Raw genomic sequence first — 115,894 nt, 5'->3', positions numbered from 1 at the left:
TTATAGTGTCTAGTATCACTGCGTAAATAGATTGAGTTAGTAAGAGACAGTATGTATAAATTCACCCCACCGTTAATAAATAGTTTGAATAAATAAAAAAAAAATACATTGTTCGTCCAATTTTAGACTTCCAATATAACCGAGCAGAATCGGATTCACGGTTCATGTAGTGGACGAGTTCGTAACAATATAAATAAAAACAATTTTATAGAATGTTACAATTTTTAATTTTCTTACGAGTCTTTGGTTTTTTAACAATATAAAAAAAATAATACACAACCACCTACACCACAATTTAGTGCCATACTAGTGCTGAAATAAATATATTTACATACTTTAAGCTTTTAAAGTAGCAAATATTTAAAAAAAATAACAATGTTATATATATATCACTACTATCAATGTATAAATAATTTCATATATGTGTAAAAAAATGTAAATTAATAAGAAACAATATAAATGCGAGAAATTATAACAATAATCATATAAAAAAATAATAAGTGATGGAATAATTTTATTTATATATTAAAAAAATCACGTGATTTAAAAAATACTTTTTAAATATCGCATTTATCTTAAGCTACTATCACACGATGCGTCAAACGCTTACAACTTTTGGATGGATCTTGTAGTCATAGTGCGCATGTCATTCGACCAATTTTTTGTTTCCGACTGTTGACCGTGTAAAGTCGATTTTTTTATTCACAAAGTCAAAAAAGTTGCAACGAAATTGGAACCAACACTTGTGATACAACTACACACACTTCTTGTATTTTTGCGCGTGAATGCTACGTGTTTAGTATGAAATACCAAAGTCGCCAATATCATCCAATTTATGTCAAAAGAATTTATATCTGTTGTACGCTGGTGATATTTAAAAAAATGTATTCAGTTCAATCTAGAGAGGAACTATCGCAAACAGGAGATCATCATCCTGTCCGATAGACAAGCAGTTATTAAAGCTCTTAGCTCCAATATCATAAAATTAAACGAGCTAAGCAGGGACAGACAAGCCCTTTTTGGGACTTGAGCTCTTCTGTGGTATCAGCTACACAACAATGGAAAAAGCAATGGAAAAGAAGGTAGATAGGAGCAAAACCAATTATTGGAACAATCTACACGGGCTGAGACAATCAAAGACTCTTCTGGGAGACTATAACCAGAGTAGATCTGCTGTAAGTAATTAAGAACAATCTACGAATATTAACAGGAGTTCCATCGGGACACTATCGCCTCAACGATCACCTGAAGACGCTAGACTTAGAAGATAATGTAAGGACGAAACCTTCTATCCACAGTCTCTCGAAGTGTGAAGCACTACGAAGCTCCAGAGCACCACTAGACGTTTCAAAAAGAGTGAGATTAACACCTTCTGATTAACTGTAAACACTGGGTTCTTCAGTATTGCAGCAAGAAAAGGGGACACTATAGATCGTTTGTGTATACGAGACACCAACATCCATAAATACATATATCGTCACTTTTTTGCTACGTTTTCAATTCTTTAAGTAAGTTTAGGTAAGGTTCCAGCCTTGGTTCGTCGATGTTCAGGCGTTCGTTCGAACGCAATGTTGACGCAAACGTTGAACGCATCGTGTAGTACCGGCTTTAAAGGGAACAACAATATAAAACACAACAAATATTATGTTGAGATCGTTCAGTGACAAAAGATTTTCAATATATATTTAAATAAATAATAATAATAAATTATTTATTTGATCTTTCCCCTTGGTGTATATTTGTGAAGAATTGTCATTTTCAAGTAAATTTTTCCCCCAAATAAAGCCTAAACAACCATCATAATTCATGCAGTAGAGGGTTAAAATGACATTAGTAGTTATTTGGAAATAGTGAATATTTATCAATAAGGATTATCGAAAATTTGGTATTTACATGTTTATGCATTCATAAGAATTTAGAAAACCTGAAGATAAATCATAACACTTTCATTGTAATAATTTTATAAATAGAAATAAAATCCAGTATTCAGTATCGGGAAATCCCCAAATATTCTGTAGCTTTCATAAGTTTGATAGTATTATTAATCATATCAATAAATATATCACACCTCTGGTGAAATAGTGTCATAAGTAAAAAAAATGAACCATAGAGTAATAATAATTGAATTTTAATTTCGTTTTCCACTTTCCTGATGAAAACTCTAAAACTGGCAGTTACTGTAATAGTAACTATTCACATGACAATATTTTAATTCAAATTTTCAAGTTTTCTAGCACTAATGGTACAATGAAAGAGATTTTCTAATTTTTTCACTTATAACACTATTTGAACGAAGGTGCGTTATGTAAGTTTAGGAATTATTTGAATGAATTAAAAAATTTATTATTTGATACATTGGAACAGAAAATTTTCTAGAAACTCGTATATTAACAAGTTTCCAAATAATGTGATTATATAAACCTGTGAAATAGCATTAAATATTAAAAATATATTCTATAAACTTAATTAATTGTGACTAGTCAGGTATAAAGTAGATAAATACAATTTCAAACAAAAAAAAATCAGTCTGGGTTAGACAAAAAAAATTATCATAACTAGATGAAAAAAAAATTTTAACAAATCTAATAACACTTTTTAATATCCGAATATCTAATAGAGAGTAAAACTTTCAAAGATATCAATAAATTTAAATACCTAGGAGAAAATATAAACAACCACTGTCATATAAGAATGAATACAAAATGGTGATAAAACCTAATTTGCAAATCTGAATATTCCGAAAAACAAACCAATAACAAGAAGAACGAAGTTAAAAATCTACAGGACTCAAATAGAGAACTTATAGCGATGAATGTTGGGTGTTCACACAAAAAGATTGAAAATATTTGTGAAAAAAACATTATGAAGGAATTTGAATGAACTAAGCTAATTGAAGAATCCAAAATAATAGAGAAAGGGATGAAATACTAGGTAATGAAAACATTATCCTATTCATTAAAGCTCAAACATCAAGATGGTTTGGCCACATTCGAAAAATGAATGCCTAAGATAATCATGAATCCCAAAACATACATCAGTAGAAAAAAAAGCAGACCCAGTATCAGTTGGATCAAGTTACCAAAGACTTATGAACAATGAATATGTGAGGATACGGAACTTTGATGAGAAATAGGCCAACGGTCACACTGAGGCGTGAAGCCAATTAGTAAGGTAAAGGGATCCAATTAAAAAAATTTTTTCCAGTTTTTAGTAACACTCCATACATTTCAAATACACTAAATTCCATCTCAATTTATGTCGCTAGTATACCGTTTATAACAACAAATTTGGCATCACTCTTTTCTACTAAAACAAAAAAAGGATTTTTTGGAAATACTGGAGAGTCTGAATCTTACCCAAAAATGTTATACGTATTGACACCGAAAAATATTATTGAGTTTTTGTTATTATTGTAAATATTAATTTGTCTATGAAAATATGGAAACATATGTAAACAATCTGGTAATAAAGAAAAAAATGATTTAGGAAATATATCAATGACAAAATAACTTTCTGGTTCTAACCTCTTTTCATCTAGTTATAACAAAAATAATATTTTCTTAAAATCTGGCAATTACTCAAGTGGAATACTGAAATAAATCGCTGTATATATAGTTTGGAACCCAAAAAAAGCGCGTTTACAAACTACTGTAATCTGCTACAACAACTAGAATCGTTAATGGTCGATGTCCTACCATCGAGAGTTTGATTATTAGAATCATATCTAGGAAGATCTCGATTTCTCGCTTGCTGAAACATATAAATTCGTGATAGTCGATTTAAATCCAATTAGAAAGCAACTTTTATTGTTCACAGTTAACTTTATTATATACATATATAGTACTAATCCAAATTCAATTAAAAGTACATTATCTGGTGAGGATGTCATTGTCAATATTATTGTCCTTCCTAGTATGTAATTTCGAATAGTCTTGCGGATTGAGGGCTCAAAATAAAAGTATCCAAGAGTTTTTTAAAATGCCAACGTTTTGATCTTTTATTTGATTATATTATAACTCAAACGTTGATGAAGATAAACAAGTAAACAAAAAATTGTGAAATTAAAAGTAAAACAATAATCAGATAGTTAGTCAACACTGACCAGACTAGAATAATTCCAACAGTTTTTACCGTTCATGATTCTGTTAGAAAAGTTTGAAAGTATTCATTGATAGATAGATAGATGTATCTTTACAGGAGAATTATCTCTTCGTACGTAATAAGTATTTTATCTTTTGACTTACGTCTAGTAATTTAAAAAGGTATGTTATTTGCACAGGTTTTTAATTTTTCATTTTTCTTTTGATTTATCCAAGAACGTTCTCATTTGTTTATAGTATATAGTTTTGTCTTCATCAACGCTAGATTTATAAGGTACCATATATTTTTAGCCTTGATGAAGATCAAAGAAAAGATCGAAACATTGACAGTTTAAACAATTCTTGGACAGTGTTATTTTGAGTCTTCAACCTGAAACACATTTCGAAATTTTATTATCTTTAAATTATTGGGAGAAATTTAGATACAAAATTAATATATAGAGGTGGAATTGAAGTTGTGTATGTACATTTGAAAAACCACAAAAAATTGTAGGGCCTTTTTTAATGGCACATATTTCCTTCTTCTTATGACTTAATTTTATGTGGGCATGCTTGAAATCTCATTTCCTCCAAAAGATTATATATTAATAACATTTCAAAGATGTTAGCTAACCATATCATCGATTAAATTTCACTTTCACTTCCTTCAAAATAATTGTACATTTCTCTAAGTGAGCAAACAGTAAATATCAGTAATGTACTGGCATGCATTTTAATTTAAACTAGGTGGGTTTAATTCTCCAAATTACCCTACTGACCCACTGACGTATACATAACTTGACTGGATACAGCATTGCTCAAACATTTTATTTACTCAGGATTCACCTCGTTCGGTCAATTTTCTGTTAATTATTTAAAAAAATAATAGGGTGGCCTGCTAACTTAAGTATCAAGATAGTGACCACCCCTATAATATAGCTCTACTTTTTACAACAACTAAAACTAATTACAGATAGATAATTGCTGTTCAGGAAAATGTCATTGCCAGCATCGAAACATGTCGGCATCCGGGGTAAAAAGGGAAAAAACCATTTTTACGTATGAAGTCCGAAATAATTTAATAGTAAGAAATGGCTTTTCCCAGTTTTACCCCATAAGACAACGAGCCCCGAGATCGGTAATGTTATTTTTATGGCAAATTAAGTAACTATTTACGTGCTTTGTTTTATTTGTTGTTTAGAGAGAGAGCTAATATTCAAGGGGGTGGCCTGCTATATTGATAGTTGAGTTAGCTGGTCACTCCCTGGAATATTGCATCCCTTTGTACAGATATTTAAACTGAAATCATAGATAATTGAAATGTTTTTTTTTCATTTTGCCCCAGATGCCGATGCGCCCCAATGTCAGAAATGTTATTATCTTGAAGGGCAAAACAAGCGACAATTATCTATGCAATTAGTTTCAGCTATTTTAAAAAGGTGAGCAATATTCTAGGAATAACCTACTATTTTAATACTCAAATGAATGGGTCACCCCATTTTTTTTTAATAATTACTAGCAAATCTGGGAATTTCACGGCAAAAATGGCCGTTTTCAAGCTTGACAGAACCTTATATCAGTGCTTATATCTTCTCGCAATCTACACAAAATTTCTGCAAAGCAAGCATAAAAAATATTGAGATCAGCTGTACATCCTGGTCTTATTTGATTTCTCTAAGTCTCTTGGAACCTTCTTAGTGCTGAAGAGCTCTACAATTGAGCCATATGGAATATTTGTGTAGCTCATACTCATAAAAAGTCTTCTCTAATCAACACAATACCTGCAGCAGTTTGTTTGGAAGTAAGATTCTAATTTTCATTTCAATGTCTTTAACAGAGAGGTACTGAGCTAGATCATATTCTTACAGATATACTTGAGTTAAGAAAATTAAACCAAAAGAGAATCTGAAGTTGGTCCATTGAAAATTTCAATTGAATAATGAATGATTACTAAATAGTGTGATTATATCTTGGAATTAGTTAAAATTGTTGAATTTTAATAAATTACTGTAAGAAATCTCCATACCTTCATAAGATCTTCAGCAATCTGCATAAAAAGTTTTTCTACATTATCAGATTCTTTAGCAGACGTCTCTAAATAATACATATTGTGTCTTTCAGCAAATTCTTCCCCAACATGTGCAGGTATTTCCCTGTCTTCTCTATCGATTTTATTACCTATAACAATTATATAGAGAAGATTTTATCAGAAACTAATGTAATGTTGTCACATTGCTAAAAAAATAATGTAAATATAAATTTGTCTCAACATTGTAGTTACTTGTAAATATTTTCTATAAAAAAGAGTTGTATGGTATGGAACACTTACCAACAAGAATTCTTAATACTTTACTACTAGCATACTCCTCAATTTCTCGTAACCAATCAGGTAAACAATCAAAAGTCGGTTGTGAAGATATATCATAAACTAAAATAAGGGCATGTGCAGACCTATAATAGCTTTGAGTAATTGATCTAAATCTCTCTTGTCCAGCAGTGTCCCAAATTTGTAACTAACAAATGATTTTCATTTATATAATGTACATAATTTACAATATATGCTTACTTTAACTTTTTCATTTCCAACTTCTACTGTTTTGATCATAAAGTCAACTCCTATAGTAGCACCTTGTCCAGGGGGAAATAATCCCTGAGTAAATCGTCTAACTAAACAAGTTTTACCAACACCCGCATTTCCTACTAAAACAACTTTAAACAAGAATTTGTAGTCATCCATACTTTACTAAATTCTGAAAACTTTTATAACAAACACTTTATGTGCATTAATTCGTAACTTTCATTCTTTTGGCATCTAGTATAATTAGCGTAAAACTTCCTGTCTGCTATTATTGCTTTATATCCTATTTGGAAATATATGTTTATTGGTTCAATATAATTCTGAAATAAAAATTACGTCATACAGGTGTGAATATAAATGATCATTTTCACCAACTTGATTTCACACTGCATCTACAGAATAATGTCATATTAATTAATTCGGTCCACTGCCAAAGTTATTAAATTCGGATGCTGCCTGATATTGTACATTTTTGATATGTAGGTAATTTAATTGGCAATTTTCATTGATTTGAATAATTGTTATGGTGTTATGGCACCTGTCAACTATTTTGCTGACGTAGCTGTGCGTTCGTATAGTTGTCTGAGATGCAAAATTTGTTGAATACGTCTATTTCTTTCCTAAATCAGTAATCTAGGACAATCTTTGTTTACTACTTGTAATAAATAGTAGTGTATAAAATGCTTTTTCCATTATATCATCAATTAATTGATTCTTTTCTATAATTAATGTTTGTCGCTCGTTTAAAGAATTGATCACAACATGATTGAAAATCATTTATGACAATGACCTGCATCTGTCATTGTCAACGTGTCAATCGGGTGACAATAATAATAACGCCATTTTGAATAATTATTAATTATTTGCGTCTTACTGTGTGTTAAATATATAGAAAACAAGTTAAGGCCTAGGCCTATCACTAGTGGAAGTTCCAAAACTTCTCTACCACATCAAGAGGGAAATTTTTTTTTCAAAATGGATGAAAATCAAAGTTTTTCATCTCACGAAGATTTTGGACAAATTCCTGATTTGTCAGCGATAGACGATATCCTAAATCATTGTGAAAATGATCTATTTAAAAGCGAATTATTCAATCACGATGCTCTGATGGCTCTAGATGAAAATATTCCTATCGATTTAATGGACTTTGAAGATACACTCCAAAAAACAAACTATTTTCCTTTAAATACCAATTCAGAAGAAATAAAACTCCCCGAATCGTATTCTTTGGCTGATAACGTGAAAAGCAGTCCGATACAAGCACTTCAAGTAACACAACCTGTTGTCCAGAATATTCAAATTGAAAATGTGCAGGTACCAGTTCAGAGTATACAAAATCCAGTTATCATTTCTTCGGCAAATCTTCAGCAGACTACTCAACCCGTAGTTTATACAGCTAGTATTCCGATTCAGAATCAACACATAATATTACAACAAAGTGCTAGTACCTCCAAAGGACAAAATGGAAAACAGAAAGGACAAAGAAGTGTTTTGGTACAAAATATTCAACAGATACCCGTCGATCAGATGCAACCTGTTGTTTTACAAGCAAAAATTTTAAAAACTGATTCCCAAGTTATGACACCAACAGTTATGTATACAACAGCTGTTTCTAATACAACATCCCAATCGATACCAACTTTGATAAGTACCAACAGAATTTTAACCACCGGTATTCCATTGGTATTGGAAGGAGAAAGTAAAGTACCCATAAATAGAGTTCAGCCTGCTGGTAAAGAGCATAAAGTGAAAGAAGTTAAGAGAAGTGCTCATAATGCCATTGAAAGGAAATACAGAACTAGTATAAATGACAAGATTATTGAATTGAAGAATATGATTGTAGGAGAAGATGCAAAATTAAACAAATCTGCTATACTCCGTAGAGCAGTAGAGTATATTCATTTTCTACAGAATGCGAATGCTCGTCTCAAGCAAGAAAATATGGCTCTAAAGATGGCGGCTAGACAAAGTTCTCTTAAAGATCTTCTCACTACAGGAGAATCCAAGTACCATCCAGAAGACACTCCTCCTCGTTCTGATCACTCTTTCTCTCCAGATCATTCTCCTTTATCGAGTCCAAAGTATTCTGTAAACATTAAGGATGAAAGTCAATCTTTCTCTCCTAATGATTCACTATCTTCAAGTCCAGAGTATTGTGCAAATATTAAGGATGAAAGTGATGAAGAAGAAATGATGACATCTATTCGCAAAGGAATGTTGGATAGCTCTAGAATTTCATTGTGTATGGTAATGATGGTAATTTTAGTTTTCAATCCATTCCAACTTGCTGTTGATAAGTATGTTAATGTGGATTATAACAAACAATTTGAGAAAAGAGGTATATTATGGTCAGAATCAACATCTGTATCATTCATGCAGTCTACTGTTATTTTATGGATATTGAACATTTCAATTTTGGCTTTTTGTTTGATAAAAATGCTCGTCTATGGAGATCCAGTTATACCATCTAAATCGAAAGAAGCCCAGAAATTTTGGAGGCATAGAAGACAGGCGCATTTATATCTAAAAAAAGGAGAAAAGTTGGAAGCTAACCAAGAACTGCTGCGTTGTTTGCAAGCTTACAATATTTCACTTCCTACTAGCAAATTTGATTTAGTGATGTGTTTTGGTTGGCAATTATTCAGGCAAATTCTTCATAGATTGTGGATTGGAAGATGGTTGTCGAAACATGTTGGAGGATTTTTTGTCGATTCTAAAATACGTTACGAAGCCCAAACTTCATGCAAAGAATTAGCTTTGGTTTTCAACGATCTTCATAAAATTCAGTTGGTTAGTGGTTCAGAAGAGAGTTGTCATTTAATAGGATTGATTACTTGTTTAAACGCTTTAAATTTGGCAGAAGCTGCTAAATACCAAATAAAATCAGTCGATCTGATTGACGTGTACGTTGGAGTTGCTCTGAGAATTAAAGCCAGTTTGCCAAATTTCACTCACTTCTTACAGAGATATTATTTAGGATTGGCTAAATTGTCATCCTTAAATTCAGTTGATGCTATACCTAAACGTTTGCAATGGTTGATGACTCCATATGGTTATAAATTTTTTGTTTCCAATAACACCAACATCAACAAAACTAGAAATTTGCCTTTTAGTTGTATAGGAAACAGCGTAGATCCACTTGCGATTCAAATGAAAATTTACAGGGAACATCTCTTGGAGAAGGCGCTCTCGATACTAATAACACCCGGACAAAAAATTGATAGTAATCAAGATAAAAAAACTGATATAAGTGAGGCTTTGATGTATATTGAACTTCTCAAAGATAATGTTGCCGTAGATGCTCGTACAGTTTTCGGGGCTTCTTCTGAAAATTGTTATCAGGATAAAGTCGCCCAGTGGTGGATGACTTTCTTGTCGATAGCTTGTCATTGGCTTTTGGGTAACGAAGATGCTGAATATTTCTATAAGAAGATTGAAATGATACCAGAACCCTTAGTTTCACTCAATGATCCGCTACCTAAATGTATAGTTGCAGCTTTTGTGGCTAGAAGAGATTATTTAGATCAGAATTCAAGCAACAGTCCAAAAAAAATTTCACTACAGTGCGATTATGCTAGTCATTTATTAGCAGACAGTTTAACATTCACTATTTGCAAAAATATAAAAGATCGCAACGTACTTTTGGCCCATTTATTGGTATGCGATTGGCTTTTGGAAACGAGAACTTCACTTTGGGAGGATTGTGTTAACAGAGGTTTAAAAACACCCGTTTCGAACGGCATTTTAACTTCTTATCAAATGGATTTATCCTCTTTAAGAACACTGGCAGGACACATTCCGAGTGCTTTAGCGAGAGTCTTTTTGTATGAAGCTACTGCTAGATTAATGGCAGGTGCTGCACCAGGTAAAACTCAACAACTGTTAGATAGGAGTTTGCGACAGAGACACGGTAAATATTCTATTATATGTGGAAAAGGTGATAGGAATCGCCAAGAATTTGGAGGAGAGCGGCAACATGCGACTGCCCTGTATATGGCTTGCAAATATTTACCGGGACCACTTTTGTCTTCACCCGGTGAAAGAGCAGGAATGTTAGTAGAAGCTGTCAAAACTTTGGAAAAAATTGGAGATAAAAAGAGGTTGCAAGATTGTTATGAACTTATGAAGACTCTAGGTACTAGTGTTATAAACAATTAATATATTCCAATACAAATATTATATCAAGTTACTGTAATAAAAATATTGTTTTTTATCATAATTTTCTGTACCTTTATAAATTCATAAAATATTTTAAAACATAATTTGTGGTTTATTAACATTTTAATAAAAGTAACCAAAGTTCAGTTTATGTATATATTATATAAAAAAAATTTAAGGTCAAACTTTAACTACACATTAAGAAATATACAGGGTGTTTCAAAATTCATGGGGTGATTGTATGAATTTAAGATAGGTCTCTTCTATAACATTTCCTCAGTCCACTCCTTTTCTAAAAAAGATGAAGCTTTATGAAATTATAACTTAAAATTTTATGTAAAAATATTTTTTCCCAAAACCAATAGCTGCAGAGAAAAAGATAACTTAATTTTACTCACCACCTATTAAGGGTGATATCACGGAAATGAATGGGCTGAGGAAATTTTTTCATAAAAAAGACCCACAGGACTCACCTCCTGAATTAAGAAGCATCAGCTACAATGACAGTATTAATATTTAAAAGTAAACATATATCTTATAATATTTCATGAAATAATATAAATATACATGAAATATGTAGTAAAGAAGAAATTACACTGTTATTTTTGTCCATTTATGATACAACGGTATGTGTATTAAGCCCGGTTTACATTATTCCAGTCATTCAAAATGTAAATTGGCAACACTATGGGTGCATTCCACTAAGCACTCCCTACAATCACGTTGACGACCACGTTCTTTCCCGTTCCACTTAGTCCAGAGCGTTATAAGTGTAAACCCAAGTGGAATGGCTTACGAGGCGTTTTGAGTGTTAGATAAATATTAACAAAACAGAAAAAATAAAGCGAAAGCTTTAAGAGGCTATGTTATAATTTGTAAATTATTGCGTGTGGAGTGGAGTGCTTAACTGATTTACATTAAAGTAAAATCAAAATATCTTCTGAGGCGATAGTAAAATATTTGGTGGTGCGTCACAAGTAATGTTCTAAAGGACTTATAATATCCCATGCCGCATCAAATTATTAGATATATTCTCCTGGTTGCAATCTGCTTTGCTTGAGTTTGCCAACATTTTGACATATTCTCCACGTAGAACAGCCAAAAGAGTATTTTAGGCGCCGTGAATGAGTAGTGGAATGTTCTCTTTGTGATGGGAATCGTGTTTCATAATGAATATTATTTGACAGTTTGAAAACAAAGCGTTACGTTCTATAAGTACTCTGTAAGGTCGGTATTGAGATCAGGGTACAATTAGAATACTCAGAACTGTTGTCGCATGCGTCGTAACTATAATCGTGACGCAGTAGAGATTCCAAAACAATCGACATCCGAGAAAATTGGCAGTCCGCCATTTTGTATTGTGAGAGTTCAAAGCGTAAAAGGTGGTTTTTACAAAAATTATATTATCACTTTGTGAATTATGGGTTACTGTTAACATATTTTTAAAATTCAACTTGCAATAATGATTTGAGACCCTTAGAATTAAGGTAAGAGAACCATTTTGGTAGTAAATAGTGGAAATGAAATTTTATCACATTGCACCATACGCTTCCGTGTAGACTTTTTATAGGAACGTAATTTCTAGTTTAGTTATTGTATATAACTGAAAATTATCTACATATTATCTATTGTATCCAAATATAGTAATATTACTATATAAATAATTACTTTACAAAATAATGAATCTGTTCCCTCTGTCAAACGACTTTTAGCTATTAAGTATTTTTAATATTAGTATTCAGACCGTAGACAACTTCTAATATTTCGATTTTTATTAAAAGAACTTATTAAATTTTAATTTGTTTTATGATTCGCGAAAGTGGAAATTTTGTTGATTATATAAAATTATGTATTATTCTACTACATTGAATCTAATTTTAGTAGTTAGGGCATACTTTCGTGATCCCTAGTAGGACTTATTCACAAAATCGATATGTTGTACCTGAATTTTCAATTAGTTGTTAACAATGTCAGCTAGACCTATCTGGCAACTTTGATAAAATGTATTTTAGATGTAGGCTTACATGGCATCTGAGTTTTATATAATCATAATTTATCTTCAAAATATAGCTAATAATTACTCTCAAATATGTTTTTTATATTTGAAACTATAGAGTGATAATGAATTATTCATCATTTTCTTTTTCTTTGCAAGTCCATATTTTTTTGCTTTAATATCATGCAGCTAGATGATGCAATGATGTCTAAAGTATTATTTATTTCACTAATACTGATATGGGTTTTGTCTGATGGATTGGATTTTCCCATATAAAGCCATAAAAATAGCAGTTTATTTTCATGTAATATAATTGAAATATTGTATATTTTTTTCCATAACACAGACTCTTACAAAAGTGCTAATATATATATGACTATAGCTAGTCATAAATTTATTTGTCCATACTATAATTATAGTTATGATCTGGCAAAAGATTATTTCTATATTGATAAAATCTTCTTTTCTCCTTCTACCTTTTCAGGTATCCCAGAAGAGAATCAAGAAGTTGTTACAGTTTTCATTTGTAGAATACATTTCATAGATAAAATAGATTTCTGTTTTCTGAAATAGTTTTGTTGATTAATGTATATATTATGTAAGTTATGCCCTTTTCCTTTTTTTCGTTATAAAAAATTTCCACTTCCAAATATTCTAACTTGATGATTTTGTTTCAGGAGAGCAGTGCATTATCTGTGATACGTATTGTGTTAAGGAAGAGTCAAGATGAGTTCACCGGAAGAAATTAAAGCAGAGTACTCCTCAAGTTTGGCAGATCTCACATTTAACAGTAAGCCATTAATAAATGTGCTTACAATGTTAGCTGATGAAAATTCGCCAAACGCCAATGTTATTGTGGAAGCCATTGAAGAACATCTATCAAAGGTTAATACTTTTTCTTGTTATTTTTCAAATAATATACGTTGTGGCTGATAATGTAAAATTTTACATCATTGGTCAAACATTGTTTTAGGTATATTAAACAAAGAGCTTGTGATATATTTTAATAAATATTTTTGAAAGTAAATAACTTATTTTTACATTACAAAAATCAAATCCATATATTTTTAAATTCATATTTGTATGGAAAATTTTATTATATTACAATTTGTAATGATTTTACTTATTTAAAAATGTTTCATTTAATGGTAAATCTTAAATTTTCAGATACAATTTTGTAATGATCAGATTAAACATCCTTATTTTTTCCTCTATTAAAATCTATTTACTTTTCTTTAATAATAAATTGAATTGAATAATATTTGAAAATACACTCTTTTTTGTAATAATTTCAACACAATTTAAAAAATATATGGTCATTTTGATTGTACACGCCCTAAAAATATTTCAGGCTATCCTAGCCTGTACTAGTCGAATATTGTTATATAATTTAAAAGGTGGACAAGGATGAATATGGATATGATGAATAGTGGTCATACTCTATGGTTTACTAATAGGTTTCTTCCAACCTGCTAGTTTAGACTGTTCTTGGAACAGTTATTGGAAGTGTTTGAATGATATTTTCTGCCCAATCTCTGGCTATGCACAGTTCATAGGACAATACTTTCTATCAACCAAGTATCCACCACAAATCGGTTGGAACATAAAACAGAATCATTTGTATAACGGTAACTGTCAGGTTGGAACATGTAATCTCTTGTGTAGAATCTTCACCATACCAAGGACAGTTTTGAGATAGGTTGGAATGAACCTAATGTACATCTTTTAATTTGAAAATATTTTCATGAAAATTGTGTTGGCTACAATATTTGGAAAAAATTTACCAAACAGGAAAGTAAATTTAAACACTTTAGCTAACTTCCAATTTCTATACAAAGTTGTGATAAATTGATAATAAATTACAACTCTTCTACCAGATTTCCACCACACTTAGCAAAGTTTAGTGGGATTTTATAACTAATGATTAGTCTTTGACCCAATTTACTTTTGATTATTAATTTTAAAGTTGAAATGTCACGACCTGAAATATTCTAACTCTAAAAAGAAATTATATACAAAAACACTCACAATTATCCTTGCCGGTCCCCCTTTTCGATAACCAAGTTATCGTCTTCGACGTCGTCGTCTCCTGTAACTGCAAAACCCTTATTCTTCCCAGACGTTTGACAGAAAAGAGATGTTGAATAAGGGTTTGAGTTTTGCCGTTACAGGCGATGGCGATCTTGGCGAATTCATTGGATATATCGAAAGTTCCATTCAGTATCTAAAAACTAAGAACCTTGTCTGGAAAGTGAAAAATATGTCTACTAAGAATAAAAATCCAGTTAACCTTCAGTCTCTGAAGATAAACCTGTTATCGAAACGCGCGTCAAAAAGTGTAATTGTGAGTGTTAGTGTAGTGGTGGTAAAAACAGTGTGTTCAGTATAATTCACTGATTAAGTTTTTGCAAAATTATGAATTGATTGAAATGAAGATGAAATCTTTTTTATACTTATAATTTAGAGATGAATCTATTGCTCATAATATAAACAAGTTTAAAAATTATTTGGAAAATACCTTTATATTATTATTTCTTCTTGTATTATCAAGTGACTTTTCAAATCAGATTTATCTGCAAATGATATATTTTGCTCTGGAGTATATTGAAATAAAATTTTTATTAATATGGATTTGAAAGAACTACAAATCTTGAGGTTTTGATAATATTTTGTTTCATATTGACTAGGGGGCCCTAGGTCTAACATAGAATAAAGTCCTTTTCTAAAAAAAAGGTTCTCAGTATACAAGAAAGTTCTGATTTTTTTGGATTTGACTTCAGTGCCTCTCTGGTCTTGATTTTATTATATGCTAATAAAATTATAGAGAAGTCACTCAAAAATTGTAATAGAATTCTGGAGGAACGTTGAAGTTTATTATAATTTATCGCAACATACTATGGAAATTTACACTAAAATATTGGAATTAAGTTGGTTCAATATTATAAATTTATATTCCTGTCACACAAAATATTTTCCAATACCATATGCACTACTGCTGGGTGTTGACTTGTATAAAAAGATATGAGGATATACAGTTGAACCTCGATAAGATAAATACCAAGAAAAACTATTGAATAATTTGATTTATACAGGTTTTTACTTTCTAAGGTCTTAAATTGAAGAGTTTTTATTGGTTTATATTTTTACTTGTAGATGTTCGATTATGAGTTATGTTTACGACTTAAAGATACACAAGCTAGATTAAACACAAATGAAAATTTGAAATCTTAAAATGAATGAGTACATACATACTTTATTTTACATTTAATGGTATATTTACTCTAACACTGGTGTTTTTATTTCTATACTGTTTGAACAATATAACAAGCATTGTTATAAATTGATAAATTCAGCAATTCTTTATCTTTTACATAGAAGACTCCCCTGATTCTTGCTTCGTCAATAATTCAGAAATTCTTTATCTTTTACATAGACGAATTTCCCCGGATTCTTGCCTCTTCAATAATTCAGCAATTCTTCATATTTTACATAGAAGACTTTCAATTATTCTAGTGTCAACTGAAAGTGTTGTTTTTTAATAAATTTATAAATTCTTGAATTGTTGCTTACTTTCTAATTGTAACCTGTATAAGCATCGTATAATATGCTAAAAGCATTATTGAATAAATACATCATATATTTATTATATTATTATATTAAAAATGTAAAAATTTGGATAATTGCTCAAATTTTCGGGGTGGTCCGTTTTCGCTGACACGCAGTGTATATAATAAATTATAAATAGTTAAAAATCGTTGATCAACGTTCAAATTTCTTTATATACATGCACTTTTAAGGTTAGCTTAACCATCATCATGTTTGTGTTCATTCCTTACAAGTCTATCAGCTTCATTATTTTCTTTATTGGAGAACAATATTCCAATACATTTGGTTTGTATCAACTGGTCAACTGTAATCTAATAGTGCAATACCATAATGATAAAATTTCTTATGTCCTAAGGGTAAATTAATGACGAGGGATCTACTGTGTCTTATGCAAATAAAATTTGTATTTAAAAAGAACAATATTGTTTCTTTTTAAATTTATAAGTTGAATCAGCGAAAAAATATGAAATACTTTTGACACATGGTGTGTTTAGAGAAGTTGTAACTTTTAATCCAAGTTTGTGTACAGAATGTAATGGTAGGTTGGGTTACATTAATATCAAAATATATTATTCCTGTGATTTTTCTTAATTTTAATTGATATGAATCTTATACTAAAACTTATCTCTTTTATATAGGAATATTGAGTCCGTAAAAGTGTTTTAGGATGCAGCACCTTAAAAAATGAGGGGTTGTGATTTGGCCTTTGAAGTTTATTGTACTGTAAGTTATTTTAAATACTTGTAAGAATAGTAATAAAGACATTTTTTACTTTGATAGTTTTTTTAATGAATGTCTGATCTTTGAGAAATGACTGCGTGTAATAAAGGATTCTATATCTATTTATTGTAGAAAAGGAAATATTTTGTTAAAATCCAATTGTCCAAAATGTGATTTATTTCACTCCATTAAAGTTTCTGTCATTGTGATAAATTTTCAGAATTTTGTTGATAAAACTGATGTGGATATAAATCAAATATCAGTGTTAATGATTTTTGGAGTTATTTCTAATTAATTATAGTTGTGAATGCTTTACTAAATTTTTCTACCAAATTATTTACCAAACTAATTCACAACTATAGATATTATAAAAAAAAACCTTGACTTGGATTAAATTAGCAAGTATCGCTCGATAATTATCTTCAGTTGTCTTACAGCAATTGGGAATTTTATGAATTTCAAACTAGCCATTAATCGTCTACCAGAAAAAAACTTTAAACAAATTATTTGGAGAAAAAAATCAAATAAAATGAGAATTTTATCACAAAATAAGGAAATTAGATTATAACTTGATTGAAATGGTATATTTTATAGGTATTCCAATTGTCCATTTTTTTAAAATATTTTTTATTAAATTCTGATACATATTAAGATAATCATTTCATTGAAAATTATATCTAGTCTAGTCGACAAGTGCTTTTTAGGTCAAAACTTTTTCGCCGGCTCCTAAAAATATGGTTGAGGTGTCATTCGATTCGTAATCGCAAAAATTACAAAAGTTATAAACAATTAAAAAAACAAAAAGGGTGTTATATCTCAAAAACTATTTGAGATATTCCGGATCTGAAAAAAGATTCGAAAAGCGGAGGAAATTATTATTGAGGGCTGAAAATACGTGCGAAAAAGGGTACTTCGGCTAGTGAACATTTCAACCAAAAATATTATTTAAACATAGTAAATATTAATATTTTAATTTGAAAAAATTTAGGACCTTACAGGAGAGATTAACAAATAATAATTCACTAGCAAAAAATTTATGCAAGTGGAATAATTGTTTGAAGGTTTTAGAACAGATCTTCACATTGTTATTAACAATTTATATCTGTGACTAATTGAAAAGTTAAATTCATATTTTTGCATAATACTAGCATTAATTTGTTTTTTATCAAGGAAACCTATCTAAAAATGATTTTTTTTTATAATTTTTATCTTCTATTGTTAAAAAAATCGTTATTGGGCTATTTAGAAGATAATTAAAAAATTCTTTTTGAAAATATAATTACCCATATAAGTTATGATTGTTAATAACAATATGAAGGTTAACAAGTATTTCATTCTATCGAAGGTAATCTATCCTAAAGACTTCAAAAAATGGAAACCAAATGAAATTTGTAGTTTAACAATTATTCCACTTGCATAACTTTTTCCCGGTGGATATTATATTATATTATATTATTTGTTGATATATCCTGTAAGATAATAATTTTTTTCAAATTAAACTTTTAATATTTACTGTGTTTAAATAATATTTTTTTGAAATGTTCGCTAGCCAAAGTATCCGTTTTCAGACGTATTTTCAGCCCTCAATGAAAACTATAAATATTGGTCATATAATTCCGGGAATTAGAACGTTTTAGGAAACTTCCTGATCTTTTCGAATCTTTTTTCAGATTTAGAATATTTCAGATAGTTTTTGAGATATAAGCAAAAAATCAAACCCCTTTTTGTTTTTTAGTTAATTGTTTATAACTTTTTTTAATTTTTGCGAGCGCATCTTCTAAAAACTTGCGACTATATATATATAACACCTCAACTATATTTTTAGGAGCCGGCGGAAAAGTTTTGATCAAAAAGCACTTTTTGATTAGACTAAAAGGACTAATGGAATTAAGATAAAGCGAGTTCGAGGATATTTCTAATAACCTTCGTTGTTTAATTTTTTTTATAAAAGTTGCCATTATAACTTATTGTTTATCTCAATTTTACTTTATTGTTTCTTTGTCATATGTCATAACCGTTTTACATTTTTTTTTTCAATTTTTCCTTAATCTATTCTATAGCAAGTGTTTGTAGTTAGTATAAGTTTTTTCTGTGTTCACAAAATTTTTTGAAACTAATTTCCTAATTTTTTTGTTGTTTATGTTGTCCTTTAATAGATTTATAAAAAGGGTATTCTGGTCTAGAAGCCTAAATTTTAGAAATTTTTTAAACTAATGTAAAAAATTAGAAATTTTTTTTTGTATATCTATTGACTTGAGAATATAACAAAAAATGTAAAAATAATTTCAATTTCAATAAATTACATGCCGGTTAAGTGAAAAAATTCTTAATATGTGAAGATGTCGCGATCCATTAACCAAAAAAAATTCACAAAATGGCGTCGATATGAAATATAAATTTTTTTGACTCTTTTTTTAACCTTTTCAATTTCAATATAAAAAATATTTCTACCAAATTTCAAATGAACCGGCACGGGTAGAACTTGATATCGTGTCAAACAATTCAAAAAAAGTAGAATAACTCATTCCACTCGGCCGACTTAAACGCCATGTCATAAAATCTACTGTATCACCGGAAATAATGCGAATTTTGAAAAATTCGTTTAAGGACAAATTCTTAAGGGTCTAAGCTTTGAAAATATATAAAAAAATCAAATTTCTAGACCAAAATACCCCCCTTAATTCCCAAATTCTTATTTTTCTTGAATGACAAAATGTACCCAATGTTCCAAAACATTCTGTATACTATCTTGAAACTAAAAATTAGTGAAATTATATTTGTTAATGTCATCTTTTTGTTGTCGATGTAATTGTGGAGATGGATGAGGATTACGTGGAATAAGAGATCACCTATCACTTTTCCAACAATTCTATCCGTCTTTCATTACATTTGCTACAACGGCAAAACATCTTGTATTGAGATTTAAGTGACGAGTATAAAAAAAGTGCAGATTTGTACTGAATTATCTAGTTCATTGGATCTTGAAAAAGGTGTGTGTGATGAATGTGTAAAGTTCTAATTGCATTAAAATAATAGTGATCTCTCGTAAAGTGTTAGACAAATTATATCGTAAGTATATTTCTTCATGTAGGTCCACACCGATGTGAAACTACCAATTTTGTATCTGATTGATTGCATTGTGAAAAACGTTGGAGGAACCTATACGTCGTTGTTTAGTAAAAATATAGTGACTACATTCATAGGTGTTTTTAAAGCAGTAAGTATTATAGTTTTATTATTTTAATTAATGTAGAAAGTTAGTATCGGTATTTGTTTTTCTTTGGTTGTTAATTTGGTAGACTAAAAATACATTTAACTTATTGTTATAATTATACTGAACACACTGTTTACACTATACAACTACACTAACATTTACAATTACACTGTCTGAAAAGTGCTTCGATGACCAAGTTACCGTCTTCAGAGACTGAAGGTAAACTTCGTCGTCTTCAAGGTCTAAGGTTGGCAACTAAGTACTTTCGCTTTTTACTGATAGAGAGTCTTATTGAAGCTACTAGTGGGTTAATTTTAAATGGAATGCAGTAACGAATATTTTCGGCTTATTTTACTTTTGTATTTTAGTAAAGGAAAGAAAGCTGCTGCTGTATAAAAAATTCCGTTTTGGAGATTTTTTCCTCGACTATGAGCAACAAAGTTGATGGTGACCAAATCAAAGTCATAATTGGAGAGGATCATCGTAAAACTGTTCGAGACAGCAATTGAAAAATACCTAAAATGTCTTGGGCTAGTTAAGAAGCTTGATATTTGGGTACCTCACTAATTCATTTAACACAAAGAATCAACATTTGAGATATGCACCCTAAACGAAATGAAACCTCCCCTTTCTTGAAAAGAATCATCACTGATAATGAAAAATGAGTCTTGTACAATAACGATCATGGAGCAAACAGGATAAACGAACACAAACCACATTGAAAGCTGAGGAACAACAAAAAAGCTGCTTCCAAGGAACCAAACGATCATTTCTAATGTTTACTGTCAACAATTTATGAAACTGGATGAAGCAATCAAAGAAAAACGACCAGAATAGTCAAATCGGAGAGGATTAGTGTTCCACCATAATTCAAGGCCTAACACATCTTTGGCTACTAGTGGAAATTGTTGGAGCTTAGCTGGGAAGTGAAGCCCCGATACAGCCCTGATCTGGCACCATCTGATTACCTTTTGCTGATAAGTACCAGAAGCTGAAAGAAAGATAGCAAAAGATCATTGAACTAGATGGAAAATATATAGTTGATTAAAAACTATTGTTTATTAAAAAATGTTTTATTTTATACTACAAAATCGAAATTACTTTGTCGCCAACCAATATATCGTCTTTTTAAATTTATGAAAAACATATAAAAAATTAGTTTTGATTTTGTGATTTAAAAATTCCACTGTGATGCTGAAATATAATGAGAACATATTGTTTTTTTTTTATTTTGGTATGTAAATTGCTAAAAAGTTTAGATAAGTTTTATGATAAATTAAAAATCCTTTTTGTAAAATTTACGAATTGAAATGGTAAACAAATTGCACTTTGTGAGGTTTTATGAAGATTGAAATTTAATTCTATCTATACTTGATGTTTTTTTTATATTAAAATATTTATTCTCCAATTTCAAACCTGAATATTCTCGTAATATATTTATTTTATATTATTTTTTGAAAATAAACCATTGTTTCAATCTTTTCTCTAAAAATTTCCGTTTTTCATGAATCTAATTCTAAATCCTGTTGGAATCGATTATCTCAGATTATTTTCTATTTAATTTCGTATACTTTTGACGTTTACAATTTGTAAAATTTTATCTACAAATCCTCATATTTTATATATCTCAGTAAAGTCGTTTTAAAAATTGCCATGTATACATTTTACATTGTGGAATATAAATAATAAAAAAATGTATTCAGAAAAATATTTTAGAAAGTTGATATTTCAAAAATTGTGGCATAGAAAAATTAGAAACAAAAATTTTTATTTAATTATGTATATTTCATTTTTAACTTGAAGTGGCATGAAGTAAATATTTAAATAAAAATAATAGTACAAGGAAATAACAAGAATTTTGAAGCGTTTTGATTACGAGTGTGAAGCAAATGGTACAAAATGGTTTAAGGTTTCTTTTTTTTTTCATTATTGGAAAAACTATAAACGAATATTTTCTGCATGCACGAATGCTTTCAAATATACATAATTACTAACATATTGTTGGTGGATGGTTTAGGGATTTCTATATTTGTTGAAAATTCAATAAATCCGAATTGTATCAAGTTTAACATCTTTTCATACTAACGACAAAAGTTTTTTGAAAAGAAAACTATTGGATTTTCTACAAAATGATATATTTTATTGCAGTATAATTTGAGAGCAAACTATTTTCCTATCTTCCGCTTATTTCACCACTTAGTTCAAATTTTGTTGCATAATGTTTGAGGGATATTAAAGAAACTAATCACTTAACATATAATAACATCGAAATTTTTCAGTTTCTAACTTTTTAATTTACCCAATCTTTTTTTTAGCTTATTTTGGCTTTTTTAACACTTTTTTTCTTTTTCTATTCATCCAGACACTTAAAGTAAATATTACTTACAAAAAAAATGAATTCAAGGTTGACGAGAAAACTCGGGCAGAGATGTTCAAGCTACGTCAAACATGGAATGAAGTTTTTCCGCAAATGAAATTGTACGCGATCGACGTTCAAATTAACCAATTGGATCCCGCGTGGCCAGTCACTGCTAAACTACCGTCCAACAGTATACATTTGAATCCAAAATTTTTAAAACCAACGGTAAGTCTTTCCCACGCGAATTTTGGGGTATTTTTTTTTTATTTTGAATTACTCTCTTTCGAAAAAATTATTATTTTTTATCAGTCACAACCAACCAATTTTTTTGTGATAGATATGTACTCTTTTCTGACCTCATTTTGTTTAAATTACTTGATTTGGGCGATTGTATAACGATTGCATTAAACTAAATTACGTTTATTCCATTTTAAATATTTTGTTATGTGTGTGTGTGGAGAATTAACTTTTAGATCTCTGCGTCGAAAATTGGAAAGTGCTATTTAGACTATTTTCCTTGTCCCAAACTTGTCATCGGCCCACATACCAATCCATCACAGTGCCGAACTGCTCGTGCCAAAGCTTCTAAATCAAGCAGAAAGTCAGGATTTTGTTTCTAATCTCGAACTTGTTCTTAGTCAACCAGATTAGGTATCTTAAGAGAGTTACCAAAGTTATGAACCGTCAACTTGAAAAGAACCGCATTTATTGATACAAAGTGATTTGAATTTGTCTAAAAAAATAAGCTGAGCTTTTGGGTTCTAAATTAAACGACTGGAATTTACTTTCTGCTGGTACAAACTTTCTTATTTCCGACAACTTGAAGAAATGAAACCTTCCTTTTCTAAAGCAGATGATTGTAATAACATTCCTGTAGTGATGAATTTATTGAATTTCGATAATGATCCAAAACTAGCCGGTTGCCCATGGTCCTGATATGAAAGAGTTTTGACGAGAACACTTATAAGCTATTAACACTTACAATATAATTTAAAAAGATAGGTACTTTTTTTATTTAAAAAAATGTATTTTAGTCGACGCCGTCGCAAAAAGGCAAAACGGAAACTGAACCCACTCCAGTAATACCTGGAGCTCCAGCTGTCGATAAGGAAACGCTCCTTATGCAAGAGCAGTTGATACAGAAGCAGAAAGAACTGTTGGAGTTGCAGCAAAAAAGATTAGAATTGGAGGTATTACAAACGCAAGTGAAACTACAAGAACAGATTAAGCAGAGTATACCAAAGACTGGACGACCGCAGGTAAAAATACATTCTCTTGATTTTTGTTGTTGTTTGTAAAAATAGTCTTTTTGTGTATCTAAAGTATTGAAAAATTCTCTATTTCAGAATATTTTGTTGAAACCTGAAGTTGCAAAACAACTAGTACCAACTTTAACTAACCAAAAATCTAATGAAATTGTGAGTATTATTTGTATATTTTTATTTGTTGTTTATTTTATTATTTGTATTATAATTTTTATATATATATATTTCAGAATACTACATTGACTCAACAACAAAAACCTCAGCAAATGCCAGTTCCTATTACGAACGGAACGAAAATAAATCCAGTTAGCAGCGCCCTTATCAACGCCAAGCCGATAAGAGATCCAAGACTAATGAGACAGCAGCAGAAACAGCAACAAGAACAAGCGGCACCAATCGATGGTAATAATGCTGAAAATCAGTTAAATCAAAGAACTGCTTTATTAGAAAATAATAAAATTGTTACAAATAAAGTGGGTGTTCGAAAAGTTCGCAATGATCCACGGTTAATTAATAAAAATGATAACCTAATCCAAAAATCCGATTCTCCTACAAAATCGAACACGTCCTCAAAGTCCCGTAACTCCGATCCCGCACACAAATCCCACAAATCGTCCCGAATATCACATTGTTCGACAACGTCGGATACAAATACCAACAAAAGTGGCTCTACCGCCACTTTAGGTTTACCGAAACTCAAAAATAGTGACATTGTGAAATCTCCATCTAAACAAAAACGGAAAGACGATAAGCAATCGTTGTCAAATTTAAGGAACAAACGAGAAAAAATGTGTAGCAATGACGATGTAACGATTATTACTTCTAGTAGTAGTTGTACTGTTCCTCAAGCTACTTTCAAAAGTGTCAAATCTTCAATGAAAAATCGAAATTATGTTAAGAGAAATTTGGGAAGTGCGAGTCCGGAGGTTGTACAGGACGAGGATCTACGATCACTCGGACCACCTGAAAAGCAATCTAGATTGCTAGGTGATCCGATTGAAGAACCGAGTAAGTGTTTATTCACTTTATTTTTTATACGAATCTTAAGCTTGGTTTATGCAGCCATAATTATAATATATTACCCTCAAACTAACAAATCAAAGTATAGTTCATACAGAAAATTGACAGTAAATTAAAATTAAACTAATAGCTCACCAACTTAATTAACCTTAATTTTGTGAGGCTACGAGCACAGAATATTTCAGGTCAGTTTATATTGGTGGTATTGTTTCGTTTATAACATCTTTGTTCTTTGGTTGTAGATATGTTGTTGCGCCAATTTTCGCTGTGGTATTTTATTTTTAAAAGTGATTTCAAAAAATAGGAAAAAGCAATGTCCAATGGAACACTTATGGACAGTGTCAGGATCTTTTTACATTTGTATGGCAAAAAAGACCCATACAGGGAATTTCTATTGGTTTACCACCAAGAAAGTTTAGTTTTTGAATGTATAAACCAAGCTATTTAGTCTACTTTAAATCATTTATTCACCTTCCATTAATAGTTATCTAAATATTTATCTAACTTCCAAAGGAATGAATCCTTAAATTAGAATTTTGAAAATAGTATCACAAGTGGATATTATAGTCCAGGAAATAAATTTCAAAAAAAGCAAAACCTCGCGATTTTTTCGCCCTGCATCGATTTGTACAAAAATTTGTGATCAGGCTCATTTCACCCTCTCTATATTGTGCCGTTGTACGCTTATTTTTAGAGTTGATAACTATCCCTAATTGTAAAAAATTATAAAATAACATCATAAACCTTGACATGAATAAAATTTGGTTTGGATTAGTTGAATAAGGATTGTTTTATGGTGTAGGATACAATTTAATAATATTTCAACACTTAAAAACCACCCTTTATAACATAGCAATTTTTATAATATAATTTAATTAACCTAAATAGAAAAAAATAAATTAACACATACATTTACATACATAGTCACGCATTACATAAAATGAAATTATTGCAGTCTTCACTGGAGCACCCTTAACAGATGGAATTGCAGTACAATCCAAGTTTTCTGCACCTGTACAAGGTGCCACATCCTTTTTTGCATCGGCAAAAAATAATTTTTAAAAGCTCATCGGGTGCAGGCGGTTTGTTCATCCGTATGGAGGAAAAAAACCTTAATAAGAATGCCATCCCCAATCTATTGCTCGGATGTTTATATTTGCTGCACGCAGTCACATGAACACATGTTTCTTCTTCTCTGTTTTTCGATTTGAGTAGAAAAAATTGAACAAATAACGTTCTATTGCCAAATATATCGATTATTTAGATTACCAAGCTCGGAAACGGACTATTTTTCGAAAAAAAATTGACATAACTTCTTCATTTTAAGTTATAGAAAGTTTTTCAAACATGATTTTGTAGGGCTATGTGAATTAAATTCCTTAATATCGCTTAATTTTAAAATGGGGGCGAGTTTAAAGGGCTCGGATAAGGTAGTGTTCGCTCGTACATGGAGGTTTTTAACCCCAAACATTCACTGTGTACAAAATGTTAGTCATTCAAAAAGTCACAATTTAGTATTATATTATTTTATTCGTATTAGGGTAAAAAATACGAAATTGCAAACAAACTTTTACTCCTTAAACTCAAATTTTTCTAAAATTACGCATTGTAAATTGGTCAAACTTCTTCAGTGTATTGATAATACATATAAAAAAAGAATCACAGAAGGGTGAAGATCTATTTTTGTTAGAGGGTTGTTTTTACTGATTTTTTCGAAGAAAAAAGTTATAACCTTACCTTAGTTTGATCATAAGTCGTTCAATTTTCATGCCAGAGACTTTTTTTTATTTTATAGCTCTAATTATATACTTTAAAAAAGATTCTATGAATTTTCCTTTGGCTCTGAATTTATTTTAAAATAGCTAAATGGATTTGTAACAAAATTTCTTGAATCTATTTTCCAAATTCTTATAATATTTGAGAAAAATTCTAATAAACGTATTTTATGTAACAGCAAATACGGTTCCAGTTAGTAAATCACCAGTAGTTAGTAATCAGCCGCTTAAATCGCAATTATCATCGAAGAATATCGACGTAGATCTCAGGCAACTACCTGCAGGCGTCGTTGGTAAAAAGAGAACTTCAACGGAATCCCCGGAATCGACAACAGCTAAGAAAAACAAATCGGAAATACTTGATAAGTAAGTTTGTTATTTGTGAATAAACTGAGAAGGCTTTGTTAGATTTATCTGTAACGTTCAAGTTTTTATTTAGAAATTATTATCAATATCAAATATCAATTTAGAAATTAATTTGTTATCGACCTCCTACTCGATTCGAGAAATTCAATCAAACTCCAGTTTCCTTTCTAAATCGTCCTCTATCTGTATACATTCTAAATGTGTTTAAATCAAAGGAAATTTAGTTTTCAATTATAGACATAATGGACAACAATACATCGTATGAAGAATTTACCAATGATCCAACTCTCAAAACAACTAATGATCATAATAAATTGGTAGTTTTCAAAAAAAAAAAACAAAGTGACAAAAAAACTAAAGAGGAATTAATAAACTAGATAGGTATTTCTGCTAAATTATATTGTTTAGCAAAAATTTATAAACCTACTCTATCAGCTAGACCCATGATTCCCAAAATGATCCGGGTGGACAAACAAGGATCAACCTGGGGTACGACAAAAAATGTGAAACCACAATCGTAAGCGGGGGTCCATGAAAATTTATTTGGTTTCGATAGTGAAGAACTAAAATGTTGGCTTGATTTTGTAACACGCCTTTAGGTGTAGAGAAATAGAGGACGATTTAACAACGAAACTGAAATTTTATTGAATTATTCACACAATATGTGAATAAAAGAATATTCAAAATTTTTGAAGTAAAAAGTAACACGCTGAACGGTATGTTACAAAAGATGGACATGAAAAATGTGAGTCCCTTTCTTCGAATTACTCAAACGCAAGACATTCTGTAATGAAAATTCATTAACAAATCTTATTCTAAATCAGCCCAGATATTCTGTATTGCATTTTGAGCTCATTTATTCTGACATACTGTCCCCATAGATTTTTTATTCTTTTTGTATTCTTTGAGCGATTTCTAATCGACTAAACCCTTCTTCGTGAAAATTAATTTCCTATTTTCACTTTTTCTAACTCAGAAAGATAATTTCCACGTAGCAATTTCAATATCACAAGATTGAAAGATAATAATAAAATTTCTTGTTTCGCAGCAAAGTCACTTATTTATTTTCAATATTTTCTTGATATGAATCCTTCCCGAGCATTTCACAATCGGTTAATTTCTTTCAGTTTTAAATTCAATTACCTTGATTAATACAATATTATCGGTGGGACTATAGTTATGTTGCTCAGTTTTCTTTTAAACGTTTTTATATATATATTTATATATATACATACAAATGATTATAAATATTAAATTTCAGATTATTTGGTGATGAAGATACCGATTTACGCCAATTATCAATAAATTCGGAACAGAGGCCTAAAACTCCACCACCTCCAATTATATCTTCGAATGAATCTGGACCAAAGTCGCCGTCCGTACAAGATTCCCCTAAAAGTAATCTTGATGCGATCAGAGCTAAATTGGCGAACGCCACAAATAGAGATAAAGTACTATCTAAATCATGTAAGTTTTATATTTAACAATAAAAAATGTAAAAACAAACTTTTAATTTCATTTTAGATAATAAGAAAAAACAAAGATTGGAGGATCAAGATTTGAGACAACCGATAAATACACAAGTTGCAAATAAAATTATAATATCACCTGAAGACGAAAATAATATAAAATCAGGTAAAATGACGAACGAAGAAAGTTCCAAATTGCTCAACAAAATTATACTCCAAATGGAGAAGAATAAATTGAAAGAAGCCAAAAGAAAAGATAATGAATCATCTTTCAATACATCACTTCAACCTATAAGCGACGAAGAATTCAACGACAGTGATTTCGAAGATAGCGTCAATATAAAAGATACCTTGAACGAAAATTCTCCATCTAAGGACAATGAAAACATTTCTTCGGCGGCACCTCCACTAATAAGCGAGGAAAGTCTTATACCTTTTAACGATAAAGATGAAAGACTTAATACCGGCCCATTGCAATCAAAAACTGATTATGTACCTCAACAGTTCTATCCAAGAGACGGCAGGCGTTTTCCGGGTCCACCTGGGCTTAGTTGGCGAGGTGGTCGTGGAAATAATAGACGCAATTGGGATCCGCCTCAAGCAAGAGCGCCGATAAGACTTTGGAACAACAATAATGCATGGGCTCAATCTCAATCAACGAGAGATTTCGATAATGATAATCCTGTGGTAGCCGAAGAATCCGAATCGCCGATTCTTAATGACGGATTCGTTAACGTAGATGAAATAAAATCGATGGCGATAGATGGAATATCTAGAGACATAAGATTCTACGGAGAAACGGCAATAGTTTTTGTCGGTTGGGATGATCCTAGAGAATTAACATTTCAAAACGACGGTATCCGCAAAATTATTTTCAACGATACGGAAAGCTTTGTTTTAGGCTTTAATGACGATTATAAAGAGGTGACTGTTAACGGGAAAACGCATTTGGTGAAAATAGGTGCGCCCAGCAGAGAAATCTTCATCGATTCCGTTCCGTACGAATGTTTCTTCGGAAGCCCGGGCATAAGAATCCAACTCGATGGTGTACCTACCAAAGTGCAGCTAGAAGGACCTCCGCCGCCAGTGAATATCGGCAAAACGAAACGAACTGATATTGTAGCTGGTAAAATAAATATGGTGATAAATGCTAAAGTGATTGTACCTGTGTTTTTGGACGCTAAACCACAAAAATTTGTACTGGACGGCGAGACCAGTACTCTTAAATTTGTAGATGCATTGAAGACAGTGTTAATAAATGATGTACCTTTTAATGTTGAATATGGTGGTCTCCCTAAACCTTTACTTATCCATGATAAAAAACATTTTATTAGATTTTCAGTATTACCTAAAGGAATTAAACCGGGAAAAGTGAAAATTATTGATATGGAAGGTGATGATGAATCGAGATCAAGTCCCGTCATAGACGAAAACAGTCAAGACGAAACTACCGTTTCTGATGCCTACGATCCAGGTATGCCAATAACGGGAATGTTGGATAAACCATCAGGTGTCGATGATTCTCCCGATAGACATTCCGATTCTCCTAATTTCTATCAGAAATTTATACAACAGCAACAAAGTAAGTATCACATTTCTTATTGGATCTATTAAAATTACGGATAATTTATGGGTTTTTCGATTTTTTCCAACCTAAGAGATATATACAATTTGCTTAGCAAGGCAATAAGAGTTTGGTTTGATTTGCTGCTTACCATTCCAGTAAGAAACTGACGAAAACTTTGAGTGTGAGTGTGAGAGCTTTTTTGATATCCTTACATTTCGACATTGAACATAGGGTCAATTAAAAAAACGTCTACATTGATATTGTTCATTGATGATTATGATTTGAATCTTCGTGACTTTTCCCAAGAATGTAACTGTCCTGTTTGAAGTCATACCGGGTGAAGACAGCGTACAACAAAATGTTGCCAAATTGTGCCTAAAAATGTTATAACTGAACAAAAGATCAATTGAACAAACGTTTACATTGATGATCATGATTTGAGTCTTTGTGAATTTTCCCTAAATTGAAACTTGTCTTAAAGGACGTCATTTCAAAAGAATGTAGCTATCATACCAGATGAAGACAGCGGCATTTTTTATTGTATTTAGAATAATTTTTATTGAGGATGTACAACAAAATATTCAAACGGAACCTAAACTCCAAAGACATTTTAGTGTTAATAATAATCAAAATATATAAAAAGTGATGGAAAACTGAAAGGAATTGATTTCAATTACTGTCCATAATAATGAAAAAAGTTCTTATACATTTTAGATTGATATTCTTCAGTGTGAACTTCTTTGATATTATAGTTACAATGCTCAATTTTTTAAATGGGAATTATGGGTGTTGTGATTTGTATTGTGTGCCTATTTAAAAACGTTATACTTTGTCAATATGTTTCTAGGAAGGATTTTTTTAATATTTTTAAACTAATATTTACAAATGTATATTCATTTTAGATAATTTAGACGTACTATCGAACGCAATGACTCCTACCTTAGGACCAACGCAAACAACAGGAGGTTATCAAGTAGAAAATAATCAAAACTCACAAGATGTACCGGCAAATCTCCAACCAGTTGCACCTACCACAATTCCGACATTGAATATAAATGATCTCTTCCAAAAATTAGTAGCCTCCGGTTTTGTTACATCGACTACACAACCGAAAAAACCTGCTACCGATATTGTTCCTTTGAAAGAATCCACGCCACCGACTAATAACGAATACACACCACAAGTTTCTTCTAGTCAAAACGCACCGCCAACAACTAAATTTAAGAAAAATTCTGTACTCAATCTCAAACGGATTACATTCGAACGACCCGAAACGTTGAGAGTCCGACAGAGTAATCTTTATAATATGTTGTATTCTGGTATGCAATGTAGTACTTGCGGTATGCGATTTACCGCAGAAGCTAGTATGCTATACAGTCAACATTTGGATTGGCATTTCCGACAAAATAGGAGAGGAAAAAAGAACAGTAGGGTCGCAACTAGTAGAAGATGGTACTATTCTTTAACTGATTGGAAAAATTACGAAGAATTAGAGGATCTCGAAGAAAGAGGTAAGTTCTAAACATTCATTAAGGAATTAGTGACACCAAAGTAATACTGAACACACTGTTTACACTACCACTACACCAACACACACAATTACATTGTCTAAGGTGTCTAAGTCCATGAAGACGATAAGTTGGTTCAGTCAGTGTAATTGTGAGGGTTGGTATGGTGGTAGTGTAAACAGTGTGTTCAGTATGAATATCATTAAAGGTTCCAGAAATGCCAACTTAACTCCAAATTAGTAATTATTTTACAAATAACTATTCTCATTTGCCTTAATCCACTTTTTATTTGCAGAGAAAAATTATTTCGATGAACAAAAACAAGCAGAAGGTGCTGGAGAAGATGCCGACGAGGATGTAGAAATTCCTAGCGTCGCTGCAGATCCGGATTCAACTGATGAAAGCTGCGTAGTGTGCAGAGATAAATTCGATCAATTCTTCAATGAAGAAAAGGAAGAATGGCATTTGAAAAATGCTATAAGAATAGATGATAAGACATACCATCCTGTGTGTTATGAAGATTTTCAGCAATCTCTTCTCGAGCAAACATTAGACGAAAGTATAAAAGCACCTGAAGAAAAGGAAAAACAGAAAGACAAAGAAGAAATTGAAGAACCAGCTATACCCGGTCTTGAAATAATAATCGATGACGATGATGAAGAACTAGAAAAAGAATCGCAGGTAGCTGAAGTTGTTTCTGTTGAAAGCGACGAATCGAAATTGTTGCCGGATACTGTTGAATCGTCGGGACAATCTCCCAAACCGGAAAATATGGAAGAGGACGATGACGACGATGTTATTCTAAACGAAGTAAGTTGATAATAGAAAATATGTTTTAAATATTATAGTAGCGGCTTACAGCCACTATTTTTCTAAATAGTACCTATGGCAGATGATTTTAGAAAATTAAAATTTCAAGTAGAATCTCAAACTTTTATTAATCTTTGATTTCTTTCAATAAATAATATAAAAAACACGCTGTGTTACAATACTATTTTATTTGCAGGTTGCTCCTATTAAAATAGTTGTCGATGATGACGACGACGAAGATATGGAAACAACTGTACAAGAAGATTCAAAAACAAATGCGGAAGATGATGGATTTGTTGAGATTGCTGGTTTAGTTAGTTTACCCAATGGTAAACATGTTAAAATAAAAGCTGAACCAATGGATAAAGGTAATTTTGTACAAAAGAATTTGATGATATTAAAACGGAAAACATCAAAAATATATGTGAAGTAGAAAACATTAAAAACGACATTATCAATTTTTATTAATTCATTCGTGATAATTTCAGTGTCACTGTGATCACAAGATGGATATTTAATGTGATTTCCAAGAAAATTCAATAAGATAGATAGATTCATTTTGTATAACAACAATAACAAATTTTAATGGCGTAACGTTTCAAACTGTTTAGTTTTAACACACGCGGTAAATCTTATATGGCTAACCTTATTAATTTCCTTTTAGAATTGGATGGTCCAGTTACTCCGATTTTAACAAACGATCTGTTATCGTCCACGACTGAAGAAAACGATATCGAAATAATTGAAACGACGCGCCCCAAACAGGACGTCATCTTTTCAATGGACGGTAACGTAGAACCGGCCTCGGGCGCTAACCCAGTGGCAACCTCTGGTTTAAGTGGCAATAGAATTAAGATTAATATTAGCAAACCTTTACCTGTGATAAATAAAGAAAAAGAATCTACTTTAGACAATAGAGTGCCGCCGGAAACTTATATAGATCCATTCGAACCGTTCCCACCGGGTGAAGAACCTGAACCAGCGACGCTCAAACCGGCGCTCAAAACAGTCAAACTAAAAAAATTACCTCCTATTAGAAAAGGTACCGAATTGACGGGTCTCTGTTCTCTGATGTGACTGTATTAAATTAAATAATGTACAAAAAAATATGTAAATTCATGTTATAAATAATGTGAGCGGTTGTTACATATCCACCAAGTGTAAAATATTTAGTTAGATTTGAATATACGAGGTTTTATAATTATATAATCAATTTAATGATTTGTGTGCATCGCGCGGGCTTTACGAGTAACGATAAATTACTTAATGTATGTGTAACTCAATATTTGTATCCTAATATATACCAAACAATTGATCATTGATTTATAGAGATTCGTTTAATATTTGATATTCTCTATTTTTTTGTATCTGATACTATCTAAATTAGGTATGTGCATGAATAAAACGTTATATTACAAGCAGATGCATCGGATTGAAAAATGTAAAGAGGGTTACCTTATGTTCGGTCGGAGAATGGTGGTGACGCGTTACACCGCAACTTTTAGTTGTATATTGCCAAAAAATAGATATTGATAGGTGCATTATCCAAGTCTCTTAATAATCAAATATTTTTTCATCTTACAACTACAGTAATCACCCTTATAACACAGTACTCTTATAACGCATTTTCATTTGACTCGATTTCGATCTCCAACATATTCTTGTACTGTGAAATATGAAAAGGTTTGTACAGTTCATAATTAGTTTTGCACGTGTGTAACTTATGTTGTATAAAACTATTTTACGGAGTTTGAGTATTAAAAGCTGTAAAAGTTCTATTTTAAATAAAATATTTAGTTTTAAGCCATGACAAGTGAGAAGGAAACAAAGTTAAAAAGGAAATTTATTTGTCTACAACAAAAAACTGATATTTTGGATCAGCTAAATAATGGTAAGAAATCAACAGTAATAGCAAAGGATCAGAATCTAAATGAGTCAACAATACCGACAATTTTATAAAATGAAAGTGCTGTAATGTCTATATCGTTGCAGACCTTAAGTAAATCTTCACGTATAAAAGATTCGTTAATACCAAAAACGGAAAAATGTTTGATGATTTCGATAGAAGATTGCAATCAAAATAATATTCCTATAAATAATTGTTGTTGTTTAATAAAAGCAAAAGCCCAACAAATTCTCAGTCATTCAAAGGAATGACAAGCCACAATCAAAATTTGTCAGTAGTTACGGCAGGTTTGAAAGGTTTCGGAAAAGGTCTTCTTTACATAATATCCAAATTCAAGGAGTTTTACCAAAAAATTACAAATGCGACATATGTTTACAATATTTTTTCATTAATGCAACATTTTTCAAATCATGATTACATTACAAAACCAATAGCAAGTAATTAGGTTAGAAAATGACCTATATTCAATTACATCTTATACATTCTCGATTATCGATATCATCATTAATGTCATTATTTTCAGTTTCAATGCCAAGTGTCAGTACTACAACGGGAATTGTAATCTGGCCGGACGTGAGGTAACCGTATTACATAACAGCGCATGTATCAATTATTGGGTTGGCGACAAAGACCTTTCGGTTTTGTAGTAACAAAGAATAGTTTTTAATTAACTAAATATTTCACATTTTGCTTAATGACCTTTTGCAATCTTTCTTCCAGCTTCATGATTTCACGCTCATAAAATTTCTGGTCCTTTTCCTTCGAAAAATTTTGCAATCTTCGAAATAAATGGTAACCAGATGGTGCCAGATCAGGATGTATGTGGGATGTGGCATCAGTTCCCACGAGTTATCAAAAATGTTACGTTATCATGGTGGAATACTAAACCTTTCCGATCTGACAATTTGGCCGATTGCTTCATTCAGTTACATTAATTATTCACAGTAAATCTCAGAATCAATCACAGCACCTTTGTAATCCCACCAAACATAAGTTATTCAAAAAATAAAGCGAAAGTACTTAGTTGTCAACCTTTTATATATATATATATATATATATATATATATATATATATATATAAAAGGTTGACAACTAAGTACTTTCGCTTTATTTTTTGAATAACTTATGTTATATATTAATATATATATATATATATATATATATATATATATATATATATATATATATATATATATATATATATATATATATATATATATATATATATATATATATATATATATATATATATATATATATATATATATATATATATATTATGACTACAACATGTATAACTTTTCTGGTAGTTTTAATCACTTTACCGTTTCCATTTTTTTTTTAAATTTATAAATGATGCATCTCATTTCATTACTTTCTATTTTAATTCATTAATCGTTTGTAGTAGGATTTTAGAGAAAAAAATCGTGCACAAACATTCCGTGTCTTGACTGGTCACTCGGTAATTCAATTAGACTTTTCAAAAACTGAGGGTAATTTTAAGTTGAAGGAAATATCGAACCTATACATTTTAGAAATAATATGGACGATAAATATAAATTGTGATTATATTCAATATTTTAAATGAAGAACATTTAGACATAATTTTGTTTCTAGATGATGTTACAGTGGATAAAAATTTTATTTATGAGGTATTGGATAATATTTCTCTGCACCCAGGAATCTCGATATAAAAACTTTATTACAGTACATTTCGTTAAATTGATAATACATTTCATTTTGTAGAGGTTTCAAATATTTATTTTTCATTAATTTTCCATTCATACCGAAAGGGTATTTGATATAGTTCCCTAAATTTCCAGTCCAAACGTTAAATTTTTGCTTTACTTTACCTTAACCTACTTCTTACTACCGCTGGCACTACCGCCCTGAAATAGCCTTGACCTCGTCCGCCACATTCCTCCAGTCAGACTTCTATCGCCAGCCTGAGGTCTTCTTAGAGACAACCGGACGGAGAATTGTGCGATAGATCCGCTTTTTCGTTTTCCAATTCAGTAAACGTGACTTTAGTAGTAGTTGGAGACTTAAAGTATGGTCTATTCCCCGCTTTCAAACGTTCACTTATTTCCATCATGTTAATGAAGTAAAAGTCAATATTTAAACGACGGTATATTTTCGAACTTACACCGACCTACTTTGAAAGCCTCCAGGTGACTTCTTCTGTTCCTTGACATAACCATGTAATTTGTTTTGGACTCGTTAATGGTGAGCCTCGCTCTACAGGATTCCGCCTACAGCTTCTGAAAGCTTTCCTCTAGTTCACGTTCCATTCGACTGAGTAGATCAATGTCATCAGCGTAAGACAGGTACTGCACTGTTCTGTCGAGCAAAGTTCTTCCTTTATTAACTTCGATATTTCTGATGACTCGTTCTAATGTCAAGTTGAAGAAAGTACACGAGAAGGCGTCTCCTTACCTGAGACCTCGTCCTATTTGGAATGCTCGCGAGGTGTCTCCCGCTATCTTCATTTTGCTGTTGGTCTTAGCTAACGTCATTCGCACAAGGCTAATAAGTTTCGGGGGAATGCCGAAAAGACGCAGAGTGTTGTAGAGGTAAGATCGGTCAACACTGTCATAAGCTTGTTTGTAATCTATGAAACCTATTTCTTACAATGGATAAATTGATATGGCGAAAATGTAGATTCATAATTTGTAATTTTGAATAAAACATCTTAAATTGGATTGGGTTGGCCTATTTGCCCAAATAAATGAATTTTTTGTTGATATGATAGACCCAAAAATATAATTCTTTCTTCGTCTTTTATTTACATGTTTCTTGATTATATCAACAAATGCAAATGAACCTCACGGAAACAGATAAAATGGAGTAGGACACCATTTGACCTGTTAAGTTTAATATAATTTATCATGACTGACACTGATAGATTTGAAGTAAGTTGGTTGAATATTTTATATTGAAATTCCTATGTTCTGCAAAAAACTTTCCAATGCAACAACAGCAATTTATTCAAGAACTTTTCCAACTTTTGTAAAGTTATTTGAAGGTTTACAAAAACAAACAGAAATTGAAAAAATTGAAATAGCATGGGTTAAATATTCGTTGATAATTTCGCAAAATTCATATAAATATTTCCAGTTTTAAATCTTCAATAAACTAAAGAGTTTTAGTTAAATGGACAACCCTGTATATGTAAATATATATGAAAAGAATATGTAAATGATGATGGTAAATCACGATCTTTCTTTAATTTGTAAATATTTATGTAAATCATCGATTTTACTTCAATGTTTATGGAGTAAAAGTTCTATTTTATTTGTTTAATACATAGACGGATTTTGTTATTTGTTGAAAATAAATATTTTTAAAAAGAAAAACCTCTGTGTGTATATTTCGCAAAGTGGTTATTGAAACTATATAAACATGGTATAATTCTTTTTTATTTGAGGAGGGTTTTCCTTAAAATAATTTGTACATATTTAGAAGTATATGGATCGTGATATTTAATTACAAATAAATTTTGAAAATCATCGAAGTTGGTTTTTCTTTTACTACCTTTCTCCTTTTCAGATATATACATTAACATTGAGATAATGTATGTTGTTGCTAAAAATATTGAATAATTGAAATGTATTTAAATAAAATCTTTATCAAATATTTTTATATTAACAATTTTTCAAAATAACTGATAAAACAATAAAAAAAGAATAGAATAGGTGTTGCGATCACACACACACATCACCCTTTATTTTTGTTCATATTTCCTAAGCCGTTAACAATATGATATTATGAGTAACACCATTCAAATTAATTTCTTCATAATCTGACAAATTTTCACTTCTTTTAATCCACCGGTTTCCGAGATACAGTATCTTAAAGTCTACTATAATAAAAAAATGACATCAACCTCTATTTCTGTTCATATTTCCTAAACCGTTCCAATTGGGATTAATTTCTTTATAGTTATTATTCTACAATGTTAATATTTTCGCGTACTAGAAGACTATATAAACCGTTGGTATTCCACCGAAACGCGGCCATTTTATTGGTCATTTAATTGTTTAATGTCAATTTTTAATCAAAATGACATGCAAAAGCTGTATTAGAAACTAATGACGCACTCTTGTTTTCGTTTCACCGTACAGAGCCACCACATGATGGCCCAGTAGGTAAGTGATAAGAATTTGACCATTGAGGTATAAATCCGGTAGAAGATGTAGGTGAAAAACCCCATGTACAACAAAAAGCCCTTCTGTATACTTAGAGGGCGCATGTTACTTATAGATATTTTCTGGCTCTTGAGTATATTAACAATCGATTTCAATTAATATATTCAGATTCTTTTTGAACTGTAAACAATTGTTGAAAATTGAATTTCCAAATCGGTAACGTTAGTCCTAATAGATGTTTCCCTACATTTTCCCTGCTAGAAAGAATAGGAGTAACTGTACGGTCTAAGCATTAATGATGTAAAACCAAAAGAATTCAATCTGTAACAATCATTACATTTTTTGAGAATTCAGGAATAAAAGAAATAGAACTACGAAAAACAAATATGTGTATTAAAACAAAATAAAACAGATAAAATTTTTTAAACCATAAGAATAAATAGAATATCAAAAATATTGAACAATTTCATTGTACATGAAAAAAATCAATCACCACTCCCAAATGCAGTGATATTAAGTAATTTGTTGGTGAAATTGAACAATTCTTCTTGTAGCACTTCGGAATCAGTAGCATTACTTGTTGCTAATACTTTGCAATTTACAATGTATGTACCACCTTTACCTTCCAAGTACGGAGACAAGCAGGCATATATTATTGGGACTGCACCTTTAAGGGGACTCTGAAACCCAAACAATATATTGATACAAAATACCACGGAATAGAAAATAAATAAAATGATGAACTTACTTTGAAAATTAAGGAAGGTATTAGAGGCATACATTTCTTTAAATTAGTTCCATTGAAAAGATCAGTATTAACAATTCCAGGATGAACTGCGTGAACTTGTACATTGGCCTCTTCTATTTGGAGAATTTTATCTAAGTATTTTGTAAAAAGTATTTGAGCCATTTTAGATTGAGCATAAGCCGCACCAGCAATGTACCCATGTCTTAAAAGTTAATTATATTCAAATATATTTATTAACAATATTCAATATGAAGAATTTCCAACTTTCACCAGATTTATACAAATAAATTTATAAAACTGTAATAATGAGAAAAATAAAATATTACCTATTGTTAATATCATCAAAGTTTATTTCTCCTGCAATGTGGGCACAAGATGACACATTAACAATTCTAGATTTTTCTTCTTTTGTACCAGCTGCTTTTAATAAAGGTAAAGTTAGGTGTGTAAGCAAAAAATGCCCAAGATAATTAGTTGAAAATTGGGATTCATATCCGTCCCTAGTTTCAATATAGGGTCCAAACATAATTCCCGCTAAAAACGTATAAATGAGGATATTATGTGTAAATTAATTAATCACCCACCGTTGTTTATCAAATAATTTATTGTAGAGTACTTTTCTCTAACAGTTTTAGCAAAATTCCTCACCGAATCCATAACACTTATGTCTAGATTGATCACATCAATATTTCCACTTTTAATACCATCATTTCGGAAATTTTGAAGTAAAAGCTCACCTTGTTTTACATTCCTACAACCTGAAATAAGATACTTTTCAAATTTGTAGAATATGGAATTTGCATATTAAAATGGAAAATCTCACCAATAATAACGTTAATATCACTTTTCAACAACATCCTAATCACCTCCAGTCCAATCCCCCTAGTCCCTCCGGTAATAATAGCATTTTTTCCAGACTTTAAAGATAATTCTATAAAAAATAAGTATACACTTGTAATTATACAATTACACTATATTTTACGCAGGAATTTAGCTGGATAAACTATTCCATTTTTTCTATAGTAATATATGAAAACTACTTTTGTTATAGATATAATAAAAGTGTTTATACCTATTTTGTTACTGCCTCTCATAATTATATCCTGAAGAATCGCCCTCGATCCAATATAATTGTACACCAAGTCATATTTAGCTTCTTTACATAAAGTTTTTAAAGGTTTTTTTGATCTCACAATAGCAACAACTGTTAGAAGAATTATAATTGTACATCCAACTAAGAATATCATTTTGAATATTTCTGCATTTGTTTCGCAATTAATTTTATTAAAACTGTTAGAAAATCAAAGAAACTTTCACTTTCCTGTAAAGTAGAAGGATGTTGAAAGCAGTGAAGTGTTTACTTTCTTAAAATTCATGGTAGGGATTAAATTGAACTGAAGTCAGTAACTTTCTATATTAATCGAATTCACTTCAACAGGTATATTTTCAATGATAATTTTACATAATTAACAAATACGTCCTCAATTTTTAATTAATCTATTTGTTGTACGTTATATTATTGGAGGTTATTTTCTTTTACGGAGATAAATCTCTAGGATGCGTTTGATTAGCCATACGGCGCTCAAAATATTCCTTCAGTTGATCCAGCATAATTATGATATCCTAAAGAAAAACCCTCATTGTAAATATAAATACTACACTAAAATAAGAAAATGGATTTTATATATTTATGAATACACATAAATTCAATCATCAATAAAGTTTATGATAATGTTGTGTATGCTTTGTAGAACGCATAAATTTGTTTCTTCATCGAGTAAGAAATGGACACGTACGTGGGAATGGACCATATTATTCCGTTTCGTGTATGACAGCTGTCATTTTTTGGACCGTAATTTCACCGTTCCTTGTTTATCTAGATCTTTCATTTTAATGGGAACACAACAGACACATCATTTCTTCAATTGGCAAATTATATGTTATAGGAAAGTGTTTATTTTATAAATTGTCCAGTGTTAATTGAAAATTAGTTTAGGCGATAGCGTTTAGTCTTGTGTTTAAAATTAATCTAATTGAAAACGACCTTAGTACATAATAATTAAAATGAGTGATACTTCATCCACTACAGGACCGACTAGAAGTTTAAATTATGAGGCTCTCAAAGTGCATATAATTACTCATAAAATAAATTGTGGATTATGGTTGATCAGAGTACTCGCTATTATTTTTTCGATAGCATATTTTATACCAATTTTTGGGTAAGTTTTTATGAATTATATTTATTTTCATTGGCTTTCACTTTCTGAAACTATATGTACGTGCCCAATTTAAACCTAATCATTAAAAAGTAAAAGTTTAGTTAGTTTAATAAAATCACAATTTAGGAACATTAGGGCGATTTTAATATGTTTGTAACATAGAAAATTTTCTGTTTAATTATTTATCCAAATGTCATATAGGCTACGAATTGCACCTGCTGTGGTGTTATATTTTATCACCATATTTAATATCATCAATAAATTCTGTTTAAATAAGACAGACCTACTTTGAAATTTTCAAATTACTGTATATAGGTGTATAAAACTTAGTAGAACAGAAACCTTGGAAATATATACATGGATTATAATAAACATAGGCCTTTATCTGGCATTGTTAATTGTATCAAAAACTAATATTTATTTAGACATGTAGTTTTTATTTTTCCTATTATAACATATAGTAACAAATATGATTTAAACATGGCATTTTTTTGTTGATTGAATGAATCCAAGGATAACTTGTCTATTATTTGTTGCATATCAAAATAAGTATAAAGGTGAACTTCTATAATATATGAAAATTCAATTAATTCTTTAGGACTGAAATAACTTATACTTGGGTGCATAGAAATTGGCCCATCGTAAACTTTTAACTTTAACTATATTTTTTTCTGCCTGTCGCCTATGAAATGATCATAATGCTGGTACACTCTTCGAACTGCTGCCTGGATCATATCCAATTGTCTAGCGACTGCTCACTGACCAAGTCCACTTTTGATTGAAGCAATAACTTGGGCAATTTTTGGGGTGTAGTATGCATTAAAATAACATACTTGAACAATATTGAGATTATAAAAAACTTTGATATGCAAATTTCTACTGCAAATATGATTTTAATATTTCACAAATTAGTTATTTTTGTTTCAATCACCACATAAACACGTTTCATTTGTTTATTGGTTACTACGTATATAAACAATAAACCTTGCTGATAAATTTATATTCACATTAAAGCATATTAAATTGTCTTCCAAACAGCATATTCATTTTTTGGATCTGATGAATAATTTAAAAAATATAGTTATAGTCAAAAGTTTACAGTGGGCCGATTTCTATGCCACAAGTTTATTTATGTACAAAGTTCAAACATCTTTTTAAGTTTTATGTACGTTTCCTCACATATATGGTTTATTTTTTAGCAATCCATACAATTATTACTACAAAGTTCTTTTGGCAAATGCGGCAATCAGTGCTCTAAGATTACATCAAAGGATAGGAAGGGTACAGTTCACAAGACAGTTTGCAGCTGAGCTGCTTTCTGAAGATAGTTGCCATTATCTCTTTTATTCGATGATATTCTTATATGTAGCACCAGTAACATGTATCCTTTTCAACATTTATAATAGTTTCTCTTTAATGATTTTCAACTGCATATAACACAGCTTAAAATGTATTATTCCTTAATTAAATTGAACAGTGGTACTTGTACCTATCATTTTGTTTTGCATATTGCACTCTGCCAGTTATTCTCTGACTTTATTAGATGTAAGTAAAAGTATATTAATTTACCAACATACATCCATGTAGGTTAGTTCATTTTATATTGAATGCACTCTTCTTTATAATTATTCAAATATTGAAAAATAAAGGTAATAGTATAGATTAAAGACTCCCTAATCAAGATTTATGTAAAATAATGTCTAGAAAAACAAGAGATGGATAAATTTTTCTTGTTTCCATGATGTAAGTATTTGTTCAGTTTTACTCAACAGTTTGACAATCTGTATAATTAACTGCTACCCATATTGTGATTACAATATGGGTAGCAAATAGCTTATGATAACAAGTGTTACATAACAATACATGAGGGAATCTTTAATCTATGATTAATAGAAATGACTAATTTTTTTAATAAATAGAACCTGTATAATTTTATGCATCTAATGTATTCATAATTTTCTTCAGCTTTTAATAACTTTCATATTTAATTATTTTATTTTTCAAAATCACAATTACATGTGGGTTATAATGATTTTTAATATAATACATTTGATGGAACTACTTTTTTCATTGAAAATTTATTTTAATCATTCAAGGTTAATGGAAATGAAATGATAAAAAATTTTTTGGGTGTTTTGTACCATATTATTTCAAAAAATATAGTCACTCTCCAATTAACATAGAAATGTGTTTATTTTACAGACTTTAGGTCAGAACTCATGGTGGGGTGCTCGATTACTTATTTCTTTAGTTGAATTCCAGTCTTTGAATATATTGAAAGCAGTTGCATTCACAGAAATTTTTCTGATGCCCTACACAGTTTTACTTATATTCTTGTAAGTATTTTATAAACTTTGTTTCCATTACTATTTTTATGAAAATGAAACGGTAACATCTATGGATTGTTTTCGATTTCTTCAATAGAGTACAAGAATATTTGCTGGAATGAAAAAATAATTTTTGCAAATAGCATTTTACATAGTATCAAAAATATATGTATGCTATTGCAAATTAAAAAACCTTAGAACCTGCTAAAGTTGAGAAGAAATTGAAATGTTTTTCATCCAGAATTGAAGCAACAACTTCTGGAAACCATAGGTTCGAAGTGTGCAGTTCTTGAAGACTGTATAGCACAAGAACCCGCTAAATATCTTCAACTGGAGGATAAAAGATTTGCAATATATTCTCTTATTCAGATGAAAGAACACAAAATATGTTGGTTTTATAGTTTAATCTCGAATGAGTTTAACTAAAGGTAATTTTATTATAAATGATAAGTGACTTCCACATACTAGTATTGAAATGGAAGGTGCAACACCTTTCAATTTCTTTATTGCGCTTTACAGAGTAGTTCTAAAATTTCTTAGAACATCTATGGACTCTAAGCACAGCACACCACTGATGGTTTAATTAAAACATAATTGATTTACACTTTGAAAATGTGATACATTTTCCTCGATCATTCTATAAAAGTTTTTATGTATATCGAAATGTAAAATCATTTACGATTTTTAATTAAAAAACCTCTCTAAAATATTATTTTCAATGACCGTAAATGTAACATATAATTTTTTATCACTGTTTTTTAAGTTTAAAACAACAAAAAGTGGGAGGTCTGCTCTAACATAATAACTTCTTATTTAAAGTTAGGCAACATTGCACGAATCTAATCCAGACAAAGATACAATCTCTTGTGTTGGAACCATTAGGATTTGTTAATCATCTAGTTAAATGATACAAAGTGTGCCTTATTTACTCCCCCCCCCCCTTCCCATTAACGTATCTTCTCAGATCACTTAATTTTTGTTTTATATTAATGTAACTGTGAAGAATCCTAAATTTACCTTATTATATATAGTTTGGATTTCCTTCCGTTCCTAATGGGAACTAATGCCATAGTTAAGAGATTCCAAGTGTCCATTAGATACTTGAAGTTCCAGTAATGTATTAAATTACTTTATTTTATTTTATATTAAAGTGATTCTAATGACCATAGATATAATTATTTATAGCTTTTGTGTACAATAGGATTTTGGTATTCAATGGTTGTTCGGAATTCGTCGGATTATTGAAACCAAGTTTAATTAATTATTTTCTTGCATAAATTGGTTATTTTTACAAAGTAGTTTAATGTTTTAACACAAAGAATATTATCAACCATCATTGGTTAGCCCGAAAATACATTACAAGATCACCTGTTCATATTATTTTTAATTGCTGGTAATTATTAATAGGTTGATAATGAATAACATACTTAATAATAACATAATATATGGCTTAATAAAATATTGTACTGAGACCCAAATATTGAAAAAATCGTTTATTCTCAATTAAATTTGTAGGGGCAGAGCCAGTTTGTTAACACCATTCATCTACTACCACTTTTTAATGCAGAGATACACTTCAAGAAGAAACCCTTATACTAGGAATATGTTTAGAGAGCTTCGAGTTGTTTTTGAAACTACTGCAGCAAAACCCAGTATGCCTTCATTCGTGAAACAGTTTCTGATGTTTGTCGTTAATTTCACCACCAAGTTAGCACCTATACCAACACCACAACAACAACAACAACAACAATAGTTGATATATAAAATATGTTGTTTCTTTTTTTAATTTAGAGTTAATGTACTGGTTAAAAATATTGGGCAAAAGGGAAAAATTGTTAAAAAAAATGATTAATTATTTAATTTTTTGTTGATGGTTCGTTAGATTAACGAAAAAGCATGTGGTTGTTGCACTTTTTAACCTTTTTAATGTTTTATATTGCTATTGCTCAGTCGAGATTTTGTTCTTTATAATTAAAATACATATTAAAAATTGTATAAGTGTAAATTTTATTTATCTATGTGTAAAACTAAGACGGAAAAGAAAAATGGAACAAAGCTTATACATCACATATGAAATGTAAAAGCTGATCATTATTAACTCTTTCATTCACGTTCCTACGAAAGTTTTGGGTATTTATGTTTTATTTTAGCATTAAAATGTCACAAAAACTTGACAGAACCTCTTTTGGTGAAGTTTGAGCAGATTCAGAAGCAAAAGATTTATTTTCCACTTTTATAACAAATGGTTTTCATTAATAAAAACTGTTAGTGCTTCTACTACAATAGTTTTTCTAAAAAAAAAACTAATCAGTTGAAGGAAATAAAGAAAATACATGTTTTTATTGTTTGAATTCTTTTATTGTTCTTCAAGAACTGGTATTATTTATGAATTTGCAGAAACCAATATTAAACGATTTTCACAATTTATAGTTTTTGTAGATAATAATTTATAACATAATACAACCACCAATCGCCATAAATAATTTCAATATCAATAATTGTTCTCCCCGAAATTAGGTTTCTAATACACATATTATTATCCTCCAAAGACAGACAAATGATTAGAAATTGGAATATTTTTCTAAAGTTTCATTAAATAAAAATTACTATCAGTCTAAATAATTTTGTACGAGATTCGTAATCAAATATCTAATATCAGTATTCAAGATTTTTGCCCACATTTCTTTATTTGTCATGTCCTGTTGACATTCGTGACAGCGATGAACGTTATAGGTCTCTTTTGTCGCCATCTAACCGACAACGAGAGACTTAGAAAAACGGTTTGGCCGCAATAAATTCTGTTCTATTATATTTATAATATATAGAGAACAAAAATTCGAAGAAATTCCGTAGTATCAGAACCAACCATTAGAAAAGATCAAATTCAATTTTCAAAATATTAAAATGAAAACCTCAAATAACGCTCTGTTATATTAATAATAACCAACGGTTTGTTTGCATCGAATAACTTACAAAATGACATTCACTTAATGCAAGTTGTCGACCCAGATTTAAACGTTATTGGTTTATTTCCGCCAGACGTAGGTGTCCACAAGAAACAATAAAAAAGAAGTTGTGGTATGAATGTGGCAATTATAGATGACTTGAAGTTAGCGTAATTTAACATGATAGTGTATTATTTGATATTTCAACAACTTGAGTTGTACAAAAGTGTGAAAAGTTGTTGGGGGAATAAATAATATTTGACGCCCTTCTGTTTCATATACAAATATTGTTTACTGAGAATCACGTTTTTAAATGCAAAATATTTCGTTAGCAGCCGAAGATCCCTTTGAATGTCTCAGATTGAAATGAAAGAAACGTTTATATTATCATTATTAAAATAACTTTCTGCGTAAGGTACTCGACTCAATTATTTAGTATCAGTCTTTATTATATGTTCAAATTTGTGTCCTTTGGAGGAAAAAAAATCTCACCATCAAAACCACGCGTAATTTAAAAAATAATCAAGCAACAATTATTCATAATACAACTTATAATAAAAGTTTCTTCTCTTAACTCAGAGTACCAGACTATTTTACTTGTCCAAGTACTTTATTTATGAAAACCACATTAAATATTCTCTTTCTGATACATTATACGAAAAATTTGTTATGACGTTGACAGTTTTCTTCTTAGCGTTACGAAAGCAATTGTTCTAAAGAAGATGAATGCACAACATAAATATCCAACATCTAGCCAATAATTAGGCGATTCCATGCCCATTGATTTGAGGAGATCCTCCGATGAAGTCAAATGACAATAATCTGCTTCTTCGGGACAATTCAAAGGAGCTCTGTTAAAACCATAAACAGCTTGCATCAAACCTGGAATTACAAAAAAATAATATATAAATTTTAAAATAAAATTACGAAGTATATTTAGATCGAATAACAAATATATATAGGATGTACGAGACTCTGCCAAGAAAAAAAATTCTCATACGACTCCTCCTTACTGAGTTATAGGCCTTTAAAGTTGCGAAATTATAACTTATACTGAAGTATATTTTCTAAATTATACATTCGAACATTATGAATGTTTAATGAATGTCAATCTTCTCGCTATCCAAAATAAATAAATGATGGTAACTTATTATACCAAATTAAATCAAAATCCGTATGTCATTGTATAACTCTAAAACCGGAATCAAATCGAAATGTATAGAATCGACGATTTGATATTTTTAAACTCACCTTCTGTAGAAAAACTGATGTAGGATATGTAAGTGAAGTAGTACATCACTTTGCTCATGTGCGTAAATATAATGACAAATCCTCCAAAAGATATCATTACAGCCAATATAATTGATCCAAAAAATATACCATTCTGAAAAAAATAACATGATAAAAATGTTGTTGGTATATGTTCCACCAGTAATGTAGTGGTAATATAAACAGTGTGTTCGGTATGAATTTCATTTACAAAAATTCCAATTTACTTGTTATAACTTCACGATCAACTGAACAGAACGGGAATGTAAAACTTAGTATTAAAATCAGATTAGCTGATATTTAGTTTTTCCAAGTTTTATCCAAATTGACGTAAGCAAGAGAACAATTTCAGATGGAGTTCGTGAGTTTGTAAAAAAAGAAATAGTTGGATCTAGAAATCAGATATCTGTACAGTAAACGCTGCGTACGGACTAACACAAATTAACCGTTTTAGAATATGAGAATTGGTGCGAGTTTCAAAGAAACATGTTCAGGGACATCGATTCAAAATTTAAATGTAGTGGTAGTGTAAATAGTGTGTTCTTTCGTTTATTTATTAACTTACTATTGGATCGGTGAGCGTTCCTATGATTAGTCCAACTCCGGAGGCTGATAGTGAAGATAGCGTTAGCACGGTAAATACCATAGTAAATCTGATAATTTCAAGGGGTTGATCACTGATGAAATATGATCCGAGACAATAAACTAAAGAATACAGCACCTTAGAAAAATAACAAAAGTTTATGTATAATAAGAATAGACTTGGAAAGTGCTGACGTCATTAACTATTTTTATCACCTCGTTATTATTACCAAATTACTATCAAATGTCTTTTTATACGTATCCATTCATAAATTGATATTATAACAAGTAATAAACATAATCCCACTTCTTTTTTCTACTTCTCTTATACCTTTCCGAGTATTGGGATTTTAGTTTTCATTAATTTTTTCCACTCTTTTCAATCCCTTGCTACTTCAATCATCTGTTGTTTTCCTGTGCTACTTGATGTAACCAAGTTTTCCTCTTTTTTGCTTTTGTACTTCTCTTATTAGGCTTTGTGGTGTTCCTTTTTTTTTGTATCTGTAAAATGACTCCCAGATATTCAAAAGTGGTTAGTTACTACATCTATTTTCCATTAATTATTAAATCTCCTCCGTGGACGAATCTGGGACTTGTAGAGGATTAGAAGCTACTTTAAAATGTGTTGATCACTATACGGTACGAAAAAATGTTTATTTTTAAATACTTTAGTTATACGGGTATTATAAAGTGAAGCTTTTCTAAGATAAAATAAAACTGAAACCAAGTATGAAACACTTTACAACTATTTACATTTTTTAACACATTTTTTTACTCCCTTCTCCACTTTCATATATTGTGCAACAAACCTATAAGGGACTATTTATTTGAATAAACTACTTTATTGTTGAATAATTTACTACTACTACTACTAATTTTCATGGCGTCACACTTTCCAAAGTTTTTGAGAAAAAAACGTACCATAATATATTCATTCTACCATTCAAAACCAAACTGTAATATAATTTGTGATAAGTAGGTATGATAAGTATAATAAGATGAAGATGAGGATTGTCCCAGAAGTATCTGGCCCAACAAAAAAACACAAAAATTTTGAAAAAATATTTTTTTGTCAACGTTATTTTCTTTTAGCTCTATACAATTTTCCCAGCGATGTTATGCAAAGGCGCAAAAATTCGGCTTTATTTCTGTGAAATATTGTCAAACACTCGATGGAAGCATCTTCAAGACCCCGTTTTTGTTCCATTGTGAGCAAACGCGGCATCTATCTTGCGTAGAGCTTTCTTTTGTTCAAATTTTCAGTTAATATGCGATGTACCGCACTTTTTGAAATGCCTGCTATGTCTGCTAGCTCGCGCATTTTTATTCGACGTTCATCCAGTACCCTTTTGTGTATTTTCTTCAACATTTCTGGAGTCATCACCTCATTTGGTCGACCACTGCGATGCTGGCCTTGGTTAAACACTGCTACTGTTGATAACGAAGGAGCAGTCTCACCCAGAGTAGTTAAGCTTTTATATTAGTTGGGCTAATGCCTTTCAAATAAAAGTATTATTACATAACGATGACCAATTTTTTCAATGTTCACAAATTCATTTAAAACGATACTTTTGGTGGCTACCAAACAAAAACTAAACAACTTGACGTCCTCAAACTTGAAACATACGATGTATAGATGTGTACTTTCTATTACAGTGGTATTTTTCAAGCAACTACCACCATCTCTAGTTCAGACCAGGTATTTCTGGGACCATTCTCGTATTATTACAATGAATTTAAAATGGTTGAATCCACAAATTTACGTACCTGTTGAGGTATATCGAATACCAAAAAGGCAGCATAATATGTAGAAAGTTTATACCAATTATTGAAGTTTTCTTTTTTCAATATAACTAATTCGGAGGGAACTAGAAAAATCGTAAAATATGAATTCACATTAGTCGAATTGTTTTTAAAAATTTTTAAAGTTGTTGTTGTATTTTGGATCAAAACTTTGCTATTTTATCACGAGAATGTTTTCTGTGATTGATGTTCAATTCCTATGCTAACCTAACCTAACTTAACCTCACCTAACCTATCGAGAAGGTTAATTTTGAAACTGTACATTTTACATTTTCAAAGCAACTGACGCAACTGCAAATTAATATTTGTTTTCATCGTACAAAATAACGATAACGTTAATTTTTGTTAAGTCAGAATAGATTATCCTATCGAAACTTTCCTCAAATGGATAAAATTTGATAATTGTTGCTAATGTATTATGCATCTATGACATAGTAGGAATTTGATCTAAAGCTATCCAAAAGTTTGTGTTACTACTTACATTTTAATACTGCTGGCATCATTGAAGTATAAGTTAAATAAACTATGCCAAATTGTAAAAATCCTAAATTACTAAATATTTTGGTAGCATCACGACCACAGCTTTGAAAAGTGAATCCTAAAATTAATCCTATTAGGAAATGTAGGAGTACCCTAAGTTGAGATATCGTCTAAAAAAAAAGTCAAATGTTAAACATATTCTTGAACATTGAAATTTTTGGCTATAATATATTAATAAGAAGTCGAAATAGATAAGAAATAATGAATGAAACGCGAAGTAATTAAGCGAAACATGAATTAATAAAAGCCATCACACAGAAATAACAACACTTAAGTTGAAACAGTAGTAGCTACACATTTTGATGCAATACTAAACACATTGTTTACACTACAACTACACCAACACGATTACACTGTTTCAAGGTATCGTCTTCAGAGACTGTAGGTAAACAGTTTATGATTCTATAACTTGATTATCGAAAGGCGACAGTGTAATTGTGAGTGTTTGTGTAGTGTAAACAGTGTGTTCAGTATGAATATCACCAACGGTTCCAAAAATTCCCACTTATATTTGGATGAAAATATTGGGAAGAGTGAAACCATTTCCTATTAGGTCTGTAAGTGGTTCCCTTCCACTCTTTTCTATTTAATGCTTTCGTTTTCCAGTCCTGAATCCTCTTTTTCTCTTAGATCTTCCATCATCACTGCGTACTTTTCCTTTATCTCCGTTTTTTTCTTGTTCTTCATGTCCATCATTTTTGTTGTTGATCTAAAATCTGGCATTCTCTGGATGTGACCTAGTCACTGTATTCTTTTGGATCTTATTATTTTACTTAGTTCTGTTTCTCCAAATAATATACGTATTTCATTATTTGTTCTTTTCAGTCATAATTCTCTATCCTATTTTCCTCCTAGTATCCTCCTGAGTATTTACCTTTCCCATATATCTAACTTTGTTAAGAATCCACGCTTATGTTGGTCTTATTATTGTTTTCTATAGATGTAGCTTCGCCTTTCTGGAGATTTTTCTTTGAACTTTTTATCGCATTCAGTGCTCCCAATTGTTTACTTCCCTTCGTTATCCTTGCTTTTAGATTTTCTACCTCTTCACCGTCGTCTTTGATAACCACCCCAAGATATAGATCACTTTGAACTTGTTCTAAGGTCATCACTTTTTCTTCATTCAGTTGTATTTAAAAACTTCTCATAGCTCTTTTTCTTTGTGGTGTTTTCATTATCATGAACTTCGATTTATATTCTTTGTCTCGTAGAGTCACTGTTTTTGCCGTTTCTATGAAGATTCTGCAAATTTCCTTAACCTTCCGACAGGCGCAATATGATTCGCAACCTGAATGAATGCAATTCATCTAAGAGATCAAGTACATTTTTTATTATGGTTCCCTTATGCGAAAAAGATAGGAAATAAGTTTTAATGACGGTACGGGTTACTTGAAGCATAAGTTTCATTTAACGAGACCAGGAATAAGCGACGATGCACCAGAAATTGCCTTGCAATAAAATATTAGTCAGTCGTTTGTAGTAAAAAGTTTTTGAAGAAATAAAAACTGTATCCATACAAAGTTCCACTTGTTTACGAACTCTTGAGAAAGGAATTTTGTGAAATATTCATGAGGCATTGTGATGAAAATCCAAATTATCTAAATACCGTATTATTTTAAAACGTTTTGTTCAAGTTGTACATTAAATCTACACAATTCTACTGGGCTTGGGAAAACCCCCACTGGATTCGATAAAAACACACCCTGCGCCCCGAAAAAATTATATTTGGTTAGGGAAATTTTTTGGTCTATATTTTTTTATGGGAATTTAACAGCTGGAACAACTTTGTACGGCAACGCTTCTAATTGCATCATTTCCAAATCCAAATAATAAGGAAAATTTTATCTAAATATTTACAAATGATTGGACCATATGGTGGACTGCCAATTATTCTTGAGGTTTTCTGGTGTTAATATTATCATATTATCGAGTGCACTTGACAAGAAATTTTATTATCTTATAATTAATTAAACCGTTTCACTCAATATCCGTCTTAACCTCTCGGTTCTTACAAGGATTGCCGAACACTCCTTAGTACCTCAGCCGGATAGATCGAGTAATTCGACAAATTTATTGAATTCAGCTACTTCGATAGGTTTTGCGTCTCTAACTCTTAGAAAGCGATTGGGAAGATAGCTGGAAGGTTTAGTCACTGTTGTGAAACACAGAAACTTGGTAGACCAAAATATATTCTACCAATTTTATAGATTAAAGGCGCTCGACGAAAGATTAAGCTCGTTTTCCGATGTCTGCTTATGCCAGTAGTTTCGTTGTCCTTGGTCTGTTCACACCGATTTTATCGATTCTAATAATATATTGAACAGTGTAGTGGTCAGCTGTTTTAGTCCTGTGTTGCTCTGGAAAACATTTTGATATTCTTTGGTTTACTTTTATCTTCGTTTTTATATGTTATGTGGTCTGTGACTGATCTTCCAGATCTGAACCCGCATTGGTAGTCTCCGAACTAGTAGTTTCCTCCATATTTTCTCAAAATTATATGGCGTTAGTCATTATTTTGTCATTATTTCTTTCCTTTCTTGTGTATTGGTATCATTATTGCCATTTTCCATGCTTCTGGTATTTTGAAAGTGAAATAATTGTCTGTTTAATTGATAATTCAAGTAATTTATCCATTATTTGTGAATTATTTTGGCATTTTTAGTAAAAATCAATAATCAAAATGAATCAATTTTCTTTGGAGATTTGCCCTTGTCTTTGAAAAAATTTATGTGATATGATTATCCCACAATAATATAATTTTCTCCATTATTATATGGAAAATTACATGGAAGTAAATTAATTAATTACTTCAAGACCTCATTATCTATTTATACTTTCATATCATGGAAAGACACTCACCCAATCTCTGTATAGTTGAATAGCATTTTTTCTCAATAATGTGAAAAACCTTTTCCATTCCGGAGGCGCTTCATTTATACAACCATTATCGGTATAGACAATATTATTATCAACTAGAGTTAGATTGTCACTCATTTTAACTGTAAAATATAAAGAAAAAAAATCAATATGTCAATAAGTTACAGGGAGCGTAAAGAATGTTGAAATTCTCATTTGAAAAAAGGGATGAAACAAAGAGACCAAGGAACTTAGTTGAGTTACCAATAGAAAACTTTTATAGTATTGAGTAGATAAATTACATAAATACTAAATACTGGAAATGTTGTTTGATCTTATTTATCGAACAATGGAAAATAATTCTACTTACTAATATCTATGTGAAATTAATTTAAAGATTGAAAAATTCATTACGTGTCTAAAAAAAGACAGGTGAAAAATCCAGCATTCTAGTAAATTATTTTGATATCTTCGAATAAAAGAAACGAGAGGGAATGCGAACAGAAAGAAGTAACCAACTAAAACATTTTTATTTCAAAATGGAATGTTGATACGATTGGTTGTGAACAAACTACAAAAAAATAAAAATTGAGTCTTCATTATTTATGAATTTATTACAGACAAGTAATCCCAATTTAGTGAAACTGTTAAATATAAAGGCAGAAAGTTGAAAATATTTTCAAATTGACTTACTTGTAGGTACATATTTCCATTTGTCCTCTTTGGCTTGAATTTCTAGTACATCAAGATAATTACCATAATCTCCACTAACAACTTCCATAACTACAAAAATAGCATTTAAAAATAACGTAGCAAAAGTATGAAAATTGATATCTATTACTTTTAATTAAAACTATTTTTATGATTTACCCGTTACTTGCCCAAATGTTGAATACATAAGTATTCGAAAGCTCGGCAATATATTAGAGTTAGTACACTTTGGTGTTCAATTTTATGTAAATCCCAACAATACAGGGTGTTTCGATTCTTGATGCAAAAAATTCGAGAGTGATTACATGATAGTAGCCTACTAGATGCAAAATAATTATTATATCTCTTTCATTATATTATCTTCGATAGTATGTGGTACAAATGTTTATTTATTTTTTCATTAGTTCTCCAAGAAATGTTCGATTGTGACTCAATACCTCCAGTAACTAACCTAACCTAACCTAACCTAACTATTTTCAATGAATAATTACAATTTTTGATAATTTTCTTCGGAATGTCTCTTTATGGCGAACGGTTTCCTTGGCATGTACAACGATCTAAAAATCTACATATCTCCTAAATCATAAATTTTAAGGTATCAAACAAAAAGTACGTTTTTGTTAAAAAATCGGTTGAAAAATAAATTGTTGCTATTTTTAAATTGTACAAGTTATCCCTGTGAAAGTTCCGGTAGGCCTTTAGATAGTAGTATATAATTATTTATTCCCTCAAAGACACTACGTGGACATACCTAATCATCAATTAAACATTTCGAATGTTGGAATGTATAATTTAGGGAAAATACGTAAGTATACGTTCAGATTTCGCAACTCAGAAACGAAGGGTTGTATAAGAAAATTTTTTTGTGTCACCGCATTTCCACTCTCCAATTTTTTGCATCATGTCCCGTAGCGTATATAATATAGATAAATAACAATATAAAAATCTTACAATAATCTGCAGGATTGTGATAATGTGGACAATATAGGCCCACCGAAGCTAGGTATGGTACAGTATTCATACTTGTTCCTTGATAAACGCATCTCCCATTTGCCATCATATATACTTGATCAAATAACTCGTACGTATGGGCATTAGGTTGATGTATTGTACAAACTATAATCCTTCCTCCGTTGGCTAATTTCTTCAACATTTGAACGCACTGAGTGGTCGACGAACTGTCGAGTCCCCTGAAGAAAAAACCACAACTTTAACATATACTAGACCAGAGACCGTGGTTAAATTACAATGGTCGACAAAAATTTTTGTACTAACACAAGAATGAATAGCCCATAACCAACGGTAATCACCCATCATGGCCGAATCCCATCGTCCTTGATACTCAATTTCCATTGGTCTAATATCTTGGTGGAACCTTTCAGCTTGCTCATCATTGACAGCTATCAAATTTTCGGGAGAAAATGTCACACGAGAATGGAGGAAACGAATTTTCATTGACACTCGCGCACCAAGGGTTTTGTAGGTGTCTAGAAGTTCATCAACTAACTGTTGGTAGTTTGGATCCATATTGTCGCACAAAAATCCCTCCACTACACTAACAAATGCCCCTCCATGCTCTAAGTTCATGTCTGGTGAGCTTTTATGCAAAATTGTCATCGTCCAGCAATTTTCTTATTTGTGTATCACCCTCTTTATCCACAGCCTTTACAAAGTTTTTCTTCAATCCAAGTTTAATTGGGGGCAGAAGGATTTTTTGGGATCTACAAGGGGTATAAACTTAACATTTTGAGATCCCGGTTGAAACTCACTTCTTGCTTGCCAATTTTTTTTACATTTTTGTTGATCGACTGTCCCTTAGACAAAGAAAACAGCAATGTTTCGTAAACCCTCCCTGAAGTCCAATTAAAATTCCAATCACCTTCAGGTCCCCACATATTATCTGCCACTTATACTTGTTGTAGTTACTTTTGTCTAAAAGCAAGCGAATATTTGCATAAGGTACTTTCATCTTCACTAAATGATCAACTGGTATAGACGGTTTTCAATTTCCATTGTGTAATAACACTGCTTTTAAACTGTATTTAGATGAGTCAATAAATAGGCGCCACTCACTGGGATTATGCTCAATATCAAGTTCCTCCATTAAATCATCAATATCCGAACACGCACACAACGAAATTTCCGTACTGTAGAATGCAGAAAATGTAGCATTTCTTTTTCTAAAGGTCGTAACTTTTGTCTCTTTGGTTAACAAGTTCCTGTTGCTTTGATAATCCCAAATCACGTGCTAAACCATTCAACTGACTTTGAACCATCAAATGTGGATTTGGAGTAAAAATAAGAGTCGTTGCATTGTTCTTCGGAGTTTCCTGATGATACGTTGTCTCCAATATTTTCTAAAACAATATTTTGGGGATCTAAAGGCGCAATCGGTACTTGTGAATCTTCATTATGGGGAACAGGTCGTATAGTAGACGGCAAATTTGGATACTCAATATTGTGCTTTCCTTTCTTAGAATAACCTTCAGTCTTTGTTAGACACCAAATGCAGTTGTCAAATAGGTTAGTAGGTTCCCGCCATATCATTGGAATTGCAAAAGGCATTTTTTCTCCCCGTTCATTCACTGCAACAATGACACGCTACAACTATCACAGCACACGTGGAGGTTCACTGCTTGTCTTGGTCTTCTATTTAAGTACCAAAATATTTGAAATAGGCTTTTTTCACATTTTCGGAAAATGGATTGACTTCCGATTTCACCATAAATTCTCCAAAAATATAACAAAATTTGTCAGGAGTTTTGCAACTGAGGCGCGTTTGACTCGACATTTTCACTTTTTGCACTATGAACAGAGAACCACTTACCATGAAACTCAACAGAATACTAATTTTTAATGTTATTCTCATGTTTATTATTCTGAATAATATGAATACCTGAAGTTACAGGTATTTATTCGGCCATAAGATTTATCGATTTTACCCACACTTTATAAAATTATCTACTGCTAATGTAAACAGGGATAATTAAGCTATTGAAAAGTGGTACGTGTTAGGGCTTACTAAATGTTTTTTTTTCTATTATTGGACGGGTATTTCCATTTTAAAAATAAAGGCCTGTGTTACGAAAATCTTGTCGACCAGTGATTATGAAACCAATTCATTATTTTGTCAAAAATTTGTTGTAAAAACACCCAAAACAGAAAGATAACCTCCAAATTCTCCTTTATGGTTATTTAAAATCAAAAGTTTATATTAAAAATGGTACACTTACGTAGTAGGTTCGTCTAGGAACATAATTGGAGGATTATCTACCAATTCCAAAGCTATCGATAAACGCTTTTTCTGACCACCAGATAAATTGTGGCATCTAATATTTTTCGTTTTAAGTAAACCCAAATTAGTTAAAATGTCGTTAATCTGTAACAATAAATGAAATTATTGCATAACATTTCACGAGAAAAACTTTATCGTTATAATATTCATTAGTTCAAGCACTAAATATGCTCATAGAAAGTAAATTTGAATTCATCGAACGATTATAATCCATTAATGGATTCCAACTTCCCAAAGGTTAACTTACCAAAAATTCTTTAGCCTTTTCCGTAATATTATTTAGTTTAAGATTGCAAGCCATCATCATAGATTCCTGTACTGTAAATAAAAGTGGTAAATTATCGTCTTGAAGGATATAACAGGATTCTTTTCTGTAATGTAGTATTTTTTTTCTCTTATTTGGACTGCTGCATTTTATATTACCGCTGGTTCCTGCAATTCTAGAAAAATAATTAACAATAATAAGGCATAAAGGATAGACTATAATGCAAAATATAGCTGCAAATACGTTTTAATTTCGAGTTGGAAGAAAATTAAATAAATTCAATATTCATTTGTTTATGAAGCAAAGTCGACGCGAGAGACTATAGCTCATTTTTTACTGTTAACAATAAGTAAATATTAACAAAAAACTTGATTTATAAAAGATGTTTTGCTTCCTGTTTTCACTTATCGGTAAAGCTTATGAAGTAAATCGCCGAATCATGTTTGTTTTCCGTTTATTAAGCCTCGGAATAAACGGTTTGAGAAGGTTTTATGGCTTGATGGACATTTGAAAATGGATGACGACCACAATATATTACGCTTGTGTAGAAAACATGGTTCTGAAGGAAGCTGAAGTAGATTTGAAGACAGAAAACGTTTCTCGAAGGGCTACAAAAAGATCACTTCAATGTTTCAAGATGTGGCACGTGGAAAAGGAGAGGATTTTCATTTCTCATTGGCGTGATTGTTTTCTTTGGATACCACACCAAAGAAGAGAGAAAAAAATGAAGATCCTGCTGAATAGGAGAAGAAAACACACGTGGAAACGTCGGTTCTGCAGGAAATCGACAGAATTACCAAAATGTTTCTCCGATCGGTAGAACTGCATACAGCCAAATACGTCGGGGATGGTCTCAGTAAAACGTTTAAGGGATTGCTGGAAACCAATTCCTAAGATGCGTTACTGTCAAAAAAAAAATAATGTGTTGGTCACGTCGAAAAAAAAATGAGAACGAAATTGAGAAATATAGAAAAACTCACAAAATACTATGACCATGAAGGACGAGATATAGGCCATGTATTATCACAAGAGCTTCATAGGATAAAAAACATGAGAAGTGTCAAGCGGAAAAAACCGCTGGTGTATAAAAAAATTTTTTATACAGTGTGTTTAAACATTCAATAATTCTATCTGGATCGATTCACAAAAAAGTAGACTTTCTAATTATTCTGAATGAGATTTATGAGTACTTTTTCAATATATTTACAAAAGACAAGTAGTTTGAACAGCATTAAATTAAAAATGATTCAGCTTTTATTGAATTCAAAAAATAAATATTATTTTAATATATAAATTATTTATATATCCTCTTATAATGGTACCCAGCTATTAAATACTTATCACAAATTTTGAGTTGAATAATTATTTAGCTAAGTGCAGTGTAAACAGTTTTGATAGAAAATTTAATAAATTTAAACTTTATTATATCTAATTTCAAATTCGAATACTTACTGATATCCAGTTAAAATATTAAGTAAAGATGTTTTACCAGCCCCCGAAGGTCCCATAATGGCTGAAAGATGACCAGAATAGAATTTTCCTGAAACTCCATCGATGATTTTTTTGTAGCCTGTATAATAAATAATAAAAGATTTTAGTTACATTTTTTGATAGTAAAAAAATAAATAAAATTGGATTTGTAAACCACGAAACATTTTCTTGTTTAAATGAGGAAAATGTAGAAAAGAAAATTCAATAGGATTTATTATTTAAAATAATGTTATTTTACAATTTTTTACGTTACTTTTCAGAATAATTGAATATTTGTATTCGTGGTTAAAACTGAGACCGGCGCACATAGGGAAAAAGAATTTATTATTATATTACTAAACCCATAAGTTATTTACATATTTGGAAAGCTGACGTAATGACGATTCTAAATCCATACTTCAAAATTTTTTTTTAATTTTTAGATCCTACGCAATAATAGTCCAAACTTTGCAAAGTTGTTATATTTTTTGATATTATGAGGCAAAATTTTGTTTAAAATATCATGTGATACATGATTTCGATGTATTTTTTAGCGCGGAACATGATGGCGCTATCAGTTTTGCCATAGAACATACCTAAAAAACGCTAAATGTGAAAAAGTACATTTGCATAGGGGTTTTCAGCTCTATTTTTTCTAGGTACATTCTATGATAAAAATGATAGCGGAAAAAGTACACAGAAAACGTCTATCATATTATTTTTAATACAATTTTTAAGATATATATATATATATCACTGAACACTTTATAATTACTATATAATATTTTTGTATAAAATACAATGTGATGTTTGTATGGATTTAGAATCGTCATTCCGTCAGCTTTCCAAATATATAAATAACTATGGGTTTAGTAACATAATAATCAAATTTCAGGGCAAAAACCAAAAATGTTGAACTTTGTCAAAACATGACCTTGAAGTAATCGGAGTATTTTTCTCGTATTTCTAATTACATAAGGTATCTGCTGTAAAAATTTCAAATTTCCAAGTCAAGCCGATCTTGAGTTTTACGATTTTGGTACAAACGATTTCCATTTTTCCCTATGTGCGGTGTAACTAATAGCTTGTTGTAATAATAGACCTTAGAAACATTTTGTATTAAGACTAGAAATTTCCTCTGAATCCCCTATCACTATATGATGAAACCTAGATCTCCAAACCGCTCCCCTCACTACTTTTCGGTGTTGCAGGTTTATTGTGTTTTCCTTGTAACCTGGTAAATTATTTCATTAACCAAGTTAGCCGACGTTAGAGAATAATGCAGCCGCAGCTGTACTCGTTCACTATATCACTACTAATACACATAAAATTGTTTTTATTTAAGCAAAAGCTTCAAGCTGACGGTATTAACTTCTAACTCTTAAAAAATATAATGTTTCTTGCTCTTGTAGTCCAAAAATATGTTATGATCAATAACCATTGTTTATAATACTGCTTATTAGGAGTAACTGATCCTTATAAAAGGTTATGACCTGATCCACCATCAAACATCAACCGACACTGATCTCCGTTAACAAAAAACAAGAATTCTATTTGAAAATAGACGGCGATAAAGCGATTACCTTATTGAGACAAGGCCAGAGTCAGCGAGAAGCGGACAGTGTGCTGAACGTGAGTCAGTCTGTTGTTTCCAGAGTTTACCAAAAGACTGGTAATTTTCTTCGAAGACGAGGTTCCGGAAAAAAAAGATGAGAGCCCATCACTGGGAAATCGAACCAAGTCCAACAAGAGCTCAGAGAAACGCGCGGAGTTGCTGTGAGTGGCTGTGGTTAGCTACTGGCTACTAGACAGGGGTTAGGTACAAGAGAGGCAATAGTCGCAACACAGGTCCTTGTACAGAACTGCTATGACCAAAGAAAAGCTTTCGATAAAGTCACAATCACAAACTTATGCAGCCCCTTAAAAAATTGAATTTGGACGAAAAGGACATTTGTTGTATCGAAAATCTGTACTGGCACCAAAAAGCGCAAGTCAAAGTAAATCATGGTCCAACTGAGCAAGTTCGGATTCGCAGAGAAGTACGTCAAGGTTGTATATTGTCGCCGCTCCTGTTTAATATATACTCTGAAGCCATCTTTCGAGAATCACTTGAAGATAGAGACATTGGGATCAAAGTCAATGGAGTCTGGGTCAACAACATACGTTACGCCGATGACACAGTACTGATTACAGATAATATAGATGACCTACAACAACTAATTAATATAGTTGGCGGACATAGCCAAAACATGGGATTAAACATCAACATAAAAAAAAAACTAAATTCATGATTATCACTAGGGAAGCGAATACGTTTAGAAAATCTAGAGTAACATATAATGGAAAACCTATAGAACGGGTAGAAAAATTTAAATATCTAGGAACATGGCTCTATGAAGAATGGTCGTCGGACGGTGAAATAAAATGCCGAATTGAACAAGCTCGAAGTACATTCATAAAATTTAAAAATGTATTTACATGTACCGACTTTGATCTTGATCTTAGACTGAGACTTGTGCGGTGCTACGTTTGGTTAGTGCTTCTTTACGGGATGGAGAGTTGGACCCTTAAGGTAAAAAACATCAACAAATTAGAGGCATTCGAAATGTGGGTATATCGTAGAATCCTGAAGATACAATGGACTGCCAAAGTGAGGAATGAGGATATTCTCAGGCGTATCAATAAAGACCGTGAACTCTTTAACATCGTGAAGAAACTGAAGATTGCATACCTTGGCCATATAATGCGAGGCCATAAATATCAATTCCTTCAGTTGATAGTCGAGAGCAAGATTGAAGGTAAAAGAGGATTGGGACGGAAGAGGATGTCATGGTTGCGGAACGTGAGGAAGTGGACGGGTATATATGATATTCAGACATTGATCCATACCGCTAGAGATAGAGAACCCATGAAAAATGTGGTCCACTAATGGATAAGCATTAAAAGAAGAAGAAGACTGGCCCCAAACTAACCCCAGCCAACGAGCAGTCTGTCTACATGGTAGTGATAGAAGAAGACGAGTCTATAGAAGACCTAGAGAAAGATTCGTGTGGTGTTGCATAAAAGAATACACGCCTTTTATAGGAGGTTTCTGGATAGTTGGTTTTTATTGAAAGTGGTGGTGGAGCGGGTGGATTAAAGGCGAACTGATACTTGGAAGAAATTTTAGTGTGGAATAAGATCGAGAAACTCATTCGATCCATTGAAAAACGATTGGAAGCTGTTATTAGGGTCACAGTAGAAAACACTAAATATTGATAGGTTAGTTATTATTTTAAAAAATTTAATATTGTATTTTCTTTACTATTAATTATAACTCTTTTTCATTATTTAAGATTCTTTTTATTTGAAATTTTTTCTTTTGGAAAAACATAACTGATTAATAGCATAGACCACTAGAGATTTTTTGTTAAAGACGCGAGGGTGCGATTTGTGTCTATTGTTTTGCCCACTAGTTTATTTTGATTGAGAGCGAACCCTCATTCAAAACAACCCCATTAAAAACATCTTAACTCAAAGTACGCAGAGGAAAAAGCAAATTATATCAGGCTATTTAAAATCGATCTAATCCATATTTAAAAAATCCTAATGATTTTGTAATTGTGTTTTTTATACAAGGGTGATTTCACGAAAGAATGACTTTCTAATTAGAAAGTTACAGTGTCAAAAATATTCTTTTGATCATTATAACTCAACAAACCTAGTCAAGCGAGTTTCCAATTATGTTAAACCAACCAAATAACATTTCGTAAGTCCCTGAAAATGCACGTTTTACTTTCAAAACTAACTACCAGAATTATGTCGGATATTAAAAAGCTAAAATTAGAATCACCTTAACGAAAGTACATACTGTCAAATCGCTATCGTATTGATATTTTATTTTTAAGTGTCATAATCCGGAAAGAAAGAAATTCTTGTTTAAAATAGTTTAAAAATTGTGTCAATCACTTTTTATCAATAAATAATTATTTAATACACGATAAGATTTAGAACTAAAAAGTATTTGAATAGTTTTTAATTGGTATAGCAATTGATAGAATCATTAAATTTGAATATTATCTACAAAACATTATTCAGTGTTTTCTAAGTAAGCTTTTAATGTAACGACAAAATTATATGAGCAATACAATTATTTTCGATTGTTAACATAGGTAATAGAACATCGAAAAATTTGTCAATGAAAATAATGTATCCATTGAATACTTATTTAATTTATTTAGTACTAATTGGAAATAACGTCTTTTCCATTGTTTGAACCTACTAATGACCAATTTGAAATAAATTATCTATACCTATAAATTGTTGTTAGCATTATGGAAGAGCCGTAGTAAAACAGATTAAAATTATAAACATATAGAGAAAAACTTTATTCAATAGTTGTATTTAACACAATTATAAATATACACAAATATATAATAAACGTTCCATATCATTTATTTATTCCCTGGTCAGAAGTCATACAACTGTTCGCTGTCAAGCTCTTCAGCGAAATCAGATAAACAAGGTGATAAAATCACGGAGCATACGAATAAACGTCGAAGGCGAGGCAGAGAAAATTTACGACTATGCGGAGCGGAGAGGAATTTATCAAAAATGAGAAGACGTGGTCAATACAAAAAGTTCTTATGACTGAAGAAGGAGTAAAACGTTCGTGAGCGTCATCCTCTGGCGCGGTTCTTAGTCAAAGGCTGGTCTAATGAATACATAATTAATACTGAAACACGATTTGCTCAACTGCGGACAGTGTCTATAAAGACATGAACAGAAAATTACCGATGGGCAAAACTGTCGAAGCAGGTGCCATTAAAGATTAATATTGAGCTTACTTGCTCATACAGAATTCCCGCTGAGTCTAATTTGGAGTGTGAAAATTATGTAAGGCCCCGAGAGACCATTGACGAATACAAATAGCAAAAATTTTGCGAGTGGGAAGTAATAATGCCTCGAGAAAAAGCAAATTGTTTTTACGGCACGTGCAATTGCCCAAAGTTTCTCAAAGATTATATTTGCAAGCATCTCGTTGGATTGGCACGTTTAACCAACTTCAGAGGCAAGAGCTATTCCGATTGGCATAGAACAGAAAACAGGACGACGAGCCAAAGATAAGAAAGCATTAATTGTGCAGTGGCAATTGGTAGTGGTTAAAAAGATATAAAAAGCTTGCTTCTGAAACAGTCAAGGACTGGTCTAAAGAATACATAATTAATATTGAAACGCGGTTTGCTCAACTGCGGACAGTGTCTATAAAGACATGAACAGAAAATTACCGATGGGCAAAACTGTCGAAGCAGGTGCCATTAAAGATTAATATTGAGCTTACTTGCTCATACAGAATTCCAGCTGAGTCGGATTTGGAGTGTGAAAATTATGTAAGGCCCCGAGAGACCATTGACGAATACAAATAGCAAAAATTTTGCGAGTGGGAAGTAATAATGCCTCGAGAAAAAGCAAATTGTTTTTACGGCACGTGCAATTGCCCAAAGTTTCTCAAAGATTATATTTGCAAGCATCTCGTTGGATTGGCACGTTTAACCAACTTCAGAGGCAAGAGCTATTCCGATTGGCATAGAACAGAAAACAGGACGACGAGCCAAATATAAGAAAGCATTAATTGTGCAGTGGCAATTGGTAGTGGTTAAAAAGATATAAAAAGCTTGCTTCTGAAACAGTCAAGGACTGGTCTAAAGAATACATAATTAATATTGAAACGCGGTTTGCTCAACTGCGGACAGTGTCTATAAAGATGTAGACAAAAAATTACCAATGGGCAAAACTGTCGCAGCAGGTGCCACTAAAGATTAATATTGAGCTAACTTGCATATATACAAAGAGCAACCATTCAGCAACTGGGAAGTAATAATCGAGAGAAAGCAAATTGGTTACATAGCATACACATGACATACAATTGCCTGAAATTTCTCAAAGATTCTATTTGCAAGCATCTTGTTGGATTGACACGTCTAACCACCTTCAGAGTCAAGAGCATGAGAAACACAAAACAGGACGACGAGCCAAAACTGAGAAAGCATTAATTGTGCAGTAAATTATTACAGAAAACTGATTCTTTTCAAGATTTTTTAAATGTTTATTATTAGTTTTAAAAAGATTGACTACGTTTGTTTTGAATAATAATTTTAGGGTAGTTGTTAATTTATTTAAAGACATAAAAAGCTATGCCTTAGTAAAATATTTTATAAAAATAAAAGGTCAAACTTTATGAGTTCGTTCACTTTGTTTGGGCGACTAAATATTAACCTAGATTAATTTACTATAATAGGACAACGACATGTTAAATATTTGCATGTCATTTCAAATTAAAATGTGATTAATAGTTTGATGTACATTAACTATTTTTTGGGTTAACAATGATTTGTTTGGAGTCATTTGCTTTAATAGGATGGTAAAATGTAAAAACTTTGGAATAAAATGAAAACAAAAGAATTTTTGTGAAAATGAAACAGCTCAATTTTGGTTTTAAAATACTCCTGCTCTACACAATTTCATCGAAGATAGTATATTGACGTAATGGTTATTGATCATTAAACAGATATCTATCTCTTTTGAATTTATATTTTTTATCAAGCAATTTGAAATATAATTATTGTTACGAACAAGTCCACGACATGAGCTGTGAGGCCGGTCCTGTCCGGTTATAACGGATCTCTACAATTTGGTGAATACGCCAAATAGTTTGATGTTTTTCGGTACCTCTGATGTATGTTTTTTAGAAAGAGCTGGGAGTTGTTTTATCATAATATTTTTTTTAGAATTAATTTTTAGGAAGGTCTACTTATTATATTCATTTGTTTTTTTTGCTAACTTTCTAGAATTCTGAAAATGTCCATTCTAATATATATTCGAGCTTGTTTAACAGTTAGAGTTAGTTTTGATTGAAAAGTCATAGTGAACAGAACGAAATAAAAAAGTAACCACTGGATTTGGAAAATTAGAGAAGTAATTATACAAGTAGTGACGAAGTTAATTTTTAGATAAGTTGGTTAAGTTTAATGTGTTTGAATAAATTAATTGAGTAGAAGACAGTGTTTATAACTTTTTTATGGGGTGTATATGAAGTTTGTTTCGTTTGTCAATGTCTGTTTGGATAATTTGATAATATACAAATTAAAAACTAATGCCCATAATTATTGATGAAAGTTATTCATAAAGTTTGCATCTGATTATTATCTAATCTTTTTGGGTCAGTTGCAGTTATAAACAACAAATTAAATGATGATCCACAGTAAAGATCATCGACCGAATTTGCCTTTTTATTTTATGGCGTAATCTACTTCATGATATACATTTGAAATAAATACACACAATGCGAAATTTGTTCAGTTCGAGGGTTAGTATTTAGTACATATCGGCGTTACTTTGGTGAAAACTGGTCAAATGACATATGACAGCTTATATTTAAACTTAAAAATTTTTTCTAGAATAACCTCGTAAAGTAAAATGAACTCTGGACAAATTATTTAAATGAAGTTTTATTTTTCAAAGGAAAATATAGAAATTTTATCATATCCGATATATGTTTACCTTGAGTACATACAAATAATTTTCCTGAATCTTTAGTATCACTAATCACATGTATAGGAATCGATAAAAACTTTCCATTATTTGTAATTATGTGAGTTTCGTCGTTAAATAAACAATAGTAATGATCGGCCATTAAAAATTCAGGGTTAAAACATTTACACTGAATTTGCGAAACAATGGCTCATTGTCGTAAATATTAACATTCGATTTTAGGTCTCTTCTGTTTTAAAATTAGTTTTTTGTATTATTTTGATCAAATCAAAATATTTTGATAAAGACTGAAGTTCAATCGAAACGTCATATATATATATATAAGGAGTTTTCGCCAGTTAGATTTTTCGTTTTCTTATTGGGAATGTGGCAATGAAACTACAAATTAGACTAACTTTATTATATATTTCGAGCTTTAAAATCCCGAAAACCCGAAAAAAGAAAAAAAGACGGTTCCCAACAACTACCGTCCGATTACTTTAGTCCCAGCCATTGCCAAGATCATAAAAGAAAACGTTAACTTGAATCTAACTTGATTTAAGTCTTGAATCTACTAACATTATCAGCGACCATCAATACGGCTTTTGTAAACATAAATCAACCTGGCCTATGGTACCTACGTATAGATTGAAGCTATAGCGACATATCGAAGGCTTTTGACAGGGTTTTGCACACCAAGCTGATAAATAAATTGAGATCGTACGATTTGTCTTCTTGACTTATCGGCTGGCTTGGTAGCTTTCTCAAATACCAATCCATCCAGGTCACTATAGATGAACACACTTCAGGAGCGGTTGAGGTCAACGCTGGTAATCCTCAGTAATGCATCTTGTCTCCTACCCTCTTTCTTCTGTACATCAACGATCTACAACGATAGACAAACCTGCAAATCCGATCTATAGCTTCGCCGTCGATAGCGCACTGATCACCACCATCACATCACAATCTGATTGAGTTGAATGCAACAAAGACCGAAGCTGTCGTTTTTAAAAAGAAGGCTGTCACTGCGTTTCGGAATTTGCTCCTGTCTGAGCTTAAAATATACACATCACCGCAAATTCGCTCTTTGAGTGTTTAGGTTGAGAGCAATTTCCCTGGCATAGTCCCTTTTTAAGACCAAATAGCTGTGTTGTACACCTTGTAGTCCTCTGTAAGGCTCAAATTCTTTCATCTCTAGAGTATCGCAAATTTGGATCTCGGCTTCCAAGCATACCTTGAGGATACTCGACGCAATACGAGAGCAAGTCGACAACGTTTTACCGATACTACCACGGCAGATACTCTTCCGAGCTGTTCAACATAATCGCAACTAGTGCAAGACCTACTCGACAAATAGACTTGGCTCATGAACGTCTACAGACGCCCAGAACGTCAATTTCTCGGGATTCCTTTCTTTAAAGAAGTGCAAGCCTGTGGAATTAGCTAACGAAGCACGTCTTTGTCGAACATTACAACCTACAGAAGTTCAAGATCCATATCCACAGGCATCTCCATACGGTAGGGACCACTCGAACCTCTAATACTTGTTTTAAACGTAATAAAAAAGATTTTTTTTTCAATTTTTTGTTCATCATTTTTCAAACAAATGTTCTTGCTTTTCGGTATATTCCAATAAATAAGTAACATGCTTTCGTAATCTTTCCTCGGATTCGTTTATCCAAATAGACCAAACATTTTTTGAGAAAAACATGAAATAACTGTTTCATATTTTCACGATAATGTCAACAAGTTTTATAATCATTAGTAAATGATTTACAATCTCCGAAATGTATTTAAATAATTATATTATTTCGTTAGTATTGTTCGTGTTCAAGTACCGATGTTAAATTGTAAAAAACAGTTAAGTGAAAAATCATATATGACCGTAATCTCGACACATTAATTACAGTTTTTACTGAAAATTCTCCTTGAAATTGGAAAACAAAACTAATTCCGTTGTTCGCAACACATTTTTCAATCATGCAATATTTTAAATTACACAAAAAGAAATAAAATATTTTTAAAACATCAAGGGCATTTCTGCTTGAAAAACCTTATCTGTGGCAGAATTAGTTACTATTATTTATTATTATTGTATTATAATTATAATCAAATTGTTATTTCATTTTATTTAATATTAAATTGTGTCGCTTTGTCCATAAAATTGTAAAACTTCATTTACAATGTTGGTTAGACGTATTAAAATCATTTCCAATTTTTGTAAAAAAATTTAGTATTTATTCACATAGAATAATTAAATATGGGAACATGGGAGCTCAATAGAGAGCTACAAATAATCCTTATAGATTTCAAAAGCCCGTTTGACTCAATAAACAGACAAACAAATAATAGAAGATCCAGAAATACTAAAGGTATCCAAAAGATCAAAGATATTAATAGAAGTTATATTACAAAATACGAAAGCCAAAGTATGATATCTGGAAACACTAACAGAAGAAATGAAAATAAACAAAGACGATGTAATAAGAAACAGGAAACGTCGGTCTAGAAATAAACCAATAACAAATTAAATACACGAAGAAAGAGGAATGGACCACCTAAGGACACAGAAATACATATTTGAAACTGTGTCCTCGTTCAATTATCTAGAAGAAACAAAAGGACACACATCTAAAGAAAGAATAAGAGAGAGAGAATACAAAAAGGATATCGAACATTTAGAAAAAATAAAATTTCAATTAAAAACAAGCATATTAGTGAAAAGAACAAAATAGAAATACATAAAACATTAATAAGATATTACAGAAGATGTAAAGAGAAGATTGAAGAAACATAAAGGAATAGAAGAAGAACTGGGAGGAGAAAATATAATTAGGCATATAAGACTAAATTGGGCATGACACATCTCGAGAAGGAAACCTACAGAAATGGTGAGAAGGATAAAATATGGCCAAGAGGAAGACCAAGAAATACCGAGAGAAACTATATTGAAGAAGAAACCAAAATCCCAGGAATAGTAGACTGGGAAGAAAAATGCAGGAACAGAAAAGAATGGAGAAAACTCTGATTTACGAAGCCAGGACCAGCAAAAAACGGTAACAAAAAGAACAAAGGGCAGTAATCCACCCGAATAAAGGGTTTTAGATGCGTACAAAACGATAGACATAATCCGAGAGATTGAACGGCGTGAACATGTTTAAAAAATTTGTGGAGATTTCAAAATAATTGCTTTTTTGCTTGTGCTATAGCTTGGTTACACAAAATATTGCTGAGAATTTGGGCGCTGTGCGTGACGAACAAGGAGAAAAAAGTCCAGGAATGTTAGCAGATTACGGCTAGGCTAGAAACTTAAAAGAGACCTACCAGAAGCCAAACATTCACGAAAATCATAGCTATGTATTGTACATTAACGAATGTTTTTAATTTTTTTCCATTGATGTATCATTAGTCTAGGATCTCTGGCTGATTTTTGCATATGATTACTAACAAGTTAATTTTTCGTGCGTAGTTTCGTTTCGAAGAGACGCCCAACTTTTTTCTGTGCGATAATTCTCGAATGTGTTAGGTAACAGAGACAGCGGGTATAAAATATGTTGATTTGATGATTCTGAAAAAATTTATTCCTTGCCAGATTTTTTTGGTTTAAATCTAAAGATAATTACCTCAATTTTCTGACTGTATGACTGTCAATTTTGGTTTTTCATACAAAACACGTAGCATTTACGCGAAAGAGGACTTCGTTCCAGTGTTGGGTACTCCTTGTGACGCGGGTCAGAAAAACCGACTTTCCATGGTCATCGTTAAAAGCAAAACATTCGTCGAATGCGACCCTATGATACGTCCAATCATACCAGCGCCCAACGTTGGAAGCATTGGACACATCGTGTGGTACTAGCTTTACACTTGGTTTGGAGGGTTGCTGAGAACCCTGAACGTATAGGAATGTGAGTCGAATATGAAGTCGCGCACGTGATATGACAGCTGTCAGCAACTCACAAATTAGACACTTGGTAGTTTAAGAAGACTAATATGGCCAATATAGAGAGCGAGGTCTAAATCGCTTACCTGGTGTACATATGGGCAGCACACAAAAATGTATCTCTCGATGGACTTTTGAGTACGTTACCGTATTGATCAAGCTGTCAGCAACTTTGATTTTTTTGAAATAATAGATCATTCGGCAAATATTTTATACACTTTCGGTATCTGAGTTGTCTAATAATTATTTTTATTCTCTACCCTTAAAAAAATGAAGTTTCATTTTTTTATAGTAACATAATACATTCGATCACAAAAACTGTTGAATCGGAAGAAACTACATTCAACGTCCTACACACGTGCTCGCTATAAAAATGAAAAAAATGTTAGTCATAATTATTATGTTGTTGGAAATTTTCGAAGTGATTATTTTAGAAACTGGTTCGGAGATGTGATTTGATAAATTACGCAACAGAAATTTGATAAATTTGAGATCATCAACACTGGTCAAAAAATTCAAACTTTGAATTTTTTATGGTCACCAAACAATGTAGTTCAGGCAATTTTCTGAAAAAATTTTTGTCCTACAAAACTTTAGGTCCCCCTCCTTCCAACATGTATTGATAGTGAGGTCGTCAAAACGATTACTAATCAGCTGAATTTTTTTTTCTAACTTAATTAATATTCATATAATTTAATGGTGACATTGTCCTACAAATTGCATCGTACGCTATCCCGGTCTTTCAATCAAAGACGGATTTTATTTAGTGCATAAGTCAAAGAACCTTCCAAACAGGTATGGTAACATTTCGAAGCAGATATTAACAACATTTACATATAATAGAAAAGAAGTACATATTATATTTGACAAGTATAAAAAACAGAGTATTAAAGATATTGAACATGAACTGAGAGGTGAAGAGGACACACAGTATAAACGTTCTGCAGATTTCGGCAAATTATTGAGGAGCAACAACTTTAAAGAAAAATTCGTTAAATTTTTAATTGAAGATGAAGACTATGACCTTTCTTGTTATCATGAAGAAGCTGATACCAAAAAGATTCTGATATATAATATATATATACCAATAATAATATTGGCGAATTTAAAGTATTTGAAAGATCAAATTGAAATAATTATTAATTTAAGCACCAGTGAGAAAAAAATATACTCAAACATAAATGAAATTCATGCCAACCTTGGAGAACAATTATCTTGCTCACTCGCCATATGCCGTATTTTTACAGGGAATGATTATAATCCTGCTTTCTTTCGTAAAGGAAAAAAGAAACTTTTCAGTTTTTTAAAGAAAAATAATCATTTTCAAGAGGCTTTTATTCAACTCTTACGAATTCAAAATACATTACTAACAACAACGAATTAGGTAGTTCAAACTATCGGTATGAGTTATTTGAAAAAGGATATAAATCAAAAAATAAAAAGGAAGAAATTTTAAAACTAAAAATCGTAGGTTATGATCCTTCGAGTTTGCCATCAACCAAACAAGCATTGTTGCAACAAATTAAAAGAACTGCATTCATCAGCAATATATGGTGTAATCCACACATGCGATGCACCACGGAAAAATTGCCAGAAAATTTTGGATTGACAATAATTGACGGCAAATATCAATATTATTGGTTTGATGGTCCCCAAAGACCATCTTTTGAAAAATTATCTTCTGACATACAAGGTATTCTATTAATACAATTGTTGTTTATTGATTCATTATTTATTATAACATAATTTACTTAATTTTTTCACGTTATTACAAAGTCGGATATCACAAATGAGGACAATGAAATGGATGAGGATAGAAGCGATGTCAGCAGTGAAGATTCATCAGATGAATCTGATGAGGATTAATTTTTTCAGCGAATAAACAAATTTGTATGCTCATCTCACTAAAAAATAAAATTATTTAAATTTTTAAAAGATGTCTTCACTGTTGTTTGTCTTACAAATAGGACTATTCTTGTCGGACTAGCAGAGAACACACTACTCCATTATGTCGTATTTTTGTCCTACAGTTAGTAATGACAAAAATGGTTTTGTGGTATTAATAATTTCAGAGTGTAGGACCGGGGTAGCGTACCATGCAATTTGTAGGACAATGTCACCGTTAAATTAAATGAATATTAATTGAGTTAGAAACAAAATTCGGCTGGTTAGTAATCGTTTTGAAGACCTCACTATCAATACATGTTGGAAGGAGGTGGACTCTTTGATCAAACCTAAATTTTTGTAGGACAAAATAGGAGTAGGAAAATTGAGGTAATTATCTTTAGATTTAAACCATTTAAACTATTCCTCAATAACTTTTCATTTTACAAGTTGACTCTCTTTCTCTCGAATGAAAATTCATAATTTCAATAGACCCGGTGGTCTCGAACCCTCTTGTTCAATTCCAATTGACAACAAAGAAAAAATTGTCATAATGACAAGAAATTTCGAAAATGGGAAGTAAAAAAAATCACCCTAGCAAAGATCATACTCGTATTATTCATTAAATAGGAGGCGGTCCAGTTCAAAAATTACAACGATCAAAATGATTTCGGGCGTTTTGTGCTAAAAGAACTGAAGAAGAAAACTTTGAACTTGAGAAAGACAATTCTTCAACATCACACCTACTTGCATGCGAAATTCGAACCCTCTAGTTAAACTTTTTCTGGCCAAAATATAAGAAAATATAACAAAAATGACCATAAAATGGAGAGGGGTGGAGATGGTAAGTTTCGACCTTAGACAGGAAATCATCTCGCAACTAATTGTACCTACATGTGAAATTTCATTTTTCAGTCGCTTTTCGTTTGACCTGCAGAGGTGAGCAAAGGTCAAAAACCACTTTTTTTACACTGCGACCCCTCGAAATATTCATTTGTTTTCAACCAAAATCTAATAACATCAATCCGCCGCCAAAAAAGCCATGTATGCTAATTTTGAACCAAATCGGACCCATAGCAATTGCTCGAGAGACGAAAATAAGAATTGTAGCTTAAACAGATATATATAGATATATATATAAACTACACACATTCGAAAAATCATCATAATCGTGTTCAGGAGGTCTCAAAACATGGGAAAAATGATGTGCCCCCCATTTTTCTTCTAGTCATGCCTACCGTAATAGTCTAATATTTCTTCGAAAAATTCGACTAAAAAATCTGGCGAGGAATAAATTTTTTTAGAATCATCAAATCAACATATTTTATACCCGCTGTCTCTGTTACCTACCACATTCGAGAATTATCGCACAGGAAAAACTTGGGCGTCTCTTCGAAACGAAACTACGCACGAAAAATTAGCTTGTTGGTAATCATATGCAAAAATCAGCCAGGGATCCTGGACTACATTGTTTGGTGACCCTAGAAAATTCAAAGTTTGAATTTTTTTACCTGTGTTAATGATCTCAAATTTATCAAATTTCTGTTGCGTAATTTATCAAATCGCATCTCCGAACCGGTTTCTAAAATAATCACTTCGAAAATTTCCAACAGCATAATAATTATGATTAATATTTTTTTCATTTTTATAGCGAGCACGTGTGTAGGACGTTGAATGTAGTTTCTTACCGATTCAACAGTTTTTGTGATCGAATGTATTATGTTACTATAAAAAAATGAAACTTCATTATTTTAAGGGTAGAGAATAAAAATAATTATTAGACAACTCAGATACCGAAAGTGTATAAAATATTTGCCGAATGATCTATTATTTCAAAAAAATCAAAGTTGCTGACAGCTTGATCAATACGGTAACGTACTCAAAAGTCCATCGAGAGATACATTTTTGTGTGCTGCCCATATGTACACCAGGTAAGCGATTTAGACCTCGCTCTCTATATTGGCCAAGCTGTCAGCAACTTTGGATTTAGTCTTCTTAAACTACCTAGTGTCTAATTTGTGAGTTGCTGACAGCTGTCATGTCACGTGCGCGACTTCATATTCGACTCACATTCCTATACGTTCAGGGTTCTCAGCAACCCTCCAAACCAAGTGTAAAGCTAGTACCACACGATGTGTCCAATGCTTCCAAAGTTGGGCGCTGGTATGATTGGACGTATCATAGGGTCGCATGTCATTCGAAGAATGTTTTGCTTTCAACGATGGCCATGAAAAGTCGGTTTTTTTGACCCGCGTCACAAGGAGTAGTGAACACATGTGGTACAACTAAACACACTTCTTGTCCTCTTTCGCGTGAATGCTACGTGTTTTGTATGAAAAACCAAAATTGAAAGTCATACAATATATTTATTTTATATCTGTTATTTTCAGGTAACTATTCTACAATTCTACAGTACACATAATTACGAGAGTATTTTCAACAGATTTTTCAGGTTCTTCTATGTTATCTGGTGATTATTCATTAAGTAAACAATTGTATTTTCTTGTTCAGATAGGATAAATCAACTCGTTTCAATGAATGATTTTTATCTTATTAATTATGCAGCGCTGCGACGAACTTTTCTTGGAACGCGAATGTTGATGCGAACGTTAGAAGCATCGTGTAGTACCGGCTTAATGCGAGCGTGTACTTCTCACAGGGAGAAAAAACTTCGTCCCTGCTATTAGGGACGAAAATACGTACTTTCAGCTAACGTATAAAGAATAATTTTTTTTATTTCGTGGTTAAATGATCTAAACAACAAATCTATGTAATATTCCAACTAAGTACACATGTTTTAATAATAAAACGAAGAACATGGAAGTAGATTAATGTAAAGTTTTAATCATTATCTTATCAACGACCTAGTAACTATAATAAATTACTGAGGTACATAGTATCAGTACTTGGTTACGAATTTTTTGTCCAATTCTCGTGAAATCAGTTTTTTTTTATAGTAATATGGCGTTATTGTTTTTATGCAATTTATTTATGCAAGGAGTTTCTCCATTTTGTTTTATTATGAAAGAAGAAAAATGGACACCGAACCGAAATTGTAAACAATTTATGAAGGCCGAGCCATCAACAATGACTCACTGCTATATCGACAATAACAAATAGAAAAATTGCGAATGTAAGAATACCAGTTCAAATTAATTATAATAGGTGGTTCAAGACAACATCCGTCAACTGCAACAGGTTTTAATCGATCCGGTTATCTTATATATGGGTAACTAAACAACTAAAAAAATTCATTTTCAAAACACGTTTCATTCAATATTATTATAATTACAAATATGATTAATATGTCAGTATGAATGTATCGGAAGATTCCACAAAGTGTAATCATCTTTAAAAGACATAAACACCAATCTTACTTCCATAAAATATCTACACACCGATGCTTTCAAACCACTGAAATAAAATTGGAGCTACTGTTATTACTACCATAAACCTACTATCAAAATATGAATTACTTGACATAAGCCCTGTGGATACAGTAGAAGTTTTTGCTACCCTACAACATTTGATTGGAATTCAATCGTCAGACCTACAAAAAACTGTGAAAATAACAGACTGAAGCTCCTCCAAAAGAATAATCATACTAACAACCCTCTGGAATCACAAATTGAAGATATACTACGAAACAACAACTTGTTTATCAGATTTTTATGGATGTCTTCTTATTAAGTCCGATTCATAAACTTAACTTTCTGTTTGCCGTTGCTGTTCGCGATTGACCTAGCAAATTCTAGACCCTATTCATAAACTTGAGGTTGCTGCCGTTAACCTAAAATTCTGTTTTTTTATTGGGACGAACATAACGAACACAAACGGATGTGATAAGCTCTTTTCTATTACTACAAACGGCCGACAGGAAAAAATAAAATTCGTTAATGTTGAAGTCACCAACGGCAGACCGATCAACAAACAGCGAATATGTATAATCCAATATTCTGATAGTGTTAGATGATAGAGTTAGATAGATCTGATAGAGTTTTTCCAACACATCCAATATCTTTAACAACTTAGGGCCAATTTTACAACCTAAGGTGAACACTGGAGATTCAAACTATGGTCCAGAGGTTCCCGAATGTTTTTTTCTAGTCTAGTCAGACTTGTGAATTGCTTCACCTTTAATATATGGGTATGATATGGGTATGGGTATGATGGTAATTTTATAAATGAACGTATTATTATTAAATTTCAATTATCTTATTTTAAAATGTTGTATTCTGAAATTCCGTTTAAGTATCGCTCACGAGTGTAAGTACGAGTTTGTGACGGGAAGCATGGTCTGGCCTGGAAAGAAAGTCGCAGCAGTTCAGTGTTCGAACAACATCATATCTGATCATATTCATACGATTCCAGATCACATCGAAAATGAACTGATTGGTAGATTTAGAGAAAGAGAGATAGAGCAGAGCGTTTGTAATGCAACTGGACGAAAGTACGGATGTTGCCGGACTAGCAATACTCCTCGTTTTTGTTAGATATCCATTCGGTGGAAGTATCGAAGAAGATTTGTTTCTCTGTGCACATTTGGAGACCAATTCGACTGGAGAAGAAATTTTTAAAGTCATTGATTAATTTATGAAGAAACACAATATAGATTGGAACAAGCAGTGTCAAGAATTAAAACTGTTGCGCCAAATTGTACTAGCAGTCATTGCATTTTGCATCGTCATGCTCTTGCCGTGAAAAGAATGCCATCTGATTTGAAACAAGTCATTGATCAAGCCGTACAATTGTGAATTTTGTGAAAATGCGTCCATTGCACTCAAGGCTATTTAAAAAGACGTGTAAAGACATGGAAAGTAAGCACCAATCACTTCTACAAAGTGATAGCTTTCCAGATGAAAGGTTTTAACCAGATTGTCCGAATTGCGCGATGAACTCAAGGTTTTCTTACAGACGTTCCCTTCGCCTGCAAGTGCTAGCCATTTTGAAATGTTGTACGACGAGTGATGGTCAATGGGATTGGCTTATTTGGCCGAAATTTTTGATAAACTGAACGCAGAAAATCGCCTTCTGGATTGAATGTCTTGGGCAAAAAAATTATGATCGCTTTCCGCTATTTCAGCAATTGGACAAACCTGACAAAATCTTTGGAGGAATATTTTGAATTGTTGAATTATCTGCGAAAGTTGTTCGAACAAAAATGAAGAAAGAACATCATTTACATTTGATTTGATAATTAAAAAATTGGTCAACCTTGTGAAAGAGGAATATTTTCGATAGAAGGACAACAGATTTGAAAATATTTGCTCTAAGATGAATAACTTTTTGTTTTCTTGGCTCGTCAACAATGTTGATAATTTCTTCGAGTTCATTCTTCAAGTGCGATTCTCAAATTATTTGACCAAAACCTTTTATTATATTGAAAAGATGTAAACAATTTGAAAAAATTACGTTCGAATCTTCTGTTTCATATTAAATCAGCCTCAGTCCGTCGGAAAATTCGTTAAGTACCTCACTGGTCTCTTCTAATGAAACAATGTTATATTAATCCTTTTTTAATAGCACTTCTATAAATTTGTTAATAAAAAAAAATGTTTTTTTTATGAAAATAAAGATGATTGATTATAACAAGTAATATGCGTGGATATGCTAATAATTTTTTTTATATTTCATTAACTATTCAATATTAATACATATTATAGCCTCAAAAATCAAGGCTAAACTAGTTTTTGAAGAAATCGTACTTATTATAAAATTTTTCGCGACCATAATTCATTTGAGAATATTCACAATTTTTCGTAATAGTAAATAAACAATCACTTAGACAAGGCTTTTAAGATATCTAAATATGTATACTTAATAAACGGTCATCTTAATTTTTCAATAATAATTTATTGACTACAAATGCATGTTATTCGAGAATAAATGTGCATTTATTATCTTTGATTGTTTGCCATTGTTCTTTTGCTAGTTTCATAATAGTAAAAATTTTATGGTCTGTCTCCTTTATTGCCCATTAATAAGGTTTTGCAAAGAATGAAACAAATCATAGTCAATTTTTGGCGAGTCATCAAACATGTTTTTGGGCTGGTTCAACCAGTTTTAGAATTTCATAGTACATATTTATATACCACAACCCCTAGACACAAAGCATTTCTCAATCCAGGATTTGCGTTCCTCTGGGACACTTCGATCATGATCGTTTATGTTTAACGTTTTCATATTTTATCCATAATTTTTTGAGAAATAGTTTCATTGCGTTTCAAGAAAAAGGTTTGCTTACTTGCATTTTATGATGTATTATTTTCAGACAGAAATCTAGAGAAATTTCAGATAAGAAGGTATTACTCGTTTTTAAATCCTGTATATATCCTGCATATCCTTTAATTTCATAAAAATTATTAACCCCCAATTTGATCAAATAACTCAAAAAGTCGTGTGACTGATAGACTTGATGATCATTATCGATGCATTGATTGATTTTGATGTCTAAATTGTGAGTACCAAACAAATGAGTGATTATTTAAAAATGACCAACGACTTGATACTTGACATCATCATTAATTATTATAACATAAAAAATATGTTTATTTTTCAACATAAACTGTTCCCAGCGATGTTCAATAAGTTCGATAACCTTTTTATAATAAGAATCGTCAAGCTCCTCAAAATAGCTATTAAGTACCGACATCACCTGTTCATTGTTGGAAAATCTTTAGCTACCGAGCCATTTTTTTAAAGTCTGGGAACAAAAAATGATCCGAGGGGGCTAAATATTGCGAATAGAGTGCATGAGGTAGCAATACAAACTTTAATTCATTAATTTTGGCCTTTGCAATAACGGATGTGTGAGCTGGTGCATGATCTTGATAAAACAACACTTTCTACTCAGCTCAACGCGACCGTTTTTGCATGATTTCTTCACTCAAACATTGCAATAAGTTCCCAAAATACTCTACGTTGATAGTTTTTATTTTTTCAATATAATCAATAGAAATTATTCCACGCGCATCCCAAAAAACCGATCTTATCTATAGATGGAACGGTCTTTGCTTTCTTTGGAGCCGGTACTCCTTATTCAATCCATAGTTTCGGGTGTGAAATCCCATCATGCTCATAACTTTCTCATGTACAAATTATGAGTACCACCATTTTTGAAATACCTACTACGTAGGCTAGCTTAAGCAGTTTCAGTCGACGATCATCCTGTAGTGCTTTGCGGATTTTCTTCAACATTTCTGGAGTCGTCACCACATTTGCTGGACCTGGCCTCGTTTAAACTCTACTACTGTACAGCTTTTATTTTGGTTGAGTTAAGGCCTTTCAAATTAAAGTATTGTATCACATAATGATGACCAATTTGTTCCGTGTTTACAAATTCACCGAAAACGTGGTTTAATACTATTTGCACCTACTATTATAAACTGTCCAACACTTGAGCATGTTATTTCCTTATTTTTAGACTTTTTTGCAAGTGTAATATGTCATCGTCTAGACTAGACGTCATTCCTTTTTACTACACATTAATTTTTCAAATATCAATCAATTGTATTACTAAAATGATTTCGATCTGAGATATCTTAGAATGCTAAAATAAAGTAATTTGATTATAAAATTATATCCTTGAGCGATTCTTTTGTCATATTTTTATAGACTATAATTATAAATTTCAGGATTTGAATTTATGTTCACAATAAGCTAAATTTATCAATAGAAATTTTTTATTGATGCATAGATTTTTTCAAATCTTTCTATAGTTCTGGGAGTTTTAGGTTAGAAACATTGTTTAGAAATATCAATTTATATAAATGTTATGTATTTATTCCATTAAGTCGTTCAATTAATAGAATTATAGCTAACTGCTGGTTTTCTCATATTTTAACTTATTTTTTTTATGTTTGTATAAACCGTAACATCTTAAAGCTCAACAATTTGGTTTCCCAACTAATAAATACACTAATAATGCTGTTTTTTTTGTTCTTAATGACATTTGGTTTCGTTTTTTTATGATTTTCTCAAACTAGAGTATTATGGTATCCGATGAGTTCTTTTGAAATGGTTTCTATTTGACCTTGAATGTAGAAAACAAAGGAGCGACATGATGGTAAAGTATCGATAAATTAACAAGTTGGCAATGGTATACCTCAGGGTTCAGTTTTGGGTCCAATTATTATTTTTTTTGTTAGGTTATTCATTAATTATGTCACAGAGTTACAAAATAATAGAAATTTTACTTTATTTTCGATGACACCAGTATAACGTTGAGTGGTCCAGATATACAAGTTTTACATTCTACCACGGGCTAAGATTTCATTACTATTAAATCCTGGTCTGACGTAAACGGGATCTGTTTTAACACTGAGAAGTTTTACAGCCTCTAGAACTCAACAATACTTAATATGATCTTCAAATTTGATAAAGTTTCTTGGTCTGTACATGTAGACCTTGGCAAAAAAATTATCCTCTACTCTAAACAGTTCAATTCTCGTACTGCTTTAGCAACTTACTACTCGCTATTCGAATCGCAACGTTTCTGGGGTTCTTGTAGTTTGAACCTCTTCGAATCTATCTTCAAATTACAAAAAAGAGCTATTTGTTACGTATTTATGGTTTAAGCAGTAGAAAGTATTGCGAATTCTATTTGAAAAAATATAAAAAAAAGCTCTCTCTGCTCTTTTCATTTTATAATCCGTTTCTTTGGTTCGCAAACTCAACTGAGAGTCCCATTCGTAGTTACCCTACTAGAAGAAAAAAATTTGGACATTTCCTTTACAATATCCATCATCTTCAATGCTAAAAAATCATTCAATCAGCTACCTTCAGAATTGGCAAATACAATTAAGTTCCGGAGATTGGCAAAGACATTTCTGCTTGAAATGTGGCAGAATTCTACAATCTACCATAGACTGGCATAATTCAATTATCTTGTGTCGCTTTGTCCATAAAATTGTAAAATTTTCTTATGACAATAAAGTTTATATCTCTATAGAGTTCCGTAGTGTCCCACATTTCGAGAGAATGTGGATATAGGTTTTTTCTCTGTGCAACAGAATCTACACGCTGTTAGTATTCGTAGGTTGTTCTTAGGCTGACACATTCAGCAGATATTCTCTGAGAGGAGAGTATTTGCCTGTCTCAGTCCTTGTGGGTACTCCCAGTAATGGGTTCCACCCCTAGCTACCTTCTTTTTTAATGCTTTTTCTATTGATATATAGCTGACTCCTCGAAAGGGTTCAGATCCTGTGATTTCTATACATTTCCTCCTACCACCCTCCAAATTCAGTATACTCGGCAATAATAGAATCAATTTTAAAACAATAGTTATTTGTATGTCAAGGACTGAAAGTGCTACTTTGTTGGATGAGTCCGAAAATTGCGAGACAAGCGAAACGAGCCGAGCAACACACGAGTCCACTCAGAACGCAACTTCGATATGTAAATGAATACAGAACGAACAGCTTTCAGATGGCGTCGTCTAAAAAGTATGTTCGTTGATATTCTTACTATGTGTTTAGCATTCTTACGTCCATGTGCTATTACCAACTTTGGATTATAATTGATCTTCCTGGTGTTGTTGATCCCGATTTTATTCTCAATATAACTACGCTTGTCCGTTGAAAGTTTCTGTATATCTTGTATCTTTTCTTTTATACTCTATTATTTTCAATCGGCTTGTGCTTATAAACTTTCGTCTCAATCTAGCGCATCGTTCAAATTCTTAAGTAAGTTTTCGAATAGTCAGTCGCTTTTTTTACCTGTTTTTGGGACGAAGGACATACTTAATTGACATCCTTTTTCATAACTCTCGTAGTACTTTTTTAGCCTTTTTTTAGCACATAGTTTACAAAAGGGATGAAAATAGCGAAGACTCTAGATGAAAAAATGGAAGTGGATAGTATATATTGGTTGTTTAAAGGATATCTATATCGTTAATAACTATAGTGATATTGAAAAAGGCTTAATTGATACCTATTGAAATCGAACATTCCCATTTGCATTGTTTCTCTAACAATGTACCTCGTACTATCTAGCTAATAAATATATATATTGTAATTGTTTTTTATTTACTAGAATAGTGTACAATTAAAGTCAAACGGATCAATAGAATATTAATTAACAGAATTAACAAAATTGTTACGTAAAATATAAACAAAAAATACAAACATTAGCAATTATTAGAACTTTGAAATGTTAAGACAAAAAACCTTATATATTCGTTGTAATTAAATAAGTTTAACATAATTATCTTGATTTATGACAGTCACAAAATTCGAGTACTTATCCGAACAAAATAATTTTACTTAATTATTGGTTGATACGTTTTTTAACCTTGGTTTAGAGTCAAAACTGATATCAAATCGTTGTATTATCTATTTTTCAAAATTTATTAAGAATGCATACGAGTGGCGCAACGGACAATGGAAAGGGCAATGTTGGGAATTACGAGAAGGGATAGAATTACAAATGAGAACATAAGAAGAAGAACAAACGTTAAGGACATTATTGAAATTATAGCCCAAAAGAAATGGAAATGGGCAGGCCATGTAGCCCGAATGACAGATAATAGATGAACGAAAAGAATATTGGAGTGGAGGCCAAGAATGGATAAGAGAAGTAGAGGCAGGCCGCCAACAAGATGGAGTGACGATGTAAAGAAAATTGTAGGAAATTGGATCCATACAGCTCAAGATAGAGATAGATGGTTTAAACTAGAGGAGGCCTATATCCAGCAGTGGATGGAAGATCGCTGATAGATGATGATGATGATGATGATGGTGCATACGATTTGGTCATAATTAGCTGGTATATCCGTTCTTAATTTGTATATTAACAAGGCTGTTTGACAGTCAAAAGTGTCATTATAATATTACGAAAAACGTAGAATCATGGATTTAATCAACTAACGAAAAATACTATTGAAAAAAGAAAATTGGAAATTTCACTGAATGCAGATAGAGAAATTGAAGGAAAGGATCGATTCCGAAATACTACAGCTAAAGTATATGGATGAAGTTTCGGAAATCATCATCGATTCATGCAACGATTTCGTAAAAAACGTCATCTGATCTAGCAAACAGAACTTTTTCTTCAAATTCAAACTAACCTACCATGACCTATCGGCATTACGTTAATCACTACTACCCAACATTCACCACTCATCAGTGTTATAAATGTTTTCGATTTCCTTGTAACCTAGTAGGCTGGTTCATCATTCAAATAGCTGCCTACATCCGTAGCCTATCTCTGCGCATGAACAAATTGTTTCAACGGATCATTTTTATTTCTGAGGTTGATAAGATACCTACACAATATTGTACTGGTGGTCACCACTCACAGATTAACCCAAGGTCTGCAGAGGAAATAAATCCTATATCAGTGCCATCTAAATCAACTCAGTCTAAAATATGTTACTAAAATCTACCGAATACTAGCAGTAGTTACACTAAGAAAGCCTTACAAATCAAATGGTCACATATTGTAACAAAAAATTAAATTTTAGAAAATGGTGACGAAACTGTTCATGTAAGCTTTTCAATAAATTGATAAAGTGAGGTGAATAGAACAAAAATTAGAGAAGAACAGGAGGGATATACTTAAATATATTTACTTCAGCTTTTGACATTGAAGTACCACCATTCAAAACAACGGTTGCACTGAATTTAAACGTGGTCTTAGCATATATTTGAAGATTTTTCTTAAGTTTCATAAAGAAGCCATATGATGGAAATGCTTTGAAACTATTTTTATATGATTTCAAATTTTTGTCGAGTACAATTTTATTTTAATATACCCCTAAAGATAAAACCCAATATTTTACTGTGGAAAATAATTTGAGAGAATACATACTTGAGATACCCTTGACCTCAAAGGTTAACGAATCAAATTCGATCATAATTTAATTGGGAAAACTTATCGAAGGTCTTTATCACATAAATTAAGGTCTCACTATTGGGTAATGACCACGTCTTTGGGCTTCCACACTTCCACCACTAAATAACTATATTGATAATGTAGTACTATTTATAGAAATTCTATACTAAATTTGTAATTTATTGGATTTTTTTCTTTATAATTAAAAACGCATTATTTCTGGTTCAAAAAATAATTGTTATTACTATATAAGCGATATATTATTTATGTAAAAATGAATATTGAACGTAGTTAAATAAATAATTGTTAAATGATATAACTGAAATGAATTGAAGAGCAGTGATAGCAAAAATTCAATTATTAAAAATTAGGCTAATGTCATAATAAATTAAAGTCCATTGTTTTTCCCCGTTCATATTTTTTAAAAATATTAAGAAACTTTGGAATTAAAAACAAGTTCGACCTTGGTTTCATTTGAGAAAAGAAAAAATCAAAATGAATTGTATGTCCCAATAAATACTTTTGATTAGTTAGGTCAATACGATAAACTCTTTTTATAATCTTTAATGTAATTTCATATTCTTTTCATGATAAAAAATATGTGATTCAGTTTCAATTGGAAATAATACTGATGTTATTTTGAAAACCCGCTAAGCATGTTTACTAGTCTATTAACCACAAAATATAAAAATAAAAACTGCTTTTTGTCAAACAAAACAAAAGAACTGACCTAACCTAACGCATAAGGTTTATAACATCTGGGTATTCAACATTTGAATGTATTTTAATTATTTTTTCTAACTTATTCGTAATAGTATGTGATATTATCGTCATTACCGTCTTAACTATCAATAAATATCAATTTTTCAAGGCTAACTTACAATATTTTGGAATAATTTTCTTCCTTTTATAGCCAATCCGATCTTGTCGCATATATATCCAACGCAATCAGAACCGTTTCATAATAATGGATAACTGTGTAATCATACAGAGTGTTCCGCGACTTGAGGCAAAAAAATTTGGTATATAGTATATATATGAGGTGAAAATAATGCTGTGGCATAAAAAAATTTCTCATACGACCCCTCGTTTCTGAGTTATAGTCCCTTAAAGTTTCGAAATTAGAACTAACATTTAAGATTATTTTCTAAATTAAACATTCCCACATTATAATTTTTTTTTTTGAATGATTACGTATGCCCCAGTAGTGTGTTTGACGGAATAAATAATTCTGCACTACTATCTGAAGCTCATGCCCAATGGTTAACAATCCGCAACTTTTACAGGGACAACTTGTACAATCTAAATTTATACAAAAATAATTTCAATCGAGGTATTCTTTGTTTAAATCGATTAAATTCATGGTCATGGAGATATGTAGATGCTTAGATCTTAGTACATACCAAAGAAACCGTTCGCCGTAAAGAGACATTCTGAGGAAAATCATCATGAATTGTAATTATTTATTGAAAATACTTTTTTATTTTATATTGAAACATTTAGTTGGTTAGCATACAACTTATCAAATAAAAACAAAAAAAAACTATAATAAATGTTCGAAGTGGGCACCTTAAAGTTCTCCATACTTCCGAAGTCTACAAAAAATATTTCTTTGAACTTGGAAAAGCATTCCAAGATTCTACCTTAAAGCGTTACAATGAAAGTTTATTCTATCGATAATTTCGTTTCTTGTGTTCACCGGTGTTACAAATCCCAAGCTTTTATGCTCAAAAAATGTTATTAAGATGATTTTTTACATCATTTATGAAGTGGGAAAGGGCTCCATCGTGCATTAACCACATATCTCTTAGAGAAATTCTAAGTATCGCTAACCATTCAGGTTATTATAAAAAAAATATGGACTTACTATATACATCATTACCCACTATTCCTGCCCACAAATTAAGACAAAATCGATGTTCATTCTTTGTTTGAATTGTACGGTGAGGATTTTCATCTGCCGTATATTATGGGAATTAATAGAACCGTCTCGTGTGAAACCAGCTTCATCAGTAAACAGTACTTTTTCAACGTTTATATATCATCAACTCGTTGTTTATCTAGAAACCAACGAGCGTAGGCCAGTCTTGCTGGATAATCTTCTACTTCCATGGCATGACATGCACTTCTTGGATTGTGAAAGGTGTAAGGAAGTTTCTCCTAGAGAATCCTATGAATAGTTGTCATTGATGCCTTAAATTGTAGTGAAATTTTGCGTACGCTAGTTGTGGGATCGGCATCAACTGCATTTAAAGCATTTTGCTCTAAAGCTTTTCCAACAAAGTTGTTTATCTAGAAACCAAAGAGCGTAGGCCAGTCTTGCTGGATAATCTTCTACTTCCATGGCATGACATGCACTTCTTGGATTGTGAAAGGTGTAAGGAAGTTTCTCCTAGAGAATCCTATGAATAGTTGTCATTGATGCCTTAAATTGTAATGAAATTTTGCGTACGCTAGTTATGGGATCGGCATCAACTGCATTTAAAGCATTTTGCTCTAAAGCTTTTCCAACAAAGTTGTTTATCTAGAAACCAACGAGCGTAGGCCAGTCTTGTTGGATAATCTTCTACTTCCATGGCATGACATGCACTTCTTGGATTGTGAAAGGTGTAAGGAAGTTTCTCCTAGAGAATCCTATGAATAGTTGTCATTGATGCCTTAAATTGTAGTGAAATTTTGCGTACGCTAGTTGTGGGATCGGCATCAACTGCATTTAAAGCATTTTGCTCTAAAGCTTTTCCAACAAAGTTGTTTATCTAGAAACCAAAGAGCGTAGGCCAGTCTTGTTGGATAATCTTCTACTTCCATGGCATGACATGCACTTCTTGGATTGTGAAAGGTGTAAGGAAGTTTCTCCTAGAGAATCCTATGAATAGTTGTCATTGATGCCTTAAATTGTAGTGAAATTTTGCGTACGCTAGTTATGGGATCGGCATCAACTGCATTTAAAGCATTTTGCTCTAAAGCTTTTCCAACAAAGTTGTTTATCTAGAAACCAACGAGCGTAGGCCAGTCTTGTTGGATAATCTTCTACTTCCATGGCATGACATGCACTTCTTGGATTGTGAAAGGTGTAAGGAAGTTTCTCCTAGAGAATCCTATGAATAGTTGTCATTGATGCCTTAAATTGTAGTGAAATTTTGCGTACGCTAGTTATGGGATCGGCATCAACTGCATTTAAAGCATTTTGCTCTAAAGTTTTTCCAACAAAGTTGTTTATCTAGAAACCAACGAGCGTAGGCCAGTCTTGCTGGATAATCTTCTACTTCCATGGCATGACATGCACTTCTTGGATTGTGAAAGGTGTAAGGAAGTTTCTCCTAGAGAATCCTATGAATAGTTGTCATTGATGCCTTAAATTGTAGTGAAATTTTGCGTACGCTAGTTATGGGATCGGCATCAACTGCATTTAAAGCATTTTGCTCTAAAGCTTTTCCAACAAAGTTGTTTATCTAGAAACCAACGAGCGTAGGCCAGTCTTGTTGGATAATCTTCTACTTCCATGGCATGACATGCACTTCTTGGATTGTGAAAGGTGTAAGGAAGTTTCTCCTAGAGAATCCTATGAATAGTTGTCATTGATGCCTTAAATTGTAGTGAAATTTTGCGTACGCTAGTTATGGGATCGGCATCAACTGCATTTAAAGCATTTTGCTCTAAAGCTTTTCCAACAAAGTTGTTTATCTAGAAACCAACGAGCGTAGGCCAGTCTTGCTGGATAATCCTCTATTTCAATGGCATGCATTTTATGGATGTGAAAAAAATATCTCTCTAAGTATTTTTAATGAATGATTACAATTTATGATAATTTTCTTGAAAATGTCTCTTTATGGCGAACGGTTTCTTTGGCAAGTACAACGATCTAAAAATCTACGTATCTCATGAACCATAAATTTTATAGAATTAAACAAGAAGTACCTTTTTATTAAAAAATCATTATTGCTATCTTTAGATTGTACAAATCGTAAAAGTTACAAATTGTTAACTATTGGGCGTGACCCGCCCTTGGCCTTCAGATATTAGTGTAGAATTAATTTCGTCAAACACATTCCATGGACATCCATTAAAAATTTATAATGTTCAAATGAATAATTTATAGTCCGGGAGCCAGGTGAAATTTCGGTTAATTATTTCTTTTCGAAGGTTAATTGGTGAGATGCATCAGAGAGTTATGTAACAAAACCTAGTGAAAATCAACTGCTGCTCAGTAGGTGGGATAAGCGGCAGTAGCCTCCCACGTACTACAAAATAAAATTCAGTCATTTCCTCCCAACTGAAAATTTGTAAGCTGATTGTTCATATATTACAGTGATATATAAAAAAAATCAGCTAGCAGTGAGTCCAGGAAAACCTGGTCAGCTGATGCAATAGATGCTTCCGCTTAACTCCTTCGTAATAACTTCCAAAGTATCAGCTAACGGTTGTTCCACCGAGATATAGCCAGCTGACTAATATATTCACATCTACACAGAAGCTATTATCAATAAAATTTCTATTATTTCAGTTTCACAAATTTTTAGTTGGGAGAAAATGACTAAATTTCTTTTTTTTATCGTTTCATCCCACCCACCAAGCCGCAGCTGTCGTTCACTAGGCTTTATAATACAACATTCTACTAATTATCTCTTAAGAGGAACTTGGTCGTGTATTTTTGTTGCTGGCTCCTGGACTATTAGAAAATATACTTAAATATAAGTTCTGATCAAGTCCAGAAACACCCTGTAAAGACAAAGGATAAGTTACAGTGGAAAGAAGGATAACCAAACCCAAGGACTCTTCCACAAAGCAAGATGTTCTACTTGAGCAAATCTGTTTTTTGACGTCACAAATTACACGACATTACTTTATAGTGAAATGTAAACAAACAACATAATAATAAATAATTTGTTTATTTTTCCATATAGACGTCACTTTATAAGGCGAAGCTTCTTACGTTTTAAAAATATTATATGCACAAGATGAGGAAAGGACTCAAAAAATTAAAGCGCCCCAATATATCCACTCGAAAGATTAAAAAACTATTAACTAGACTTATATGACCATTGATTTTGTTAAGGCCGCTTGACATAATGCAATACAACGTGCAAGAAATTGCATGCAAGTCTCTGTAAACAGTAAAACAAATTCCTAACCTCAAATTTTATCAAATTTTTTTTACTTCGCTTAACAATGGGAAAACAAAGCTAAGTTTTCCGAAAATCAGCTGATATGTTAAGCAAAAGTAACTAGATTTCAAATTGCAATCATTAAAAATAGCACAAAACCGATAATGTGAAAATCTTGCATGAAACAATCAGATGAACTTCATATGCGCATGCTTTTGGTCAAGAAATATTGCGTCTTGCATTGCACGGCACGTTGTCTTGCATCATGTCAAGGGGACTTTGAAATCTCCAAGATGAAAGCTTTCATAGGATGGCTACACTCTTGCTGTAATTTGTGACTTCATAAAATTGGATTGTGTCGGTCTATGGAAGTAGACCGTCCTATTCTTTGTGGAAGAGTCCTTGAACCTAACCAACCGAAATTTAAGATCTTTGTGATGTTACCTGACCAAATCAGTAGCTTATCTTAAACACGGGCGTTTGTTTATCACATTATTTAAGAAAGAAATTGTAATATTTAGGATATAAATAGAGCTTTTTTTTAATATATTTATTTTCGAAGAGATTCATTTGATTCATTGCCGCTTTCTCGCTATTAATCTTAAACCATATATTCAGTATAGTTTGAAGCTCTTGTTGTGTTATGTTAAATTTCGATTTATATCGTTTGTTATACTAATTTTTCTTTATTATGGCAGGTTATTCCATATTATTGTTCCTTTCTTTTGTTTTATTTATCATAAACAGTATTTTGAATGTCTAAATTATTCACTTTTTATTTTAACGGAATATTAAAATTGATTTTCCATAGATTCTAATTTGAAAGTCATCCTATAAATGCTGTGTTTTTGAATAAATAATACTAATATGTTTCAAGTTATCAGTCAGATATCTTCCAGTTAATATTTGCCACGTTTTTATCTCACTTACAAGTTTACTCAATTTTCATAATAAAAGGTTGTACAATCTTTTTAATGGAAACATCTATAAACCCAAAATATAAAATATTTAAATGAGTACTGTACCTTCTTTTGTATGCGCACTTTTAAAAACTGAGTGAAATTCCAAACAGAATAACTGGGGATTTGAACTGTCGAACATTTCATCGAATAGTTCGGCACAATGAGATTTTTATTCACAAATATCTATTATTATCCATTTAGTTATCGATACGTTATAGTTTATTAAACAATTGGATATATCTATGATAGTATTCTTTTATATATACTAATTTACATTTATCTTATCGCCAAAGAAATGGTTTCATCAGTGGCTTCGCTATTTTTGTTACACACATTTATAATATTATTTATATGCTTCGAAATATTAGATTTATGAGATTTAACTGCGTTAAAATATCTCGAGGATTCGTTTCCAGCTTGAAACCATTATCCGAAATTATGAGGGGTAGTTATTTGTTAATTAATTCACCAATCACCCTAATATTTCAATTTGTCCACTTCTTGGAATTCTAAAATCAAAAATACTCACTACTGGCTTGAATAGAACTTAACTGTTGGGCTAAGCGAGTTAGAAATGGATTAGGTATACTTTGGGTGGCCCTGATAAAGATTCTTCTACAAGGGCTGAGTTGGGATGTTTTCAATGGTGTTATTTTTGTAGGGGAGAATGACGATAACCAATCTTGGAACATACCAACTGCAACTTCTTCATTCAAAGATTGTGAGAAATTATGCGGATGAATCCTCTGATCGATATTTCCTCACGCTGTGGATAACATCGATCACATCACGATATAATGATGTTTTCATTATGACAAGTAATAAATAGCTGCATTTATTTACGAACTTATGGATACTAAAATACAAAATTAACTTCTTTGTAATAATTGAAGAGTTGAAACTTTCCATTGGTTATTTTTTCAGTCAGATACCACACAAATAGCTTTCAGGTAAATCCCACCAGCTGCATAATTGATAAATCTAACGAGCACAATCGGTGCATCTATACCACACTCCTTCCGAATCCTTCGCAAATCAATCAAACATCATTTTCTATTCCACCATCTTCCATCTCGTCTAATTCGTGGTCATCGCATAAGGTTTTTTCATCTTCTGGGTCACTATGAAACACCTTTTTCTTCACAGTACCTTTAACTGTTTTTTTTTGCCTTATAGTGTTTTATTTTTTTGTATCTAACATTCAAGCTAATTTACCTTCTCTCTTCTGCTTTCTCTTCTAAAACTTGCTTCAAAGGGGTCTGTGAGTATTTCTTTGAGATGTTTATCTCTACATTCAGTTTTCTATTTGATAGAAATACGTGGAATTGTAATGAGGTAGAATTTCTCGAAACTGCTGAAGAAGTTGAGCTACAAGTTAGCGGACTTTCATATGATGTAGAGTCAGGTTGAGAATTCAGAGCTTTTGTGTCAATCTTAGTCCTCAGGTCGAATGAAATACGAATTATTGTAAGTAATTGATTTTGAAACAATAGGGGCATGAATCGATTTGAGCTGAACAGCATTAGGAACATATTTTCTATAACTGGCATAACAATATTACTGTTTTCATGGAAATTATCTGGAGCTAAGAAATCCTCATTCGTGAAGACATTCTGCAACTCTGGAATAAGTATCACTGAACAAACACGCCAGATCATATGAAATGATTCTCAGTAAAGCATCACTCTCTATGAACAGATCACATTCTCGGCTAAATGCAGCTTTCAAAGGTCCGTAAAATGTGACATCTAACGGTTGCTTCCTGTGGGATCCGTGAGGAGGAAGAGACAACATTGAGATGCCGTTTTCTCTCCATAAGTTATTAGTTTCAAAAGTTATGTGACTCCCATAGTTGTCTAATATCAACAACGATTTTCTGAGCTATCTCTCGAATGTGCCACTCCACAAAAACAAATTCATTTGATCATTCATTGTGTGAAGAGTGATATATTGCACGAGAAGAACCATCTTTTGAATTTGAACATCAAACATTCCAAATTTTTAAAAAACCAAGGTGCTCTTGGTAGATAGTTCCTAGGTGGTGGTTAGGTTAGGTTTCCCCATGGTCTTCGAGGAATGAGGTCGTCTGTTGATCCACAAGAAGAGAAGGGTGGCAGAATGCTTGGCTAAGGTGGAGGAATTTCTAACCGACAGACTTTTTTTCCATGAGCAAATAATAACTACAATTAATAGCTTAGGAAATTTTCAAACTTTGAGCTATTGGTATATTATTATTAATACATATTATTCTGGTGACATCTAATTGGAAGTATTTTGAATCAAGCGGGGAATTTTATCTAACTTATTGGTCCTTCCAATTTTCTCGTTGATTTAGTTAACCACTGGGCAAAAGTTTCTTGTGGATTTCTTTGCGCGATGCATATTCTTTTATACTGTTAAACCTAGTACTCGATTGATTTGGTGTTTCTCAACTTTCACCCTTATTAATTATTTATTTTAAAACTGCACGGCACTGGCAGAGTAGTTCGAGTACCCTCTCTCAAAACATTAGACGATCTGGTGGCTTTATGATTAACGATTGCTTTGTTGATGAGATAGTTAATTTATGTGATACAGGAGTCCTTGTTCATGTTCGACATTTGAGATCTTGTAAATAATATAGATAAAAAATATATTTTAGATACCACACCGGGCATAACAAAGCTACCTTATGTTACCATTGTTTTATGACGTCAAAAAAAAATTTTATTTCCATATTATCACGGCTATTGAATAAATTATTTGTTGAATACCCATGTATAACCCTTGTCTACGTTTATCGCCTAGTTTTAAAATGTAAAATCACTTTATTGATAAGTTTGTTTATAGGTTGAATGTAAATATAATTTATATAATTATTCACATACGCAAGTACAGATTGATGGTTTTTTCCATCACTTTCGATATTTTATTGAAAATAAAACTGTATTATAAAAAAGAGAAGCTCCCAGTATTGAAAATAATACCGAAAATCTAAGGCCGGTACCACACGATGCGTCCAATGCTTCCAACGTTGGACGCTGATACGATCTTAGTGTGCATCTCATTTGATGAATGTTTTGCTTCCAACATTAGCATTGAACTGTTGGCTATGGAAAGTAAGCTTTTTTGACCCGCGTTACAGAAGTACCCAACATTGGTACGAAGTTAGAACCAGCACTTGAGATACAACTAAACACACTTCTTGTATTTTTGTGCGTGATAACTACGTGTTTTTTATCCAAACCAAAATTACCAATATCATCCAGTTTATTTTATATCTGTTGTATGCTGTTTATCACTTTTTTGCCACGTTTCCATTTCTTTGGGTACGTTAAATTTATTTAGATGGTACTATGTATATAGCACAAAAAACAAATAAATTTCGACACAACAAGCATTTTATTTTTTGGAAATAATCATGGTAATGAAGAAAGTTTTATTCCCATATTTTGTTTTGTTCCTTAAAATACTTTCCTTTAAGTGTGATACAAACAATTTTTTGTAAATTCAGTTTTGTTTGGCTTCATTTGATTGATATTTTCGTCTTTAGAGCATATTATTACAACGGAATCCAACTACAGGAGATCATATCTGGAGAATATGGTGAATACAGAAGCAATTCATTGGATTTTACTACGGTTTTTATCGACTTGTAACACTGTGCATTATCTTGGTGAAAGAGAAATTTCTACATATTGTAAAAATAAAAATAAATGAAAAATCCATTTCATTTTGCTCAAGCGGCGTTCTTAAACATTCATACAAAATAGATGTCCTGATGATTAGTCATGAAATTTTCTTGAAGAGTAGTTAAGCTCACAATTTGACACAGCTGTCGTTGAAAAAAGTAAAGTCTTGATTGTTGTCTTCACAATTTATCTATAAATAATGAAAACAAAAAGAAATCATCAGGATTGTAAGATGGATGATTCATAGATTCGATTGATTCGGCGAAAAAATTTGTACGACAAATTAGACACTGCTTCTTGATAAAAACTGTCATATTTAATAAAACACTCGATAATATATCAAAGTCCAAAGATATTTTTTTTTATTGGATACCAGAGATTTCAAGAATCAGGAGGTTTTAATATATAAAGCAAAAGTTGTTGTAAGTCAGTAGGCAATTTGATGTCATAGTGATTACATCAGGACAGTAACAGGTAAACTAAAAGATGTATGTAAATAAATTAAATATTAGTTAATAGTTCAGCGTACAAATGTTTATTTTTAAATAATTAAATTGCGTGAATAAGTATATACACCGAGTGTATAAATTCCTTCCACCAGTTTTGTTCCTGAACAACAATGCGCATGGCCATTCATTCATTTTAGTTCCAGAAAAAATATAGGAACTGCGTTACGAAGCAGTATTTTCTGTGATAGCAAGAGACAATACAATACAAAACAGATCTTCAAATCATAAGGTCTAGTAAAGCAAAAAAATCGACTCGAGTCATAGCTTCCATTCTATTTTCATTTTAGCATCTCAAAGCTGTTTGTCTTCATTTTATGATGAGTGGTCTATGTTTTTATTGACTTGGTAAAGAAAAAATAACAAACGAAAAGGAATAATTTATTTGAAATTAACCTAGTGTTCCCTCTCTTGGCCCTAATAACAGCTTCCAATCGCTTTTTCATGTGCTGAACCAGTTTCGTTGCTAGATCTTGTAGATTTCGTGGCTGGTGTAGGATTTCTAACCAAAGCTTTTAAGTATATCTCATAAATGCTTGATAGGATTCAAGTCCGGTCTATACGCTGGCCACATAACGTCAATTTCAACATCCTGTAAATACTGCCGTACGGTACCTGCAGTATGTGGATGGGCATTGTCCTGCATTGGGATGAACTATTCGTCGATTATAGCGTAGGGAACGACGGAATCCCCTACAATTTCTTCTATGTATCAGTTCGCTGTCAATTCCACCGTTCTACCGCTAGTTTTAATAAAAAACAATGATCCAGAAACTTCATCCAAATATCATGATTTCTTCGCGAATCTTTCTCCACGTCTTCTGTAGACTTGTCATCTTCTATCGCTACTAAACACGCACACTCTGCTTTCTTCTGAAAAGAGAACGGAACCTCTTAGTTCGTCAGTCCAATTAACGTGTTTTCTGACAAGATCGATGAGTTGTGGTAAATTTGATGCCTGTAGCTGACCTTTTTGGCTAAAATATAGCTGTCTTAAGTCTTCTCCTCGCGTTTCTCCGAGCTCTTGTTGGACTTGAGCACCAGTGTACGTACCGATTTGTACGCTCATTTTTCTTGTAAGATCTCGTCTTCAATTAAAGTTACCGGTCTCTTGGTAACGAACGCAAACTCTGGAAACAGCAGGACTGACTCTTTTCAGCGCACTGACTCTGGCCTTGTCGCAATAAAGTGACTGTTTGAGCAGCTCATTCGATGTGAATCGGTTGACTTTTGATGGTTAAATGATAGTGGTGAGTCACGTAAATAATGTTTTATAAGGGTCAGTTAACCCTAACAAGCATAAAAAGATTGGCTACCGATCATAACAAGACAAATTACAATAATTTATATAATTTTGAAGCTATTACTATTAGCTTTAAGATTTTTTTGGTTACGAGTGTATTTAGGGCTACTTTTTACCCCTGCGTTTCATTTTTCGTCAAATTTGTACAGAAATAAATCCAGTCCTAAAAATTTCGAAATGGTACTATTATTTTATTATACAGCGGAAATCTTTAATGATACGACTAATATTAATTAGCTGGTCTTCTTTTGAACTCATTCTTTTAATTATACCAAAACTTGCCCATTTACATAGATATATCAAGGTTATAAACTTTATGAAATAAATTGGATAAAACATGTAACAAAGATTTATATCAGGGTCGCTATTTGTACATATTAAGAACTGGCCATACCGGTGCTGCCAACGGAAATCTTCCATTGCGGCCTTAAAGTTTGTTTCAAAATTTTAACGGAATACGGAAGAATGAATTTGATATTCAAAAGAAGCAATGCCAGAATAAAATTTCAATTTAATTTGTGGAAATATAATGGGACGATATTTGAATAAGATATATCGTGTTTGAAAGAGGTTATTAGAGCTTATTTCTAACAATTTTAATAAATGAGTCTTCTCTATATTTATAAGTACTCAAACCATTTCTTTCGTTAAAATAAACTAAAATAAAAAGCGCTGAAAATTCTTTGTCTATGATGTTTTTTTTTTTAAATAATACTAGTAGAATTATTTTTATGCGGAAATACAAAAAATGAGTATTAAGTTGTATATTTTTGAAATTTGAATGTATAATTTTTATTGTCTTTCTAATTAAAAATAATTGAGGGGTAATTTGAATATTCACTCGCACGGTTTTTCAAAGCAATTTTACAACATATCGTATTAATAAAAAGATATTTTTAATTTTAAAAACTTAATTGACTCCAATGTAAATTAAATTTAATCGTTGCGAAATTGTTATCACGTATCTCCGGGCACAAATTTCGACATCGAAACATTTTAAATCGTTATTAGTCATTTTGAAATGTGTTTTAAATAACTATAATTATTCCTTATTCTGCTTCTTGGTCTCTCCATGACCCACGACCCATCAAATATATACTGCAGTTCCATATGTACATCTGTTAACATTTATATCCTACAGATAAATGTATTACAAGGGACGCTGATTAAGTTATGAGATATGACAACATTGATATGAATATGTCAAATCTGACATTTTCATCATGAAGTTTGACATTTTTAATGGTTAACGTACGTAGAACATGTTTTCATGCGAGTACTATTTGAGTTGTTTACAGGTACTTAAAACATTCATCTTGGTCAAAAAATGGAAATTCGACGTGAATCAAACCATCAACAATATGCCGATCAACTCGCTTCGAGTTTTTGTGATGAAGCATCATCTCGAGGCACCGTGTTTTGCTGGTTTTCCAAATTCATAGTGGTCGAATTTCGCTACAGGTTCGTGAGGATCGTCCAAAATCGGCTGTTGTGCCAGAAAACATCGATGCAGTGCGTAAACTGATATTGCAAGATCGTCTTGTGGCATTCTGTAAGATTGAGTCACACTTTGACATTTGCTTATTTTTTTTTCAATGAATTTTCACCATTCTCAAGTTATACTCAAATGCGATTTCCCCCTGTACCTTACTTATGGGAGTTTTTCACATACACACGTTCTATCCTCAATATCTCAGGTTCTATTCAAGATAGAGACTTCGTTTTGGTTCAAGAACACTCGCTGAAATACCTTCTTTCTTTTGAGTTTTTGAACACTTAAATCGGTTGAGTTGGAGAGAAGCTAGGCGCGGACATTCAATGTGGAGTTATGGATTTTTGTAGGTTTTTGGCAATTTTTCTACAATCAAAGATCTATATCTCAGGTTCTAATATAGCTACAGAGTTCGTTTTGGTTTAAGAATACTCGCTGAAACATCCCCTTTTTTTTGAGTTTTTGAACACTTAAATCGGTTGAGTTGGAAAGGAGCTAGGCGCGGATATTCAATGTGGAGTTATGGATTTTTGTAGGTTTTTGGCAATTTTTCTACATTCAAAGATCTATATCTCAGGTTCTAATATAGCTACAGAGTTCGTTTTGATTTAAGAATACTCGCTGAAATATCCTCTTTTTTTTGAGCTTTTGAACACTTAAATCGGTTGAGTTGGAGAGGAGCTAGGCGCGGACATTCAATGTGGAGTTATGGATTTTTGTAGGTTTTTGGCAATTTTTCTACATTCAAAGATCTATATCTCAGGTTCTAATATAGCTACAGAGTTCGTTTTAGTTTAAGAACACTCGCTGAAACACCTTCTTTCTTTTGAGTTTTTGAACACTTAAATCGGTTGAGTTGGAGAGAAGCTAGGCGCGGACATTCAATGTGGAGTTATGGATTTTTGTAGGTTTTTGGCACTTTTTCTACATTCAAAGATCTATATCTCAGGTTCTAATATAGCTACAGAGTTCGTTTTGGTTTAAGAATACTCGCTGAAATATCCTCTTTTTTTTGAGCTTTTGAACACTTAAATCGGTTGAGTTGGAGAGGAGCTAGGCGCGGACATTCAATGTGGAGTTATGGATTTTTGTAGGTTTTTGGCAATTTTTCTACATTCAAAGATCTATATCTCAGGTTCTAATATAGCTACAGAGTTCGTTTTAGTTTAAGAACACTCGCTGAAACACCTTCTTTCTTTTGAGTTTTTGAACACTTAAATCGGTTGAGTTGGAGAGAAGCTAGGCGCGGACATTCAATGTGGAGTTATGGATTTTTGTAGGTTTTTGGCACTTTTTCTACATTCAAAGATCTATATCTCAGGTTCTAATATAGCTACAGAGTTCGTTTTGGTTTAAGAATACTCGCTGAAATATCCTCTTTTCTTTGAGTTTTTGAACACTTAAATCGGTTGAGTTGGAAAGGAGCTAGGCGCGGATATTCAATGTGGAGTTATGGATTTTTGTAGGTTTTTGGCAATTTTTCTACATTCAAAGATCTATATCTCAGGTTCTAATATAGCTACAGGGTTCGTTTTGGTTTAAGAACACTCGCTGAAACACCTTCTTTCTTTTGAGTTTTTGAACACTTAAATCGGTTGAGTTGGAGAGAAGCTAGGCGCGGACATTCAATGTGGAGTTATGGATTTTTGTAGGTTTTTGGCACTTTTTCTACATTCAAAGATCTATATCTCAGGTTCTAATATAGCTACAGAGTTGTATGTAGCCCTATCACGTGGGAAATCGTTCAAAAATGTCAAGGTAGAGATCAAACCAAAGGATCGACGTAACAGCCAATGTTGTTTCGAAGGAAGTATTGTGAAATTACAGAGTCTATTGTATTATGAACAATGTAGAAATGATGGCTTATTTTTTGACAGTGCCCCGATACCTTTTGTATACCTTTGACAACATAAGTATTGATTGATTCTATGACGCAGCACGGATCCGGACTAGTATTAAATATTTTATAAAAATGTGGCTGTCAAAAAGATTTGTTCGCGTTGGATACCACAGAATTCGACAATCGCTCAAAAAACCTCGTGTCGATGATGCAAAATTTAATCGCGGTATTTTAAAAGACGACTAAAAGATCGTGACCGACGACGAATCATTGATCTATCAATATGAAACCTAAACTAAACATCAATAACTCTGTATGGGACGAACCAAATATGACAATAGTTGTTCGCGCACGAAGCAAATTGTCGCCTGTTTTTTCGGAATAACTAGACATGTCGCCATCGTTCCATTAGAGCAACGTAGAACGGTTAATTCTGAATGATACCCTAGCATTTGTTTGCCAGGAATTTATCACTACAACGGCAAAGCGAGCTCTAACACAACAGTTCAAACAAAAACGTTTTTGAACAATCGAAACATCGGAGTCCTTATTTGGCACTCAATGATTTCCGCAGATTAAAAATAAATTGCGAGATCAACGTTTTTCTACACCTAAAGAAGCGTTCAAATCTCATAGTTTGGAGGTATATACCTCAATCAGAATGGAAAAAAGCTTGGTTCAAACGCATACAAAAGGGTATTGATCTTAATGGAGAATATTTTGAAAAACAATAAAGTCGTATCTAATTATATTGGTTTTTATTTACCTAGCGCTTAAGGAGACACTTCTGTCTAATAGTCGTTTGTGTGTAGTAGCAGCTTCATATTCGTCTGTAAACTACTTTCCACTAAATTTAAACTCACGACACCAACTTTCCATTATGTCATACGAAACTGCAGATTTTTCTAATACTTGTACCAAATTTTTGTGAAATTTCTTTGGGGACAACTTATTTAAACGGAGGTATTTAATCACTGCACCTTGCTTGCCACGATCTATTTTGATAGTGAGATGTGACTTTTACTGTAGGTTCAAGACATTCTAAAGTGGGTTTTATACATAATAGTTTACAATGTGACGTTATGATATATAAATGTTTTGATTTACAAATACGTTAGGAGGGGAGTAAAGAGTTCAGCCCTCGTAGGTATGTATATCGACAGTAACCTAACCAGTCGATCATGTGGATTTTTTTCTTTTAAATGGATCGTAAATATCGTACAGTAAACGTTGCAAATAAAATTTCCGTGGAAGAATCTCGGATTTCTTTTGCTTATTCTTCAGTATTTAATAAAATTCTAGTATTAGGATGATATATCGAAATTATTGTTTGAAATTCTTTATTTTTACACCATTATCAACAGCAACTTTTTCATGTTTCAAGATTCTTTTCAATATTTAACAATATGTCCAGACGTTTCGTCATTTAATTTTAATCTCCAAACATTCTTACTTTATTTTTATCCTTTGTAGAAAAAGAAACTAATATTGTACATACCATGAAACTCGTTTCTTGTTTGATTACAATTAGCATTTCAATTTTTTCGTTCTCAGAAAGGCTTGAAATAATAATTCATTTTTTTTGTGACATTACTACAATAAAATCCAGTTTTACTTTTTTGGTAAAACTAATACACAAGTCAATCTCGAGGACTACTTGTTTATATGAAATAAAACCTTTTTCTGGTATATATATATATATATATATATATATATATATATATATATATACGTACGAAAATCTTTTTGCTTGTTAGATAATTAAAAATTAGGTGAAATTGTCAAAGAATTATTAACTTTGAATCAAAAAGTAGAATTTCTAGTTTTTCTATAAACATTTTTAGAATTTATATGTTATTATTTTTTAATACTCCCTAAAAAATCGATCCTGGGAAACTAATAAACTAAAGATAAATATTATTTTCACTCAAATTTTCAAAAATATTGAACTATGTACATATTTTTAGAGAATATTTTATCAGTTTCGTAATCAAATATTTTCTTTAATATCATTTAAACCCCATAATAAAATTTTCTAAAATTTTTTATTTACTCACCATTTTTGATTTTTGTGGAATAATTCACATCGTGAAATTCGATGTCAGTAACTTGTTTATCCACCCTCAAATTTATCGAAAATATCTCGGATTCCATTTCACAAATTCACTCAAATAATTGTTATAATTAGTATTATTTATTGTTGTTGTTTTTCGATATAAATATTTTAAAGAGCTTGCGATACACTATTTCGGAGTGGTACTGGTGGTGGTAACTGGTCGAATGCGATTGTATCTGAATGTCAACATTGCAAATAACCGTGTGTTTATGTATATCCACGGATGGAAAAATATCATATATCAGATATCACGGTACCATGATCAAGGACGTACATTATTTCTACGTTGTTTCCGGAGATCTTGAGATTTTCTATACGTCTTAAAGGGAAGAAACCTATTTTTTGAAATAAGAAAAGTCGCGTCTTGCAATTTTTTTTGTTTATACAGGATGTTTCTAAATTCAGGAGGTCATTTCAGCCCATCTCTTTCAAAGATATCGCCTTTAAAAGGTTGAGTTTTATTTTTTTTCTAGAATTTTAGTAATACCAGAAACTTGAAATTCTGTAATTTTCGTGTACTCGCAAAGGACTAACTAAAGGTATTTTTACAATATACCTGTTCTATTATACGGGGGTGAAATTAGTAACCTTTACTCTACTTCATATCAAAACTTTTTTTTTAGATGAAGTTTAATGAAATGAATTTATAAAAACAGTAAAAAAGTCTAATACAATTCGTAACAAATGCTAGAAATAACCACTAAAATGTTGTCACTTCGACAATTCATTTACAGCGTTTATTCAAATTGTAGTAGGCTGATATCAAACAGTTTGTAGGTTGTAACATGTACAGGGTGTTTCAAAAAAGGTGATTACATCTCCAGAATAAATCCGTATCCAAGATAAAGGGCGTTAAATAGAATGTCATGTCATGTCAAGAATATAGCAAGAGGATATTCACTTACAACGGGCGCAATAAAAATAATCTGTTATGTGGATGACGCTGTAATTGTGGCAGAGAGCGAAAAAACCCTTGTCATCTCTAAAGAACCAATGAGGTGCAAACTCGCCCTAGAAAATAAAACCATAGAACAGGTAATGTCATTTGACTATCTAGGCACACCAGAACAGAATAAATGAAGTAAAAAGACAGGCAAACAAAGCCAGCCGAATATCAGGCGCACTCCGAGACATTATCTAGAATAATACCAGTATGAACAAAAGGGCGCAAAAGTTAAAATATACGTTAGACCCATATTGACATGCTTTAGAAACAAGAACGGACAACAAAAGAACTAAAAACATCATTGGAACAACAGAAATGAAAATACTCTATATGCGGATGCACATTAAGGGACAAAAAGAGAAACACAGACATAAGATACGAATTTCAGGTGGAAGACATGATCAGATGGGAACGTAAACATAGAAGAGCTTGGAACGAACACGTATAAAGTAATAACCGATGCTAGTTTAAAGTATTGATAGAGTTATTAATTATTATTATTAATATATAATATGTGAATTGAAAAATTTTTTGTCGCGTAAATAAGACTCCATCGATAAAACGGATACAATCAATTTGGGACTGAGGGCGTTTCTTAAAACTCCAGTCTAATCAGTATGGGATTTGATTTTTTAAATTTAAATAAGTATGGGCACTGAGCTATTGAAGGCTTTAGTATGAAAGAAATGACAATTTGATGATAATGTATTGAGGTTCTGGGACTCAAACTGTTGTTTGTTTCATACTAAGGCCTCCTCAATAGCACTGTCATTCATTGATAGTTATGACCTTGTTATTTGTTAAATTAGATATTGGTAATCAAAATGTACTCAAATTTTTAATACACTGACATGTTATTAACCTCAAGCGAGTTAAGGAAAGTTAGAGTTAAGAAAACTCTTGTGCAGCTGTTACGCGTTATACAGAAAAGTTTTTTCGATGAAACCTACCTAGTAAAGATAGATTCAGAGCCATTGAATGACGTTGTCGAGAAACTGGGAATATGAGACTTAAAAAAATAAAGTCTGGTAGGCCAAGAACTACGACACCTAGGAGCTCTTGAAATAGAAGACGAAAATCTCTGGAAATTAAAGCGATCCCACATTCTAGACTTTTTAAAAGGAGTGGAATTAATGGTTCAGCTGTTGACAGTGGGCTCCCCATTATTGCAGCAAGAAAGGGGGATACAATAAATGTTAGAAGGGGTTGTAAACTATTATACGACTTTATTTATTTTCTTTTGATATTCCGACAATGTTTTTTTATGCGTAAATTGGATACTATTGTTTTAAGATCTAATTGTGAAGTTTAATTCTTTTGAAATTACTTTTAGAAAATCAATCAATTGAAACGAAATCCTATTCGATATTTTTTTGGCAATCAAAACTTGTAGTAGTAGCTCGAAATCACAAAATTTTCCGCGCTATCAAATCGCTAAAGATATTAAGCAATTTATTAATTTATTCAATAATAACCCACCGACAAGTAGAAGAAAAAAAAACAAGTCGAATAATGACTTGAAAATATTTTTTATTAATTGAACGAGACATTAAAAAATATCTTAAATATGATAAACCATTATTTATTCATTAATATATAGAATAATAATAACTTCCATATGAATTAAATGAGTAGTTTGATTAACTTAAAAAAATATGAATATAAACAAACAAACCAACCAAAAGAACGATTGAAGGAAAATTCAAAGCAATTCAAATAGGAAATAAAAGACTTAATAAAATCATAATATAAATATACAGCGAGAACTGACAATTTTTTAACAGCGCAAGAACAAGTAAATACCTAAAGGAACATGACAACATCCTTAAGAACGTGTTTAATATATGGATAGGAATCAATACTGACTACATTGTTATCAATTTGTCGAAAATTAAAAAAAAATTGATACATTTTAAAACAAATTTTCATTAATGTCTTCAAAATAAGCTGTAATTAAGTATACCAGCAGTGAATCTAATTTCCAAACACTTGTAATCCTCAATTAGAAGAGCCTTTAGAACCTTAAGCATATTTTTTAATGGCTTCAATAGTGCGTTCCCTGAATTAGAGTTTTGAGTTTCGGAACCAAAACTAACCAAAAATCAATTACAATTATACTGGAATGTAAAGGCGCATTATCGTTCTAAAAAAGTGACCTTTTGACTCTCTGAAACGATTTCATCAAGGTAATCGAAGAAAACGATTAGAATCACCTTGATTCTCGACCGACTTAGATGTAGTTTTCTCTTTCTTCATTTGTTTTTGCGATTTCTGCTTTCTTGCCAGAGCGTTCCTCAAATGAAGTCCGTAAACTGAGAATGAAAAACTCACTAGTATTACAATTTGATAGGTACATCCAAAAAGGGACAAGTCTAAAATGATTTCTAAAGCTGCCGTATCGTACTCGTTATTGAAAAGCAAGACATCTTATCTAGGACTGTTTCCTCACAATGTGAAAGATTACCAGAGGCTGCACATCGGATTTGAACATCCAGTTTATCAATTTGGGGCTCAAGCCCCATGTACCTTCGATAATGCAGAAGTTGTATAAAGCAATTCGTGTATAATATAATTTATATTAGAATGCTGAGATGTCCAGGCAGATCGCCGGGCTTCATGTTATGTTATTTGTATGCTTTTATTGCTGCACTTTCTATAAAGGTCTGCAAAATGAGCAAATCTAAAATGATTTTAGTGCTGCCGTGCCGCATTTGTTATTGAAAGGCAAGTCGGTCTTTGCAGCTTATCTAGAGATGTTTCCTCACAATGTGAAATATTACGAGGAGTTACAGAACGGATTGGAACATCCAGTTTATCAATTTGGGGCTCAAGCCCCATGTACCTTCAATAATGCAGAAGTTGTATAAAGCAATTCGTGTATAATATAATTTATATTAGAATGCTGAGATGTCCAGACAGATCGCCGGGCTTCATGTTCTGTTATTTGTATGCTTTTATTGCTGCACTTTCTATAAAGGTCTTCAAAATGACCAAATCTAAAATGATTTCTAGAGCTGCCGTATCGTACTTGTTATTGAAAGGTAAGTCGGTCTTTGCAGCTTATCTAGAGATGTTTCCTCACAATGTGAAATATTACGAGGAGTTACAGAACGGATTGGAACATCCAGTTTATCAATTTGGGGCTCAAGCCCCATGTACCTTCGATACTGCAGAAGTTGTATGAAGCAATTCGTGTATAATATATTTTATCTTGGAATGATGAGATGTCCAGACAGATCGCCGGGCTTCATGTTCTGTTATTTGTATGCTTTTATTGCTGCACTTTCTATAAAGGTCTGCAAAATGACCAAATCTAAAATGATTTTAGTGCTGCCGTGCCGCATTTGTTATTGAAAGGCAAGTCGGTCTTTGCAGCTTATCTAGAGATGTTTCCTCACAATGTGAAATATTACGAGGAGTTACAGAACGGATTGGAACATCCAGTTTATCAATTTGGGGCTCAAGCCCCATGTTCCTTCGATTCTGCAGAAGTTGTATGAAGCAATTCGTGTATAATATATTTTATCTTGGAATGATGAGATGTCCAGACAGATCGCCGGGCTTCATGCTCTGTTATTTGTATGCTTTTATTGCCAACTATATTGCTGCACTTTCTATGAAGGTCTTCAAAATGAGCAAGTCTAGAATGAGTTCTAATGCTGTCGTGTCACACTTGTTGAACATTAAGTTCATCATTTTGAGGTTCAAGTCCCATGTTCCTTCGATTTTGCAGTAGGTGTATAATTCGTAAAAAGTATGAATGAAGGTTATCTGACAAAGGGTTGCCACGATTTTAGGTGTGTGGCAATAAATTATGAGATTTTGAATAATATTCTGAGGAAAATAGACAAAAACAACACCCATTAAAATTTGAGTTGGAATTCTAACACCTTGATTACCTTGTTTACCTGCTAAAGCCTCGATATCCCAAACTTAATGATGGTAAATCATTCTTACCTGTCGTAAGTTGGTTTTTCTACACTGTATAATAATATTACGTAGCTAATTAATTTAATTCATGATAAAAAAGAAATTAATTATAGTTTGAACCGAAATCCGACATTGGAAATATCCATTTTAATATATTTCCATATTATTTGGAAAAAGACTAAAAATATAATCAGATTTACATATCTTCGTAATAGTAGCGAAATTTTTTTACAATGGTCATATGTTCATTTGTTACCTTTGAATTTGTTAATATAAAATCCACGCTGGCATTTTAAATTATCCATTTATATGGGTAATTAATGGTAATTCATGAAAAATGTTCAATTTGAAACATTTGTTTAATGCGGATTTATCTATTCTTTATTCCTTATTGGGTGGCTCAAAAATTATTAGGTAGAACATATTATTGAATACTAAAGTAGCCGTAAAGAAACCAGATAGATTATAAAAACCCTTGTAGACAATTTTGTTTGATCTACCATAGGCGTAGATACCTCATTTTTTAAATTTATTATTTTTATGAATAGTTTTAGAAATATAAGAAAAGTATTCGTTGAAAGGTAATCGAATCAAAAATTGGTTAATTAGACAGATGCACTTGATCATAATCCTACTTGGAACTTGGGAAAAAAAATCATTATTATACCTCGTTAACTTGCTACAAATGAATATTAAATTATAAAACGTAAATAGACGAGTAAAATGTACCTGCCTGTAAGGGCGTTTGGTTTAAGCAGGGTACCAGACGTGAAATGAGCCCATTTTGTACCCCTTTTCGTTTTTTCGTTCTGGAAAACAAAATTTCAAAGCAAAAACCATAAAGGAAAATAGATTCTTTGCAAATAAAACAAAAGAAAAAAAAAACATTTACAATTCCAAAGTATCTTTATAAACAACATTATCTTCATTCGCCCATGGTCTAAAGAACGCCCTATATCTATTTATTTAAAGAAATCTATATATTAAATGAATCCCACCATACGACCCCACTGCTTATCTCAGACTGTCTGGCAGGAATATTTCGAAGATGTTTCCATTGGTAAACAGTGGAGATGATGAATTTTGACATACACTCATCAAGTCCACGTGGACTGACGGTTTGTTAGATGTAAATATTGATTGTTCCTCGCATAACTGTCTTCTGCAATTGATATTGGAAGAACTATACCTTGTAAATGGTCCAAAACTTATACAGTGAGATTCTAAAACAACGGACACATTCAGGTTATTTTTATATATGAAACTACCCCCTCTTAATTACGGAATAACGTTTTTTTAATGTAACAAGCAAGCTCAAGAGGTTGAACTCTTTTACACTCGTATAATTCGATTAGTGCCTGTGGATATTGAGTCTTGAACGTCTGTAGTTTCTAATATTCAGAAAAGACGTACCTTGGTAGCAGAATCTACAGGTTTGAACTTCTCCAATGAAAGGAGTCCCGATAATTTGAGGTTCTGGGCGTCTGTAAGCGAACTCGGCGTTCATAAGCCACGTCTGCCTGTCGATTAGGTCTTGCAAATATTGCTTTAGATGGGATTATGTTGGACAGTTCGGATAATTATTTGCCGTGGTAGTAACGATAAAGTCAGATCGGTGACATTTCTTCTATGTTCCAAGCTGTCCAAGTTTCTGGTCAACTCTGGATCGCCTATGAGTCGAATTTCTCTTATTCATGTTGATTCGCGCTTCTCAGTGTATGCATGGGAGCATGGACGAATCTGAGTCTTGTAGAGAATCAAAAGCTGTCGCGGAGTATATAATTTTTGTGAAGCTGCCTTAGGTAATTCGACCACGTGAATATACTAGGGACATATTGGTCCCAACCTCAACACCCAACAAACGAATTTGCGTTGATAGTGACATTTTATGTCCGAATCCTTAGTAGCTGCAGTATAAAAACAGCGCCTGGATATTTGTTGTTACTGCCTACGGATTTGGGTACTAGGCGAGTTTATTGAGGTGGTTGATTTGAACGAGGCTACCGGGCTTGCAAATTTGTCGAGTAGATCGGTGATGTACAGGTAAAAGAAAGTAGGCAACAATATGCATCCCAGGGAAGCACCAACATTGACCTCAAACCTTTCTGAGGTGTGTCTGGTTTTTTGAGAAAGCTACTAAGCTAGTCGATATGTGAGGACGACAAACCGTGCGATCTTAATTTGTTTGGAAGATAGGTATGCCAAATCCTCTCAAAAGCCTTCGATATGTCGATTGCTCTGAATTCCCCATATTTCTCTATAGCTTCAGTCCATACGTTGATGACATAGGTCAGGAGATTCCCGGTTGATCTATGTTTGCGAAAACTGTATTGATGATGTTAGCAGACTCAAGATTATCTGGTTAACGATTTTATATGAGGATTCACTAACTTTTTGACTATTAAAATGAAGTGGTAGGGGATGATTCGATTTTTTAAAATCTCGTCTTTTTCGAAAAAGCATTTATCCATCTATATTTGTGATATATCGTATTAATTCACCTTGAAGATGTTTTTGTTTATATGAGTGCTAATTTCACTACAAAAATAGATGCAATAAAATGATTTTGTTCTACAAAATATCTTCTTCTACTTAAAGTGCCATCATCGGCCGAAGGTTGGAGACCATCATGACAGGTATTGTATTTTATTCACAGCTGCTCTAAACAATTGGTTTGATGTGCAGTTAAACCGCTCCCATAAGTTTCGCAGCCATGATATTCTTCGTAGTATTCTTGTCAATATCCACATTTCAAAGGCTTCCAATTGTTTCATTATTACTTTGTTTGAAGTATCTGCCTCCATTCCGTACAGAAGGATCGAGTATATAAACATCATGTCATACAAAATAGCAAAATAACTGATTTTTTTTTATATAACTAACCAATTCTTTCTGAAATGTCTCTCAACAAACTCAATACATTGTTGAATTCGCGTATACATTACGGCAGCTTTAATTTCTGCACTTGACATACTACAAATGACCTTTTGAATTCGTTTTGTCATCCAGTTATTAGTAAAATTTTCCATTATCCTAGGAAGGAATTTTCTACACGATAAATTTCGAATTTTTAATAGATTCAATTGATGAAATCAGGAATATATCAATACTTATTAATTATATATGTATAAAATATTAATTAAACGAGTCAATAACATTAAATAAACTCAACTTGATACCTATTTTATGTATTGTCATCTATGTTATTTGCAATAATTCAACACAAAATGTATAGTGTTAATAACCGGCCAAAATAGCGAAATTAAATGAGTATTAGATCAAAATTACAATCAATTCTATTTTTGAATTTTCAGTTTTTTTATTAATAGTCACTGTACAAGCATCGGACTACTTAAGAAAGTGGTTTGACGGAAGAGTACTGTCCTAAGAAGAATAGATAATTGAACATTATTTTTTAGGTGAAAAATCAATTGAGAAAACCGAAGAAAAGTTACGTAAATCATTATTCTCAAACTTCTGTGCCATGATATGACTTTTTAGTGATTCTCTGCTTTAGAAACTATACTTGAGACACCTAATAACGTAAATTATCAGTGGATTTTTTCAAATAACTCGTTTTTGTTAAATTGTTTACAAAATTTAAGTTTTTAATGTACTTAAATGCTTATTTTCACGTTTTATTGCTTCTACTATTAAACACAAGCCATTTTCATGGTAATAATCAATATTAAAATTTATAAATATATAAATTGTATACAATTTTTACATGTGCTATTATTTAATTATTCAGAATAATTCATTTTAAATAAAAATCCTTAAATTTCTTCAATTTATTAGACCTTTTGATACATTAATGCAACTAAATGTTCTTGATAAAGACTCAAAGAAAAGTCGAAACGTCAAATTTTACCTAACCAAGAACATTTAGTTGCATTAGAATCCTTAATTAGATCAATTTTTTCACATATTATGCAAACGGCAACAGTTTTGACATGGTGAAAGATAGCATTTAATTTCAAAATTAAATACCGAGTGAATCAAATAAAATAGTGACCCATAGCGGCTTTATGCAAACAAACATTTGAAATTAAATACTGTTTAAACATAAAATACGCAAAAATCTTTAAAGATCCCAAATCAAATTTACATAAAACAAATTGGCCTGTCTGTTAATTAAAATATACTTCGCCGTTTCAAATAAAGAAGTGTGTACTTGGTTACTTCAAGTGAAACCTAACGCTTAAAAAATTCACTTTGTTTAGATAAAATGAACTGGAATGCTAAATATCTAGATAAAACTATCAAGCAGACAGTACAATTGAAAAAAAATGTTCGAAAAACCGGTCATATTAAAATGGTGGACGTCTCAAGGTATATGTAAACATGAAACTTGATTGTTGATGATAATTTTCGTTATGATTCACGCCACAAAGATAATATTATCGGTATTATGTATTCTGAAAGACGAAAAACAACATATGCACAAAATTTAATTACAACAAGAACTCAACGACAATGATCTCGACCGCCGTATAAAGTTTTGAGACATTTAAATTAGGTTGGAACGTACGAGGTCTGGCTATTAAATAACGAGACTGCGCGCCTAGAGGGCGCCCTAGACGGATGGGATAAAGAACGAGTAGTGCGTTGGGTATCTAGATATCTTGTCTACGCTCGTCCCAAAACACGTTTCCATCACTATTATAATATTTGTGCAGTAGCGGTTTGAAAGAGGAGTAACGTATCAATCTCAAATTTCTCGTTAAATTGAAAAAAACGACTGCCTACTATGAATAATTTCGCATGTTTTTGAGTGGTGTAAGCGTTTTAGTGAGGGCCGAGAGAGCAAATAAAAATTCAAGGCAATGTTGATCGTTTTTTTCGACATTAACGGTATCGTGATGACTAAATGGGTTCCAGAGGGTCAGAATGTCAACCAGACTTACTATTTGTCGGTTTTGGCAACACTGCGAGAACGATTTTACACCGGGACAACGCACCTGCCCATAACGCGCTATCTGTGAAGTAGTATTTGGCCAGTAAGCGCACTCCAGTTCTCGAACACCCGCCGTACTCACAAGATTCGGCACCGTGCGACTTGTTTTGAAATAGACACGATTTAAATCGAAGAAGACTTCTAGCACTGCTTCGATCAATGGAAAAAACGTACGGAAAGATGTGTGGCGAGGGGAGAGGTGTATATTGACGGGGAGCATTCGACTATAGAATAATTTTTATAATAAAACCCTTTTTCGTAACCAGTCTCGTTATTTAATAGCTAGACCTCGTATATTCAATCAATCGTAAAAATTGCAGAAGAATAATCCTCCCTGGAGAACTAACAGTCTTATCATGCTAGCAGTTTGCGAGCGGCTGCGGAGCGGAGCGAGCGCGTAACGAATGCGTCGCGAACACGCCGTGGCCGCACCGCGAGGACGTCGCGGACGCCTGGCAGACATGCAATGTTTCCGTCGCGTGTTTATAGCGCACAATGCAGTCATTAACAAAATGGATTCCGATTAGGAAACACTACTGTTGGCTTTGTTACTTCCAAGACGCCGGAGATGAAAATGAAAGCATCGACTAATTTGGGAGGACCCAATCGAATGGAAAATCAGATTACACTAGTGTGTAATCGCACCCCACTTGTCCTTTGAGAAGTCGATCAGGCGCTTTGACTTAAACATTCCGCTGTCATTAGACAAGCTGTGAGGCTTGCCCAAGTGTTTGAGCCGCCCCACTCGTGTGAGTGCTGGACAAACTAAGAATTGTTTTTGAATAAATTGTTGGCTCAGATTTAGAAATTATATAACATTTCCATATGGAGACAATTGTCAATTCGGATTTTACGTTTATGAAAAAAATCAGAATATGAATCGACAAGCCATGAATCAGTTCAATTTCCAAGCAAGCGGAATAATTCGTCAGTTTTATTTGGCACCAACTGAGCAAATGCGACGTTTGGCCCTCGCACACGAGTTCTTCCCAAGGATGTCTAGCTTCGAAGAAGCGGTTCCGCTGAGAATATCGTTGCTGTTGCCCAGGATATCGAAGAGAAGTTAATAAGACCTATCAGACGACGTACCACGAAATTGGTCATTAGCCAGTGATCCCTACGAATAATTTTGCTAAAAGATTTGAACAAGTACATACATGCACACGTTAAACACTGAAGCTATCCTGAATCTCAACGAAGAGGTGGACAATTTTTTTTATAATGAGCGATGAGGCTCATTTCACCTTAACCATCACGTAAATAAACAGAAAAATTGTTTTTGGGGCACCGAAACAAAATGTTATTGCGTGATGCCGGAGAAAACGTCTGGACATTTTTTTGAGCGCTGCGGGACAGTGGGACAGAGCGCGCTGCAGAGCCATGATTATCGAATTTCTGCTTCCTCAATTGGATGAATTGGGGCTGGAAAAAATGTGGTTCGAAGAGTACAAAGGCGCACACAGCTCGTGGCACAACCGATATTCTAAAGAAAACCTTTCCGAATCGCTTAATCTTTCGTTTTGGCCAACTAGATCACTCGATTTAACCGTAATAAATTTCTTTTATAGATTTTTTTGAAGCCTCGTGTTTACGCCAACATGCTTCAGATTCTCGAAGCGTTTAAGAAGAATATTCGGCAAGAATACGAGACTCTATTCTCACGAAGTGGAAACGAGTCCGTCTGGTCATCAAATCAGCCGGGAAGTTTCAAAGTATTACTTTAAAATATATTTTGAAAGCGACTATGAAAGTTGATTTTCGTAAATACATAAAAAAACAGCTTCTAACAAGAAGAAGCGAAAGCTGTGATGTAGAACAGATGGCGCTACATGTTTCGGGCTAAATTCAACACTGTATATAAAAGAAATTGATAAATAAAAATCCAGTTCTGAAGCGTTCGTATTATATTGGCCATGAATAATGATGTATGGTATCAGGTAAACTATAAAGAGGTGATTGACGTAATCGCCTATCTTAAAACTTGCCATACAAACGTTCCGCGCATTCTTTTAAGGAAAAAGATATTTCGTCGACATTTATAATTTTTTCCCTTGAGCTAAGCGATATTTGTCGTTGTTTATACAGAGTAGAAACGTGAAGACATTCATTTCTATCTCTAATATACTTTCAGTCTCGAATTTACATACTTGTTGCACCTTGGGCTTTAGGGGTCATTAGTCTGTTTACTATTAATATTTTTCTTTCTTCCATTATGATTATGATTATTGCAATATGACTTTAAAATCGGGATTTTTTGCACTTAAATCTTCGATATATAGAAAAAGTAGTTCAATAAAATGTTTTAACGATTCATTAGAATGAAACTGTATAGAGAAATTTCGTATTATAACTGAAATAAACGATTTTACACGATTGTTGCAGACAATAACGAGGATGGTCCCAGAAGTACCTGGCCTGGCCTAGAGATGACGGTAGTTGTTTGAAAAATGGCACCGTATTAGAGAGTACACAATCTATACAGCGTACGTTCCAAGTTTGAGGACCCCGCGTCGTTTAGTATTTGTTTGGCAGCCATGGAAAAAATTGGTCAATAAAATAAACTAAATCACACTTTGGGTGAGACTGCCCCCTCCTTATCAATAGTAAAATATTGGGTAGTAGAGTTTAAACGTGGCCGTATAACCTGCGAACACCAGTGGTCGACCCAATGAGGTGACGACTCCAGAAATCTTGAAGAAAATCCACAAAACATTTGCTAAAAATTCAACAAAAACAACGTCGTAAAGATGTTTCCATCGAGTGTTTGGCAATGTTTTACTGAAATAAAGACAAATCCATGGATGAAAGGTGGATCCATCACACTCGAAATAGAAGAACAATCAAAATAATGAACTGTAAAGGGAGAACCGGTTCCAAAGAAGGTAAGGTCATGGCAGCAATTAATGAATTAAAGTTTGAATTGCTACTTCATTCAACCTATTCGCCAGATTCGACCCCCTCCGATTATTTTCTTTTCCCAGACTTGAAAAATGGCTCAATGGTCAAAGATTTTACAATAATGAAGAGGTGGTGACTATTTTGAGGAGCTTGACGTTTTTTATTATAGAAAGGGAATAGAACCTCGCTGGGAACAACGCTGGGAAAAATGTATAGAGTTAAAAGGAGATTACGTTGACAAATAAATATATTTTTTCCAAAATTTTTGTGTTGTCTTTGAGGAGCCAGGTACTTCTGGAACCATCCTTGTATTGTATTTGTACATTTATTGAATGTATATTAAAATCAGATTGTGAATCGTTATAATCTACGATGCATAAACTATAAGAGTTTCATACTCAAATAATGTATATATATACTTGACCCTACGGCCCGTTTATCCTCAAACTTTGGTAATTCCAAAGAGTGCAAATTCTAACTGCATGCCTACTTCGTCTTTGGAGTTAATCTTTTATCGACTGTTATAATTAATACGTAATAATAATCAACAATGGTGCCAATTTGTCCCAAAAACGTATTTTCATATATCTGAAGGAATCTACATATACTGAATCATCAAAAAGAAAAGAAGGAATGAATGAACAAGTATTGTATAGAATCTGATTAATTTATCATCGTGGAAATAGAATTCCATCCGTTAATTTCAGTGCTGGAATGATACAAACATTTTTCAACGGCGGTTTCTAGGAGTGAAAAGCAAAACCATAAATATCAACGGCCGCAAATTAGACGGGCGGAAATTTAAGAAAAAATTACTTTTATTAAACAATAAAAGTAATCGAACAGTTTAAAACAAAAGTGCATGTAAAGCAAAACCAAAAGTGTATATACGAAGGTTGCTACTTAAGTTTTGAGATATGGCAACAACGTACTCAGAACATGTGTCATACGAATGCTATTTGAGTCGTTTATAGGTAATTGAAATATTCATCTTGGTCAAAAAATGGGTTACATTTTGTAGAATTTTCAGAATTATTTATTGCCGCGATATCGAATTCATTTTTGAGAACGCTTTCAAATAAAAGGAAAGCAGGGTGCATAAGTTGGGCAATCACATGCGGCTCGAAGGACCAAATAATGGGCAACTTTTTAAAAATTTTTACTGCATCAAAATCGTTAAAAATACAAGTTTAAGTAGTAGTACATAGGTGGATCGTTCAAATACGGCTCGAAGGACCAATAAATTGATTACATTTTGTAGAATTTTCACATTTATTTATTACTGCGATGTCGAATTCAGTTTTGTGAACTTATTTGTTTAAATCTTTTCAATTTCAGATGAAAGAAAAACAGGACGTATAGGTTGGGCACTCACATGCGGCTCGAAGGACCAAATAATGGGCAACTTTGTAAAAAAATTTCGCTGTTA

At 32.0% G+C, this 115,894-nt stretch overlaps 6 protein-coding genes across 17 annotated transcripts; 3 read left to right on the top strand and 3 right to left on the bottom strand.

Moving 5' to 3' along the window:
- Window positions 1-203: 203 nt before the first annotated feature.
- LOC130897340 (ras-related protein Rab-30) lies at window positions 204-7,217 on the bottom strand. Of its 3 annotated transcripts, none has more exons than XM_057806142.1 (5): window positions 7,033-7,217; window positions 6,646-6,977; window positions 6,409-6,592; window positions 6,106-6,257; window positions 204-3,750 (listed from the first exon to the last, which is right to left on the bottom strand). In XM_057806142.1, exons 2-5 carry the CDS (start codon window positions 6,814-6,816, stop codon window positions 3,646-3,648), a joined length of 612 nt encoding a protein of 203 aa, XP_057662125.1. In that variant the 5' UTR covers window positions 6,817-6,977; window positions 7,033-7,217; the 3' UTR covers window positions 204-3,645. The 3 variants fall into 3 exon arrangements, with proteins under 3 accessions (XP_057662125.1, XP_057662127.1, XP_057662126.1); XM_057806144.1 differs by lacking the exon at window positions 204-3,750 and adding an exon at window positions 3,790-5,860 and having other exon boundaries at window positions 7,033-7,204; XM_057806143.1 differs by lacking the exon at window positions 204-3,750 and adding an exon at window positions 3,790-4,470 and having other exon boundaries at window positions 7,033-7,204.
- Window positions 7,218-7,452: 235 nt separating this feature from the next.
- LOC130897333 (sterol regulatory element-binding protein 1) lies at window positions 7,453-10,876 on the top strand. The gene has a single exon (XM_057806132.1). It carries the CDS (start codon window positions 7,633-7,635, stop codon window positions 10,813-10,815), a length of 3,183 nt encoding a protein of 1,060 aa, XP_057662115.1. The 5' UTR covers window positions 7,453-7,632; the 3' UTR covers window positions 10,816-10,876.
- A 1,092-nt stretch (window positions 10,877-11,968) lies between these two features.
- Window positions 11,969-33,597, top strand: LOC130897331 (pre-mRNA cleavage complex 2 protein Pcf11). Of its 9 annotated transcripts, none has more exons than XM_057806127.1 (15): window positions 11,969-12,302; window positions 13,296-13,409; window positions 13,489-13,696; window positions 20,229-20,354; window positions 22,756-22,935; window positions 23,745-23,969; window positions 24,057-24,128; window positions 24,206-24,983; window positions 26,965-27,136; window positions 28,398-28,603; window positions 28,661-30,187; window positions 31,075-31,683; window positions 31,976-32,490; window positions 32,687-32,858; window positions 33,155-33,597. In XM_057806127.1, exons 3-15 carry the CDS (start codon window positions 13,538-13,540, stop codon window positions 33,565-33,567), a joined length of 5,154 nt encoding a protein of 1,717 aa, XP_057662110.1. In that variant the 5' UTR covers window positions 11,969-12,302; window positions 13,296-13,409; window positions 13,489-13,537; the 3' UTR covers window positions 33,568-33,597. The 9 variants fall into 9 exon arrangements, with proteins under 9 accessions (XP_057662110.1, XP_057662106.1, XP_057662113.1 ...); XM_057806123.1 differs by having other exon boundaries at window positions 22,714-22,935; window positions 26,950-27,136; XM_057806125.1 differs by having other exon boundaries at window positions 11,970-12,302; window positions 26,950-27,136.
- A 5,319-nt stretch (window positions 33,598-38,916) lies between these two features.
- LOC130897337 (dehydrogenase/reductase SDR family member on chromosome X-like) lies at window positions 38,917-40,841 on the bottom strand. Its single transcript, XM_057806139.1, has 6 exons — window positions 40,365-40,841; window positions 40,116-40,223; window positions 39,877-40,050; window positions 39,619-39,826; window positions 39,293-39,494; window positions 38,917-39,224 (listed from the first exon to the last, which is right to left on the bottom strand). Exons 1-6 carry the CDS (start codon window positions 40,537-40,539, stop codon window positions 39,030-39,032), a joined length of 1,062 nt encoding a protein of 353 aa, XP_057662122.1. The 5' UTR covers window positions 40,540-40,841; the 3' UTR covers window positions 38,917-39,029.
- Window positions 40,842-41,138: 297 nt separating this feature from the next.
- Window positions 41,139-45,836, top strand: LOC130897339 (Krueppel homolog 2). The gene is made up of 5 exons (XM_057806141.1): window positions 41,139-41,511; window positions 42,711-42,892; window positions 42,989-43,056; window positions 43,714-43,847; window positions 45,354-45,836. Exons 1-5 carry the CDS (start codon window positions 41,357-41,359, stop codon window positions 45,589-45,591), a joined length of 777 nt encoding a protein of 258 aa, XP_057662124.1. The 5' UTR covers window positions 41,139-41,356; the 3' UTR covers window positions 45,592-45,836.
- Window positions 45,837-46,174: 338 nt separating this feature from the next.
- Window positions 46,175-101,977, bottom strand: LOC130897335 (ATP-binding cassette sub-family G member 1-like). Of its 2 annotated transcripts, none has more exons than XM_057806134.1 (12): window positions 101,676-101,977; window positions 59,557-59,674; window positions 58,087-58,279; window positions 57,778-57,923; window positions 55,496-55,734; window positions 54,527-54,616; window positions 53,837-53,976; window positions 50,919-51,087; window positions 50,402-50,502; window positions 48,618-48,773; window positions 48,035-48,167; window positions 46,175-47,665 (listed from the first exon to the last, which is right to left on the bottom strand). In XM_057806134.1, exons 1-12 carry the CDS (start codon window positions 101,770-101,772, stop codon window positions 47,451-47,453), a joined length of 1,797 nt encoding a protein of 598 aa, XP_057662117.1. In that variant the 5' UTR covers window positions 101,773-101,977; the 3' UTR covers window positions 46,175-47,450. The 2 variants fall into 2 exon arrangements, with proteins under 2 accessions (XP_057662117.1, XP_057662118.1); XM_057806135.1 differs by lacking the exon at window positions 101,676-101,977 and adding an exon at window positions 90,870-91,044.
- Window positions 101,978-115,894: the final 13,917 nt, after the last annotated feature.

This window comes from Diorhabda carinulata, chromosome 8 (genome assembly GCF_026250575.1).
Source record: "Diorhabda carinulata isolate Delta chromosome 8, icDioCari1.1, whole genome shotgun sequence".
Lineage (NCBI taxonomy): Eukaryota > Metazoa > Arthropoda > Insecta > Coleoptera > Chrysomelidae > Diorhabda > Diorhabda carinulata.
Note: the sequence above shows the minus strand (reverse complement) of the source record. Positions and strands in the feature narration are given on the sequence as shown.

Bases quoted from the DNA above. Each gene is read 5' to 3' on its own strand.
- LOC130897340 (XM_057806142.1), bottom strand. From the start codon at position 6,816: ATGGATGACTACAAATTCTTGTTTAAAGTTGTTTTAGTAGGAAATGCG. The intron at 6,593-6,645 runs GTAAGCATATAT...ATCATTTGTTAG, and splicing joins TTGGAAATGAAAAAGTTAAA to TTACAAATTTGGGACACTGC. The intron at 3,751-6,105 runs GTATGGAGATTT...TATATGTTTCAG, and splicing joins TTGCTGAAGATCTTATGAAG to CAAGCGAGAAATCGAGATCT.
- LOC130897333 (XM_057806132.1), top strand. From the start codon at position 7,633: ATGGATGAAAATCAAAGTTTTTCATCTCACGAAGATTTTGGACAAATT.
- LOC130897331 (XM_057806123.1), top strand. From the start codon at position 13,538: ATGAGTTCACCGGAAGAAATTAAAGCAGAGTACTCCTCAAGTTTGGCA. The intron at 28,604-28,660 runs GTAAGTTTTATA...ATTTCATTTTAG, and splicing joins TAAAGTACTATCTAAATCAT to ATAATAAGAAAAAACAAAGA. The intron at 31,684-31,975 runs GTAAGTTCTAAA...TTTTATTTGCAG, and splicing joins AGAGGATCTCGAAGAAAGAG to AGAAAAATTATTTCGATGAA.
- LOC130897337 (XM_057806139.1), bottom strand. From the start codon at position 40,539: ATGATATTCTTAGTTGGATGTACAATTATAATTCTTCTAACAGTTGTT. The intron at 40,051-40,115 runs GTGAGATTTTCC...ATCTTATTTCAG, and splicing joins TGATATTAACGTTATTATTG to GTTGTAGGAATGTAAAACAA. The intron at 39,827-39,876 runs GTGGGTGATTAA...ATACGTTTTTAG, and splicing joins AAATTATTTGATAAACAACG to CGGGAATTATGTTTGGACCC.
- LOC130897339 (XM_057806141.1), top strand. From the start codon at position 41,357: ATGAGTGATACTTCATCCACTACAGGACCGACTAGAAGTTTAAATTAT. The intron at 41,512-42,710 runs GTAAGTTTTTAT...TTTATTTTTTAG, and splicing joins TATTTTATACCAATTTTTGG to CAATCCATACAATTATTACT. The intron at 43,848-45,353 runs GTAAGTATTTTA...TTAAATTTGTAG, and splicing joins ACAGTTTTACTTATATTCTT to GGGCAGAGCCAGTTTGTTAA.
- LOC130897335 (XM_057806134.1), bottom strand. From the start codon at position 101,772: ATGGAATCCGAGATATTTTCGATAAATTTGAGGGTGGATAAACAAGTT. The intron at 58,280-59,556 runs GTAAGTATTCGA...TTATTTTTCTAG, and splicing joins AATATTTTAACTGGATATCA to AATTGCAGGAACCAGCGGTA. The intron at 48,774-50,401 runs GTACGTAAATTT...TATTTTTCTAAG, and splicing joins TATTCGATATACCTCAACAG to GTGCTGTATTCTTTAGTTTA.